The sequence below is a fragment of the Oncorhynchus nerka genome, linkage group LG9b (assembly GCF_034236695.1).
Source record: "Oncorhynchus nerka isolate Pitt River linkage group LG9b, Oner_Uvic_2.0, whole genome shotgun sequence".
Classification (NCBI taxonomy): Eukaryota; Metazoa; Chordata; class Actinopteri; order Salmoniformes; family Salmonidae; genus Oncorhynchus; species Oncorhynchus nerka.
In genome coordinates this window covers 46,143,259-46,287,437 of record NC_088424.1, presented here as the reverse complement: position 1 = coordinate 46,287,437, position 144,179 = coordinate 46,143,259, and the positions used below count along the sequence as shown (strand labels likewise).

Sequence of the window (144,179 nt, the reverse complement as noted above, 5' to 3'; positions counted from 1 at the left end):
CTCACACACAAGGATGGCTCTGTTGCAGGAAGACTGATACATGTTTGATAGTAGTAGTAGACACCCTCACACATAAGGATGATAGTGTCTTGATGCTGTAGTGTTTGATAGTGTCTTGATGCTGTAGTGTTTGATAGTAGTAGTAGACACCCTCACACATAAGGATGGCTCTGTTGCAGGACGACTGATACATGTTTGATAGTAGTAGTAGACACCCCCACACACAAGGATGGCTCTGCTGCAGAAAGACTGATACATGTTTGATAGTAGTAGTAGTAGACACCCTCACACATAAGGATGGCTCTGTTGCAGAAAGACTGATACATGTTTGATAGTGTCTTGATGCTGTAGTGTTTGATAGTGTCTTGATGCTGTAGTGTTTGATAGTGTCTTGATGCTGTAGTGTTTGATAGTGTCTTGATGCTGTAGTGTTTGATAGTGTATTGATGCTGTAGTGTTTGATAGTGTCTTGATGCTGTAGTGTTTGATAGTGTCTTGATGCTGTAGTGTTTGATAGTGTCTTGATGCTGTAGTGTTTGGTAGTGTCTTGATGCTGTAGTGTTTGATAGTGTCTTGATGCTGTAGTGTTTGATAGTGTCTTGATGCTGTAGTGTTTGGTAGTGTCTTGATGCTGTAGTGTTTGATAGTGTATTGATGCTGTAGTGTTTGATAGTGTCTTGATGCTGTAGTGTTTGATAGTGTCTTGATGCTGTAGTGTTTTATAGTGTCTTGATGCTGTAGTGTTTGATAGTGTCTTGATGCTGTAGTGTTTGATAGTGTATTGATGCTGTAGTGTTTGATAGTGTCTTGATGCTGTAGTGTTTGATAGTGTCTTGATGCTGTAGTGTTTGATAGTGTCTTGATGCTGTAGTGTTTGATAGTGTCTTGATGCTGTAGTGTTTGATAGTGTCTTGATGCTGTAGTGTTTGATAGTGTCTTGATGCTGTAGTGTTTGATAGTGTCTTGATGCTGTAGTGTTTGATAGTGTCTTGATGCTGTAGTGTTTGATAGTGTCTTGATGCTGTAGTGTTTGATAGTGTCTTGATGCTGTAGTGTTTTTGTCCTTCATGTTCTAATACTTTAGTGTCTTGATGCTGTCGTGTTTTAGTGTCTCTTCTGTAGTGTTTTGTGTCTTTTTTGTTTAATAAATAATTATTTAAAAAAATGTAAACTTCCGACTTCAACTGTATGTTACAACACTTTGGTTATACTAATAAATATGTATAAATGGGGGGGGGGAATGTTGAAAAAAAGAGAGCCGCAGCATATTGAGCAAAGCCCCATCAGCATTGCATAACCTACTTAGTTATCACAAAGCCCTTCATATTTTCCACAATAATAATCATCTCCTCAAAGCCGTCCTGGTTTTTGAGGAGATTATGTTCCAGCGTGTATCATGGCCCTCGATGATTGAACTGAAATATTCCACGCAATTTTTTATTTTTTATTTTACCTTTATTTTACTAGGCAAGTCAGTTAAAAGAACAAATTCTTATTTTCAATGAGTAGGTCTTAACTGCTGTTCAGGGGCAGAACGACAGATTTGTACCTTGTCAGCTCGGGGATTCAAACTTGCAACCTTTCGGTTACTAGTCCAACGCTCTAACCACTAGGCTACCCTGCCGCAACAGGAGACAAGGAAAAGAACAGCACTTTCTGAGGTGGAGACAGAAATACTCTTGACAAGGAGCACGAGAGCTGTGTTTCTCAGGTCCAAGGCATGAAAAGACAACCTTACTGCCGGGGATCCTGGTACATCTGAAAGGCAGGGCCATATGGCAGATAGAGGGAGAAAAATAAAGCACTCTCTAAAGTTCAACCATAAATACTGACAATGAGCACTAACCAGCAGTTCACATGTTCCTACAACAACCTATAATACAACCTACTGTACAACCTACTGTACAACCTATAATACAACCTATAATACAACCTACTGTACAACCTGTGCAACCTACTGTACAACCTACTGTACAACCTACAATACAACCTACTGTACAACCTACTGTACAACCTACAATACAACCTATAATACAACCTACTGTACAACCTACTGTACAACCTATAATACAACCTACTGTACAACCTATAATACAACCTACTGTACAACCTATAATACAACCTACTGTACAACCTATAATACAACCTACTGTACAACCTACTGTACAACCTACAATACAACCTACTGTACAACCTACTGTACAACCTATAATACAACCTACTGTACAACCTATAATACAACCTACTGTACAACCTACAATACAACCTACTGTACAACCTATAATACAACCTACTGTACAACCTATAATACAACCTACAATACAACCTACTGTACAACCTACTGTACAACCTACTGTACAACCTATAATACAACCTACTGTACAACCTATAATACAACCTACTGTACAACCTACAATACAACCTACTGTACAACCTATAATACAACCTACTGTACAACCTACAATACAACCTACTGTACAACCTATAATACAACCTACTGTACAACCTATAATACAATACTCTTGACAACCTACTGTACAACCTGTGTACAACCTACTGTACAACCTACTAATACAACCTACTGTACAACCTATAATACAACCTACTGTACAACCTACAATACAACCTACTGTACAACCTATAATACAATACTGTACAACCTATAATACAACCTACTGTACAACCTATAATACAACCTACTGTACAACCTATAATACAACCTACTGTACAACCTATAATACAACCTACTGTACAACCTATAATACAACCTACTGTACAACCTACTGTACAACCTATAATACAACCTACTGTACAACCTATAATACAACCTACTGTACAACCTACAATACAACCTACTGTACAACCTACTGTACAACCTACTGTACAACCTATAATACAACCTACTGTACAACCTATAATACAACCTACTGTACAACCTACAATACAACCTACTGTACAACCTATAATACAACCTACTGTACAACCTATAATACAACCTACTGTACAACCTATAATACAACCTACTGTACAACCTACAATACAACCTACTGTACAACCTATAATACAACCTACTGTACAACCTACTGTACAACCTACTGTACAACCTACAATACAACCTACTGTACAACCTATAATACAACCTACTGTACAACCTACTGTACAACCTATAATACAACCTACTGTACAACCTACTGTACAACCTATAATACATCCCATAATAAAACCTATAATACAACCTACTGTACAACCTATAATACAACCTACTGTACAACCTACAATACAACCTACTGTACAACCTATAATACAACCTACTGTACAACCTACTGTACAACCTACTGTACAACCTATAATACAACCTACTGTACAACCTATAATACAACCTATAATACAACCTACTGTACAACCTACTGTACAACCTATAATACAACCTACTGTATAACCTATAATACAACCTACAATACAACCTACAATACAACCTACTGTACAACCTATAATACAACCTACTGTACAACCTATAATATAACCTATAATACAACCTACTGTACAACCTACAATACAACCTACTGTATAACCTATAATACAACCTACTGTACAACCTATAATACAACCTACATTACAACCTACAATACAACCTACAATACAACCTACTGTACAACCTATAATACAACCTACATTACAACCTACAATACAACCTACTGTACAACCTACTGTATAACCTATAATACAACCTACTGTACAACCTACTGTATAACCTACAATACAACCTACTGTACAACCTACTGTACAACCTACATTACAACCTACTGTATAACCTACAATACAACCTATAATACAACCTACTGTACAACCTATAATATAACCTATAATACAACCTATAATACAACCTACTGTACAACCTACATTACAACCTACAATACAACCTACTGTACAACCTACTGTATAACCTATAATACAACCTACTGTACAACCTACTGTATAACCTACAATACAACCTACTGTACAACCTACTGTACAACCTACATTACAACCTACTGTATAACCTATAATACAACCTATAATACAACCTACTGTACAACCTATAATACAACCTATAATACAACCTACTGTACAACCTATAATACAACCTACAATACAACCTACTGTACAACCTACTGTACAACCTATAATACAACCTACTGTACAACCTACTGTACAACCTACTGTATAACCTATAATACAACCTACTGTACAACCTATAATACAACCTATAATACAACCTACTGTACAACCTACATTACAACCTACAATACAACCTACTGTACAACCTACTGTATAACCTATAATACAACCTACTGTATAACCTACAATACAACCTACAATGCAACCTACTGTACAACCTACTGTACAACCTACTGTATAACCTACAATACAACCTATAATACAACCTACAATACAACCTACTGTACAACCTATAATACAACCTACTGTATAACCTATAATACAACCTACTGTACAACCTACAATACAACCTACTGTACAACCTACTGTACAACCTACTGTATAACCTACAATACAACCTATAATACAACCTACAATACAACCTACTGTACAACCTATAATACAACCTACAATACAACCTATAATACAACCTACTGTACAACCTATAATACAACCTACTGTACAACCTATAATACAACCTACAATACAACCTACTGTATAACCTATAATACAACCTACTGTACAACCTATAATACAACCTACTGTATAACCTACAATACAACCTACAATACAACCTACTGTACAACCTATAATACAACCTACTGTACAACCTATAATACAACCTACAATACAACCTACTGTACAACCTACTGTACAACCTATAATACAACCTACTGTACAACCTATAATACAACCTACTGTATAACCTATAATACAACCTACAATACAACCTACTGTACAACCTATAATACAACCTACTGTATAACCTATAATACAACCTACTGTACAACCTATAATACAACCTATAATACAACCTATAATACAACCTATAATACAACCTATAATACAACCTACTGTACAACCTACTGTACAACCTATAATACAACCTACTGTACAACCTATAATACAACCTACTGTACAACCTATAATACAACCTATAATACAACCTATAATACAACCTATAATACAACCTACAATACAACCTACAATACAACCTACTGTACAACCTACTGTACAACCTACTGTACAACCTATAATACAACCTACTGTACAACCTATAATACAACCTACTGTACAACCTACAATACAACCTACTGTACAACCTATAATACAACCTACTGTATAACCTACAATACAACCTACAATACAACCTACTGTACAACCTACTGTACAACCTACTGTATAACCTACAATACAACCTATAATACAACCTACAATACAACCTACTGTACAACCTATAATACAACCTACTGTATAACCTATAATACAACCTACTGTACAACCTACAATACAACCTACTGTACAACCTACTGTACAACCTACTGTATAACCTACAATACAACCTATAATACAACCTACAATACAACCTACTGTACAACCTATAATACAACCTACAATACAACCTATAATACAACCTACTGTACAACCTATAATACAACCTACTGTACAACCTATAATACAACCTACAATACAACCTACTGTATAACCTATAATACAACCTACTGTACAACCTATAATACAACCTACTGTATAACCTACAATACAACCTACAATACAACCTACTGTACAACCTATAATACAACCTACTGTACAACCTATAATACAACCTACTGTATAACCTACAATACAACCTATAATACAACCTACTGTATAACCTATAATACAACCTACTGTACAACCTATAATACAACCTATAATACAACCTACTGTACAACCTATAATACAACCTACTGTACAACCTATAATACAACCTATAATACAACCTACTGTACAACCTATAATACAACCTATAATACAACCTACTGTATAACCTATAATACAACCTACTGTATAACCTATAATACAACCTACTGTACAACCTATAATACAACCTATAATACAACCTACTGTACAATCTATAATACAACCTATAATACAACCTATAATACAACCTATAATACAACCTACTGTACAACCTATAATACAACCTATAATACAACCTATAATACAACCTATAATACAACCTACTGTACAACCTATAATACAACCTATAATACAACCTATAATACAACCTATAATACAACCTACTGTATAACCTATAATACAACCTACTGTACAACCTATAATACAACCTATAATACAACCTACTGTACAACCTATAATACAACCTATAATACAACCTATAATACAACCTATAATACAACCTATAATACAACCTACTGTACAACCTATAATACAACCTATAATACAACCTATAATACAACCTATAATACAACCTACAATACAACCTACTGTATAACCTATAATACAACCTATAATACAACCTACTGTACAACCTATAATATAACCTATAATACAACCTATAATACAACCTATAATACAACCTATAATATAACCTATAATACAACCTATAATACAACCTATAATACAACCTATAATACAACCTATAATACAACCTATAATACAACCTACAATACAACCTACTGTATAACCTATAATACAACCTATAATACAACCTACTGTACAACCTATAATACAACCTATAATACAACCTACTGTATAACCTATAATACAACCTATAATACAACCTACTGTACAACCTATAATATAACCTATAATACAACCTATAATACAACCTATAATACAACCTATAATACAACCTATAATACAACCTACAATACAACCTACAATACAACCTACTGTACAACCTATAATACAACCTACAATACAACCTACTGTATAACCTATAATACAACCTATAATACAACCTACTGTATAACCTATAATACAACCTATAATACAACCTACTGTACAACCTATAATATAACCTATAATACAACCTACTGTACAACCTACAATACAACCTACTGTATAACCTATAATACAACCTATAATACAACCTACTGTATAACCTATAATACAACCTATAATACAACCTATAATACAACCTACAATACAACCTACTGTATAACCTATAATACAACCTATAATACAACCTATAATACAACCTACAATACAACCTACAATACAACCTACTGTACAACCTATAATACAACCTATAATACAACCTACAATACAACCTACTGTACAACCTATAATACAACCTATAATACAACCTATAATACAACCTACAATACAACCTACAATACAACCTACTGTACAACCTATAATACAACCTATAATACAACCTACTGTACAACCTACTGTATAACCTACAATACAACCTACTGTACAACCTATAATACAACCTATAATACAACCTATAATACAACCTATAATACAACCTACAATACAACCTACTGTATAACCTACAATACAACCTACAATACAACCTACTGTACAACCTATAATACAACCTATAATACAACCTACAATACAACCTATAATACAACCTACTGTACAACCTACTGTATAACCTATAATACAACCTATAATACAACCTACTGTATAACCTATAATACAACCTATAATACAACCTACTGTATAACCTATAATACAACCTATAATACAACCTATAATACAACCTACAATACAACCTACTGTATAACCTATAATACAACCTATAATACAACCTATAATACAACCTACAATACAACCTACAATACAACCTACTGTACAACCTATAATACAACCTATAATACAACCTACAATACAACCTACTGTACAACCTATAATACAACCTATAATACAACCTATAATACAACCTACAATACAACCTACAATACAACCTACTGTACAACCTATAATACAACCTATAATACAACCTACTGTACAACCTACTGTATAACCTACAATACAACCTACTGTACAACCTATAATACAACCTATAATACAACCTATAATACAACCTATAATACAACCTACAATACAACCTACTGTACAACCTACAATACAACCTACTGTACAACCTATAATACAACCTATAATACAACCTACAATACAACCTACTGTACAACCTATAATACAACCTATAATACAACCTACAATACAACCTATAATACAACCTACAATACAACCTACTGTACAACCTACTGTATAACCTATAATACAACCTACTGTACAACCTACTGTATAACCTACAATACAACCTACTGTACAACCTACTGTACAACCTACATTACAACCTACAATACAACCTACTGTATAACCTACAATACAACCTATAATACAACCTACTGTATAACCTACAATACAACCTATAATACAACCTACTGTATAACCTATAATACAACCTACTGTACAACCTACAATACAACCTACTGTATAACCTACAATACAACCTACAATACAACCTACTGTACAACCTATAATACAACCTATAATACAACCTACAATACAACCTACTGTACAACCTATAATACAACCTATAATACAACCTACAATACAACCTATAATACAACCTACAATACAACCTACTGTACAACCTACTGTATAACCTATAATACAACCTACTGTACAACCTACTGTATAACCTACAATACAACCTACTGTACAACCTACTGTACAACCTACATTACAACCTACAATACAACCTACTGTATAACCTACAATACAACCTATAATACAACCTACTGTATAACCTATAATACAACCTACTGTATAACCTATAATACAACCTACTGTACAACCTACAATACAACCTACTGTATAACCTACAATACAACCTACAATACAACCTACTGTACAACCTACTGTACAACCTACTGTATAACCTACAATACAACCTACTGTATAACCTATAATACAAACTACTGTACAACCTATAATAAAACCTATAATACAACCTACTGTACAACCTATAATACAACCTACTGTACAACCTATAATACAAACTACTGTACAACCTATAATACAACCTATAATACAACCTATAATACAACCTATAATAAAACCTACTGTACAACCTATAATACAACCTACTGTACAACCTATAATACATCCCATAATACAACCTATAATACAACCTACTGTACAACCGTACTCTACTGTACTGTACTCCACTGTACTCTACTGTACTGTACTGTACTCTACTGTACTGTACTCTACTGTACTCCACCGTACTCTACTGTACTGTACTGTACTCTACTGTACTCTACTGTACTGTACTCTACTGTACTGTACTCCACTGTACTCTACCGTACTCTACTGTACTGTACTCTACTGTACTGTACTCTACTGTACTCTACTGTACTGTACTCTACTGTACTCCACCGTACTCTACTGTACTCTACTGTACTATACTCTAACGTACTGTACTGTAATCTACTCTACTGTACTGCACTGTACTCTACTGTACTCTACTCTGCAGTACTCTACTGTTCTCTACTCTGCAGTACTCTACTGTACTGTACTCTACTGTACTCTACTGTACTGTACTTTACTCTACTGTTCTGTACTCTACCGTGCTCTACTGTACTGTGATGTACTGTACTCCACTGTACTCTACCGTACTCTACTCTACTGTACTGTACTCTACCATACTCTACTGTACTGTACTCTGCAGAACTCTACTCTACTGTACTCTACTGTACTCTACTCTACTGTACTCTACTGTACTCTGCAGTACTCTACTGTACTCTACTGTACTCTATTCTGCAGTACTCTACTGTACTGTACTGTACTCTACTGTACTCTACTCTGCAGTACTCTACTGTACTGTACTCTACTGTACTCTACTGTACTCTACTGTACTTTAAACCACAACAGACAGTGAGAGGAAAGCAAGTCAACATCATCCCCATAATTCAGAAAGTCTTTATTGTCCCATTGCCGGGTAGTGGTGGTTGCAGCAGCATACTGTACATCTGATCTTTGTATTCTATAACCCAGTCATTGTTTACAAGGCTAAAGAAATCCCTCTATTACAATGTAGGCTGCAGTTAGGCTGAGCAGAATCCTAGAGGACAAAGCTCCACTACTTCAGTTTGACACGGTCTGACTGCAGTGCACACAGACTGCAGCATGTGTAATTCCCTCCCTGCTCATGCATCCATCCATCCACAGAGGTTACATAATCTGCCCCGTCACTTTATTCAAATCAATTCACGAAGATAATGCCTGACTATACTGCAGCATTATACCATGCAGCTCTTCTGCGGGACATCGATAACATCTCTGAATAGCTCTCGTCAGCAAACTGAACAAGGAATACACACACTGGTTGGTAACACTTCATAATGACTTTCATTAAAAAGCCTTTGACACATACTTTTATAAATATTGTATATACATGTTTACAAGTTATTACAAATATAATACATTGGCAGACGATGGTATTTCTGGTTGTGTTTGACTCCCCGACACGTTCTGTCATTTAGACACCAAGAATATCCTCCTTGTCTAATAAGTAGGACAATTATAGCTGCTAATTAGGCCTATTATAGTAACCTGACACTCATAACACACAGATGAATCTAATGAGAATGTCTTTTAAGGCCTCTTCATTTCAATCAGATACTGTAGACGGAAACACGTCAAGCAACGTGACGTGAGAGGTTTAAATATCACGCTTAACTGACGATAATGTACAAGGAGGAAAATCTATACGAGAGACAACAACAACAACAACAACAACAAACAACAACAACAACAACAACCAAACCGCTGAGCAATGTTCTGCAGAGTCAGTTTTCAATCAGCGTGTAGGCAGGTTAATGTGAAAATAGTGACCTCCTTTGATGAAAGAATACAGGTTGGTTATGAAGACAAGAGTGCATAGGACATGATGTGGATAGCTATGAGATTAATATTTTTTACAAGGGAGACCTGTCACAAAGACAAGCTGCAATTCAGACATCAGACACGTCAAATCAACGATACAATTACATCATAGGCACGTCCCAAATGGCAAACTATTCCTTAATTAATTAGTGCCCCAGTGCACTAAATAGAGAATAGGGTGTAATTTGGGACCAATAACAACTCATGGTCCTCTACTCACCAGCGGATGCGTCCCAGATCCAGGTACCAGCCCATAGTAGAGACAGGTAGAGCACCGCTGCGTACAGGTACAGCTCCAGCTTAGGAAGGGCTGCCTTGAGCCTCATGGTGGATCTCTGGCACTAAACACACACAGGGGACCTGAGGGGAAGGGAAAGGAGGATATTAGAACAGGCTAAAATGATAGTAGGCATTATATCTATATATACAGAGAGAGAGAGAAAGAGAGAGAGAAGAGAGAGAGATAGAGGGAGAGAGACAGAGAGAGAGAGAGAGAGAGAGAGAGAGAGAGAGAGAGAGAGAGAGAGAAGAGAGAGAGAAAGAGAAGAGAGAGAGAAAGAGAGAGAGAGAGAGAGAGAGAGAGAGAGAGAGAGAGAGAGAGAGAGAGAGAGAGAGAGGGGAGAGGGAGAGAAAGAGAGAGGAGAGAGAGACAGAGAGAGAGAGAGAGAGAGAGAGAGGGGAGAGGGAGAGAAAGAGAGAGGGGAGAGGGAGAGAGAGAGAGAGGAGAGAGAGAGAGAGAGAGAGAGCGAGAGAGGGGAGAGGGAGAGAAAGAGAGAGAGAGGAGAGAGAAAGAGAGAGACAGAGAGAGAGAGGAGAGAGAGAAACAGAGAGACAGAGACAGAACCACTTTGGAATGAAATTACAATACTGACCTGCTGTGGAGAAGAATTCACCTCAAGGAGATGTTGACTATTCTCGGTAAATCAGTAGGGGTTCGAAACAACAATAAAAAAACACCCCATATTGAGTCTTGTTCATGAACATAATGTATTTTGCAAGCTTCTGTGTCAGTCACTGTCACAAAAAAATGCACACATTGCATAATAGCTGTTAAACCATATCAACCATTGCAGCCATCCTGTGTGAAAGCCACAAAGTACTCAGTTCAAATGGTGAAAATAGGAGATATATATATATATTTTTTAAATGTGATATTGAACAAGCACAAAAAAAGGTGAATGTAATTTCATTACTTCAGCATGAAGCAGTGTTTAGGTGCAATAGGTTAAAAGTATGATGACAGGGAAAAACAACCATTGACACCTATAGGACTAAGCCTTATATAACAATATGGTTCTGCTGTTATTGTAGCCTACAGTGCCTTCAGAAGCTATACCTTGTGAAGACTTACAGAAAACTTTTGACCTCTGTCATTGCCAACAAAGGGTATATAACAAAGTATTGAGATAAACTTTTGTTATTGACCAAATACTTATTTTCCATCATAATTTGCAAATAAATTCATTAAAAATCCTACAATGTGATTTTCTGGATTTTTTTCTCATTTTGTCTGTCATAGTTGAAGTGTACCTATGATGAAAATTACAGGCCTCTCTCATCTTTTTAAGTGGGAGAACTTGCACAATTGGTGGCTGACTAAATACTTTTTTCCCCACTGTATTTTCAAGTAGTTTTAAGTCAAAAATGTAACTTGGCCACTCAGGAACATTCACTGGCTTCTTGGTAAGCAACTCCAGTGTAGATTTGGTCTTGTGTTTTAGGTTATTGTCCTGCTGAAAGGGGAATTCATTTCCCAGTGTCTGGTGGAAAGCAAACTGAACCAGGTTTTCCTCTAGGATTTTGCTTAGCTCCATTAGGTTTCTTTTTTATCCTGAAAAAGTCCCCAGTCCTTAAAGATTACAAGCATACCCATAACATGATGCAGCCACCAGTATGCTTGGAAATATGGAGAGTGGTACTCAGTAATGTGTTGTACTGGATTTGTCCCAAACATAACACTTTGTATTCAGGACAAAAGCTTTGCGACATTTTTTGAAGTATTACTTTAGTGCCTTGTTGCAAACAGGATGCATGTTTTGGAATATATGTATTATGTACAAGCTTCCTTCTTTTCACTCTTGTCAATTAGGTTGTTATTGTGGAGTAACTACAATGTTGTTGATCCATACTCAGTTTTCTCCCAACACAGCCATTCAACTCTGTACAGTAGCTGTTTTAAAGTCACCATTGGCCTTTTGGTGAAATCTCTGAGTGGTTTCCTTCCTCTCCGGCAACTGAGTTAGAAAGGACGCCTGTATCTTTGTAATGACTGGGTGTATTGATACACCATCCAAAGTGTGATTAAAATCTTGCTCAAATGGATATTCAATGTCTGCCTTTTTCTTTTCTTTTTACCAATCTACCAATAGGTGCCGTTCTTTGTGAAGCATTGGAAAACCTCCCTGGTCTTTGTGGTTGAATCTGTGTTTGAAATTCACTGCTCGACTGAGGGACTTTACAGACACAGTAAAATCTCAATTTTATCCATTTTAAATTCCGGCTGTAACACAACAAAATATGGGAAAAAACCAAGGGTTGTGAATACTTCCTGAAGGCATTGTATGTAACGTATTCTGTTTCTGTCAAATGCTACACAGGAACCTGAACTACGGCTAACATGCCATCTTACTTAGGAACTTTGGCTTACTTGAATTGCTAAACCTAGTCTTAAAAAGGTTTTAAAAAAGCCACAGAAGCTATTTGCATAACTTTGATCTTTGTTGATAATTGCAATCATACCAATTAGCCTTTTGGTGGCCCTTTGGTTGGAGGGGCCCTACCCACTGTGCAGGCAACATTTTTTTAGTCCCTCAACTTGAAGGCAGAGAGAGAAAAAATATTTTAAAGTAAATTTCCTGCAATTCTGTACATTTTGCCATGGGTTGTAAAGAAAAGGTTCACTTTGAAAGCACATTTTCTGCAGTTCTACACATTTTGCTATAGGGCAGAAAGAAACTTTTGCAATTTTATAACAATTCTACTTTTTTGCCATTTTAAAGCTAAATTCCTGCAAATCTACACATTTTGCCTATTTAATTAACTAGGCAAGTCAGTTAAGAACAAATTCTTATTTTCAATGATGGCCTAGGAACCAATGATCTGAATGAGAGTGACTAACAAAATGTATGCGGGCCTGTGCCTGGTCTGTATTCAGCCATGATTACTACACGTTTAGATAACTGTCGAGGCTCATTTACCAATCTAAAAATAGCTAGCTGACATGGCTAATTGAGTGACTGTCAGTGACCGACAAAACAAGAGAAAAAATGCTGATGCACAACCAAATGTCGAACTTGCATCCTGTGTATTTTACTATTGTAACTTTTAACAGTAAGTTGAGACCCTGACTGTGTTCCACATTTTTTAAAGAAAATTTAGTGGGATCGAGGCCCCCTAGTGGCCGGGGGGCAAATTGACAACCTATGTCTCTTATGCCCTGAGCTGACCCTGATTGCAATACAAGATATCGTGTACAGTTTGAAAAGTCCTCCCTTATCAACCTCAACTGTAGGCCTACACTGTTTCAAACGCTGTTTCTAATCTCAAAACAACGATAATGGTAACAGTAGTAATGTGAGACCATTTTAACAACATAACATTGAGAGTTGGATCTCTAGAAATGCTGGTCATATAAAGAACACTAAACATTCTTAACAAAAAAAAACGTTTTAAAAGTATATTCTCCTGTTAAGCTTCGGGGGGACAAATCAGTGACAGCGGCAGAGACAGCGTGTTCTAAATTGGACTGTAACGCCTCACAAACTGCCCTGCTCAGAGATCCCCAGAATCAGCACTGTCAGCTGAGCAATCCTACCTCCTCTCCTATTTTAGCCATAGCAGTTGAGCTCTCTCGCTCTCTCCGCTACCGTTCAGCAGCTGCAATGCTATGTGATATCTGCAGTGAGACGCATCGGGGAATCACACCACCGTGTAAATTAGCATCGCATAAAATGACCAAGAAAGGTGCACTGGAATACACAACTAGCTATAGGCCTAGACTGTGTTCATATTATGACTATAGTTGGAAGAATAACGTACCTGCGCTGGAATATAGAAACAGGATTATATGGCCACACTGCACCAAGTTGAGAGAGTTAGATGGAGTTGGAATAACAAACCCAATTGCCAAGATCGTTTTAATGCCAAAGAAGAACTCCAGCGTCGGCTTGAGTGTGTTGCATACAAATTGAACGCTATTTAGCGGTAGGTCTACTGTTCTAAAACCGCCTACGCTGCCAGCATGCAATACATTGTTGCAGTAAAATTCTACCGTATTTCAATGCGATTATGTCACAGTCATCCGATAGCGCACCTGTTCTATACTGACCTTTCTATCCGATTCTCAGCTACAGGACAGGTTACAAGGTGTATTGCTGTCCCTCTCCCCAAAATGTCCAAAAAATAAGAAGTAAAAGGGGTTTGGGTTTGTAAGGCGTTTTGTTTTTCTAATTCATTCGTCCCTGCTTTTGGTAACGCCGGTGCCGTACCCCTGTGATAGCCAGGCGCAGCAGTTGAGGATGTTGCGAACTAGGGTGGGGGTGGGGGTGTGGGTGTGGGTGCCACTCTGCGGGATATATTTATCTTTTTCAGAACTGCGCCGCAGTGAGAGGTGGTCCAGTGACTGTCTGTCAAAACGGACGCAGGTTCCACAGCGCAGAGAGAGAATGGAATGGATACTGTCGCAGCCTACTCTGACATGATGGTGGTTCTGCTATATCATATTCCATAGCCTACATGAATGTTCATACATTGAATTGAATTGGTCACACCACGTCATTTCAACATGGGTAATTGGGTAAAACTTGATCGAGACGTTGATCAATGAGATTACAAGCTATATTCAACCACTCAAAAGTGAGTTGAATTTCCAATGTGTTATCACTTTGCTTTCAACCATTTAAAAATACAGCCAAATTCCAATGGAAAAACAATGTCTGATTTTTGGTTTAGTTGTCACCCAAATGTCTTTCACTGGGCTTTCAACCATTTAAAAGCGCAGCAAAGTTCAAATGAGATAAAACAACGTCAGATATTTTGTTTATATTTTTTTAAACAGATTGTGTTATGACTGTGCTTCATCTAATAGCAGAACCAAATGACCTGGATTGCAGTTGAAATTACATTAAAGTACATGGGGCAACTGATCAAAGCCATTCGAGATTGTGCACAGATTATTATATTAATTGTGAAGATCTCGACAGACCTGCAACTACCTATGCCTGTTATCAAATCAAACGTTATTGGTCGCGTACACATATTTTGCAGATATTATCGCAGGTGCAGTGAAATGCTTATGTTTCTAGCTCCAACAGTGCAGTAATACCGAACCATACAAAACAATACACACGAAGACATATTAGAATGAGCAATGTCAGAGTCCGGGAATACAAATACAGTAGCAGTAAAAAGTTTGGACACACCTACTCATTCAAGGGTTTTTCTTTATTTTTACTATTTTCTACATTGTAGCATAATAATGAAGACATCAAAATGATGAAATAACACATATGGAATCATGTAATAACCAAAAAAGTGTTAAACAAATTAAAATATATCTTCAAATTAGCCACCCTTTGCCTTGATGAAAGCTTTGCACACTCCTGGCATTCTCTCAACCAGCTTCACTTGGAATGCTTAGTTGCTGTGAGCGCAGCTGTCTGTCCTGGGATCCTGTCAGATTCCACATAGGGGGAGAGACACGGAAGCCCAGCTAGCCTAGCTGTCTCAGCCGCCTCAAATGGAGGTCGCTATTGAACGTTCCCAGCGCTGCAGAAGCTGTATTTACTTTGCTTTGTTCCGGAATGATCTGGACTGCGCTGACTTTCAATGTAGCAATTGCTTGCTTGTGGAGAACTACAGTAGCGAAGTGGCTACTCTTAGATAGCAGGTAGCAAACCTACACAAGCTACTGGGGAATCCACATCTGCCTACTTTTTCTTTTTCTTCCACCCCGGCTCTCCACAGCCGACTGGCCGGTGCTCAGCAGGGATCTTTCCCCGATGGGGTCTCCCCTTCCCTGGAGAATGGAACTGTTCTCGACCCAACCAATCAGAAGAAAGCATTCTCTGGCAACAGGGGCCTCCTTAGAGATGTTATGCCCGGACCGTCACAGACCGCTTTGTCGCCCTGGATTCAGAGGTTCCTGGCGCCCTCTTCCTTAGGGGCTTCCCATTCAATATTGGATTCGGAGGTACCTGCGTATTCGTCCTCTGTTCTGTCTTCCTCTCCAGTGGCTTCTACATGTGGTTCAGATTCTCAGCACTCACACCCTCATCAGACCGTGAGGCTGCCTGAGACACCTTTCCATTCAACATCACCAGCTGTCATCATTGGCAGCTCTATGGTGAGAAACATCTCGGTTCCCAATGCAAAAACACAGTGCTACCCAGGAGCACGGAGTACAGAACATAACAAGGCTGCTTCCGACTGATCTACCACAGATGCCGGGAGCTGATGCTGTCGTAGTCCATGTGGGGTCAAATGAAATCAGGAGGGCTATCTCGGAACATCTGAAAATTGATTTTAAAGAACTGATTTTAGCAGTAAAAGACTCCAAAAAACAGCCAATCATTTCAAGTCCAGTACCGTCGTTGTGCTACGGGTGTGAAAGATTCAGCAGGCTACTGGCATAAAACATCTGGCTAAAAGATTACTGTAACCCTGCTGGAATCCCTTTTATGGATAACGTTGAAAAAGTTCTGGAAACAGAAGATGCTCTACAGGAATGACGGAGTTCATCCAAATCATCTTGACTCCTGGACTCTGTCTACGCATTTCAAGGCTGCGTGAAAACAATGACTTATCAATGACCCAAGACGAGCTCAGTTAATCCCAGCCATTGTGACAATGAGTCATCCTAATGCTGCATCAAATGTACATTATCCTAGGAGCGTTGGCAGACACAATGTAAGTAAATTAAATGTACTTACTGTATGCAGTAATCATGAGCCTATGAACCAGAGTTATACTGTTAGCACAGAGGCGGTGTGCCCTAGCAGGAAGACCACTTTGTGCAGCTCACCCTGTACTATCAGCTCCAACATAAATAACATGAGCAGGTCTACTTCTGATAAGCTTCCCAGTAAAGATTTTAAAACAATCAAGCAACCCAGAAATGTGCTAAAAATAGCCCATATTAACATATGCAGCCTGAGAAACAAGGTCCATAAAGTAAATAACTTGCTTGTAACAGATGACATTCATATTCTGACTATCTCTGAAACTCACTAAGATTATACAGTGAATTTTGAAAGTATTCACCCCCCTTGGCATTTTTCCTATTTTGTTGCCTTACAACCTGGAATAAAAATTGATTTTGGGGGGTCTGTATCATTTGATTTACACAGCATGCCTACCACTTTGAAGATGCAAAATATATTATTTTGTGAAAACAAACCAGCAATAAGACAACAAAAAACGGACAACTTGAGCGTGCATAACTATTCAACACCCCAACGTCAATACTTTGTAGAGCCACCTTTTGCAGCAATTACAGCTGCAAGTCTCTTGGGGTATGTCTCTATAAGCTTGGCACATCTAGCTACTGGGATTTTTGCCCATTCTTCAAGGCAAAACTGCTCCAGCTCCTTCATGTTGGATGGGTTCCACTGGTGTACAGCAATCTTTAAGTCCAAAGATTCTCAATTGGATTGAGGTCTCAGCTTTGACTAGGCCATTCCAAGACATTTAAATGTTTCCCCTTAAACCACTCAAGTGTTGCTTTAGCAGTATGCTTAGGGTCATTGTCCTGCTGGAAGGTGAACCTCCATCCCAGTCTCAAATCTCTGGAAGATTGAAACAGGTTTCCCTCAAGAATTTCCCTGTATTTAGCACCATCCATCATTCCTTCAATTCTGACCAGTTTCCCAGTCCCTGCTGATGAAAACCATCCCCACAGCATGATGCTGCCACCATCATGCTTCACTGTGGGGATGGTGTTCTCGGGGTGATGAGAGGTGTTGGGTTTGCGCCAAACATAGCATTTTCCTTGATGGCCAAAAAGCTCAATTTTAGTCTCATTTGACCAGAATACCTTCTGCCATATGTTTGGGGAGCCTCCCACATGCCTTTTGGCGAACACCAAACGTGTTTGCTTATTTTTTCTTTAAGCAAGGGCTTTTTTCTGGCCACTCTTCCGTAAAGCCCAGCTCTGTGGAGTGTACGGCTTAAAGTGGTCCTATGGACAGATACTCCAATCTACGCTGTGGAGCTTTGCAGCTCCTTCAGGGTTATCTTCGGTCTCTTTGTTGCCTCTCTGATTAATGCCCTTCTTGCCTGGTCTGTGAGTTTTGGTGGGCGGCCCTCTCTTGGTAGGTTTGTTGTGGTGCCATATTCTTTGCATCCACTGGATGTCATAAGGTGAATGCACCAATTTGTAAGTCGCTCTGGATAAGAGCGTCTGCTAAATGACTTAAATGTAAATGTAAATGTATTAATAATGGATTTAATGGTGTTCCGTGGGATGTTCAAAGTTTCAGATATTTTTTTTTATAACCCAACGCTGATCTGTACTTCTCCACAACTTTGTCCCTGACTTGCTTGGAGAGCTCCTTGGTCTTCATAGTGCCGCTTACTTGGTGGTGCACCTTGCTTAGTGGTGTTGCAGACTCTGGGGCCTTTCAGAACAGGTGTATATATACTGAAATCATGTGACAGATCATGTGACACTTATATTGACCACAGGTGGACTTTACTTAACTAATTATGTGACTTATGAAGGTAATTGGTTGCACCAGATCTTATTTAGGGGCTTCATAGCAAAGGGGGAGAATGCATATGCAGGAACCACTTTTCCATTTTTATGTCATTTTTTTCCTTTCACTTCACCACTTTGGACTATTTTATGTATGTCCAATACATGCGATCCAAATTACAGGTTGTAATGCAAAAAAATAGGAAAAATGCCAAGGGGGATGAATACTTTTGCAAGGCACTGTACCTTTGATGATACAGTGGTAGCAATACATGGTTATAACACCGAAAAGACAGAAATGCCAACGGGGGCGGTGTTGCCGTCGATATTCAGAACCACATTCCTGTAAAGCTTAGAGACGATATTATGTTAAATGCTGTTGAAGTAATATGGCTACAGGTTCATCTGCCTCACCTAAAACCCATTCTTGTGGGAAGCAGCTATAGACCACCAAGTACTAACAGTCAGTATCTGGATAACGTGTGAAATGCTTGATGATGTATGTGATATCAACAGAGAGGTATAATTTCTGGGTGATTTAAATAGTGACTGGCTTTCATCAAGCTGCCCACTCAAGAAAAAATCTTCAAACTGTAACCAGTGCCTGCAACCTGGATCAGGTTGTCAGTCAACCTACCAGGGTATTTACAAACAGCACAGGAATGAAATCATCAACATGTATTGATCACGTCTTTACTAATGCTGCAGAGTTAAAAAATAATAAATAAAAAACAGTATCCAATTCCATAGGATGTAGTGATCACAATATAGTGGCCATATCTACTGTAGGAAATCCAAAGTTCCAAAGGTTGGGCCTAATAAAGTGTAAGAGGTCATACAACAAGTTTTGTAGTGATTCGTATGTTGATGGTGTAAATCATAATTGCTGGTCTGTGGTGTGTAACGAGGAGCAACCAGACACTGCACTTGACACATTTATGAAATTGCTTATTCCAGTTACTAATAAGCACTCACCCATTAAGAAAATGACTGTAAAAACTGTTAAATCCCATTGAATTCGATGAGAAATTTAAAAACTGTATGGTTGGGAGGGATTTATGCAAAAGAGATGGCAAATAAGTCTGGCAGTCCAACTGATTGGCAAACATACTGCAAATTAAGAAATAATTGTACTAAACTAAATAAAAATAAACTATACTATGAAACAAACAAAACATTATATAAAGAATGATAGTAGAAAAACTTTGGAGCACCTTAAATTACATTTGGGGGAAAAATGCCAACTCAGCTCCATCATTCATTGAATCAGATGGCTCATTCATCACAAAGTCCACTGATATTACAAACTACTTTAATGACTTTTTCATTGTCAAGATAAGCAAACTTAGGGATGACATGCCAGCAACAAATGCTGACACTACACATCCAAGTATATCGGACCAAATTATGAAAGACAAGAGTTGTACTTTTGAATTCCATAAAGCCAGAGTAGAAGAGAGGAACAAATTATTGTTGTCTATCAGCAATGACAAGCCACCGGGATCTGACAATCTGGATGGAAAATTACCGAGGATAATAGCAGACGATATTGCCACTCCTATTTGCCACACTTTCAATGTAAACCTACTAGAGAGCATTTGCCCTCAGGCCTGGAGGGAAGCTAAAGTCATCCCTCTAGTAAAGCCCACTTTACTGCCTCAAATATCCGCCCAATCAGCCTGTTACCAACCCTTAGTAAAATGCTGTTTGACCAGATGCAATGCTATTTCATAGTAAACAAATTGACAACAGACTTTCAGCACGCTTATAGGGAAGGACATTCAACAAGCACAGCACTTACACAAATGACTGATGATTGGCTGAGAGAAATTGATGATAAAATGATTGTGGGGGCTGTCTTGTTGCTTCAGTACATTATCGATCATAGTCTGCTGCTGGAAAAACATATGTGTTATGGCTTTACACCCGCTGCTGTACTGTGGATAAAGAGTTACCTGTCTAACAGAACACAGAGGGGGTTCTTTAATGGAAGCCTCTCAAATATAATCCAGTTAGAATCAGGAATTTCCCAGGGTAGCTGTTTAGGCCTCTTACTTTTTTCAATCTTTACTAACGACATGAGTCGAGTACAGCCAGTACAGCCACTCAACACTATACACATCAGAGACTACAGCGACTGAAATGACTGCAACACTTAACAAAGAGCTGCAGTTAGCTTCAGAGTGGGTGGCAAGGAATAAGTTATTCCTAAATACTTAAAGCATTGTATTTGGGACAAATCATTCACTAAACCCTAAACCTCAACTACATGTCGTAATGAATAATGTGGAAATTTAGCAAGTTGAGGATTGTGAACTGCCATGGTCAAAACATATTGATACAACAGTAGTTAAGATGGGAGAGAAGTCTGTCCATAATAAAGCTCTGCTCTACCTTCTTAACAACACTATCAACAAGGCAGGTCCTACAGGCACTGGTTTTGGTGCACCTGGACTACTGTTCAGTCGTGTGGTCAGGTCCTACAGGCTCTAGTTTTGCTGCACCTAGTCTACTGTTCAGTCCTGTGGTCAGGTGCCACAAAGAGTGACTTAGGAAAATTGCAGTTGGCTCAGAACAGGGCAGCACAGCTGGCCCTTAAATGTACACAGAGAGCTAACATTAATGACATGCATGTCAATCTCTCATGGCTCAAAGTGAAGAGAGATTGACTTCCTCATTACTTGTTTTTGTAAGAGGTGTTGACAAGCTGAATGTACCGAGCTGTCTGCTTAAAATACTGGCAGACACCTACGCATACCCCACAAGACATGCCTTCAAAGGTCTCTTCACAGTCCCCAAGTCCAGAACAGACTATGGGAGGCACAAAGGCACAAAGTACTACATAGAGACATGGCTACATGGAACTCTATTCCACATCAGGTAACTGATACACCTTATGGAACAGCGGGGACTGTGAAGAGACACACGCAAAGGTACAAACACATGCATACGCATAGGCACAGACACATACACACACAAATGTACAAACCTTATGGAACAGCGGGGACTGTGAAGAGGCACACACAAAGGTAGAAACACATGCATACGCATCCATGGTAATATTGTTGCATGGTGGTATTAAACATTCTGTATTGTAGATATGTTGTGGTGTAACGTTGTTAATGTCAAATGATGCACTGTTTTATCTTTTGTTTTATGTGTAATGTAAGTGATTGAATTATTTTGGACCCCAGGAAGAGTAGCTGCTGCTTTGACAGCCGCTAATGGGGATCCCTAAAAAATACAATCACAAAACTCATCCCACAATCTTGAAGGAGTTCCCACATATGCTGAGCACTTGTTGGCTGCATTTGCTTCACTCTGCGGTCCAATTCATCTCAAACCATCAAAATAGGTTTGAGGAGGTGTGATTTTGGATGCCAGCTCATGTGATGCAGCACTCCATCACTCTCCTTCTTGGTCAAAACGCCCTTACAAAGCCTGGAGGTGTGTTGGGTCATTGTCCTGTTGAAAAACAAATGATAGTCCCACTAAGCTCAAACCAGATGGGATGGCGTTTCCCTGCTGAATGCTGTGGTAGCCATGCTGGTTAAGTATGCCTTGAATTCTAAATGAATCACTGACAGTGTCACCAGCAAAGCACTCCAACACCATCACACCTCCTCCTCAATGAGTCATGGTGTGAACCACACATGCGGAGATCATCCGTTCACCTACTCTGCGTCTCACAAAGACATAGTGGAAATCTCAAATTTGGACTCATCAGACCAAAGGACAGATTTCCACCTGTCTAATGTCTATTGCTCCTGTTCTTGGACTAAGCAAGTCTCTTCTTCTTATTGGTGTCCTTTAGTAGTGGTTTCTTTGCAGCAATTTGACCATGACGTTTTGATTCATGTAGTCTCCTCTGAAAAGTTGATGTTGAGATGTGTCTGTTACTTGAACTCTGTGAAGAATTGATTTGGCCTGCAATTTCTGAGGCCGGTAACTCTAACTTATCATCTGCAGCAGAGGTAACTCTGGGTCATCTTTTGGGTCATCAGGTACTCATGAGAGCCACTTTCATCATAGTGCTAGATGGTTTATGCGACTGCAGTTTTAAAGTTCTTGAAATTTTCCGTATTGACTGACCTTCTTGTCTTAAAGTAATGATGGACTGTAGTTTCTCTTTGCATATTTGAGCTGTTCTTGCCATAATATGGACTTTGGTATTTTACCAAATAGGGCTCTCTTCTGTATACCACCTTGTCACAACTGACTGACTCAAACACATTAAAAATGTACTTTTAACAAGGCACACCTGTTAATTGAAATGCATTCCAGGTGACTACCTCATGAAGCTGGTTGAGAGAATGCCAAGAGTTTGCAAAGCTTTCATCAAGGCAAAGGGTGGCTACTTTGAAGAATCTCAAATATAAAATATATTTTGATTTGTTGAACACTTTTTTGGTTACTACATGATGCCATATGTGTTATTCCATAGTTTTTATGTCTTCACTATTATTCTATAATGTAGAAAACAGTAGAAAATAAAGAAAAAAACTTGAATGAGTAGGTGTGTCCAAACCTTTGACTGGGACTGTATATATGGTGTGTAAAGCCAGTATGGACAGTATTTGAATAGAAAATGTATGTACAGCAGTAGGCCTAGTTATATAGGATGAGCCTCGACTAGAATACACTAATATATATATATATATTTGATGCACCTGTACCTGTACTGTCTACTGTTTATCCTGAACATGCAGGCTTTATATCAGGGTTCCCCAACTGGCGGCCCGGCGGGACGAATTTGGCCAACGTGGGGTTTTATTTGAACCCCAAGTTAAAAATATATATATTTAAAAAAAAATCGAATATATGATTTTGTTTATTTTTTTGTTGGACATAAAAAACGGTAAAAACACCAAGAAATCAGCTCCAAGTTATTTTTATTTAAGAAATCTGTTCTCAAGTATTCCCACAATGAATAGAGAGAATAAAACATATTATGCATATGTTAGCAACGTTTGGAATGATTATGTTTTAGTCAAACATTATATATGTTTGAACTTCTTGCGGTAAATTTGCAATTATTTGGAATTATGTTCAGGCCCCGGAGACCATCCGCTCAATAAAAAATCGACCCGCAGCTGAATGTAGTTGATTAAATGCATAGTGACAGTAACCTTAAAATGTGGCCATGGACGTGTTACTCGTTTTAAAGTTGAATGTTACATTAGTTTGTAAGAAAGTTGAATGCTATTTTGCCACGCCTGCCCCAGTACTCTCCCCGTGGTGCTCGAGGGCGGCAGGCTGCCCATCGCTGCGCACTCCTGCCACCATCATAACGCACACCTGCTTCCCTCGTCACGCGCATCAGCGAATATCTGGATTCACCTGGACTCAATCACCTGTTTTATTACAGGTGATCCCTATATTTGTCAGTTCCCCAGCTCTGTTCCCCGCTGCTGCATTAATTGCCGTATGTCCTTATGTTACCCGGTGCTGACACTGTGCCTGTCCTGTTCCAAATTAAATGTTGACTCCCCGTACCTGCTTCTCCAGCGTCGGTTCTTACAGAATGCAGCAGCCATCAAATGAAGCATCTCGGAGTGCTGGCTTTTCGGTTGGTGGTGACGTCGGGTCCTGGGGTTGCCGTAGATAGAACCAGTGGTGCCTTAGCTGGATCGTCGGGCTTCCATGCTCTAGCCGGCTGGAGAGGTTTCCTTGCCCTGGTTGGCTCGGCAGGCGCCCATCCCACGTTAGGCCTCAGCCGGATCGTCAGGTTTTTACGCCTCAGATGGCTCACCAGGCTGTCACGCCTCAACCGGATCGTCAGGCTCCCACGCCCCAGCCTGTTCGCCGGGCTCCTGCGCCCCATGCCTCCGCCGGCTCGGAGGCATGGGGATGGGGGGTTAATGTCACGCATGCTCCCGCAGATCATGTGCATCATCCTCCCCATCTGTCAATACCACTTACAACTGAAATGTGTCTTCCGCATAAAACTCAACCCCTCTGAATCAGAGAGGTGCGGATGACTGCTTCAACATCCACGTCTTAGGCGCCCGGGGGAACAGTGGGTCAACTGCCTTGCTCAAGGGCAGAACAACAGATTTGACCTTGTCAGCTCGGGGATTCGAACCGATAACCTTTTATCGGTTGATTGGCCCAACGCTTTGACCACTAGGCTACCTTCATCGTCAGCTTGCACTGGGCAGGCTTGAAGCACTGGGCAGGCAGGTCAGGACAAACTGTTAGAGTAGACTATAATATAACATAATAGAATATAATAAAATATAAAAGGTTGTTACACAGAGAGATGCAGCCTAAAGGTGTTTCTCACATTTCAAGATTGAATGTCACGTGCACAAGTACGGTAACATGCCTTTCCTGCAAACACAAAACCCAACAATGCAATAATCAATGACAATGTATTACTAGAAAAAACACACTTGAGAAATAAGAATACACAATAAAATAAGTCAGCATATTACGGACAGGAAATATTTAAAAAGTCAGTGGTATAGGGTGTCGTTAACATCTGTGATCACTAGAGCTTTGTAATTTTTTTTTTTAGATATTCTACTGTGTGAAGTAGTGTTGTCCTCGCAATGGAATTGTATTAATAAAATGCCAATGAATGTTTATTCTAGTCATTTTAGAGGGTTAAAGTTGAGCTGTTGGGGGGCTCAAGGAGACCCAAATGATGGTAACCTATAGGAGGAGGAGATGCAGAATTGAAATCTATATATGCACAATACAAAGGTCATAAATCCATAAAAACCTGTAGCAATCAATAGGCTGTTAATAATAATATAGCGTGCTTGTCTACGGAGAGCAGAAGAGACCATAAGGATTTTGGCACGTTATGATGATCAATTATTTCATCCTTTACTGATGAATAACACGCACACACACAAATGTGGTCATGGAATCTAGCTTTATTGACGCATTCATTAAACAGTATTTGCCATGAATCAGTGATAAGGAAAGTATGTGTAAATAAACATTACAAAAGGCTGCTCTTAACACACATATCTATATATATATAAATATATATATACTGTATACACAACTAAAGTGTGCTATGCAACTGGTAGGCCTAACTGCTGTGTATTTTCGCTCCTCAGCTGGAATCTAACCCACATTCACTGAACCAACCACACCAAGACAGAGATAGGCTGCACAGCTCTGAAGGCATTCATTCATATGTGTCGGTAACATGAGAGCGATGCCAGAATGAAGCTTCTGATTGCAATTCAACACTTCGGCCACCAGATGGCGCCTATGTCATTTCTGCTGGATTTGTCCAGTGGTGCTGATTGGGTCCGTGCTGATCTTGGACCCATCCGTCCATCTCAAGGTTCCATATGCAAATGCTGAAAAAAAAGCATTCACAAACGGTTTGACATAGTATAGTTATTGAGATAAAATATTGATCTGTGTCATTACGGCCATCTACATGTTTTGATCTAATTCATGCATTGCCCTGGAATCTAACCCCCCCCATTAAAAAAAAAATTGTGCAGAAACTATGTAGACTCGTAGACTGTCAATCCATTAAACAATCGTAGACTGTCAAACCATTAAAAAAATGTTTTGCAACATTTCAGAAGGCAGTGACTCAAATATCATTGACCCTAAAGGTTGGTACGTTGATAAAGCTACGGAGGTATTATTTTCGATCCGTGGGAGGAGGGGTTCCTAGAAACCGCCTCCCACTTGAGCGCTGCTCGCTTCTGATCCAAATACACACGACGCCTCCATGTTGGAAAGAGTATAGAGGGGGGATACAATTATTTTTTGAAAATGAAGAGAGTTCAAGAAACGGGATTATCGGAACTGTTTCATTTTTCGTATTGAAACTTGACCGAGGCGAGCGAGTTTTTTTTTTTTTTCAATCGTCGTTTCTTCATTGTTTTCAGTCAAAACGTCAATTTTTATTTATTTATTTTTATTATGTTGAATTGAACACTGATCAGTTTAAGGCTAGCTCTAGTTGCTAAGCCAGACGTTAGCAACGTTTTCTTGTTCTTCTTCTTTTTGAGTTCAACGTTGGGAGTTTGTTTTGCCCATATTGTTCTTAAATGTTGCTTACTAAATTGGAATATTCCCAGCGATTGACAAGTGGTTGTATTTTGTCTTTAAACCACTAGCTAGTTTACATTTTGCCCCCTCCTGTGTCCCGTCTCAGTCCAGCTAGTTTAGGGCCCGGCTGCCATTTCAACACAGCTAGCAAGGCAGCTAACGTTACCCATTGTGGACTAGGACAAGCAAGTAAAATAAACATTTTAAAACGAACCAACAAAAAAACAACAACAAAGGAATAACCATCCGTCGCAATGGATCACACGTCTATAATAACCCAGGTTTCCAACCCCAAAGAAGAGGAGATTATCTCGTTTAATCAGGAAAAAGGTAAGAGAGAGAGAGGGGAAAAAAGCCCAGATGGATTTTTACGGTAGCTAGTTGACTAGCACCCACCAGTGGTTTTTGGGGAAAGCGCTCTGGCTGTCAGAAACTGTTGCAATATTATCAATATTATACAAATGACATGATGTTGGATTGGAGAAGACTATCTATCCCGTTTTATAGACGCTAACAACCTTAAAACAAACTCCCTTGTTGATACATTTTTTAAAATATAGATATATATATTACTGTTTTTCCATGTATCAATACGTTATTCAATGTGTTTCTATGGGCTAATAGCAGAAAGGTCAAATTTTATGTTTCATGTTTTTATAAAGGGAACGTTTTTAAATCAAATAGCTTAATGATCCCGTAGGACGGTTTTAGTAGCGCACCCCCCCATACGGATTAAAGTGTCTGACCTATATCGGAACGATCTAAGAAAGATACAAAACAAATGTGGACCCATAGTTAACAAAACAAATAAGAACTAAACTACTGCTATATACAATGCCTTTCAGTAAGTATATTCACACCCCTTGACTTTTTTCCAAAATGTTGCTGTTACAAAGTGGGATTAAAATCTATTTAATTGTCATTCTTTGTCAACAGTCTACAGAAAATACTCTAATGTCAAAGTGGGAGAAAAAAATGCTGACATTTGTATACGTAAAAAAACGCATATATCTTGATTAGATGAGTACTCAACCCCCTGAGTCAATACAAGTTAGAATCACCTTTTGCAGCGATTACAGCTGTGAGTCTATTAAGTCTGTAACAGCTTTCCACACCTGGATTGTGCAACATTTGCCAATTTGTATTATTTTCTAAATCCTTCAAGCTCGGTCAAATTGGTTGTTGATCATCGCTAGACAACAATTTTCAGATCTTGCCAAATATTTTAAAGCAGATTTTTAAGTCAAAACTCACTCGGCAACATTCACTGGCTTCTTGGTAAGCAACTCCAGTGTAGATTTTGCCTTGTGTTTTAGGTTATTGTTCTGCTGAAAGGGGAATTCATCTCCCAGTGTAGATGTGGCCTTGTGTTTTAGGTTATTGTTCTGCTGAAAGGTGAATTCATCTCCCAGTGTAGATGTGGCCTTGTGTTTTAGGTTATTGTCCTGCTGAAAGGGGAATTCATCTCCCAGTGTAGGTTTGGCCTTGTGTTTTAGGTTATTGTTCTGCGGAAAGGGGAATTCATCTCCCAGTGTAGATGTGGCCTTGTGTTTTAGGTTATTGTTCTGCTGAAAGGTGAATTCATCTCCCAGTGTAGATGTGGCCTTGTGTTTTAGGTTATTGTCCTGCTGAAAGGTGAATTCATCTCCCAGTGTAGATGTGGCCTTGTGTTTTAGGTTATTGTCCTGCTGAAAGGGGAATTCATCTCCCAGTGTAGGTTTGGCATTGTGTTTTAGGTTATTGTCCTGCTGAAAGGGGAATTCATCTCCCAGTGTCTGGTGGAAAGCAGACTGAACCAGGTTTTCCTCTAGGATTTTGCTTAGCTCCATTAGGTTTCTTTTTTATCCTGAAAAAGTCCCCAGTCCTTAAAGATTACAAGCATACCCATAACATGATGCAGCCACCAGTATGCTTGGAAATATGGAGAGTGGTACTCAGTAATGTGTTGTATTGGATTTGTCCCAAACATAACACTTTGTATTCAGGACAAAATGCTAATTGCTTTGCCACATTTTTAGTAGTATTACGTTAGGCCATAGGGAGGCGCACAATTGGCACAGCGTCGTCCGGGTTTGCCCGGGGTAGACCATCATTTTAAATAAGAATTTATTATTAACTGTCTTGCCTAGTTAAATAACGGTTCAAAGAAAAAAATAGTGCCTTGTTGCAAACAGGATGCATGTTTTGGAATATTTTTTATTCTGTACAGGCATCCTTTTCACTCTTGTCATCCTCAGAGCCAACTGTTTTAAAGTCATAATTGGCCTCATGGTGAAATCCCTAAGCGGTTTGCTTCCTCTCTGGTAACTGAATTAGTAAGGACGCCTGTGTCTTTGTAGTGACTGGCTTTTTTGATACACCATCCACAGTGTAATTAATAACTTCACCATGCTCAAAGGGATATTCAATGTCTGCTTTAAAAACTTTTTTTTTTCCAATAGATGCCATTCTTTGCGAGGCATTGGAAAACCTCTCTGGTCTTTGTGGTGGAATCTGTTTGAAATTTACGTTATTGACATTTCTAAACATGTAAAACACAGCGTTGGAATTGTATTTCACCATTTTTGTTGAAGAGAACTGATGAAAACCTGACAGAAGGTATTTTAAGAGCTAGGAGATGACTTGCTAGCTAACGTTGCCCACTTATTTTAGCTATCTAGCTAATTAAACAGCTAGGTGGACTTGGAGGTAATGCAGTACTCTAACTAGTTAGCGATCTGTTTTCTAGAGTTTGCAGTGAGCCCCACTCCTTTTTCACACACTCGCGTGCGCACACACACACACACTAAAAGCATTGTTTTCGATTTAAAAAAATTCTCTAAGACCTAAACCTCAACTGAAGTTGTACATAAAGTGTGGGACCGTTGAGAAAGGTAAACTCTTAATTATAACACTGAGTTGTCACTTATCATGGGCAAGTCCTATTGACAAAGTTGTGAAGATGGGGGAGGGGTATGTCTGTTTATAAATATATATATATATATATGTGTTTTTTGTTTTTGATACAAATTAACTGTACTAGTTGTTCCGGCTCTGGTCTTGTCCCATCCTGATCACTGTCCGGTAACATGGTCTAGGGCAGCAAAGAAAGACCTGGCAAAGCTGCAGCTGGCCCAAGACATGCCACCAGGGGTCTCTTCACAGTCACCAATTCCAAAACGGATTCACATCAATGCACAGTATTATACAGAGCCATGATTGCATTCCATTTCCTCAGCAAACGGCAAAAATACCTTTTAAAAAAATCATAAAAAACAGTTTAAACAACATCTCATAGAACGGTGGGGACTGTGAGTGGACAGACACACTCCAACACGCACTATGTTTGTTGTTGTAGTATGGTTTGTATATTGATATATTTTACATTTGTGTGACTGTCCTTGTCTATCAGTGTTTTATTTGTCATGTTTTTTGTTGTTGTTCTGGACCCCAGCAAGAATAGCTGCTGCAAAAGCTAATGGGGATTCAAATAAGCAAACAAACAAACAGTTTTAACTGGTATGCCTGTCAGGTTTTTCCTGGAGTTTGTGCCATTGCGGCATGATTCTTGGCCCGGTCCTGCCACATTCAAGTAACATGCTGTACTCATAACAAGCAATTTCCTCCACTGTTTTCCACTACTGTTTACGTCATGGGCAGAGTACTAATGTAACTCTGATACAGGTCACCTTAAAGGCTGGTTAATTTCAGAGAACCAGAGGGAGCTTGCCAAAACATGAATGTCACAGTAGCTACACTATATATCAACCAAAGAGGTTTTGAAAGAGGCTAGGTGTCAATTGACAGGCATACAGAGGGGATCTTTTCCAAATCAGGGCGTTTGGCAACTATTGAAACACTGACACAGAAACACACACACCGATACAACAGGCTTCGCAATATCACTACTCGCATAAAGAGGTGTCTTGTTTCCATCAGAGTTTAATATATAGCTGACCTATATGGCTGCTCTTCAGCTGTTAAACTAAGTCACTCCATGTACAGCTGGACCTCCAGTTGAAGTCGGAAGTTTACATACACTTAGGTTGGAGTCATGAATACTTGTTTTTTAACCACTCCACAAATTTCTTGTTAACAAACTATAGTTTTGGCAAGTCGGTTAGGACATCTACGTTGTGCATGACACAAGTGATTTTTCCAACAATTGTTTACAGATTATTTCACTTATAATTCACTGTGTCACAATTCCAGTGGGTCAGAAGTTTACATACACTAAGTTGACTGTGCCTTTAAACAGTTTGGAAAATTCCAGAAAATGATGTCATGGCTTTAGAAGCTTCTGATAGGCTAATTGACATCATTTGAGTCAATTGGAGGTGTACCTGTGGATGTATTTCAAGCCAATCTTCAAACTCACTGCCTCTTTGCTTGACATCATGGGAACATCAAAACAAATCAGCCAAGACCTCAAAAAAATTGGTAGACCTCCACAAGTCTGGTTCATCCTTTGGGAGCAATTGACAAACGCCTGAATGTACCACGTTCATCTGTACAAACAATAGTACACAAGTATAACCACCATGGGACCACGTAGCCGTCATACCGCGCAGGGAGGAGACTCTATCTGTCTCCTAGAGATGAACGTACTTTGATGTGAAAAGTGCAAATCAATCCCAGAACAACAGCAAAGAACCCTGTGAAGATGCTGGAGGAAACTGGTACAAAAGTATCTTTATCCACAGTAAAACAAGTCCTATTTTGACAACCTGAAAGGCCGCTCAGCAAGGAAGAAACCACTGCTCCAAAACCGCCATAAAAAAGCCAGACTACGGTTTGCAACTGCACATGGGGACAAAGATCGCACTTTTTGGAGAAATGTCCTCTGGGCTGATGAAACAAAAATATAACTGTTTAGCCATAATGACCATTGTTATGTTTGGAGGAAATTGGGGGAGGCTTGCAAGCCAAAGAACACCATCCCAACCGTGAAGCACGGGGGTGGCAGCATCATGTTGTGGGGGTGCTTTGCTGCAGGAGGGATTGGTGCACTTCACAAAATAGATGGCATCATGAGGGAGGAAAACTATGTGGATATATTGAAGCAACATCTCAAGATATCAGTCAGGAAGTTAAAGCTTGGTCGCAAATGGGTCTTCCAAATGTACAATGACCCCAAGCATACTTCCAATGTTGTGGCAAAATGGCTTAAGGACAACACAGTCAATGTATTGGAGTGGCCATCACAAAGCCCTGACCTCAACCACATAGAACATTTGTGGGCAGAACTGAAAAAGCGTGTGCGAGCAAGGAGGGCTACAAACCTGACTCAGTTACACCAGACCAGCTCTGTCGTGAGGAATGGGCCAAAAATCACCCAACTTATTGTGGGAAGCTTGTGGAAGGCTACCTGAAACGTTTGACCCAAGTTAAACAATTTAAAGGCAATGCTACCAAATACTAATTGAGTGTATGTAAACTTCTGACCCACTGGGAATGTGATAAAATAAATAAAAGCTGAAATTATTCATTCTCTCTGCTATTATTCTGATATTTCACATTCTTAAAATAAAGTGGTGATAGTAACTGACCTAAGACAGGACATTTTTACTAGGATTAAATGTCAGGAATTGTGAAGGAGTTTAAATGTATTTGGCCGAGGTGTATGAACTTCTGACTTCAACTGTATATGTCTGCTCTACAGCTGGTAGACTAGGTCACTCCATGTGTAGCTGGACCTATATGTCTGCTCTACAGCTGTTAGACTAGGTCACTCCATGTGTAGCTGGACCTATATGGCTGCTCTACAGCTGTTAGACTAGGTCACTCCATGTGTAGCTGGACCCACGTCTGCTCTACAGCTGTTAGACTAGGTCACTCCATGTGTAGCTGGACCTATATGGCTGCTGTTAGACTAGGTCTCTCCATGTGTAGCTGGACCTATATGGCTGCTGTTAGACTAGGTCTCTCCATGTGTAGCTGGACCTATATGGCTGCTGTTAGACTAGGTCTCTCCATGTGTAGCTGGACCTATATGGCTGCTGTTAGACTAAGTCTCTCCATGTGTAGCTGGACCTATATGGCTGCTGTTAGACTACGTCACTCCATGTGTAGCTGGACCCATGTCTGCTGTTAGACTAAGTCTCTCCATGTGTAGCTGGACCCATGTCTGCTGTTAGACTAGGTCTCTCCATGTGTAGCTGGACCCATGTCTGCTCTTCAGCTGTTTAGGCTAGGTCACTCCATGACCCTGCTAAGGTATATCGTTCAAAATAAGCGAGTTAATGCCAATAATTTGAGTGAATTGCCAAACTGCACTGGATAGCATAAATAAATCAAGTATGTGATTCAGGGTGTTCGGTGTCTGATAGCTATTGAAAATGTTATCTCCACACACTAACTTTGCAAGTTGTTAGGTCACTTCATGTCCCTCTTAAGGTCCATCTTTCTGAATAGCCTGAGGTAATGACAGAATATTTTATGGTAAGGGTCAATTCCATGGTAACAGTGACTTTTTAAAAAAAACTTAATTTTTATTAACAATTTCCATAAAATTTTACAAAAACACATTTACTTGAACAGTGCAGATGGAAAGTTTGGTAACAGACTGACAGCCCAAACAACACAAACTTACCATTCTGTTACCAAACTTTGCATCTGCACTAAAATTCTCTGTGGAAGTTATTCAACGTAGTCCTTGTGCATAGCGTTTGTATGGTGTTTAAACGTTGCAATTATTGTTTTTGGTTTGGCATCCATTTTTAAAGTAAAAAAATAGCTTGAGACTAAGCATCACTCAGTTAACGTGGAATTGCCCTAAGGCCAATGCTTCAGTGTGTGATTCGGCGTATTGTGTCTCCGATGGCTGCTGAACACATCGTGGTGGCACCCCCACTGCCTGTCTGGTGTAGGCCTAGGACTAAATATCCCTGAACAGACCCATAAAGTACTCAACATCGAGCCTAAACCTACTTTGCAGGTTGGCACCAACAGGTTGGCACCAACTGTGAACAAGTCAATCCATTCCGTCTTCATTGCATTCCTTTTGCACACTTACTGCATAAGCCCTCGTGACATCAATCACTCATTGTCAGCATGTCAGTGGATTAAAGCGTCATAAAGTTAAACCTCTTGTGGCATTGTGTTCCCTTCCAGTCCCGTTGGCTGCCACTGTAACATTTACAGTGTGTGGTGACTGGGTTTCCTGGGTCATTCAGACACTATCAGTACCAGTATCTGGTGTGTATCAGTACCAGTCAGATCCCTGAAGCTAGCAGGAAATGTTGAACCAGAACGATGACCACCGCAGGTCTTTTCCTGGTCTGATTCTAGCTACCTGGACTGTTGAGGCTATTGAAGTAGATGATGGAGCTTTTATAAGTCAGTATAATACGGACAGAGGTTTGATAAAGGAATAGGATGGTGACTGTTTTTTGAGAATTACTACAAGGCTGGGGGTGATTGATTGTGGTATTTATCAATTGAGGTTTAGGTGTAGTATTGGATAGACCAGTACTGCCTCACTCCCTTCTATACAATGTTAGGAGAAATGCTAGGGCTGTGACGATACCATTATTGCAGCATTTTTTTCCCCCTCGTGGCTAAGATTTTAACACGACGCGGACCACTCTGTGATCCTTTAAAAACCTGCTGTATATAAAATATTGTGTGTTATAGCTTGGAAAATACACTGAGTGCACAAAACATTAGGAACACCTGGTCTTTCCATGAGAAACTGACCAGGTAAATCCTGGTGAAAGCTATCCCTTATTGATGTCACTTGTTAAATCCATTTCAGTCAGGTTAGATGAAGGGAAGGAGGCTGGTTTAATAAGGCATTTTTAAGCTTTGAGACAGGCCTACACAATCTATTATCTACACAATCTATTTGTGAACGGGCAAGGCAAGATTTAACTGCTTTTGAACAGGGGGTATGGTAATAGGTGCCAGGTGCACTAGTTTGTGTCAAGAACATCAACACTGCCGGGGTTTTCACGCTCAACAGTTTCCTGGGTGTGTCATGAATGGTCCACCACCCAAAGGTAACACAGCGACCTTGACGCAACTGTGGGAAGCATTGGAGTCCACATGGGGCCAGTATCAAATCACATTTTATTTGTCACATGTGCCGAATACAACCTTACAGTGAAATGCTTACTTACAAGCCGTTAACCAACAATACAGTTTTAAGAAAAATAAGTGTTAGGTAAAAAAAATAGATAAGAAATAAAAATAACAATTAAATAGCAGCAGTAAAATAACAGTAGCGAGGCTATATACAGGGGGTACCGGTGCAGAGTCAATGTGGAGGCTATATACAGGGGGTACCGGTACAGAGTCAATGTGGAGGCTATATACAGGGGGTACCGGTACAGAGTCAATGTGGAGGCTATATACAGAGTCAGAGTCAATGTGGAGGCTATATACAGGGGGTACCGGTACAGAGTCAATGTGGAGGCTATATACAGGGGGGTACCGGTACAGAGTCAATGTGGAGGCTATATACAGGGGTACCGGTACAGAGTCAATGTGGAGGCTATATACAGGGGTACCGGTACAGAGTCGGTGGGACAGGTTAGTCGAGGTAATATTTACATGTAGGTAGAGTTAAAGTGTTTATCTATGCATAGTCGGAGAGTAGCAGCAGCGTAAAAGAGGCTGTTTTCCTATCGAAGGTGAATCCGCTTTCTGTTTTGTTTCTTTGCCAAGATACTAACGATTATCGCGATGCTGGTATCTCTCTGTCCCTAGGAAACACTGGCTGGGCAGACCCACACATTTTCCAGTTCTCAGCTATTGCTCTTCTGTGCAATAAATTCCAAAAGGAGCCAAACAAGGTCAAGTAGGGTCATGGGGCCAAAGTGTGAAGGTGTGGCCAGTCTGGGAAAGGTCATGCACTTTGACCTGTGTCAACCAATCACTGAAGCCCAATGACAGATGGACCTATAATCTGCTATCCACCAGAAAAAGACCCACCAGCAAGGAGTGAGAGGCTGAATCCCAAATGTCATCCTATTCAAATAGCCCCGGTCAAAAGTAGTGCACTATATAGGAAATGTGGTGCCATTTGAGATGCTGCCATAGGCCTAATATGAAGGACCTGTGTTTGTTAAACTGAGGGCCTAAAGCCTTTTTACTAATGACCTTAGTCGTTCAGGTTTCATTAGATGAGTGTGGCTTTGTTGTAATCTCATTAGCGATGATTAGCCTAGCGCAGCTCAGACCAATTACTGTCGGCTCCTTCCTTCCTCCTAAGAAAGAATGCATGTTGTTGGTCTGACAGCCAAGTGGAAATTGCTAACATAACTAGGTTAGTTTTGTTCACACACACACACACAGTTGGCATAAATCATTACAGCAGAGAATGGGATATGATGCAGTTCAGTTAGGGCTGGGCGATATGGCCAATTTTTTAAATTTTTTTCAAATTTATGTCTGACTCTCAATTTTATTTTTTATAAATGTTTTATCTAAATAAGCTTTGTTGTACATTTTAAAGGTCAAATGTACTGCATTTCAAACAGTCAGCGATAATGAATTCAGGGCGTGTGAAATTATACCTAGGCTAAATATAAGCCTTCTACAACCATGAGACCCACTAATAATTTTATTATTTTATCAATAGTTTAACCTGCTTTTTTATTGTTGTTGTTGCAATAATCACTGATCTGGCTATCAAGTCCTTGGTTAGAATTGTAACCAGAACCTTGCACATTCACTAATAATTACTAACTTATTGTAGGTATTCTAGAACATGAACACAGGTCTCATTAACAATCTCTCAAGAACAAGCCCACGTCCAAGTAAGTAGCCAGCTAATTTTTATATTTAAACTTTAGCCAACTTGGATCTATATGCTAGCTAACAAAGTATAGTTGAATAGTTATGAACACACCCTTCTGTCTGTCTGCAACTGTTTGAAAAGCACCTGGACTGCTTTCCCATAGAATGCTAAGCCTTCCACTTTGTTCAGATCAAAATGGCCTATCTTATTTCTCAGAAAGAGAAGAAGTTTCAAATTCACTTATTTTATTTATTTTACCTTTATTTAACTAGGCAAGTCAGTTAAGAACAAATTCTTATTTTCAAAACGGCCTAGGAACAGTGGGTTAACTGCAGAACGACAGATTTGTACCTTGTCAGCTCGGGGTTTGAACTTGCAACCTTCCGGTTACTAGTCCAACTCTAACCACTAGGCTACCCTGCCGCCCCTTATAATTGTGTTTTTATGCTTATTGTACATTTATAAAAGACTAGACAGCTAGTATAACATTCTTTGGCTAAAATGCTGCCAGTGGTACGACAATGCAGCCTTTGACAAACAGAACATAATCCAGAATCATTTTCATTGATACTCCTGTTTTTAGTAGTGTCTGCTCATCTGCAATTTGACATTTGAGAAGGGTATCTTTAGAAATGTTAAAGCAAAAGATATACACATAAACATTATCTGATGAAATTATTTTGGACCACTGTGCAATTTGGCAGATTATTTTTTCCTTCCAAATAATAATGTTTGCAATTTTAGTCAAGAAAGGCTTCACAGTACCGTTGTAAACAACATCATGGTTGCACTTTTTCCCTCAAGGTTACTCTGATGTCCAAAAGATTTCAAATCAACATTTCTTTACAAAACTAAGTTTCATATATTTGAAAATATCTACATTCCTCAGTCCAAAGTTGCTTTTTAATTTTGTCATGGAAATACTATTTATTATAACCAAGTCATTTATAGTTTCTATGTTTTTAGTTTTCCATGTGGATCAAAATAGCAAAAATTCTGAAAAGCTATCAATGGATGGAGTTGAATTTTAAACAATCTTATTGGTTCTTGTCTAAACAGTAACATTTTCTTCCGTAATTGTTTAGTGTTCTAAAATATGAAGTTTTAAAATGTTCTTAGCTTTATCCTTTGAAAACATTACAATGAAAAATATCTGGGATGTGTTTGTGTCTTCATATTGACTGATTTTCTCTTTGGAATTTTTCAAATCCCTGGGTCAAATGATAAATTTTAAGTCTGAAGGTTAAAACCACCTTCAGACTAAGGAAGATGTCAAACTTTCCTTTTAATTCTGAGAGTAATTATTTTTTTAAAGAATGTCGATTCAAATTAATTGCTTAGTTAAATATATCAACCCTGAAGCAATTATCAGAGACAAAACATCACAGAAAACAGAGATCATTTGAATGATATTATCAGTTAAAAAGTCTGACTGAAGTAAGAAAAGACCTGACTGCTTTGCCATAGAATTCTAGATATGAAACAATTTGTGACAAAGCAGGCCCTATTTCATCACTCAATTCAGTGGTTCCTTGTTCAGATGACACAGTTATTTCAATTATATTAAAACCCAGAAAGCTGTTTACAAACCCAGTTGAAGGCTTGTGACAATAAAATAATAACAAAAGGGAGAATGGGAAGTCTTCCAGTGGTTGTCATATAAATTAAACAGGGTTTAAAAAATAGCTCTGTTTTAATACAATGCTATAAAACAAGATATGTATTTATGGTTGGCTGTTAATCCTTCAAGGCCTTTGCCTGTCTTGAATTCCAATTTATTCTAAAACTTTGGAAGCTTTCGGTTTTCCTCTTCGCATCTGAAATAATACATTTTAGAAAAGTATTTTATAAATGTCCTAAAGCAAAGATTAACATAATACATTATCTGATGAAATTGCTTTAGAAAGGGGCAAGGCAGAGATGTCCCCTCTCCCCGTTCTGTTTGAAAATCTGGCACAGAAGAGACTTGACAGAAATAATCTGGCAGAGGCAGGGCAAAGAGCAGGGGTGTTAAACATGAATATAAACCACACTTATTTGCAGACATCAGTTTGTACCAATATTGAAAACTTACATGCTACAAATGACTAATTTCAATAGTATACGTATCAACATTTTTTTATAATATATTAATATTTACAGTATTACATGTTTGTTTCTAGGGTCAATGTCCTTCAAAATTAGCAAAATTCATATGTTTGCTCTATCCCAATGGATTTAAGGGATCTTATTCCTCTGGGGTTCCTACATTGTATTTGTTTCTAATTTTTTGTATCTATATTTTAAAAATTAATTTAGAGCCATGCTATTGAGAAATAATATCAGTGTGTTTGAATTGTACCAATGAGTGCCTCACTATATAAAATGTAATTTTCTTACGAGTTTTCAACCAGTTGATTTGACTGGAGGAAGTGATCCCAAGTAGTTTTGTTTTAGTCTTGTGTTAGTGCTAACATGAATAAAGTAGATTAAATTAGTTAAAGAATCACCCAGACCAACTGTCAGGACACAGAATTGGGTCATTTGATGCCTCAGTTCCAAGTCTGACTGGCTAACGTCAACACAAGTGTCCTTCTGTTCATCTTAGACTCTGCAGCCAGGTGTTAAAGCAGGCCCTGCTGCTCCTGCCAGGCTGGCTGGGATGACACTAACTCCCCATGGCTAACTATCCTGTTGGTGCTGGGGCTGGTGGAGAGGGGGGCTGGGAGATGGTGCTCCGTGGTTGGTATGGTGCCAGGGGACTGAAAGGAGTCAGTGATGCTGCTCAGGGGCTGTGTTTGTGGTTCTGCTTAGGGGACTGGGGTTCTCTCTCTGATCCAACATATGGTGCTCCACCCATGCTCGCTCTCGGTTGGTGCTCTCTCTCTGCACTGAATGAGTCACAGGGGACAGGGGTATGGTGCCAACGCAAACATTAACATTGCAACTAGGGGATTGTATCTGGTAACTACAGGGCTGTCCGTTTGGTGAAAATCTGGACAGAAGGACTGGGGTATGGAACATCTGGCAGAGGCAGGGCATAGGGCAGGGGTGTTAAAAGGGTCAATTATTATTTATACACAGGGGACATAGTTTAAATTTGGTTTGAGTCATTTAATAGTATACTGGGGTCATTTTTCTACCCCTAGAAAATATTTAATATATATGACATGTTTTGAGTCAAATGGTGCTGCAGGGCCATATGTTTGCCCACCCTGGAGTGAAGGGATTGTTGTCCCCTGTGTTGACTAGGCTATGTCTGATTTCTAACTTTTGTATCTGAGGTTAAGATTTCACATGCATGAGAAATATATCTCCTCGTGTTGAATTGTACCAATGAGTGCCTCACTATATAAAATGTAATTTTCTTACCTTTTCAAGCAGTTGATTTGACTGTGATGCACATCCCAAGTAGTATTTTTTTAGTCTTGGTTAGTAAGCTAACATGAATAAAGTAGACTAAAGTTAATGGCTGAAGAAGCACCAGGGGACTGGGGAATGGGCCAGGGGCTTGGCCTCAGTCCATCTGTTCTCTGTCTACTACTAGGGGACTGGGGTAGTGGTTCTGTTCTCTGTCTGCTACAGCCACTGTTAAAGGGGCTGGGGTATGCCTGCCAGGCTGGCTGGGGTGTGGTCTAGGGGCTGGGGTATCCTGTTGGTGCTGGGGTATGGTGCTAGGGGCTGGGGTATGGTGCTAGGGGCTGGGGTATGGTGCTAGGGGACTGGGGTATGGTGCTAGGGGCTGGGGTATGGTGCTAGGGGACTGGGGTATGGTGCTAGGGGCTGGGGTATGGTGCTAGGGGGCTGGGGTATGGTGCTAGGGGCTGGGGTATGGTGCTAGGGGGCTGGGGTATGGTGCTAGGGGCTGGGGTATGGTGCTAGGGGACTGGGGTATGGTGCTGGGGTATGGTGCTAGGGGGCTGGGGTGTGGTGCTAGGGGCTGGGGTATGGTGCTAGGGGACTGGGGTATGGTGCTAGGGGACTGGGGTATGGTGCTGGGGTATGGTGCTGGGGTATGGTGCGAGGGGCTGGGGTATGGTGCTAGGGGCTGGGGTATGGTGCTAGGGACTGGGGTATGGTGCTAGGGGGTATGGTGCTAGGGGCTGGGGTATGGTGCTAGGGGCTGGGGTATGGTGCTAGGGGCTGGGGTATGGTGCTATATGGTGCTAGGGGGCTGGGGTATGGTGCTGGGGTATGGTGCTAGGGGACTGGGGTATGGTGCTAGGGGCTGGGGTATGGTGCTAGGGGCTGGGGTATGGTGCTAGGGGACTGGGGTATGGTGCTAGGGGACTGGGGTATGGTGCTGGGGTATGGTGCTAGGGGACTGGGGTATGGTGCTGGGGCTGGGGTATGGTGCTAGGGGACTGGGGTATGGTGCTAGGGGCTGGGGTATGGTGCTAGGGGACTGGGGTATGGTGCTGGGGCTGGGGTATGGTGCTAGGGGACTGGGGTAGGGGCTGGGGTATGGTGCTAGGGGACTGGGGGTATGGGGCTAGGGGGGGTATGGTGCTAGGGGCTGGGGTATGGTGCTAGGGGCTGGGGTATGGTGCTAGGGGCTGGGGTATGGTGCTAGGGGACTGGGGTATGGTGCTAGGGGACTGGGGTATGGTGCTAGGGGACTGGGGTATGGTGCTAGGGGACTGGGGTATGGTGCTAGGGGACTGGGGTATGGTGCTGGGGTATGGTGCTAGGGGGCTGGGGTATGGTGCTATATGGTGCTAGGGGCTGGGGTATGGTGCTAGGGGGCTGGGGTATGGTGCTAGGGGACTGGGGTATGGTGCTAGAGGGCTGGGGTATGGTGCTAGGGGACTGGGGTATGGTGCTAGGGGACTGGGGTATGGTGCTGGGGTATGGTGCTAGGGGACTGGGGTATGGTGCTAGGGGCTGGGGTATGGTGCTAGGGGCTGGGGTATGGTGCTAGGGGGCTGGGGTATGGTGCTAGGGGACTGGGGTATGGTGCTAGGGGACTGGGGTATGGTGCTAGGGGACTGGGGTATGGTGCTGGGGTATGGTGCTAGGGGAATGGGGTATGGTGCTAGGGGGCTGGGGTATGGTGCTAGGGGACTGGGGTATGGTGCTAGGGGCTGGGGTATGGTGCTAGGGGCTGGGGTATGGTGCTAGGGGGCTGGGGTATGGTGCTAGGGGACTGGGGTATGGTGCTAGGGGACTGGGGTATGGTGCTAGGGGACTGGGGTATGGTGCTAGGGGGCTGGGGTATGGTGCTAGGGGACTGGGGTATGGTGCTAGGGGCTGGGGTATGGTGCTAGGGGCTGGGGTATGGTGCTAGGGGGCTGGGGTATGGTGCTAGGGGCTGGGGTATGGTGCTAGGGGACTGGGGTATGGTGCTAGGGGACTGGGGTATGGTGCTAGGGGGCTGGGGTATGGTGCTAGGGGGCTGGGGTATGGTGCTAGGGGACTGGGGTATGGTGCTGGGGTATGGTGCTAGGGGACTGGGGTATGGTGCTAGGGGCTGGGGTATGGTGCTAGGGGACTGGGGTATGGTGCTAGGGGCTGGGGTATGGTGCTAGGGGCTGGGGTATGGTGCTAGGGGACTGGGGTATGGTGCTGGGGTATGGTGCTAGGGGACTGGGGTATGGTGCTAGGGGCTGGGGTATGGTGCTATATGGTGCTAGGGGCTGGGGTATGGTGCTAGGGGACTGGGGTATGGTGCTAGGGGCTGGGGTATGGTGCTAGGGGGCTGGGGTATGGTGCTATATGGTGCTAGGGGCTGGGGTATGGTGCTAGGGGACTGGGGTATGGTGCTAGGGGCTGGGGTATGTCGCTAGGGGGCTGGGGTATGGTGCTGGGGGCTGGGGTATGGTGCTGGGGGCTGGGGTATGGTGCTGGGGGCTGGGGTATGGTGCTAGGGGCTGGGGTATGGTGCTGGGGGCTGGGGTATGGTGCTGGGGTATGGTGCTAGGGGCTGGGGTATGGTGCTAGGGGGCTGGGGTATGGTGCTAGGGGCTGGGGTATGGTGCTAGGGGGCTGGGGTATGGTGCTAGGGGCTGGGGTATGGTGCTAGGGGCTGGGGTATGGTGCTAGGGGACTGGGGTATGGTGCTAGGGGCTGGGGTATGGTGCTAGGGGGCATGGTGCTAGGGGGCTGGGGTATGGTGCTAGGGGACTGGGGTATGGTGCTAGGGGACTGGGGTATGGTGCTGGGGTATGGTGCTAGGGGCTGGGGTATGGTGCTAGGGACTGGGGTATGGTGCTAGGGGACTGGGGTATGGTGGGGTATGGTATGGGGCTGGGGTATGGTGCTAGGGGACTGGGGTATGGTGCTAGGGGACTGGGGTATGGTGCTGGGGTATGGTGCTAGGGGACTGGGGTATGGTGCTGGGGTATGGTGCTAGGGGACTGGGGTATGGTGCTGGGGCATGGTGCTAGGGGACTGGGGTATGGTGCTGGGTTTATCAGACTGGGAAAGGGAATTTTGTTGTATTTAACCTTTATATAACAAGGCAAGTCAATTAAGAACACATTCTTATTTACAATGACCCCGCCAAACGCGGACGACGTTGGGTCAATTGTGCGCCGCCGTATGGGACTCCCAATCACTGCCGTTTGTGATAGAGCCTGGAATTGAACCAGGGTTTGTAGTGATGCCTCTAGCACTGAGATGCAGTGCCACTCGGGAGCCCTACAGCTGGGGTATATTTGATTCTTATTATTATGTCGTTGCCATTATCCTTACAGTTCTTCCAGGTAATACTGCCGTTGTTGACTATTTTTGGCCAGACTTGACTAGCCCCATAGTCTCAGCATGATGGTATTACACAACTCTGATATTAGACAGGGACGCAGTGCAGAGTGACATTTTAAAGATCCCGAACAGTTATTCTGATTTCCATGTAAAATAACCTTTTTGTGACTAAAACATAATCATTTTTTTGGGGGATAGAAATGCTACATTTTAGAAAGTACTTTTTCTCTCATGGCTAACTACCAGCAAGTTTGGGAAGACATGCTGAGTGGGCGGGGAGCGTATATTCATGAGCTCACCTTGACTGACAGCTCTTTGAAACACCTATGTCAAGCAGCTTGGATGCGGTGAGCAGTGTTACCGTCAAATCATCTCAATCAAATTACACAAAGCAACTCCAACAACAATCGAAATTGCATCAATTATGTCAATTATTTTATTAATCTCCCATTTGGCATGTCTTTTGTAATGAAGTTCTCAGCATTGTTGACAAAATGTGTTGACATGACAACTGTGGCAGAGTTTTGGCTGACCCCCCCCCCCATTTTGTTCTTCATGATCACTTTGATCAAACTTTATCGATGTTGAACCAATGGTCGCTTTGGTCAAACTTTATCGATGTAGAACCAACGGTCGCTTTGATCAAACTTTATCGATGTAGAACCAACGGTCGATCGATGTAGAACCAATGGTCGTTTTGGTCAAACTTTATCGATGTTGAACCAACGGTCGTTTTGATCAAACTTTATCGATGTAGAACCAACGGTTGTTTTGGTCAAACTTTATCGATGTTGAACCAACGGTCGTTTTGATCAAACTTTATCGATGTAGAACCAACGGTCGCTTTGATCAAACTTTATCGATGTAGAACCAACGGTCGCTTTGATCAAACTTTAGTCATCATACTTTGACCTGGATTCATCCAAATATCATAACATTTAATGAAAAACAGGATTTAGACTGTTTGTGGTGGTGGTGGGGGTACATACAGTGCCTTCGGAAAGTATTCAGACCCGTTGACTTTTTCCACATTTTGTTACGGTACAGCCTTATTCTAAAATGTATTGCATTGATGGTGGGAACAAATCTACACATAATAAAACAGTAAAAATACTTTTAAAATATTTTTTTTGTTAATGTGTAATAAAAAGACTTAAATCATATTTACATGAATATTCGGACCCTTTACTCAGTACTTTGTTGAAGCACCTTTGGCAGCGATTACAGTCTCGATTCTTCTTGCATATGACGCTACAAGTTTGGCACAGCTATTTTCAGGTCTCTCCAGAGATGTTAGATCGGGTTCAAGTCCAGGCTCTGGCTGGGCTGCTCAAGTACATTCTGAGACTTGTCCTGAAGCCACTCCTGCGTTGTCTTGGCCGTGTGCTTAGGATCATGGTCCTGTTGGAAGTCTGAGGTCCTGAGCGCTCTGGAGCCGGTTTTCATCATGGATCTCTCTGTACACTGCTCCATTCATCTTTCCTTCGATCCTGACTAGTCTCCCAGTCCATGTCACTGAAAAACATCCCCACAGCATGATGCTGCCACCACTATGCTTCACCATAGGGATGGTATTGGCCAGGTGATGAGTCGTGCCTGGATTCCTCCAGACGTGACGCCATGAAGGCATGATTTGGTGGAGTGCTGCAGAGATGGTTGTCCTTCTGGAAGGTTTTCCCATCTCCACAGAGGACTCTTCTTCAACTACACTGTTGGTTAAGGGCTTGTAAGTAAGCATTTCACGGTAGTCTACACTTGTTGTATTTGGAGCATGTGACAATTAATGTTCGATTTGACCTCTGGAGCTCTGTCAGAGAGTGACCATCGGGTTCTTGGTCACCTCCCTGCCCAAGGCCCTTCTCCCCTGAATGCTCAGTTTGGCCGGTCGGCCAGCTCTCGGAAGAGTCTAGGTGGTTCCAAATTCCTTCCATTTTAAGATTGATGGAGGCCACTGTTTTCTTAGGGACCTTCAATGCTGCAGAAATGTTTTGGTACCCTTCCCCAGATCTGTGCCTCGACACAATCCTGTCTTGGAGCTCTACGGACAATTCCTTCAACCTCATGGCTTGGTTTTTGCTCTAACACTGTCAACTGTGGAACCTTATATTGACAGGTGTGAGCCTTTCCAAATCATGTCCAATCAATTGAATTTACCACCGGTGGACTCCAATCAAGTTGTAGAAACATCTCAAGGATGATCAATGGAAACAGGATGCACCTGAGCTCAATTTAGAGTCTCATAGCAAAGGGTCTGAATACTTATGTAAATAAGGTATTTCTTTATTTAATCCATTTTAGACTAAGGTTGTAACGTAACAAAATGTGGAAAAAGTGAAGGTCTGAATACTTTCCAAATACACTGTAACGCTAGTTCTGGAGGTACTGCAGTCAATCTGTTATTACCAAATAGAGCTATCTTCTGTATACCACCACTACGTTGTCACAACACAACTGATTGGCTCAACAAATTCCCTTTTTTTCACAAGGAACACGTGTTAATTAAAAATCATTCCAGGTAACTACCTCATGAAGCTGGTTGAGAGAATGCCAAGAGTGTGCAAAGCTGTCATCAAGGCAAAGAGTGGCTACTTTGAAGAATCAAAAATATGGAATATATTTAGATTTAACACTTCTTTGTTTACTACGTGATTCCATGTGTGTTATTTCATAGTTTTGATGTCTTCACTATTATTCTACAATGTAGAAAATAAGAAAACCCTTGAATGAGTAGCTGTGTCCAAACTTTTGACTGGTACTGTGTATAACATTAAAATAAAGATATTGACATGGCCTGTGTCCCATAATATGCCTGTATTCCATACAGAACCAGGCTAATAATGACTAGCCATGTTTTAAATAGGCCCTTGTGTTCTTATGTTGATTTGGATACTTCAACAACACTGCATAGGTAGCCTACTCCTTACATTCACTGTCATTTAGATTACACACCGAGACTGGTCTGTGTGGACCAGGGGAAGCACATCGGGACTGGTCTGTGTGGACCAGGGGAAGCACATCGGGACTGGTCTGTGTGGACCAGGGGAAGCACACCGGGACTGGTCTGTGTGGACCAGGGGAAGCACATCGGGACTGGTCTGTGTGGACCAGGGGAAAGACACCGGGACTGGTCTGTGTGGACCAGGGGAAGGACACTGGGACTGGTCACACCAGGGGAAGGACTGGTCTGTGTGGACCAGGGGAAGCACATCGGGACTGGTCTGTGTGGACCAGGGGAAGGACTGGTCTGTGTGGACCCACCGGGACTGGTCACATCGGGACTGGTCTGTGTGGACCAGGGGAAAGACACCGGGACTGGTCTGTGTGGACCAGGGGAAGACATCGGGACTGGTCTGTGTGGACCAGGGAAGACATCGGGACTGGTCTGTGTGGACCAGGGGAAGGACTGGTCTGTGTGGACCAGGGAAGCACATCGGGACTGGTCTGTGTGGACCAGGGAAGCACATCGGGACTGGTCTTGGACCAGGGGAAGACATCGGGGGTCCAGGGGAAGACATGGACTGGTCTGTGTGGACCAGGGGAAGCACATCGGGACTGGTCTGTGTGGACCAGGGGAAGGACATCGGGACTGGTCTGTGTGGACCAGGGGAAGGACATCGGGACTGGTCTGTGTGGACCAGGGGAAGGACATCGGGACTGGTCTGTGTGGACCAGGGGAAGCACATCGAGACTGGTCTGTGTGGACCAGGGGAAGGACATCCCAAATCTTACACAAGCACACAGTTATGATGTGTCAACAACCACAAACCCACCCACGAGTCTGGACTGCGACGCACGTAGCGCGCGCACACACACACACACACACACACAGGTCTTCTGACAGAGAGGCGGGCTGGTTGGCAAGCTGCTTCGGAGTTGGAATAACACATTCTCCTGAAATGGTTAGACCATGCGAAGCTGTTGTTGCACCCACTCCCTAATGCCTTATTTTTGTGTGTGTGTGTGAACAGTTTAGTGTTGAATGGAAGGAGCTGCTGCCTGCTTTCCAGAGCAACTGGACCACAGGTGATTGTTTATTTGTGCTCTCCAGTGGAGATGTTTTTTTTGTTGTTGAATTTTTACCCCTTTTTCTCCCCAATTTTCGTGGTATTCAATTGTTGTAGTAGCTACTATCTTGTCTCATCGCTACAACTCCCGTACGGGCTCGGGAGAGACTAAGGTTGAATGTCATGCGTCCTCCGATACACAACCCAACCAGCCAACCAGCGCGCATCCAACCCGGAAGCCAGCCGCACCAATGTGTCGGAGGAAACACTGTGCGCCTGGCAACCTTGGTTAGCGCGCACTGCGCCCGGCCCGCCACAGGAGTCGCTGGTGCGCGATGAGACAAGGACCTCCCTACAGACCAAGCCCTCCCTAACCCTTTTTTAAGTTAGTGGATTTGGCTATTTCAGCCCCACCCGTTGCTGACCAGTGTATAAAATCAAGCACACAGCCATGCAATCTTCATAGACAAACCTCGGCAGTAGCATGGCCTTACTTTAGAGCACAGTGACTTTCAACGTGGCGCCGTCATAGGACGCAGTTTGTCAAATGTCTGCCCTGCTAAAGCTGCCCTGGTCAACTTTAAGTGCTGTTATTGTGAAGTGGAAATGTCTGGGAACAACAACGGCTTAGCTGCAAAGTGGTAGGCCACACAAGCTCACAGAATGGGACCGCTGTAGCTCGTAGCTTGTAAAACTCCTCTGTCCTCAGTTGCAACACTTTACTACCAAGTTCCTACTGCCTCTGGAAGCAACGTTAGCACAAGAACTGTTCATCTGGAGCTTCATGAAATGGGTTTTCATGGCCGAGCAGCCACACACAAGCCTAAGATCACCATGAGCCAGTGCCAAGCTTCGCCTGGGGTGGTGTAAAGCTAGCCACCTTTGGACTCTGGAGCAGTGGAAAGCGTTCTCTGGAGTGATGAATCACGCTTCTCCATCTGGAAGTCCGGCGGATGAATCTGGGTTTGGCAGATGCCAGGAGATTGCTACCTGCCCGAATGCATAGTGTCAACTGTAAAGTTTGGTGGAGGAGGAATAAAGGTCTGGGGCTGTTTTTCATAGTTCGGACTGGGCCCCTTAGTTCCAGTGAAGGGTAAGCTTAACGCTACAGCGTACAATGACGTTCCAGACGATTCTGTGCTTCCAACTTTCTGGCAACAGTTTTGGGGAAGGCCCTTTCCTGTTTCAGTATGACAAAAACACCTGTGCACAAAGCGAGTTCCATACAGAAATGGTTTGTTCAGATCGGTGTGGAGAGAACTTGTTGGATGTTGGAACATTGCTGCGGGGACTTGCTTCCATTCAGCCACAAGCATTAGTGAGGCATCAGGCACTGATATCGGGCGATTAGACCTGGCTCACAATCTGTACTCCCAATTCATCCCAAAGGTGTTTCGATGGGGTTGAGGTCATGGCTCTGTCCAGGCCAGTCAAGAACTAACGGAAACCCGAGTCTGAATGCATCCAGCAGCATAAACCAACTCAGTTTGTATAGGTAGGCAACAGTAATGGACAGTTCCTTTCCTCTCTTGTCTGTGTGTGTGTGTGTGTGTGTGTGTGTGTGCGTGTGCACTGCATCCTCCCCCAGCTGTGGGCTATATTTGGAGCCATGCAGTGGACTGAGCAGAGCCGGAAGTCCTGGTTGATGTTAGTTTTTGTGTGATGTCATTGCGATGATTCATACATAGGAAGCACAGAACTGCCTAATTTTAGTATGTGGGTCGTTCCATGTCATTTCAGCAAGCCATGTAAGCGCAGTGGATGTTTATAGGAGGCGAGGTGGATGTTTATAGGAGGCGAGGTGGATGTTTACATGAGGCGAGGTGGATGTTTAGGCGAGGTGGATGTTTATATGAGGCGAGGTGGATGTTTACATGAGGCGAGGTGGATGTTTACATGAGGCGAGGTGGATGTTTACATGAGGCGAGGTGGATGTTTACATGAGGCGAGGTGGATGTTTACATGAGGCGAGGTGGATGTTTACATGAGGCGAGGTGGATGTTTACATGAGGCGAGGTGGATGTTTTATATGAGGTGGATGTTTTTTTACATGAGGCGAGGTGGATGTTTTATATGAGGTGAGGCGAGTGTGGATGTTTTATATGAGGTGGATGTTTTATATGAGGCGAGGTGGATGTGAGGCGAGGTGGATGTTTTTTAGGCGAGGTGGATGTTTTATATGAGGCGAGGTGGATGTTTTATAGGATAGGAGGCGTAGGTGGATGTTTTATGAGATGTTTTATAGGAGGAGGTGGATGTTTTATAGGGAGGCAGGTGGATGTTTTATAGGAGGCGAGGTGGATGTTTTATAGGAGGCGAGGTGATGTTTTATATGCGAGGTGGATGTTTTTTAGGCGAGGTGGATGTTTTATAGGAGGCGAGGTGGATGTTTTATAGGAGGCGAGGTGGATGTTTTATAGGAGGCGAGGTGGATGTTTTATAGGAGGCGAGGTGGATGTTTTTATATGAGGCGAGGTGGATGTTTTATATGAGGCGAGGTGGATGTTTTATATGAGGTGGGTGTTTTATAGGAGGCGAGGTGGATGTTTTATAGGAGGCGAGGTGGATGTTTTATATGAGGCGAGGTGGATGTGAGGCGAGGGATGTTTTTATATGAGGCGAGGTGGGTGTTTTATAGGAGGCGAGGTGGATGTTTTATAGGAGGCGAGGTGGATGTTTTATAGGAGGCGAGGTGGATGTTTTATAGGAGGCGAGGTGGATGTTTTATAGGAGGCGAGGTGGGTGTTTATATATATATATATAGAAATGGCTCCTTCACTAGTGGTGTTCCAGCTTCCCACTGGTGACTCATCGACGAAGGCTAACTGTGTCTCTCGGGAAATTTCATAGAACCCGTTGGGTGATTGGTTGAGCCGCCTTGAGTACGTGACGTCACTCTGAGCCCTTACCAAAATGTGGCGGACGATTTCTTCTCGCTTCAGATCAGATACCAGTAGTAACCACCAACTGGTATCTGGTATCAAAACACAGGACACATTTTCAGTGTATTAGTATTTAGCTATGTCGTTGTTTTCCAGCTGACTAGTATTAGGCAGCTGCCTTCAGATCCTAGGCATTTTTTGGGGCTGGATTCAGTTTGTTTATCGTCCTTTCACAAGAGTAACAGTTTGTCCATTGTAAAATATAGCGTTTGTGGGGCTGTTAAAAAATTATATGGTGCTTACAATTTAATGTTTTTCCTCAAATTTGAGAAATCAGCTTTCTGAGGATTGTTTTTACAGGGCTATTTTTAAGCAACTAGCTCTGTCTCACTTCACTATTAGACGTTCATCCATGTTTCTCAGACTTCAAATTTGCCAAAGTATAGTTCAGGCGTTAACTAAGGTTTGGGGTCGGCTTAAAACCAAAAACCTTAAACAACCTTTGGAATCGGAAAGAGGATGCTTACGCCCGTCCTCCATCCCCGCCACAACGCCCTAGCAACGCCCATCCCCGTCCACAACGCCCTAGCAACGCCCATCACCGTCCGCAACGCCCATCCCCTTCCACAACGCCCTAGCAACGCCCATCCCCGTCCACAACGCCCTAGCAACGCCCATCCCCGTCCGCAACGCCCATCCCCGTCCACAACGCCCTAGCAACGCCCATCCATTTACATGTACATTTACATTTAAGTCATTTAGCAGACGCTCTTATCCAGAGCGACTTACAAATTGGTGCATTCACCTTATGACCTCCAGTGGAACAGTAGTGCATCTAAATCTTTCAGGGGAGGGGGTGAGAGGGATTACTTTATCCTATCCTAGGTATTCCTTAAAGAGGTGGGGTTTCAGGTGTCTCCGGAAGGTGGTGATTGACCCGCTGTCCTGGCGTCGTGAGGGAGTTTGTTCCACCATTGGGGGCCAGAGCAGCGAACAGTTTTGACTGGGCTGAGCGGGAACTGTACTTCCTCAGTGGTAGGGAGGCGAGCAGGCCAGAGGTGGATGAACGCAGTGCCCTTGTTTGGGTGTAGGGCCTGATCAGAGCCTGAGGTACTGAGGTGCCGTTCCCCTCACAGCTCCGTAGGCAAGCACCATGGTCTTGTAGCGGATGCGAGCTTCAACTGGAAGCCAGTGGAGGGAGCGGAGGAGCGGGGTGACGTGGAGAGAACTTGGGAAGGTTGAACACCAGACGGGCTGCGGCGTTCTGGATGAGTTGTAGGGTTTAATGGCACAGGCAGGGAGCCCAGCCAACAGCGAGTTGCAGTAATCCAGACGGGAGATGACAAGTGCCTGGATTAGACCTGCGCCGCTTCCTGTGTGAGGCAGGGTCGTACTCTGCGGATGTTGTAGAGCATGAACCTACAGGAACGGGCCACCGCCTTGATGTTAGTTGAGAACGACAGGGTGTTGTCCAGGATCACGCCAAGGTTCTTAGCGCTCTGGGAGGAGGACACAATGGAGTTGTCAACCGTGATGGCGAGATCATGGAACGGGCAGTCCTTCCCCGGGAGGAAGAGCAGCTCCGTCTTGCCGAGGTTCAGCTTGAGGTGGTGATCCGTCATCCACACGGATATGTCTGCCAGACATGCAGAGATGCGATTCGCCACCTGGTCATCAGAAGGGGGAAAGGAGAAGATTAATTGTGTGTCGTCTGCATAGCAATGATAGGAGAGACCATGTGAGGTTATGACAGAGCCAAGTGACTTGGTGTATAGCGAGAATAGGAGAGGGCCTAGAACAGAGCCCTGGGGGACACCAGTGGTGAGAGCACGTGGTGTGGAGACGGATTCTCGCCACGCCACCTGGTAGGAGCGACCTGTCAGGTAGGACGCAATCCAAGCGTGGGCCGCGCCGGAGATGCCCAACTCGGAGAGGGTGGAGAGGAGGATCTGATGGTTCACAGTATCGAAGGCAGCCGATAGGTCTAGAAGGATGAGAGCAGAGGAGAGAGAGTTAGCTTTAGCAGTGCGGAGCGCTCCGTGATACAGAGAAGAGCAGTCTCAGTTGAATGACTAGTCTTGAAACCTGACTGATTTGGATCAAGAAGGTCATTCTGAGAGAGATAGCGGGAGAGCTGGCCAAGGACGGCACGTTCAAGAGTTTTGGAGAGAAAAGAAAGAAGGGATACTGGTCTGTAGTTGTTGACATCGGAGGGATCGAGTGTAGGTTTTTTCAGAAGGGGTGCAACTCTCGCTCTCTTGAAGACGGAAGGGACGTAGCCAGCGGTCAGGGATGAGTTGATGAGCGAGGTGAGGTAAGGGAGGAGGTCTCCGGAAATGGTCTGGAGAAGAGAGGAGGGGATAGGGTCAAGCGGGCAGGTTGTAGGGCGGCCGGCCGTCACAAGACGCGAGATTTCATCTGGAGAGAGAGGGGAGAAAGAGGTCAGAGCACAGGGTAGGGCAGTGTGAGCAGAACCAGCGGTGTCGTTTGACTTAGCAAACGAGGATCGGATGTCGTCGACCTTCTTTTCAAAATGGTTGACGAAGTCATCTGCAGAGAGGGAGGAGGGGGAGGGGGAGGAGGATTCAAGAGGGAGGAGAAGGTTGCAAAGAGCTTCCTAGGGTTAGAGGCAGATGCTTGGAATTTAGAGTGGTAGAAAGTGGCTTTAGCAGCAGAGAGAGAAGAGGAAAATGTAGAGAGGAGGGAGTGAAAGGATGTCAGGTCCGCAGGGAGGCGAGTTTTCCTCCATTTCCGCTCGGCTGCCCGGAGCCCTGTTCATCCCCGTCCACAATGCCCTAGCAACGCCCATCCCCGTCCACAACGCCCTAGCAACGCCCCGTCCACAACGCCCTAGCAACGCCCGTCCACAACGCCCTAGCAACGCCCGTCCACAACGCCCTAGTAAACCAAAACCTACTTAGAAGGTAACAGCGCTCACTGTTGCCACCTAGTAGCAGGTTTCCACATCTCTCAACGTCCTCAGAACATGGATGGACATCGAATACTGACTTGTATCATGGGTGACCTGGCTGGTTTGAAGTTTTCTATAATGATACGAAATATTGCGAAATATATCTGTGAATATTCCACTCTAAAATCGGTATCGGATACAAAAATCCCATATCGGTCAATCTTGCTCTATAGCCCAGCTCTGTCATCGATGGATGCCTAGGCTAGTTCGTTAATTCTCTCTCGCTGTGTCGGTCTTAGATTGAAGGAGAGATTTAAATACCCAGCATACTGAAGTGAGAGAAGTAGTCATTAATTTAACTGGAAGCCAGAGGGAGAGCGTGGGAGAGGAAGAGAGGATGATGAAATGAGAGGGAGTTGAGTGAGACAGTCAGAGAATTTGAGACAAACAGGTAGTGTCATACAGACCGGGAGAGAGAGAGAGACATACATACATACATACAGGGAGAGACATACATACATACATACATACAGGGAGAGAGAGAGAGACTCCTGCAACTTGGATGTCATCATGGTATCTGTTTGCTCTCTGCCCTAATAATGTGAATCCATTGGAATAATGTATTTTTTTTCTCTCAGAAGATTACGCCAATCCTTTTAGAGGTGAAGTGATGGTGATTTGACATCCTGTCTGCGTCCCAAATCAAGTTTGTATTAGTTGTGTGTACGGGATACACATGGTATACATCATCCAATGAAATGTTTACTTCCAGGTTCCTTCTAAGCAATGCAACAACAATATGAAATAATACAAGATAAGTATACGAACATAAAGTAAATGGCTCGGTAGAATAGAATAAATATTTCAATATAATACAGGAAGACACAATTTATAGTCTCATTATTTACATGTGTTTTGGTGAAGGTGGGGGGGGGATTGGGGGCAGTGTATAAACTGAGCAGTATAATAAGAGTATGGTAGTAGTGTGTGGGTGTGTGCTAAGTTGTGGAGAATCAAAGCAGGTGGTCAGTCCAGTTCAAGTGTTCAGCAGTCTGATGGCTTGTAGATACCAACAGGCTCAGAGACTGTTTCTATCAGACCTTATGCTCCGATACCGTCTGCCCGACGGTAAGGGAGAGAACAGCTTGTGTGTGGGGTCCTTGATGATGCTGCGGGCCTTCCCTAGGCACCGTTTCAAGTAGATGTCCTGGATGGGTGGGAGCACGGTCCCAGTGATGTACTGGGCCGTCTTAACCACCTGCTGAAGGGCCACGGTCCCGGTGATGTACTGGGTTGTCTTCACCACCCTCTGGAGGGCCACGGTCCCAGTGATGTACTGGGCTGTCTTCACCACCTGCTGGAGGGCCACTGTCCCAGTGATGTACTGGGTCGTCTTCACCACCCGCTGGAGGGCCACGGTCCCAGTGATGTACTGGGCTGTCTTCACCACCCGCTGGAGGGCCACGGTCCCAGTGATGTACTGGGCTGTCTTCACCACCTGCTGGAGGGCCACGGTCCCAGTGATGTACTGGGCCGTCTTCACCACCCGCTGGAGGGCCACGGTCCCAGTGTGATGTGGAGGGCCACGGTCCCAGTGATGCTGTCTTCACCACCCGCTGGAGGGCCACGGTCCCAGTGATGTACTGGGCCGTCTTCACCACTCCGCTGGAGGGCCACGGTCCCAGTGATGTACTGGGCCGTCTTCACCACCCGCTGGAGGGCCACGGTCCCAGTGATGTACTGGGCCGTCTTCACCACCCGCTGGAGGGCCACGGTCCCAGTGATGTACTGGGCCGTCTTCACCACCCGCTGGAGGACCACGGTCCCAGTGATGTACTGGGCCGTCTTCACCACCCGCTGGAGGGCCACGGTCCCAGTGATGTACTGGGCCGTCTTCACCACCCGCTGGAGGGCCACGGTCCTAGTGATGTACTGGGCCGTCTTCACCACCCGCTGGAGGGCCACGGTCCCAGTGATGTACTGGGCCGTCTTCACCACCCGCTGGAGGGCCACTGTCCCAGTGATGTACTGGGCAGTCTTCACCACCCTCTGGAGGGCCACGGTCCCAGTGATGTACTGGGCCGTCTTCACCACCCGCTGGGGGGCCACGGTCCCAGTGATGTACTGGGCTGTCTTCACCACCCGCTGGAGGGCCACGGTCCCAGTGATGTACTGGGCCGTCTTCACCAACCGCTGGAGGGCCACGGTCCCAGTGATGTACTGGGCCGTCTTCACCACCCGCTGGAGGGCCACTGTCCCAGTGATGTACTGGGCCGTCTTCACCACCCGCTGGAGGGCCACGGTCCCAGTGATGTACTGGGCCGTCTTCACCGCTGACATTGAATGCTGCAGTACGGGCTCTCAGCATTGTACGGAGATCTCCGTTCGTCCAGGGTTTTTGGTTGGAATATGACCGCATTGTTGTTGTGGGTACAACATCAACACATTTCCTAATGAAGCCTGTGACTGACGATATATATATATTCCTCAGTGTTGACCGGTGAGTCCTGGGTGAAGGACCCATCCAGAATATTCCTATCATTATTCTCAGTCCTGCAGCAGTGAGTCTGTCTGCCTCTGTCCAGCGCCTCACTTTTCACTGTGTTAGTGGCTCCTCATTGAGCTGCTGCTTGTAGGAGGGGAGTAGGAACAGGGAGACGTGATCTAATTGGCTTAAGTGGGGGCGGGCGGGATGGCTTTGTGCGTGTTTGTACACAAACGGTACCCTATTCCCTACATAGTGCCCTACTTTTGACCAGGACCCACACACCTATAGGGCTCTGATCAAAAGTAGGCCACTATATAGGGAATAGTGTGCGGTTTGGGACGTTACCAAGACCTAACTGTGAGTGACACAATACATTTCTATCCTCTGAACATTATGTAACTAATGTTGCACCCTCCTGAACTTGCCCTGGTGTTGCAGCTTGGCCCGCGGAGAGGTGAGGGGGCGTAGGGGGAGGGGTTGAGGGGCGTAGGAGGGGAGTTTGACTGGGAGTGTTGAGGGGCGGTTGACTGGGTGTGTGAGCGTGGGTGGACTGACCGCAGCTCTCGCTTCAGTGGGAGGGGAGGAGGAGGAGGAGGGGGGGAGAGGAGGGGGGAGGGGAGTGGATTGGAGGAGGGCGAGAAGAGAGAGAGAGAGAGAGAGAGAGAGAGAGAGGGAGAGAGAGAGAGAATGCTGCCTTGTAGAGGAGAGAGAGAGAGACTGAGAGAGAGGGCTGAGAGAGAGAGGAGAGAGAGAGAGGGAGAGAGGGAGAGAGAGAGGGCAGAGAGAGAGAGAGAGAGAGGAGAGAGAGAGAGAGAGAGAGAGGAGAGAGAGAGGAATGCTGGCTATGTGTGGCTGATGTCACTGGTCAGACTGACTGATCAGTGGGTCTGTCAGACCAGGGAGAGAGGGGGAGACACTGGGGGCAGGCAAGCGGGAGAGAGCGTCTACAGCTAGGCTATGTGTGGCTGATGTCACTGGTTATTTTCTGATCAGTGGTTTAGTCTGTCAGACCAGGGTCAACAACAGCTACCACACTACTCTGCTACCTTCATCACACGGGTTTATGTGTTACCTTCATCACACGGGTTGTGTGTTACCTTCATCACACGGGTTGTGTGGTACCTTCATCACACGGGTTGTGTGCTACCTTCATCACACGGGTTGTGTGCTACCTTCATCACACGGGTTGTGTGTTACCTTCATCACACGGGTTGTGTGTTACCTTCATCACACGGGTTGTGTGTTACCTTCATCACACGGGTTGTGTGTTACCTTCATCACACGGGTTGTGCTGTTACCTTCATCACACGGGTTGTGTGTTACCTTCATCACACGGGTTGTGTGTTACCTTCATCACACGGGTTGTGTGTTACCTTCATCACACGGGTTGTGTGCTACCTTCATCACACGGGTTGTGTGCTACCTTCATCACACGGGTTGTGTGCTACCTTCATCACACGGGTTGTGTGCTACCTTCATCACACGGGTTGTGTGCTACCTTCATCACACGGGTTGTGTGCTACCTTCATCACACGGGTTGTGTGCTACCTTCATCAGACTGGTTGTGTGCTACCTTCATCACACGGGTTGTGTGCTACCTTCACACGGGTTGTGTGCTACCTTCATCACACGGGTTGTGTGTTACCTTCATCACACGGGTTGTGTGTTACCTTCATCACACGGGTTGTGTGCTACCTTCATCACACGGGTTGTTTTCGGTTGCAGGAAAGCAGCTATGAGCATTCATATATCATTCATTAGTATTTCTCTCTGCTCTTTTTTCCCCAGAGTGCTATACTTCTGCTCAATAATGAAGTTGAGTTATTCATTGATTTAAACTAGAGGTCGACCGATTATGATTTTTCAACGCCAATACCGATTATTGGAGGACCAAAAAAGCTGATACCGATTTAATCGGTCGATTTAAAAATATATATAAATAAATAAATAAATATTTAAAACATGAAAAAAATGTTTTTGTAATTGTATTCGTAATTATGACAATTACAACAATACTGAATTAACACTTATTTTAACTTAATATAATACATCAATAAAATCTATTTAGCCTCAAGTAGATAATTAAACATGTTCAATTTGGTTTAAATAATGCAAAAACCAAAGTGTTGGAGAAGAATGTAAAAGTGCAATATGTGCTATGTAAAAAAGCTAACGTTTCAGTTCCTTGCTCAGAACATGAGAACATATGAAAGCTAGTGGTTCCTTTTAACATGAGTCTTCAATATTCCCAGGTAAGAAGTTTTAGGTTTTAGTTATTATAGGACTATTTCCCTCTATACCATTTGTATTTCATTAACCTTTTGACTATTGGATGTTCTTATAGGCACTTTAGTATTGCCAGTGTAACAGTATAGCCTCCGTCCCTCTCCTCGCTCCTCCCTGGGCTCGAACCAGCAACACAATGACAACAGCCACCACATCTAAGCAGCATTACCCATGCAGAGCAAGGGAAACAACCACGCCAAGGCTCAGAGCGAGTGAAGTTTGAAACGCTATTAGCGCGCGCTAACTAGCCAGCCATTTCACTTCGGTCACAGCAGCCTCATCTCATCATTGATAGGTTTGAAGTCATAAACAGCGCAATGCTTGACGCACAACGAAGAGCTGCTGGCAAAACGCACGAAAGTGCTGTTTGAATGAATGTTTACACGCCTGCTTCTGCCTACCACCGCTCAGTCAGATACTTAGGTGCTTGTATGCTCAGTCAGATTATATGCAACACAGGACACGCTAGATAATATCTAGTAATATCATCAACCATGTGTAGTTAACTAGTGATTATGATTGATTGTTTTTTATTTTTAAGATACGTTTAATGCTAGCTAGCAACTTACCTTGGCTTACTGCATTCGTGTAACAGGCAGTCTCCTTGTGGAGTGCAACGAGAGAGAGGCAGGTTGTTATTGTGTTGGACTAGTTAACTGTAAGGTTGCAAGATTGGATCCCCGAGCCGAAAAGGTGAAGATCTGTCTTTCTGCCACTGAACGAGGCAGTTAACCCACCATTCCTAGGCCGTCATTGAAAATAAGAATGTGTTCTTAACTGACTTGCCTAGTTAAATAAAGATTAAATAAAGGTGTAAAAAAAGAAAGAATCTGTGCCCAAAAATACCGATTTCCGATTGTTATGAAAACTTGAAATCGGCCCTAATTAATTGGCCATTCCGATTAATCGGTCGACCTCTAATTTAAACCATTTCACCTATGTTTTATATTTAAAGGCAAGTGTTTTTTGTTGTTGTTGTTGCTTTCTATAGAGCGATATGGGGCGGGCAAGTAAATAAATGAATGCTAAAAATTATACAGAAAATAGCGTCGTTTTCATCAGATGACAACAGAAGTGCAACGCTATTTGGCTAGCAGCCACACATAAGTAAATTAGCATACAGTGAAAGAGCAAGATATTTTTTTTTTACAAAGATGATGCACGGCCATCAGATTTTTTTATGTTTACCACAGAAAAAAATGTAGCCAGCTACATTTCCTAATGTTTTGCTTGAAGGTACTGGTGGATTTGAACTTCCTAAAACCATCGCCATTTTCTCGCTGCCATCAGTCAAGAGCGCTGTCTGCTGATCGAATGCCTGTTCATGAATGTGGGACTTTTGATTGGTCTGAAAACCACAGCAAAGATTTCTCATCTGAGTGGAGAAGTGTAACTGAAGCACAAAATTAGTCTGAGACTTTGCAAGAAATTACAATAAGAAGTATTTTAGATTTGCGTTTACAAAAACACAGCAAGATATTTCTTCCTCCAGTCTCCCTGTCCAACAGCAGTTTGAAGAAGCAGAGGAGTCCAGGCATCTTCAGTAGCTCTGTTTCTTCTTTACGCTTAATGTTTTAACGTCTCTCCTCTGTTTCCCCCTCCAGTCTCCCAGTCCAACAGCAGTGTGAAGAAGCAGAGGAGTCCAGGCATCTTCAGTACGTTCTTCTGTTGCTTTAGGAACTACAATGTGGAGCCTCCTGCCTCCAACAACACAACCACCTCCCTGCCTCCAGCACCAGAGGAGAATGGGACACAACCAAAGGTACACACACACACACACACACACACACAGACACACACAATACTTCTAAACAGTCGGATAAACAATGAAGAAGAGAAGTGTCTTTGAAGAACTCCAGAATCTTTCAACATTGACTGTTATGTTTCCATGTTTGTGACGTTCTCTCTCTGTCTCGCTCTCTCTCTGTGTCTCGCTCTCTCTCTGTGTCTCGCTCTCTCTCTGTGTCTCGCTCTCTCTCTGTGTCTCGCTCTCTCTCTGTGTCTCTCTCTGTGTCTCGCTCTCTCTCTGTGTCTCTCTCTGTCTCGCTCTCTCTCTCGCTCTCTCTCTGTGTCTCTCTCTGTCTCTCGCTCTCTCTCTGTCTCTCGCTCTCTCTCTCTGTCTCGCTCTCTCTCTCTCTTTGTCTCTATCTGTGTCTCTTTGTCTGTGTCTCTTTGTCTGTGTCTCTTTGTCTGTGTCTCTCTGTCTGTGTCTCTCTGTCTGTGTCTCTCTCTCTCTCTCTCTCTCTCTCTCTCTCTCTATGTCTAGTTTGACCAGGTCGAGGTTATTCCTATCCCTAGTGTATGTATCACTATTCATCTTTCCTTCTGCATGTGGCCGCTCAGTCCTTAAGTGGCTGAATCCTAACTTAAGATCCGTGATCCTAACACTGACTGACTGACTATCATGTAAATCATTAAGTCAGTCATTGCTGACTTATAGGCACATGGATCTCAAGTCTAAGATTTGGCTCTGTATCTGCTCTGAATGTCTTGGCTCTAGGTAGGGCTGCACGATGAATCACATTTTAATCAAAATTGCATTATTAAGCTGCAAATGTGCCAAAAAAAATGTGTTAGCCCCTAATGCTAATCGCTAGCTAAATCCACTGAGATGGGACAAATCTTGCTAGTAAACTTTTGCTCTGCTACAGGCCGGTACCAGTGGTGTGGAATATCAGCATTGTTTGTGCAACAGCTTGTTCTTAATCTGAGAGGAAAAGGCAAATATTTGTTGTCTGAATGTACCTGTCTATTTAAATCTAATTAGGGTCCCATGGTGAAACACTGACCAACACTTTGGTTCCTACTCTCACAACCATTCTCCTCCCTTACTTCCGTTGTCATGCCAACAAAACTGCATTCCAAATGCCCATTGTATTCCAACCATAACATTAGAACCATCATTCTATTTCTATTCTAAGTGTTTTGATCTCAAATTGCAATATTTTGGTACACAAGTCGCAATTAGATTTTTTTTGGGGGGGAGCTGAAGTCCTCTTATCTGAATGGTGGTGGGTTTAATTTTAGGTGTTCGTAAGCAATCAAACAGTGTTCAAGCATATTGCGTCTCCTGCATGAGTGATACAAGTGGTTTGGTTGCATTTGTAAAAACTTCCTAACAACACTAACTGCCAGCCTGACCAATCTTCCTGGATTGGTTCTAAAGCCAGTTTAGAGACGTGTTGTTTCTACTACTTCTCTTTAATTTGGTTCAACGACAGACAACGTAATAATCTGTTGGGACCAGAATGAGACGCTCTCTAGGTAAACAACATAACTGAACCTCCTAGACAGCCTGCCTATCAATTATGTAGAAAGTCAAGAAGAGGCCATAGAAGAAGCCACTACGAAGCCTCTTGAATACGTTTTGACAGTAAAAGTAGCTGTAGGGGTGACATGTTTGCCCCTCCGTAAGGCACATGGCTGAAGAAAATTATAATTCAATCACACTGTCTGATTACAATCAGGTTTATGCTACATTTTGCACTTAAATAAAGTTTCAATATATAAAATGTATTAACTAAGCAAGTCAGTTAAGAACAAATTTTTATTTTACAATGACGGCCTACCCCCGACCAAACCCTCCCCTAACCCGGACGATGCTGGGCCAATTGTGCGTCGCCCTATGGGAGTCCTGGCCACGGCCGGTTGTGATACAGCCCGGGAGCGAACCAGGGTTTGTAGTGACACCACTAGCACTGAGATGCAGTGCCTTAGACCGCTGCGCCACTCATAGTGCACAAGCAATGTACTATGAAAAAAGAATGTTTCCGCTATTGCCTTACAGACATAGGCGTACTCTGTGAGAGCTTCAATCCCATTGGTCCTTGTAGTCTACGTCTGCATCTCAAACGGCACCCTATTCCCTACATAGTACACTACTTTTGACTAGAGCCATATGCACTACTTCGGGAACAGGGTGCTATTCGGGATACAACCATAGATTCTGCTCTCATGGAAAGTAGGATGTGATTGATCCCATTTAGCTAATGAGGGTATTAGAGAAGAGCTCGTTATCTAGCTAGTAAAGATAAACACTGGCTAGATCACCTACCACAGTCTTTTGTCTGAACCATGACACCCAAGGCCTAAGTCCATTAAACATTAGACTCCGCTTCGGCCTCGAGGCAGGGAACAGAGGAAACTAGTTGCCGTGGTCACTGTGTGTATTATCGTCTCCTAATGCTGAGTCTACCCTTTTTTATTAATGGAGTAGGTTAGATCTGCTGCATGTCCGTTTTTCATCATCACCATCACGGAGGGCTTCCGTTTTCCATAGCACTTCAGGTCCACATGGGAAATGTTTCAGTTAGCGACATTGATCTGGTGTTAATATAGTCCCGTGTTCCTGTGAAGAACAGACTTGTGATTTTTCTGGAAAGTAGTCCTGTCTGGGTGTGTCCCAAATGGCACCCTATTCTCTATAAAGTATACTGCTTTTGACAAGTGCCCCTATGAACCCTGGTTAAAAGTAGTGCACTGTATCTGGAATGTAAAACAATAACGACAAAAAGAGAGAAATGGAACACAGGCTCTGTCTGTACTGGTTGACCGCAACATGACCTGTTACTGTCTGATAGAATGTGTGAAAGTGAACTTTAATCTCTTCAGATTAGACAGGGAGGGATTAAACACACTATATATATATATATTACACTTGGTTAGTGTTGAGAGGGAAGGACAGAGATGATGGGATTCCTGTTCTGAGATGATGCCGGGCAGGGATGGGTGGCTTCAGTCCTTCTGTTGGTTCTGTTCGATGTAGACCCGATCTGTTCAGAAGAGAGAACCAGCAGACCGTTCCAGCACAGTGTTAGCTAGTGTTCATGTTTCTCTCCCTTAATCGTTCTTTATGGGAAACACCAGACTCACTATTAACACTGGGCTGCTAATCCACCCTGCCTCGCACATTTAACTAATGATATCTCAATGTGTTGATTATGCACTCTCATCTCTCCCTCTCATCTCTTTCTCTCTCCTCTCTTTATCTCCTCTTTCTCTCCTCTCATCTCTCCCTCTCATCTCTTTCTCTCTCCTCTCCTTTATCTCCTCTCTTTCTCTCCTCTCCTCTCTTTATCTCCTCTCTTTCTCTCCTCTCATCTCTCCCTCTCATCTCTTTCTCTCTCCTCTCCCTCTCTTTCTCTCTCCTCTCTTTCTCTCTCATCTCTTTCTCTCTCCCCTCTTTCTCTCTCTCTCATCTCTCTCTCTCATCTCTCTTCTCTCATCTCTTTCTCTTTCTCTCCTCTCTTCCTCTCCTCTCTTTCTCTACTCTACCTCCATCTCCTTCTCTAACATATATCTTCTCTCTCTCCTTCAGCCTCCAGCCAAATTCCTCCTACCAGAGATGAACATATCAGACTATGGGAAGAAGTGTGTAGTGATCGACTTGGATGAGACATTGGTACACAGCTCATTCAAGGTAAAAAAAATAATGTTTTTTAAAAATTAAGCCCTGGTAGGCTGGTATTATCAATGTACAGTTTTTATGTTTTATGTTAGATTATTTCTGCAAAACCAATTTTCCTCTGAGACAAAGTTGAACTTGGTACTCAGCTCAGTGGCTGGGCCGGCCTCTCACTCAAGACTCCATCACGCTTTGAAGAGCTGTCTAATTGGTTTCTCCTGAATTCATGCCTGTCTGTCTGCTGCACAGACTGCTAAACGATTCCCGCTTTAATTCTCCTCTCATCAGCCTTCATAGGCACCCGAGTGGTGCAGCGGTCTAAGGCACTGCATCTCAGTGCTAGAGGCGTCACTACAGACACCCTAGGTTCGATTCCAGGCTGTATCACAACCGGCCGTGATTGGGAGTCCCATAGGGCGGAGCACAATTTGGCCCCAGCGTCGTCCGGGTTTGGCCGACGGTATGGCCGTCGTTGTAAATAAGAATTTGTTCTTCACTGACTTGCCCAGTTAGATACAAATAAATAGTATGTTGAATGAGGCTCATCTTGCCTTTGTCATAATGTGTAGACTTAACCTACAGTTTCCTCTTTACTTTCAGTTCCCCTAGATCCACTGCTCTCCGTCTGTTCATTGTAATCATGTAGGGTTACACGTACATTCGACCGTGTGTTTGTAAAGTACTTAGTTCTGAGCCATTCATTTTTCGCGTTTTAATAAACAACTAATTGACAGATGTCGGTTCAATTATTTGAATTCCATTTTGTTTTTGTTTTTCTTCCTGAGAGCTCAGTACGCTCATTGCAGTGTTTTCTCTCGAGATTGATCAGATACAGCCTGAACTGTGCGATGTAGTAGGGAGTTGTAGTTTCCAACAAGCCAAATTCTACATAGTTTAGCGCATAAAACGTGGTAATTAACTACAATGACCATAATCCAGTGCGCACTTACTTATCCGGTCTGTGTTACTTTTACGACTGCTACAGAAGAGAGAAGAATGCCCGATCGTGAGGTGATATAGAGAGCAGCTGTTACTTAGCGACGTATCGTGAGGTGATAGAGAGCAGCTGTTACTTAGCGACGTATCGTGAGGTGATATAGAGAGCAGCTGTTACTTAGCGACGTATCGTGAGGTGATAGAGAGCAGCTGTTACTTAGCGACGTGATAGAGAGCAGCTGTTTGCTTAGCGTGAGGTGATAGAGAGCAGCTGTTGCTTAGCGGTGATAGAGAGCATAGATCATGTGAGCAGCTGTTGCTTAGCGATGTATCGTGAGGTGATATAGAGAGCAGCTGTTGACGTATCGTGGGTGATAGCGACTGAGATATCGTGATCAGTTTTTTGTGATATTAGAGTCAAGCTGTCGAGAAGCTGAATATAAGATCACGCCAACTCACCATCGTGATCATGTGATATAGTGAGCAGCTGTTCAGCTTAGCGCACCACTCCCCAGCATTCTTCTTGCCAATGTCAGTCTGAGGTGACGAAATAGAGAGCAGACATCTGTTGCTTCACAGAAACATGGCTTACTGGGAAGACGCTATCGTGCAGAGGTGATATAGAGAGCAGCATGGTGTGATGAAGGAAACATACAGGAACTCAAATCCTTCTGTTCACCTGATTTAGAATTCGTCACAATCAAATGTAGTGATATCTTCCAAGAGAATTCTCCTCGATTATAATCACAGCTCCCCCAAGCAGTCGATGGCTCTGAAGAACTTTATTTAACTCTTTGCAAACTGGAAACCATTTATCCGGAGGCTGATCTTGAGGTAATATAGAGAGCAGCTGTTGCTTCACCAGGTATCTCTATGTGAAAATACATGATCTGGGTGGTTGATAGTTGGTGTTCAGCAGTCATAAAAGTATGCCTTATTTACTTTGAAGAACTACTTAAATAGTGATTATGTCAGACAGCAGCTCTTGGAATGAAATAATAAAGTCATCAAATAAGACAAATGTAATGTATACCACAACTGAAATATATAAAGTGATGATAAGTGATCAGCAGTAATGGTTAGTCGCTACCCTCATGGGACTTTTATTCATTGTTTTATTCTGTGTTACAGCATTCAACCCAAATAATTGAAACCGAAATTGAAAACTTTTTTTTTTTAAGAATCAAACTGACTTCAAAAAGCATGTATCTCTCGTCACTAAAAGCAGTCTGAGCTGCAGATAAAACAACAGAGAGCGCGTCACCGTTTCCCTTCTCCTTTACAGACCTCTGTGTCCCCCTCAGCAACTTCCAGTGGGACAGATCCAGGATGTGTCTGCTGTGAGCTAGCAGGACTGTGTGTTTGTAAAGCCGTTCGGAGTTTATAGATAACCAACTCTGAGAGCAGCACCATTTTCTTACCTGTTCTGGGGTGGGGGGGAAAGTCATTTTTAAAAGTAGCTAACTAGAGTCAACAGCAGTAGACAGCAGTAGAGACTGTTCTGTCCCATGTTAGAGAGTCAACAGCAGTAGAGACTGTTCTGTCCCATGTTAGAGAGTCAACAGCAGTAGAGACTGTTCTGTCCCATGTTAGAGAGTCAACAGCAGTAGAGACTGTTCTGTCCCATGTTAGAGAGTCAACAGCAGTAGAGACTGTTCTGTCCCATGTTAGAGAGCCAACAGCAGTAGAGACTGTTCTGTCCCATGTTAGAGAGTCAATGGGCAGTCAGCTACCCTCATGGGAGTTTTACTGTGTTACAGCATTCTGTCTTTTTTTTTTAAGAATCAAACATGTTAGAGAGCCAACAGCAGTAGAGACTGTTCTGTCCCATGTTAGAGAGTCAACAGCAGTAGAGACTGTTCTGTCCCATGTTAGAGAGTCAACAGCAGTAGACAGCAGTAGAGACTGTTCTGTCCCATGTTAGAGAGTCAACAGCAGTAGAGACTGTTCTGTCCCATGTTAGAGAGTCAACAGCAGTAGAGACTGTTCTGTCCCATGTTAGAGAGTCAACAGCAGTAGACAGCACTAGAGACTGTTCTGTCCCATGTTAGAGAGTCAACAGCAGTAGAGACTGTTCTGTCCCATGTTAGAGAGTCAACAGCAGTAGAGACTGTTCTGTCCCATGTTAGAGAGTCAACAGCAGTAGAGACTGTTCTGTCCCATGTTAGAGAGTCAACAGCAGTAGAGACTGTTCTGTCCCATGTTAGAGAGTCAACAGCAGTAGAGACTGTTCTGTCCCATGTTAGACAGCAGTAGAGACTGTTCTGTCCCATGTTAGAGAGTCAACAGCAGTAGACAGCACTAGAGACTGTTCTGTCCCATGTTAGAGAGTCAACAGCAGTAGAGACTGTTCTGTCCCATGTTAGAGAGTCAACAGCAGTAGAGACTGTTCTGTCCCATGTTAGAGAGTCAACAGCAGTAGACAGCACTAGAGACTGTTCTGTCCCATGTTAGAGAGTCAACAGCAGTAGAGACTGTTCTGTCCCATGTTAGAGAGTCAACAGCAGTAGCAGGGATAGACTATAGTTCACAGAGAGACTGTTGACTAACAGTGACCTTGCTTGACCTCTGGTGTCATTATCCAGAATATCTTTCTCGTAATCCTCCTCTTCTCCTCCTCCTCTCTTTTACTTGGTACAGTCTGTCTCTCTCTCTCTCTCTCTCTCTCTCTCTCTCAATCTCAATTCAATTCAATTCAAGGGCTTTATTGGCATGGGAAACATGTTAACATTGCCAAAGCAAGTGAGGTAGACAACATACAAAGTGAATATATAAAGTGAAAAACAACAAAAATTAACAGTAAACATTACACATACAGAAGTTTCAAAACAGTAAAGACATTACAAATGTCATATTATATATATATATACAATGTACAAATAGTTAAAGGACACAAGATAAAATGAATAAGCATAAATATGGGTTGTATTTACAATGGTGTTTGTTCTTCACTGGTTGCCCTTTTCTCTCTCTCTCTCTCTCTCTCTCTCTCTCTCTCTCCTATAGTTTGTTAGAGAGAAAGGCAGAGATAAATAGAGATTTTGTTTTGTCGGAAAAGGGGAAGGAGGAGGAGAATAATACTTAAAAAGGGAGCAGGAGAAGATTAGTTTTCCTTTCTTGAAGGCGACTGAATGGCCTAAAATCTATGGCACTGTGCAAGCTCTCCCTCTGCTGTGTGACTGTTGTATTACACCACTGTGGAACAGTTTCTGAGACACTCTGACATGTTGTGTTTTTATCTCTTCTCTCTTACAGCCCATTAGCAATGCTGACTTCATAGTCCCCGTGGAGATAGATGGCACAGTTCATCAGGTACTGTAGGATCACTACTGTCTCTGTCTTTTATTCACTTTTAAATACTGGTTATTTGATTATGTGCACCGGAGTCATTAGCGTCTCCAACGGTGTTGTCAGAAATGATCAATTTTACTTTTATAGAAGACAAATTTTATATTTTCACAAGTCTTTCAAAATCCGACCAAATGTTCCACTGTTGCTCCCAGTTCCTCTGAGCTCAACTCCAGAAGAAGAAGAAGAAGAGGAGGAGAAAGGTTGTGACCTAGTTCAAGTAATCCAGGATAGGCTGTGTGTATCCTGGTTGGCCTGTTCATGATTACTTGAACTGGGTGGCGGCTACTGGTCTGGGAAAGAGTAAGAGGATAGCGGTCTGATTGTTTGACTTAATGTGTGTAGTATGATCAGTGATTGTAGTTGTTGTAATTCTGACTGGTTTCAGGTGTATGACCCCAAAACACTGGTTGTAGGTGTATGACCCCAAAACACTGGTTTCAGGTGTATGACCCCAAAACACTGGTTGTAGGTGTATGACCCCAAAACACTGGTTTCAGGTGTATGACCCCAAAACACTGGTTGTAGGTGTAATAGTATGGCATTGGTTGAAGCTCAATGTTAAATTCAAATCTCCCTACTATTATATCTGTGCAAAGTTGATTTGCAAATTTTTATTGGATTGGGAGGTATACAACACACGCATCTCGTCATGAGCTGTTCGGTCATTACCGAGAACCACATACCGTATTTTTAACAGGGTCGTTAGCATTAGAAACAAAATACAATAATCCAAATTTGCGTTGACTGTGTCAAGTTACTTTTCAACGTGTTCCCGAAAAGCTGAAGTCACCATCCAAGTAAAAAGTAGCCGGGGGGGGTACAGGTGCACCCAGGTTAAATAACACCAACATCATTGCTTGCCTGCATGACCTTTGTGCAGTTAAAAGAAAATGCCATGCTTGCTAACTTGGGGCGGCAGGGTAGCCTAGTGGTTAGAGCGTTGGACTGGTAACTGCCGAGCTGACAAGGTAGAAATCTGTCGTTCTGCCCCTGAACAGGCAGTTAACCAACTGTTCCTAGGCCGTCATTGAAAATAATAATTTGTTCTTGCCTAGTTTAAATAAAGGTAAAATAAATGTGACTATTTTCTAGACAACAATAAAACATTTTACCAAGCAATATAAATAAATGCTCAGTAGTGAGTGATCAACAAACGTCTCCTGTCATCACCAGACTGTCCATTTAAATCGTGTCAAGATGATGCGTTCACGACCGGGTTTGTTTTTACGTCGTCGCCATGGGATCTGAAGGTCCTGGGTTCGCTTCTAGGAGGAGACATTACGACCATTCTTCCGTGCGTAGTTTTGACACACAGTCCCGACACACACACGATGTTAAAAGAGCATCTTTGAGTACCATTGGACAGAGACTGGTGTGTGTGTGTACTACTGCGCTACCTCCTACGCTACATCCCAGGAACACGCTGCTTAATGGCAAGGTGGGAGGATTGTGTTCCCTGAAATGCGTACACCAGCTGATTGACGGAGCGCCACGACCTCTCTACACACTTTAAAAAAAATCTGTATCCCCCAGGAGACCCTCTCCAGGATCCTGTCTTCTGGGCTCCGGGTCTTACTGTATCCCCCAGGAGACCCTCTCCGGGATCCCGTCTTCTGGGCCTTACGGTATCCCCCAGGAGACCCTCTCCAGGATCCCGTTTTCTGGGCCTTACGGTATCCCCCAGGAGACCCTCTCCAGGATCACGTTTTCTGGGCCTTACGGTATCCCCCAGGAGACCCTCTCCGGGATCCTGTCTTCTGGGCCTTACGGTATCCCCCAGGAGACCCTCTCCGGGATCCCGTTTTCTGGGCCTTACGGTATCCCCCAGGAGACCCTCTCCGGGATCCTGTCTTCTGGGCCTTACGGTATCCCCCAGGAGACCCTCTCCGGGATCGGGTCTGGCTGTTTCCTGTGAGGATCAAACACTGAACTCACTCCTGTTACCATCCCCAAATATACAGGAGTCCTTTCCTCCCCCAGTCTCTTCCCAGTGTGCTGCCCTTCTGGCAGCTTTATGGGACTTGAACAGCTTGTGTGCAATCAGCCCTTGATTACTCACCAATCCCCAATCAGCCCCAATTAGTCCTGGCCAGAGAACCCGTCGTGGCCTGGCACGTCCAGCAGATGGCGCCATCGCCTCGTGATGTTTACTCCGTCTGTCACCAGGCCTCGACGAGTCTCCCCCTGGTGGCTGACCTGCTGTACGACACAGTATGTGGCGTAGGCTACATGGTGACTATTGTGTGTATTTTCCAGGAACTTCCTCTTTCCTCATATTGTCTTGTTAAAAGAGAGCTGGAACATTTACCCTGATTTCTCCTTATTGGCTTAAATGGGTTTCTGTTTTTTTTTTTTTTCGCTTCTCTCTGGAAAATCAGCTGTTAATGTTAAATAAATACTAACAACTGCATTATTTCTGTTGCCATTTGTTATTTTTGTGTATTTTTTAATTTGACTTGTATTGCTGTGTTATGATGTATTATAATGTTGTGTTTTACACCTTCTGGTGAAAAAACCAAGGAAATTAGATGATTAGGCTGTTTGAGAGGTTTTGAATCCTAAACAACCTGCATACACACTGTTTGAAGTGCAATAGACCAATATACAGTAGCTTCTGTAGTAGGTTAAAGCTGTGTGCTGAAAACCCTTGGCAGAGCATGGGTGGGGTAGGCATTGTGGTGCTGAAAACCCTTGGCAGAGCATGGGTGGGGTAGGCATTGTGGTGCTGAAAACCCTTGGCAGAGCATGGGTGGGGTAGGCATTGTGGTGCTGAAAACCCTTGGCAGAGCATGGGTGGGGTAGGCATTGTGGTGCTGAAAACCCTTGGCAGAGCATGGGTGGGGTAGGCATTGTGGTGCTGAAAACCCTTGGCAGAGCATGGGTGGGGTAGGCATTGTGGTGATGTAAACCCTTGGCAGAGCATGGGTGGGGTAGGCATTGTGGTGCTGAAAAACCTTGGCAGAGCATGGGTGGGGTAGGCATTGTGGTGCTGAAAACCCTTGGCAGAGCATGGGTGGGGTAGGCATTGTGGTGCTGAAAAAAGCATGGGTGGGGTAGGCATTGTGGTTGAAAACCCTTGGCAGAGCATGGGTGGGGTAGGCATTGTGGTGCTGAAAACCCTTGGCAGAGCATGGGTGGGGTAGGCATTGTGGTGCTGAAAACCCTTGGCAGAGCATGGGTGGGGTAGGCATTGTGGTGCTGTAAACCCTTGGCAGAGCATGGGTGGGGTAGGCATTGTGGTGCTGTAAACCCTTGGCAGAGCATGGGTGGGGTAGGCATTGTGGTGCTGTAAACCCTTGGCAGAGCATGGGTGGGGTAGGCATTGTGGTGCTGTAAACCCTTGGCAGAGCATGGGTCGGGTAGGCATTGTGGTGCTGTAAACCCTTGGCAGAGCATGGGTGGGGTAGGCATTGTGGTGCTGTAAACCCTTGGCAGAGCATGGGTGGGGTAGGCATTGTGGTGCTGTAAACCCTTGGCAGAGCATGGGTGGGGTAGGCATTGTGGTGCTGTAAACCCTTGGCAGAGCATGGGTGGGGTAGGCATTGTGGTGCTGTAAACCCTTGGCAGAGCATGGGTGGGGTAGGCATTGTGGTGCTGTAAACCCTTGGCAGAGCATGGGTGGGGTAGGCATTGTGGTGCTGAAAACCCTTGGCAGAGCATGGGTCGGGTAGGCATTGTGGTGCTGTAAACCCTTGGCAGAGCATGGGTGGGGTAGGCATTGTGGTGCTGTAAACCCTTGGCAGAGCATGGGTGGGGTAGGCATTGTGGTGCTGAAAACCCTTGGCAGAGCATGGGTGGGGTAGGCATTGTGGTGCTGTAAACCCTTGGCAGAGCATGGGTGGGGTAGGCATTGTGGTGCTGTAAACCCTTGGCAGAGCATGGGTGGGGTAGGCATTGTGGTGCTGTAAACCCTTGGCAGAGCATGGGTGGGGTAGGCATTGTGGTGCTGTAAACCCTTGGCAGAGCATGGGTGGGGTAGGCATTGTGGTGCTGTAAACCCTTGGCAGAGCATGGGTGGGGTAGGCATTGTGGTGCTGTAAACCCTTGGCAGAGCATGGGTGGGGTAGGCATTGTGGTGCTGTAAACCCTTGGCAGAGCATGGGTGGGGTAGGCATTGTGGTGCTGTAAACCCTTGGCAGAGCATGGGTGGGGTAGGCATTGTGGTGCTGTAAACCCTTGGCAGAGCATGGGTGGGGTAGGCATTGTGGTGCTGTAAACCCTTGGCAGAGCATGGGTGGGGTAGGCATTGTGGTGCTGTAAACCCTTGGCAGAGCATGGGTGGGGTAGGCATTGTGGTGCTCATGTGAATTTCCTTTATTTTCCTGCTTCAGACCAATGCCTACTTCTCACATAAAACACATGTTTTTGTGTTTTGAATCATCCTATATTAATCTGTGGTTGCAGGTGTACGTACTGAAGAGACCTCATGTGGATGAGTTCCTGCAGAAGATGGGAGAGCTGTTTGAATGTGTTCTCTTCACGGCTAGTCTTGCAAAGGTACTTTCAACAACTCTAATCCTTTGTCACTTGTCTGGCATACTCTGGTACTTTACTATAGGGAATAGGGTGCATACTCTAGTAGTCTACTATAGGGAATAGGGTGCATACTCTAGTAGTCTACTATAGGGTGCATACTCTAGTAGTCCACTATAGGGTGCATACTCTAGTAGTCCACTATAGGGTGCATACTCTAGTAGTCTACTATAGGGAATAGGGTGCATACTCTAGTAGTCGACTATAGGGAATAGGGTGCATACTCTAGTAGTCTACTATAGGGAATAGGGTGCATACTCTAGTAGTCCACTACAGGGAATAGGGTGCATACTCTAGTAGTCCACTAGGGAATAGGGTGCATACTCTAGTAGTCCACTATAGGGAATAGGGTGCATACTCTAGTAGTCCACTATAGGGAATAGGGTGCATACTTGTGTAGTCCACTATAGGGAATAGGGTGCATACTCGTGTAGTCCACTATAGGGAATAGGGTGCGTACTCTTGTAGTTCACTATAGGGAATCAGGTACATACTCTAGTAGTCTACTATAGGGAATAGGGTGCATACTCTAGTAGACTACTATAGGTTGCATACTCTAGTAGTCCACTACAGGGAATAGGGTGCATACTCTACTATTCCACTATAGGGAATATGGTGCATACTCTAGTAGTCTACTATAGGGAATAGGGTGCATACTCTAGTAGTCTACTATAGGGAATAGGGTGCATACTCTAGTAGTCCACTATAGGGAATAGGGTGCATACTCTAGTCCACTATAGGGAATAGGGTGCATACTCTAGTAGTCCACTACAGGGAATAGGGTGCATACTCTAGTAGTCCACTATAGGGAATAGGGTGCATACTCTAGTCCACTATAGGGAATAGGGTGCATACTCTAGTAGTCCACTACAGGGAATAGGGTGCATACTCTAGTAGTCCACTATAGGGAATAGGGTGCATAATCTAGTAGTCCACTATAGGGAATATGGTGCATACTCCAGTAGTCTACTATAGGGTGCATACTCTAGTAGTCCACTATAGGGAATAGGGTGCATACTCTAGTCCACTATAGGGAATAGGGTGCATACTCTAGTAGTCCACTACAGGGAATAGGTGCATAATCTAGTAGTCCACTATAGGGAATAGGGTGCATACTCTAGTAGTCCACTATAGGGAATATGGTGCATACTCCAGTAGTCTACTATAGGGTGCATACTCTAGTAGTCCACTATAGGGAATAGGGTGCATACTCTAGTAGTCTACTATAGGGAATAGGGTGCATAATCTGTAGACTACAATAGGGAATAAGGTCTATACTCTTGTAGTCCACTTTAGGGAATAGGGTGCATACTCTAGTAGTCCACTATAGGGAATAGGGTGCATACTCTAGTAGTCCACTATAGGGAATATGGTGCATACTCTAGTAGTCCACTATAAGGAATAGGGTGCATACTCTAGTAGTCCACTATAGGGAATAGGGTGCATACTCTACTAGTCCAATATAGGGAATATGGTGCATACTCTAGTAGTCCACTATAAGGAATAGGGTGCATACTCTAGTAGTCCACTCTAGGGAATAGGGTGCATACTCTAGTAGTCCACTATAGGGTGCATACTCTAGTAGTCCACTATAGGGAATAGCTTGCATACTCTAGTAGTCTACTATAGGGAATAGGGTGCATACTCTAGTAGTCCACTATAGAGAATAGGGTGCCATTTGGGACATGGCTCTGTTCTCATTGTTTTGGTTTCTGTTTCTTCTGTCCCACCTCCTGTCTTCTGTTCTTCCTGTGTTAATATCTATCTACTCCCTTCTGTTCTTCCTGTGTTAATATCTATCTACTCCCTTCTGTTCTTCCTGTGTTCATATCGATCTACTCCCTTCTGTTCTTCCTGTGTTCATATCGATCTACTCCCTTCTGTTCTTCCTGTGTTAATATCTATCTACTCCCTTCTGTTCTTCCTGTGTTCATATCAATCTACTCCCTTCTGTTCTTCCTGTGTTCATATCGATCTACTCCCTTCTGTTCTTCCTGTGTTAATATCTATCTACTCCCTCCTCTTGTCCATCTCTTTGAGCCGATCTCTGTCTGGGCAAGTGTCAACTGTCTGTGTGGTAAATGAGCGTCTCCCATTTTCAAAGTTTCCTACCCTTCAGTAGTGGGATCTCCCTGTCCTACGGAGACTACCAACCATGTCAGTAAGCAGCTGTATTAAATCACTAAGATGTGCTAGTCTAGCCTGGGTACCAGTCTGTTTGTGCCATCATGTCACTCCTTTTCGTGCCAAAGGTTTGATAGCATGATTGCGTTAACAGGCTAGTTAGTGGTAGTTGTAACACGGTAGCTTCAGAGCTTCCTGCTTCCATCTCTGTACAGTGTCTTCTTTGACCTTTTGATGTCTGACCCCTGACCTGTAGTAGTAACCTTTTTGACCTGTGTGTGTCCAGTATGCTGACCCTGTGGCGGATCTTCTGGACCAATGGGGTGTGTTCCGAGCCCGTCTGTTCCGGGAGTCATGTGTGTTTCACCGGGGGAACTATGTTAAGGACCTAAGCAGGCTGGGTAGAGAGCTCAGTAACGTCATCATCCTGGACAACTCTCCTGCCTCCTACATCTTCCACCCCGAGAACGCTGTGAGTTCGCTAGTTACGCCTGTCTGTGGCAGACAACTCTCCTGCCACTGGCCTAGTGATCTTCCTTTGGAGCTACTGACTCCGCCAGGTTTTATTCCAGCCCTGCTCTAACACACGCGATTCTTCTAATCAGCTGCTGATCTAGACGTTGATCACTTGAATCAGGTGTGTTTAGTGCAGGGCCGGAACCAAAAGCAGTAGATCCAACTGAACCAGTATGTGCTGTCTGTCTCCTCAGGTGCCGGTCCAGTCGTGGTTTGATGATCTAAGCGACACAGAGCTACAGGACCTGCTGCCCTTCTTCGAGGGCCTGAGCAGAGAGGAAGAGGTGTATGGTGTGTTGCAGAACCTCCGGGGCAGGTAGCACCAGGGTAACGCCATCTTCCTCCTTTCTCTCTTTCTTTCTTTCTCTCTCTCTTTCTCTCTCTCTCTCTCTCTCTCTCTCTCTCTCTCTCTCTCTTCTCTTTCTCTCTCACTCTGCCTCTTTAGTGACACACCATCGCTCAGGCTTAGACAGATTTCCCGGCCTCCGGCCCCTAGGGGCAACCTGGAGTCACACTGTGGATTGTAGTGTGTAACCCAACACCAGACACCCCAAACAGTGCACCTCTCTCCGCTATGGTATCCTCTCCTAGAGGCTGGGGTCTCACTGTAGTCAGAGTGGAGAATACTCCAACTCCCATGGAGCACAGTGGCGGAACCAGGAAGCTCGACTGTGACATCATCGGTTAGAAGATTTGTATGGAGCGGCAGAATGCGTTTTTGATTTGAGGGAATGGACGCAAAGGAAGAAACTCTAGTCTTTTGTTGTGACACCGACTAACAGGCAGAGTTGTTACTTTTAACCAAAAATCTATATTTTGTGTGGAAATGTGTTTTTTGTTGTTGTGAAGATAACCGATAAATTCAGTCTGAGTATTAGGTCCTTGTATTGTTGCTATGCATCAGGCAGTGTCTGGTAGTTTGAAAGGACTGTGATTTACTGTTTTCCTTTTCTTACCGAATGAAGTGCCTTGTTTGAATGTGGTTATGAGGAGATATTTTGTACATGGCATATTTTCAGAATACTTCTTCAGTCTTTTTATTGAATTCTGTCTATACTTTAAAATGGAGACCGCTATGATTCTTTATAACAAACCACTGTTAAGTTTAGGAGGTTGTCATACCTTGTATTGGTTACATGTTATATTCTCTTCTTTTTGACACCCTATAAGCGTTTTATTTTCTCTTTATCTTGCTGTCTTCACTATACCTTAGAATAGTGTATTATGGTTAATTTGTTTTAAGAAGCAAAGGAATATGTAACTTTCTACATAGCAATTATTAGGCTGAATTTTGGGAAAAACATCCTGAACCATAGTTGAATTTGTGCCAACATTTCTCAATGTATTTCTTTTATTCCTTTTTGCCAAAAAGTGATTTCAATTGTTAAAATCTAAGTAGGGGTTTAGCTCAATCTATTTTAAGGAGTTTTGCCAGTTAACGAATACCATTCAGTTATGTTTTGAAGTGAATGAATCCTACTTTGTTAGCAATCCAGTTAATTATTTTAGTCTGCTGGTTTTTAACTAGCATGCAAGTCATTTTATTTCTGCACATGGATATAAGTCTAGCAACAAATAAAAAATATCCTTCGGGAGGCGGTAACCCATACAAATCCCCCCCCGCCCCCAGTGGTCCACTGTTGCCATGGTATCCCTCTCATTGTTTCCAGTGATCTGGAGTGCGTCCCAAACGTCCCTATTCCCTATTTAGTGCACTACTGTTGACCATGGTCCAAAGTAGTGCACTACATTGGAGTTAGGGTGTAGTTTGGGATGCAGTCCTGATGTTGTACAGTATTCTAATGGGTAGAGTGCCATGTTTCTCCTCACCACAGTGCCTGACTTGAGTCCTGAGGACACACACGGAAACAGTACTGTAACCATGGGCAATAACTTTCAGGAGACTCAACCTGGGTCAGTGTTAGGGCAGAGTGTCCCCCCCCCTCCCATACCATGTGACCTGATCAGGAAATACTCTGGCCCCATTGTTATTGGCTATTACTAGGGCCTGTTGTTATTGGCTATTACTAGGGCCTGTTGTTATTGGCTATTACTAGGGCCTGTTGTTATTGGCTATTACTAGGGCCTGTTGTTATTGGCTATTACTAGGGCCTGTTGTTATTGGCTATTACTAGGGCCTGTTGTTATTGGCTATTACTAGGGCCTGTTGTTTATTTAGGGCCTGCTATTACTAGGGCCTGTTGTTATTGGCTATTACTAGGGCCTGTTGTTATTGGCTATTACTAGGGCCTGTTGTTATTGGCTATTACTAGGGCCTGTTGTTATTGGCTATTACTAGGGCCTGTTGTTATTGGCTATTACTAGGGCCTGTTGTATTAATTTATTTTGGCGCGTTACAAAATACAAATTCAACAATTTACAAATACATTTTCAATAAAAAAACGGTCACATTCCTCAGCAAGGTGGTCCCATTCAACATGTTGAACTGCCGAGAGGCACCAGAACATCCTGTTGTAGAGAACTGGTCCTCATTCAACATGTTGAACTGCCGAGAGGCACCAGAACATCCTGTTGTAGAGAACTGGTCCTCATTCAACATGTTGAACTGCCGAGAGGCACCAGAACATCCTGTTGTAGAGAACTGGTCCTCATTCAACATGTTGAACTGCCGAGAGGCACCAGAACATCCTGTTGTAGAGAACTGGTCCTCATTCAACATGTTGAACTGCCGAGAGGCACCAGAACATCCTGTTGTAGAGAACTGGTCCTCATTCAACATGTTGAACTGCCGAGAGGCACCAGAACATCCTGTTGTAGAGAACTGGTCCTCATTCAACATGTTGAACTGCCGAGAGGCACCAGAACATCCTGTTGTAGAGAACTGGTCCTCATTCAACATGTTGAACTGCCGAGAGGCACCAGAACATCCTGTTGTAGAGAACTGGTCCTCATTCAACATGTTGAACTGCCGAGAGGCACCAGAACATCCTGTTGTAGAGAACTGGTCCTCATTCAACATGTTGAACTGCCGAGAGGCACCAGAACATCCTGTTGTAGAGAACTGGTCCTCATTCAACATGTTGAACTGCCGAGAGGCACCAGAACATCCTGTTGTAGAGAACTGGTCCTCATTCAACATGTTGAACTGCCGAGAGGCACCAGAACATCCTGTTGTAGAGAACTGGTCCTCATTCAACATGTTGAACTGCCATGTTGAACTGCCGAGGCACCAGAACATCCTGTTGTAGAGAACTGGTCCTCATTCAACATGTTGAACTGCCGAGAGGCACCAGAACATCCTGTTGTAGAGAACTGGTCCTCATTCAACATGTTGAACTGCCGAGAGGCACCAGAACATCCTGTTGTAGAGAACTGGTCCTCATTCAACATGTTGAACTGCCGAGAGGCACCAGAACATCCTGTTGTAGAGAACTGGTCCTCATTCAACATGTTGAACTGCCGAGAGGCACCAGAACATCCTGTTGTAGAGAACTGGTCCTCATTCAACATGTTGAACTGCCGAGAGGCACCAGAACATCCTGTTGTAGAGAACTGGTCCTCATTCAACATGTTGAACTGCCGAGAGGCACCAGAACATCCTGTTGTAGAGAACTGGTCCTCATTCAACATGTTGAACTGCCGAGAGGCACCAGAACATCCTGTTGTAGAGAACTGGTCCTCATTCAACATGTTGAACTGCCGAGAGGCACCAGAACATCCTGTTGTAGAGAACTGGTCCTCATTCAACATGTTGAACTGCCGAGAGGCACCAGAACATCCTGTTGTAGAGAACTGGTCCTCATTCAACATGTTGAACTGCCGAGAGGCACCAGAACATCCTGTTGTAGAGAACTGGTCCTCATTCAACATGTTGAACTGCCGAGAGGCACCAGAACATCCTGTTGTAGAGAACTGGTCCTCATTCAACATGTTGAACTGCCGAGAGGCACCAGAACATCCTGTTGTAGAGAACTGGTCCTCATTCAACATTCAGAACATGTTGTAGAGAACTGGTCCTCATTCAACATGTTGAACTGCCGAGAGGCACCAGAACATCCTGTTGTAGAGAACTGGTCCTCATTCAACATGTTGAACTGCCGAGAGGCACCAGAACATCCTGTTGTAGAGAACTGGTCCTCATTCAACATGTTGAACTGCCGAGAGGCACCAGAACATCCTGTTGTAGAGAACTGGTCCTCATTCAACATGTTGAACTGCCGAGAGGCACCAGAACATCCTGTTGTAGAGAACTGGTCCTCATTCAACATGTTGAACTGCCGAGAGGCACCAGAACATCCTGTTGTAGAGAACTGGTCCTCATTCAACATGTTGAACTGCCGAGAGGCACCAGAACATCCTGTTGTAGAGAACTGGTCCTCATTCAACATGTTGAACTGCCGAGAGGCACCAGAACATCCTGTTGTAGAGAACTGGTCCTCATTCAACATGTTGAACTGCCGAGAGGCACCAGAACATCCTGTTGTAGAGAACTGGTCCTCATTCAACATGTTGAACTGCCGAGAGGCACCAGAACATCCTGTTGTAGAGAACTGGTCCTCATTCAACATGTTGAACTGCCGAGAGGCACCAGAACATCCTGTTGTAGAGAACTGGTCCTCATTCAACATGTTGAACTGCCGAGAGGCACCAGAACATCCTGTTGTAGAGAACTGGTCCTCATTCAACATGTTGAACTGCCGAGAGGCACCAGAACATCCTGTTGTAGAGAACTGGTCCTCATTCAACATGTTGAACTGCCGAGAGGCACCAGAACATCCTGTTGTAGAGAACTGGTCCTCATTCAACATGTTGAACTGCCGAGAGGCACCAGAACATCCTGTTGTAGAGAACTGGTCCTCATTCAACATGTTGAACTGCCGAGAGGCACCAGAACATCCTGTTGTAGAGAACTGGTCCTCATTCAACATGTTGAACTGCCGAGAGGCACCAGAACATCCTGTTGTAGAGAACTGGTCCTCATTCAACATGTTGAACTGCCGAGAGGCACCAGAACATCCTGTTGTAGAGAACTGGTCCTCATTCAACATGTTGAACTGCCGAGAGGCACCAGAACATCCTGTTGTAGAGAACTGGTCCTCATTCAACATGTTGAACTGCCGAGAGGCACCAGAACATCCTGTTGTAGAGAACTGGTCCTCATTCAACATGTTGAACTGCCGAGAGGCACCAGAACATCCTGTTGTAGAGAACTGGTCCTCATTCAACATGTTGAACTGCCGAGAGGCACCAGAACATCCTGTTGTAGAGAACTGGTCCTCATTCAACATGTTGAACTGCCGAGAGGCACCAGAACATCCTGTTGTAGAGAACTGGTCCTCATTCAACATGTTGAACTGCCGAGAGGCACCAGAACATCCTGTTGTAGAGAACTGGTCCTCATTCAACATGTTGAACTGCCGAGAGGCACCAGAACATCCTGTTGTAGAGAACTGGTCCTCATTCAACATGTTGAACTGCCGAGAGGCACCAGAACATCCTGTTGTAGAGAACTGGTCCTCATTCAACATGTTGAACTGCCGAGAGGCACCAGAACATCCTGTTGTAGAGACTCTGTAGGTTGTTCCATACATGGACATCCTGTTGTAGAGACTCTGTAGGTTGTTCCATACATGGACATCCTGTTGTAGAGAACTCTGTAGGTTGTTCCATACATGGACATCCTGTTGTAGAGAACTCTGTAGGTTGTTCCATACATGGACATCCTGTTGTAGAGGACTCTGTAGGTTGTTCCATACATGGACATCCTGTTGTAGAGGACTCTGTAGGTTGTTCCATACATGGACATCCTGTTGTAGAGACTCTGTAGGTTGTTCCATACATGGACATCCTGTTGTAGAGAACTCTGTAGGTTGTTCCATACATGGACATCCTGTTGTAGAGAACTCTGTAGGTTGTTCCATACATGGATATCCTGTTGTAGAGAACTCTGTAGGTTGTTCCATACATGGACATCCTGTTGTAGAGAACTCTGTAGGTTGTTCCATACATGGATATCCTGTTGTAGAGAACTCTGTAGGTTGTTCCATACATGGACATCCTGTTGTAGAGAACTCTGTAGGTTGTTCCATACATGGATATCCTGTTGTAGAGGACTCTGTAGGTTGTTCCATACATGGACATCCTGTTGTAGAGGACTCTGTAGGTTGTTCCATACATGGATATCCTGTTGTAGAGAACTCTGTAGGTTGTTCCATACATGGATATCCTGTTGTAGAGAACTCTATAGGTTGTTCCATACATGGATATCCTGTTGTAGAGAACTCTGTAGGTTGTTCCATACATGGACATCCTGTTGTAGAGAACTCTGTAGGTTGTTCCATACATGGACATCCTGTTGTAGAGAACTCTGTAGGTTGTTCCATACATGGACATCCTGTTGTAGAGAACTCTGTAGGTTGTTCCATACATGGACATCCTGTTGTAGAGAACTCTGTAGGTTGTTCCATACATGGACATCCTGTTGTAGAGAACTCTGTAGGTTGTTCCATACATGGACATCCTGTTGTAGAGAACTCTATAGGTTGTTCCATACATGGACATCCTGTTGTAGAGAACTCTGTAGGTTGTTCCATACATGGACATCCTGTTGTAGAGAACTCTGTAGGTTGTTCCATACATGGACATCCTGTTGTAGAGAACTCTGTAGGTTGTTCCATACATGGACATCCTGACGTAGAGAACTCTGTAGGTTGTTCCATACATGGACATCCTGTTGTAGAGAACTCTGTAGGTTGTTCCATACATGGAATGCAAAGAAACTAAAAGCTGATTGATTTGACTCTCTGATCTGATTAGGGAAAACTCCTGTCTCTCCCATCTCATTGTGTAGGAGTGTGAACAGTGAATGCAGGTTCTGTTGTAACACTCTGGGCACTGCTAAAGGACCGCAGGATACCTCGGCATGGTAATAATGCCTTAAAGCAATTCTCCGTCACGAATCCCAAGGTATCTAGTCTAGCTATAACATCATAGACCAGGAAGAAACACAATGTCCTGACCAATGGGTAAAAGCAGCAGGTGGTCACGTGATCACCTGCTGGGTGTCGACGAGCGGTGCGATTCGTTGGAGAAATGGAACAGAAAATGATGATCTGTTCAGAGGCAATAGGACGGTCACCCGCTGCTTTTAATGGTTGGCACAGTGTGTTTAGACCTTAAGGTTTTCACAGTGATTTTGGTAGGCAGGCTACTGTTGGTAGCTCCTATGGGGTCTTGGTGTACCATATTGTCAACCTGTGGTTGTTGACATGGACATTTTAATAATAATGTTTGTGTATTCTTGCTGATGATTGGGGTGTCATGCTTTCAATATGTTACTTGTTTGTAATGCAATGAATGCCCTTTAGTGTAATAGAAAGTGTTACTGGGTTTCACCTCTCTCTCTTCCTCTCTCTCTTCCTCTCTCTCTCGCTCTCTCTCTTCTCTTCTCTTCTCTTCTCTTTTCTCTCTTCTCTGAAACTGTTGTTCATATCATTGTGATATTTTTCTAGTTACCTTTGTCAGTATTTGGTTTTGAAAAAGTTGCCCATTTTACCCATTTTTATCCAGCTGGTGTTTTTAATTTGTCTTCTCTCAGCACGGTAACGTCTCTCTCTCTCTCTCTGTGATGACTAACAAGTCTAGCACACTTTGAGAAAACAGGTGTTGGTGATGACATCTATTGAATTACGTTTTCAATCAGAACTCTTTTACCTCACATTACAGTACCAGTCAAAAGTTTGGACACAGCTACTCATTCAAGGGTTTTTCTTTATTTGTACTATTTTCTACATTGTAGAATAATAGTGACGACATCAAAACTATGGAATCATGTAGTAACCAAAAAAGTGTTAAACAAATCAAAATATATTTTATATTTGAGATTCTTCAAAGTAGCCACCCTTTGCCTTGATGACAGATTTGCACACTCTTGGCATTCTCTCAACCAGCTTTTCATTCACTCATCCCAAACCATCTCAATTGGGTTGAGGTCGGGTGATTGTGGAGGCCAGGCCATCTGATACAGCACTCCATCACTCTCCTTCTTGGTTAAATGGGGTCATTGTCCTGTTGAAAAACAAATGATAGACCCACTAAGCGCAAAGATGGGATGGCGTTTCCCTGCAGAGTGATGTGGTAGCCATGCTGGTTAAGTGTGCCTTGAATTCTAAATGAATCACTGACAGTGTCACCAGCAAAGCACCCCCACAGCTTCACACCTCCTCCTCCATGCTTCACGGTGGGAACCACACATGCAGAGATCATCCGTTCAACTTCTCTGCGTCTCACAAAGACCACAGCGGTTGGAACCAAAAATCTCACATTCTTGGTCTGCCATTTCTGAGACCGATAACTCTCTCATGAACTTATCCTCTGCAACAGAGGTAACTCTGTGTCTTCCTTTCCTGTGGCGGTCCTCATAAGAGCCTGTTTCATTATAGTGTGTCTGCACTTTAAGAAACTTTCAAAGTTCTTGAAATTTTCCGGATTTACTGACCTTCATGTCTTCAAGTAATGATGGACTGTCGTTTCTCTTTGCATATTTGAGCTGTTCTTGCCATAATATGGACTTTGGTGTTTTACCAAATAGGGCTATCTTCTGTATATCACCCTTACCTTCTCACAACACAACTGTATCAAACGCATTAAGAAGGAAAGAAATTCCACAAATGAACTTTTAACAAGACACACCTGTTAATTGAAATGCATTCCAGGTGACTACCTCATGAAGCTGGTTGAGAGAATGCCAAGAGTGTGCAAAGCTGTCATCAAGGCAAAGGGTGTCTACTTTGAAGAATCTCAAATATAAAATATATTTTGATTGAACACTTTTTTGGTTACTATATGATTCCGCATGTGTTATTTCATAGTTTTGACGTCTTCGCTATTATTCTACAATGTAGAATTATTTATTTTTTTAATTAAAGAAAACCCCTTGAATGATTAGTTACTGTACATGAAGACTAAGTGTATGTATGATGCGTCAGACACTGCATTCAGTCACACACGATCACACACCTCCTTGTTTAACACAGTCTTCTACCAGTCTCCGATTTCAACTCACAGGGAAGTTCAGTTGGTATTCTTTGTCAGATTATTTGTGTTACTTTCTCTTCTAATTGGTGTACTTTTGAGTGTCCATGTTTTTGTTTTCACCCTGTACTCTCCACACTATCAACATTTCTTTGCCGTCTTTCAATTGTAATAAAATGTTAATTGCAACCCATTACCTTCATACCGCATATTTATTTCATGCCCTACCAACCCATACCGTTCCCTACCAACCCATACCGGCCCCTACCAACCCATACCGTTCCCTACCGGCCCCTAACGACACATACCGGCCCCTACCAACCCATACCGACCCATACCGGCCCCTACCAACCCATACCGTTCCCTACCGCCCCCTAACGACACATACCGGCCCCTGCCAGCCCATACCGACCCATACCGTTCCCTACCGACCCATACCGTTCCCTACCGACCCATACCGTTCCCTACCGACCCATACCGGCCCCTAACGACACATACCGGCCCCTACCGACCCATACCGTTCCCTACCGACACATACCGGCCCCTAACGACACATACCGGCCCCTAACAACACATACCGGCCCCTAACAACCCATACCTTCATACCGCATATTTATTTCATGCCCTACCAACCCATACCGTTCCCTACCAACCCATACCGGCCCCTACCAACCCCTGCCAGCCCATACCGACCCATACTAGCCCTTACCCGCTACCAACCTATACCTTCAGGCATGACTTGTGATATTGATTTGTCAGTTGTGATTAATATATTGCTAAACAGTTTAAAGCTAAGGTAAGGCTAGACGAGACATTGTTTGATTGAAGCAAAAGGATCGTCAGAGAAGACTGAAGTGACAGAGATCTGGGCCTGTATTTAGTGTAGAGTACTGATCTAGGATCAGGTCCCCATTCTTGTTGATTATTGATTTTTAAAAGGTTAAACTGATTCTAGATCAGCACTCCTCCTGTGAGACTGAATTACAGGCCCTGTGGTGACTCCATCTGAGTCTCTCAAACCCCAGCAAGTCAGAGAGGGACATTGCTGTACAATGTTTTTTTTAAAAATTTATTACAGTAATTATGATTTTGGAGCATATTTTCTTCCTTGTCACAATAAAGCACCTTTTTAAGAAAATAAGAAGTCGTGGTTTTTTTTGCACTTTTTTTTTCTCAATTGATTGATAAGCCCTTGGCAAGTTGAATCGGTTTTCACTTAAATGACGGACGATTTAAGTATAAGTACAAAAGATTATCAACACCTGCTCTTTGCATGACAGACTATCCAGGTGAAAGCTATGACCCCTTATTGATGTCACTTGTTAAATCCACTTCGATCAGTGTAGACCACAGGAGGTTGGTGGCACCTTAATTGGGGAGGACAAGCTCATGGTAATGGCTGGAATGGTATCAAGTACTTGAAAGACGAGGTTTCCCATGTGTTTGATGCCATTCCATTCGCTTCGTTCCAGCCATAACTATGAGCCGTCCTCCCCTCAGCAGCCTCCGCTGGCGAAGATGAAGAGGAGGAGACTGGTGTAAAGAAGGATTTTTAAGCCTTGAGATATGGGTTGTGTAGAGGCCTATTTGTGATTGGGCAAGACGAAATATTGAAGTGCCTTTTTGAACCGGGTATGGTAGTAGGTGCCAGGCACACCAGTTTGTCAAGAACTGCAACGCTGCTGAGTTTCCTGTATGTATCAAAAATGGTCCACCACCCAATGGACATCGAGCCACATTGACACAACTGGGAAGCATTGGAATCAACACGTGCCACCATCCCCGTGGAACGCTTTGGACACCTAAGAGTTCATGACCCGACTAATTGAGGGGGAGGCAACTCCATATTAGGAAGAATCTTAAGGGCAGAGTGGGGAGTTGAGGAGCTACACGGTTACACAGTGCCAGCTTGATGTGTTTTTGTCGACTAGAGTCAGTGGTACCCAACTCTACATTGTCTAATACTTACGTGACCCATGGAACACAGTAAGTAATATAATATTTCATGAGTGCATTTCCCCACACTCGATGCTCATAATTAGTACAGATATTTGGTAGTAACGGTTGAATAAAAAAACATTTGATTAACTGTGGATTACTGACACCAACTGATAGCACAAACAATTCATTTGTTTTCTTAATTTATCAGAGATTGCATTTTCCCAGAACAAATTAAACATGTACATATTATACTTGGTTGACATCACATACAGTGCATTTAGAAACTATTCAGACCCCTTGACCTTTTTCCACATTTTGTTAAGTTACAGCCTTCTTCTAAAAGGGATACCATTTGTTTTTGTTCTCATCAGTCTATGCACAATACCCCATAATGACAGCACAATACCCCATAATGACAGCACAATACCCCATAATGACAGCACAATACCCCATAATGACAGCACAATACCCCATAATGACAGCACAATACCCCATAATGACAAGGCAAAAGCAGGTTATTAGATGTTTTTGCAAGTTTATTACAAATAAAAAAAACTGATCATGTTTACATAAGTTTTCAGACCCTTGACTCAGTACTTTCTTGAAGTATCTTTGGCAGTGATTACAGCCTCGAGTCTTGTGTAGGATGCTACAAGCTTGGCACAGATGTATTTGTGTAGTTTCTCTTATTCTTCTCTGCAGATCCTCAAGCTCTGTCAGGTCTCTCCAGAGATGTTCGATCGGGTTTAAGTCCGGGCTCTGGCTGGGCCACTCAAGGACATTGAGACTTGTCCTGAAGCCACTCCTGCATTGTCTTGGCTGTGTGCTCAGAGTCATTGTCCTGTTGGAAGGTGAACCGTTGCCTCAGTCTAAAGGTCCTGAGAGCTCTGGAGCAGGATTTCATCAAGGAGCCCTCTGTACTTTGCTCTGTTCATCTTTCCCTCGATCCGGACTAGTCTCACAGTCCCTGCCGCTGAAAAACATCCCTACAGCATCATGCTGCCACCACCAGGCTTCACCGTAGGGATGGTGCCAGGTTTCCTCCAGACGTGACAAAAGAGTTCAATCTTGGTTTCATCAGACCAGATAATATTGTTTCTCATGGTCTGAGAGTCTTTAGGTGCCTTTTGGCAAACTCCAAGTGGGCTGTCATGTGCTTTTTACTGAGGAGTGGCTTCCATCTGGCCACTCTACCATAACATCCTGATTGGTGTAGTGCTGCAGAGATAGTCTGGAAGGCTCTCCCATCTCCACAGAGGAACTCTGGAGCTCTGTCATGGTGACCATTGGGTTCTTGGTCACCTCCCTGACCAAGGCCCTTCTCCCCTATTGCTCAGTTTGGCTGGGGGGCCAGCTCCAGGAAGAGTCTTGGTGGTTCCAATCTTCTTCAATTTAAGAATTGGGCTCCCGAGTGGCGCGGCGGTCTAAGGCACTGCATCTAAGTGCAAGAGGCATCACTACAGTCCATGGTTTGAATCCAGGCTGTATCACATCCGGCTATGATTGGGAATCCCATAGGGCGGCGCACAATTGGCCCAGAGTCGTCCGGGTTTGGCCAGGGTAGGCCGTCATTGTAAATATGGGGCGGCAGGTAGCCTAGTGGTTAGAGCGTTGGGCCAGTAACCGAAAGGTTGCTAGATCAAATCTCTGAGCTGACAAGGTAAAAATCTGTCTGTCTTGGTTTTTGCTCTGACATGCACTGTCAACTCTGGGACCTTTTATATAGACAGGTCTGTGCCTTTTCAAATCATGTCCAATCAATTGTAGAAACATCTCAAGGATGATCAATGGAAACAGGATGCACCTGAGCTCAATGTCGAGTCTCATAGCAAAGGGTCTGAATACTTGGGTAAATAAGGTATTTCTGTTTTGTTTTTTTAAATCAAATTAGCAAACATTTCTAAACCTGTTTTTACTTTGTCATTATGGGGTGTGTAGATTGATGAGGGAAAACATTTATTTCATTCATTTTAGAATAAGTCTGTAACGTAACAAAATGTGGCAAAAGTCAAGGGGTCTGAATACTTTCCGAATGCTCTGTATACAACGTGGATATTGATTCATAACAATAAAAGCTGAAACATCTAAGTGCTTCTTTGTAAAAAAAAAAATATCTTGTCTGTTTGTTGGTTTCAAATACTGTTCATTCAATGAATTATCTTAAAATTATCATTTGAATACCTTGATTTAAATAAACTCATTATACGACACAGAAAATAAATGGTGGACAAAAAAAAAAAAAAAATACAACGATCCAAAATGAAAAGTGTTTTAACACTATAATAATACTGAGTATACAAAAACAATGGTTTGTATAATCCCTGTGATGTGATAGTTTGATAAACTTGTTCATTTGTCACAATTCCCCAAAATACCAGTACAAAAAACTCAAATGGAGTTCTACTGTTACAGATAATCTTCTTGCCTATTCGATAAGCTAATTATAATTATTTTGCAAAAATCCAGAGGAGGATGTCCTCTGGGCCCAGACCGACCCTTAGCCCCGCCTCCCTCTGGTCTAGTCCCAAACCAACCCCTAGCCCCGCCTTCCTCGGGCCCAATGCCAAACCAACCCCTAGCCCTGCCTTCCTCGGGCCCAATCCCAAACCAACCCCTAGCCCCGCCTCCCTAGGGCCCAATCCCAAACCAACCCCTAGCCCCGCCTCCCTAGGGCCCAATCCCAAACCAACCCCTAGCCCCACCTCCCTAGGGCCCAATCCCAAACCAACCCCTAGCCCCGCCTCCCTAGGGCCAAATCCCAAACCAACCCCTAGCCCCGCCTCCCTAGGGCCAAATCCCAAACCAACCCCTAGCCCCGCCTCCCTAGGGCCCAATCCCAAACCACCCCCTAGCCCCTCTTCCCTAGGACACTTACACATATTCAATCATTTCAGATCCACTCTAGTGCCCTAGGGTGTAGTGGTATAGGGCTGAAGGTCTGTTTGGACGATAGTCACAGTGGTGATTAAGGCACATTCGGACAGGGATTGTTTTAGGCATCCATGATCATGATGTGTACGAACAGTCTTGCTGAGGGAAGGGGGTCTCCTTCCTTGTTGAGTAGCGGCACGTGTCTGTATCCTAAACGGAGAGAAGGGTCTCAGTCAATGAACAGTCAGTGTGTATACAGTACCAGTCAAAAGTTTGGACACCTACTCATTCAAGGGTTTTTCCTTTATTTTTTACTATTTTCTACATTGTAGAATAATAGTGAAGACGTCAAAACTATGAAATAACACATATGGAATCATGTAGTAACCAAAAAAGTGTTAAACAAATATTCATAGATTTTATATTTGAGATTCTTCAAAGTATCCACCCTTTGCCTTGATGACAGATTTGCACACTCTTGGCATTCTCTCAACCAGCTTCACGAGGTAGTCACCTGGAATGCATTTCAATGAACAGTTATGCGTTGTTAAAAGTTCATTTGTGAAATTTCTTTCCTTCTTAATGTAATGCGTTTGAGCCAATCAGTTGTGTTGTGACAAGGAAGAGAGCCCTATTTGGTAAAAGATCAAGTCCATATTATGGCAAGAACATCTAAAATAAGCAAAGAGAAATTACAGTCCATCATTAGTTTAAGACATGAAGGTCAGTTCATCCAGAAAATTTCAAGAACTTTGAAAGTTTCTTCAAGTGCAGTCGCAAAAACCATCAAGCGCTATGATGAAACTGGCTCTCATGAGGACCGTCACAGGAAAGGAAGACCCAGAGTTACCTCTGCTGCAGAGGATAAGTTTATTAGAGTTAACTGCACTTCAGGTTGCAGCCAAAATAAATGCTTCACAGAGTTCAAGTAACAGACACATCTCAACATCAACTGTTCAGAGGAGACTGTGTGAATCAGGTCTTCATGGTCGAATTGCTGCAAAGAAACCACTACTAAAGGACACCAATGAGAAGAAGAGACTTGCTTGGACATTACACTGGTGGAAATCTGTCCTTTTGTCTGATGAGTCCAAATTTGAGATTTTTGGTCCCAACCGCCATATCTTTGTTTGACGCAGAGTAGGTGAACAGATGATCTTTGCACGTGTAGATCCCACCGTGAAGCATGGAGGAGGTGTGATGGTGTGGGGGAACTTTGCTTTTGACACTGTCTGTGATTTATTTAGAATTCAAGGCACACTTAACCAGCATGTCTACCACAGCATTCTGCAGCGATACGCCATCCCATCTGGTTTGCACTTAGCGGGACTATCATTTGTTTTTCAACAGGACAATGACCCAAAACACACCTCCAGGCTGTGTAAGGGCTATTTGACCAAGAAGGAGAGTGATGGAATGCTGCATTTTTTATTTAACCTTTAATTAATTAGGCAAGTCAGTTAAGAACACATTTATATTTACAATGACGGCCTACCCCGGCCAAACCCTAACCCGGACAATGCTGGGCCAATTGTGCGCCGCTTGCATCAGTTGACCGGCCTCCACAATCACCCAACCTAAACCCAATTAAGATGGTTTGGGATGAGTTGGACCGCAGAATGAAGGAAAAGCAGCCAACAAGTGCTCAGCATATGTGGGAACTCCTTCAAGACTGTTGGAAAAGCATTCCTCATGAAGCTGGTTGAGATAATTCCAAGAGTGTGCTTGAAATGGGTGGCTACTTTGAAGAATATATTTTGATTTGTTTAACACTATTTTGGTTACTACATGACTCCATATGTGTTATTTCATAGTTGTGATGTATTCACTATTATTGTACAATGTAGAAAATGGTGTGTCTAAGCTTTTGACTGGTACTGTAGTTAAAGAGCGAAACAAAGCTTTACAGTCTTGTCATTATGACAGAGACTCTGTTCTCTGTGTCAGAGAGGAGACAATACCTCCCTATCATCTAGTCACACTGACAGGAAAAGCATAGTATGGTCTTTCAGTGTTAGTAGATTAAGAATCGTTTCTATCAAAATAAAGAACCAATGGTTGAGTTTGGACTTTGGAACTTTGGAACGATGACTCTTGCCAGTGTATTAAAACACTGAAGGTACTGTAAGGATCTATTACCAACTCACCCATCTCATCTGGAAAAGGGTATAGCTACTAACTAATCTGTAAACATGTGAATGGCAGGGTATAGCTACTAACTAATCTGTAAACATGTGAATGGCAGGGTATAGCTACTAACTAATCTGTAAACATGTGAATGGCAGGGTATAGCTACTAACTAATCTGTAAACTAGTGGATGGCAGGGTATAGCTACTAACTAATCTGTAAACATGTGAATGGCAGGGTATAGCTACTAACTAATCTGTAAACATGTGAATGGCAGGGTATAGCTACTAACTAATCTGTAAACATGTGAATGGCAGGGTATAGCTACTAACTAATCTGTAAACATGTGAATGGCAGGGTATAGCTACTAACTAATCTGTAAACATGTGAATGGCAGGGTATAGCTACTAACTAATCTGTAAACATGTGAATGGCAGGGTATAGCTACTAACTACTAATATGTAAACATGTGAATGGCAGGGTATGGCTACTAACTAATCTGTAAACATGTGAATGGCAGGGTATAGCTACTAACTACTCTGTAAACATGTGAATGGCAGGGTATAGCTACTAACTACTAATATGTAAACATGTGAATGGCAGGGTATGGCTACTAACTAATCTGTAAACATGTGAATGGCAGGGTATAGCTACTAACTAATCTGTAAACATGTGAATGGCAGGGTATAGCTACTAACTAATCTGTAAACATGTGAATGGCAGGGTATAGCTACTAACTACTAATATGTAAACATGTGAATGGCAGGGTATAGCTACTAACTAATCTGTAAACATGTGAATGGCAGGGTATAGCTACTAACTAATCTGTAAACATCTGAATGGCAGGGTATAGCTACTAACTAATCTGTAAACATGTGAATGGCAGGGTATAGCTACTAACTACCCTGTAAACATGTGAATGGCAGGGTATAGCTACTAACTACTAATCTGTAAACATGTGAATGGCAGGGTATAGCTACTAACTACCAATATGTAAACATGTGAATGGCAGGGTATAGCTACTAACTACTAATCTGTAAACATGTGAATGGCAGGGTATGACTACTAACTAATCTGTAAACATCTGAATGGCAGGGTATAGCTACTAACTACTAATCTGTAAACATGTGAATGGCAGGGTATGGCTACTAACTAATCTGTAAACATGTGAATGGAAGGGTATAGCTACTAACTACCCTGTAAACATGTGAATGGCAGGGTATGACTACTAACTAATCTGTAAACATGTGAATGGCAGGGTATAGCTACTAACTAATATGTAAACATGTGAATGGCAGGGTATAGCTACTAACTAATCTGTAAACATGTGAATGGCAGGGTATAGCTACTAACTAATCTGTAAACATGTGAATGGCAGGGTATAGCTACTAACTAATCTGTAAACATGTGAATGGCAGGGTATAGCTACTAACTAATCTGTAAACATGTGAATGGCAGGGTATAGCTACTAACTAATCTGTAAACATGTGAATGGCAGGGTATAGCTACTAACTACTAATATGTAAACATGTGAATGGCAGGGTATAGCTACTAACTAATCTGTAAACATGTGAATGGCAGGGTATAGCTACTAACTAATCTGTAAACATGTGAATGGCAGGGTATAGCTACTAACTAATCTGTAAACATGTGAATGGCAGGGTATGACTACTAACTAATCTGTAAACATGTGAATGGCAGGGTATAGCTACTAACTAATCTGTAAACATGTGAATGGCAGGGTATGACTACTAGCTAATCTGTAAACATGTGAATGGCAGGGTATAGCTACTAACTAATCTGTAAACATGTGAATGGCAGGGTATAGCTACTAACTACTAATATGTAAACATGTGAATGGCAGGGTATGGCTACTAACTAATCTGTAAACATGTGAATGGCAGGGTATAGCTACTAACTAATCTGTAAACATGTGAATGGCAGGGTATAGCTACTAACTCATCTGTAAACATGTGAATGGCAGGGTATAGCTACTAACTAATATGTAAACATGTGAATGGCAGGGTATAGCTACTAACTAATATGTAAACATGTGAATGGCAGGGTATAGCTACTAACTAATCTGTAAACATGTGAATGGCAGGGTATGACTACTAACTAATCTGTAAACATGTGAATGGCAGGGTATAGCTACTAACTAATCTGTAAACATGTGAATGGCAGGGTATAGCTACTAACTACTAATCTGTAAACATCTGAATGGCAGGGTATAGCTACTAACTAATCTGTAAACATGTGAATGGCAGGGTATAGCTACTAACTACTAATATGTAAACATGTGAACGGCAGGGTATAGCTACTAACTAATCTGTAAACATGTGAATGGCAGGGTATAGCTACTAACTAATCTGTAAACATGTGAATGGCAGGGTATAGCTACTAACTAATCTGTAAACATGTGAATGGCAGGGTATAGCTACTAACTACTAATCTGTAAACATGTGAATGGCAGGGTATGACTACTAACTAATCTGTAAACATCTGAATGGCAGGGTATAGCTACTAACTACTAATCTGTAAACATGTGAATGGCAGGGTATGGCTACTAACTAATCTGTAAACATGTGAATGGAAGGGTATAGCTACTAACTACAACTACCCTGTAAACATGTGAATGGCAGGGTATGACTACTAACTAATCTGTAAACATGTGAATGGCAGGGTATAGCTACTAACTAATATGTAAACATGTGAATGGCAGGGTATAGCTACTAACTAATCTGTAAACATGTGAATGGCAGGGTATAGCTACTAACTAATCTGTAAACATGTGAATGGCAGGGTATAGCTACTAACTAATCTGTAAACATGTGAATGGCAGGGTATAGCTACTAACTAATCTGTAAACATGTGAATGGTAGGGTATAGCTACTAACTACTAATATGTAAACATGTGAATGGCAGGGTATAGCTACTAACTAATCTGTAAACATGTGAATGGCAGGGTATAGCTACTAACTAATCTGTAAACATGTGAATGGCAGGGTATAGCTACTAATTAATCTGTAAACATGTGAATGGCAGGGTATGACTACTAACTAATCTGTAAACATGTGAATGGCAGGGTATAGCTACTAACTAATCTGTAAACATGTGAATGGCAGGGTATGACTACTAACTAATCTGTAAACATGTGAATGGCAGGGTATGACTACTAACTAATCTGTAAACATGTGAATGGCAGGGTATAGCTACTAACTAATCTGTAAACATGTGAAGGGCAGGGTATAGCTACTAACTAATCTGTTAACATGTGAATGGCAGGGTATGACTACTAACTAATCTGTAAACATGTGAATGGCAGGGTATAGCTACTAACTAATCTGTAAACATGTGAATGGCAGGGTATGACTACTAACTAATCTGTAAACATGTGAATGGCAGGGTATAGCTACTAACTAATCTGTAAACATGTGAATGGCAGGGTATAGCTACTAACTACTAATCTGTAAACATCTGAATGGCAGGGTATAGCTACTAACTAATCTGTAAACATGTGAATGGCAGGGTATAGCTACTAACTAATCTGTAAACTAGTGGAGGGCAGGGTATGACTACTAACTAATCTGTAAACATGTGAATGGCAGGGTCTGAGTACTAACTAATCTGTAAACTAGTGAATGGCAGGGTATAGCTACTAACTAATCTGTAAACTAGTGGATGGCAGGGTCTTAGTACTAACTAATCTGTAAACTAGTGGATGGCAGGGTATGGCTACTAACTAATCTGTAAACTAGTGGATGGCAGGGTCTGAGTACTAACTAATCTGTAAACTAGTGAATGGCAGGGTATGACTACTAACGTACCCATCTGTAAACTGGTGAATGGTATGACTACTAACCTACCCATCTGTAAACTGGTGAATGGTATGACTACTAACATACCCATTTGTAAACTGGTGAATGGTATGACTACTAACTTACCCATCTGTAAACTGGTGAATGGTACGGTGAACTGTCCGACAAAGTCATTATCAGTAACAGAGTCGTGGTCCTCGACCACAAAGCGGACCAGGGCCAGCTCTGGCACGTACACATCAAACTTAAAGTTCTCATTCCACATCGGGTTGAAACCTGAGCAGTCCAAAAAAATAAGAAAGCACCCCGTTACACATTGGTAGAAACATCTGCTAGTTAAATGAGCATTGTTGACTTCAGGTCAGCACAGTGTCACTTGCTAAGCACTTTGGGTGTGTGAATTCTCATACCATTGTTCCCGATGTACGGCGTCTCTTTATCTGCGGTGTCAGCAGGCACCCCGTGTATCTCCACTTTGACCAGCGCGTCCACAATGGATGTCTTTTTCTGGTTCACTTTTGGAAGCTGCTGGGCTGAGATGATCTGGGAATGACAAAGAGGAAAACGGCTACATGGTCAGCGTTTTTGTCATCATCAATGTGGAAACGTGGTCATAAGAGAGTGAACGTTGATAACACACAAGCTACTGTATATATGACAAAAAATACAATTTTATTCGTCACATTGCTTGGTAAAACAATGTGTAGACTAACAGTGAAAAGCTGACATATGGGTCCTTCCCAGCAATACAGAGAGGAAGAAAATAGAGAAGTAATAGAAAAGTAAAACATGTAATAATAGAAACACAACGAGTAACAATAATTTGGCTAAATGCACGGTGTACCAGTACTGAGTCGATGTGCAGGGGTACGAGGTCAATAATTTGGCTAAATGTATGGTGTACCAGTACTGAGTCGATGTGCAGGGGTACGAGGTCAATAATTTGGCTAAATGCACGGTGTACCAGTACTGAGTCAATGTGCAGGGGTACGAGGTCAATGAGATATGTACCAACAAGCCAGAGAATGAGTCTGACCAATAATTTGACTAAATGCACGGTGTACCAGTACTGAGTCGATGTGCAGGGGTACGAGGTCAATAATTTGGCTAAATGTACGGTGTACCAGTACTGAGTCGATGTGCAGGGGTACGAGGTCAATGAGATATGTACCAACAAGCCAGAGAATGAGTCTGACCAATAATTTGGCTAAATGCACGGTGTACCAGTACTGAGTCGATGTACAGGGGTACGAGGTCAATAATTTGGCTAAATGCATGGTGTACCAGTACTGAGTCGATGTACAGGGGTACGAGGTCAATAATTTGGCTAAATGTACGGTGTACCAGTACTGAGTCTATGTGCAGGGGTACGAGGTCAATAATTTGGCTAAATGTACGGTGTACCAGTACTGAGTCGATGTGCAGGGGTACGAGGTCAATAATTTGGCTAAATGTACGGTGTACCAGTACTGAGTCGATGTGCAGGAGTACGAGGTCAATAATTAGACTAAATCCACGGTGTACCAGTACTGAGTCGATGTGCAGGGGTACAAGGTCAATAATTTGACTAAATGTACGGTGTACCAGTACTGAGTCGATGTGCAGGGGTACGAGGTCATTGAGATATGTACATATAACCAACAAGCCAGAGAATGAGTCTGACCATGAGGTGGAGCGTCTTGTGCTGCAGCCACGGTCCCGCGGTCAGAGTGATGGGGTCAAACTCTGACCCCAGGTCCCTCATGTAGGCCGGCTTTAGGACGTATCCCGTCTTCCCGTTGGTCAGGAACCGACCCTGGTTCACATCCATGTCATTACAGGAGGTCTGGAAGTTCAGGGACACTGACAGGAGGAGAGGAGATTAAGTAACAGTTGTGGGGAGAATCCTTACCCGTCTAGAATGCTCACTCTTAATGGATGGTCACAGTAAGACAAAGGGATTCTCCCGCCGAATTCTACTCCATCCCAGAATTTGAGAATTGAATAATATTCCTATTTTGGAGAATGTATAAACGGTAGGTGGAGAAGCCAGCTACGACCCGGTCCATTCTGTTTCATGTTTGTGACCTCATTTATACAGGTCCCTCAGTTACGAGGCTTTCATCTTATTCTTGTTTAAAATGAATGAGTAAAGATGAAACTATTTGCGAAATTATGTAATGTGATGTTAACCTTTTTTATTTTATTAACCTGCCCAGGAACTGCGGTTGAAAACCATCACTTTTACTGAAACGTTGATTAATGTGCACTGTCCCTGTAAAAATAAAAAATTAAATAAACTCAACTAAAAATGAGAAAATCATCTTCCCTGTAAAGTTTAACTAAGTCAGTAGCCACGCCCAGGTGAATAGGCATTGGTTGGAAATGATGAACCACCCCCTTTTTACATTTCTATAAGTGCCCCCGTGACCCAATTCACATTGGACTAAGCAAGCCCCAGGGCGAGCTGTGGATATCCACTCTACATAACGAAAAGTCACTCAAGTTCCGAATAAATCCTCACGTTTAAAAGGGCTAATTCTAATGTCAACCATACAGGCCAGGAAACGTGGGCGCTTGCTCTACACGTGAAATGGTATGAATTCTGAACTATTGATCACTCAAGAAGAAGTGAGTCCTAGAGGACAGCATAACAGACTGCAGCTGGAAAGGTAGCAAATCTAGTACGACAACACTGACCGACGTGGACGAGTCTCCAGAGAGAGATGAACCTCTCAGAACACGTGAACTTCTCACACGACGACCTGGAAGATTCCACAAAGGACAGGGCGACATCGACTGGGCAAACCAGAGCCTCACATCACCAGCTTCACGTAAATACAATGCATTGCTTTTCCGAATGAGCGATCGTAAGTGGCAAATGTATTTATGAGAGAATAGCTTCGCATAGAGACTCATGTCCCTTAGTCTTCCTTCCAAAACCCCTTCTCTTCTCTGAATCTATCGTGTGTGTCGTACAGCAGGTCAGCCACCAGGGGGAGACTCGTCGAGGCCTGGTGACAGACGGAGTATACATCACGAGGCGATGGCGCCATCTGCTGGACGTGCCAGGTCACGACGGGCTCTCCGGCCAGGACTAATTGGGGCTGATTGGGGATTGGTGAGTAATCAAGGGCTGATTGCTCACCAGCTGTTCAAGTCCCATAAAGCTGCCAGAAGGGCAGCACACAGGGAAGAACTGGGTGAAGTAAGGTGACTTCCGTGTAGTTGCAGACGGTGCCCGAGCTAAGACGGTTGAGTTTGTGTGCCCGACAGGATACAGCAAGACCCGGAGCCCAGACGTTGGTATCCCGGAGAGGGTCTCATGGGGGATACAGTAAGACCCGGAGCCCAGACGTTGGTATCCCGGAGAGGGTCTCATGGGGGATACAGTAAGACCCGGAGCCCAGACGTTGGTATCCCGGAGAGGGTCTCATGGGGGATACAGTAAGACCCGGAGCCCAGACGTTGGTATCCCGGAGAGGGTCTCATGGGGGATACAGTAAGACCCGGAGCCCAGACGTTGGTATCCCGGAGAGGGTCTCATGGGGATACAGTAAGACCCGGAGCCCAGACGTTGGTATCCCGGAGAGGGTCTCATGGGGGATACAGTAAGACCCGGAGCCCAGACGTTGGTATCCCGGAGAGGGTCTCATGGGGGATACAGTAAGACCCGGAGCCCAGACGTTGGTATCCCGGAGAGGGTCTCATGGGGGATACAGTAAGACCCGGAGCCCAGACGTTGGTATCCCGGAGAGGGTCTCATGGGGGAGACCTATCCTTTTCTTTTGATTTATTATTTAATAGACACCCTTGAAACCGAGCTAAACTCTGTGTCTGATCTGTGTAAACGTCTTGACCAAACCCCCTGGTGTGCCACACGTGTTATAACCAAACGGTTTTTGTTTAGTCCACTAGGGAAGGTATAATGTTGTTTAATTAGTTAGTAAATAAATAATTGAGCCAGTTGGTGTATGGATGATTTATAGTAAAGGCTGGGTTTGTGCAGATAACCAACAATTTACAACGTTCAGATGAGACTGACAAAGGTAATAATAATAATTAATTGACTATTTGATCAGATATTAAAATATCTGAAGAGTTATATTCAGAAAATTATACCTTTGTAATCTGAACATTTTCCGTGGTGCCCCGACTTCCTAGTTAATTATATTTACATGATTAGTTTAATCACGTAATAATAATTACAGAGAATTGATTAGATAAAATAAGTCTTCACCTTTAATAATACTAAAGACACGACAGTCTTAACCTCTTGAAGCTATGGGGGCGCTATGTCATTATTGGATAAAAAAACGTGCCCGTTTTAAGCGCAATATTTTGTCACGAAAAGATGCTCGACTATGCATATAATTGCCAGCGTTGGAAAGAAAACACTCTGACGTTTTCAAAACTGCAAAGATATTATCTGTGAGTACCCCAGAACTGATCTTACAGGCGAAACCAAGATGAAACTTCAAACAGGAAATGAACAGGATTTTTGAGGCTCTGTTTTACTAACGTCTCCTTATATGGCTGTGAATATGCTGTGAACGAGCTTATGCGCTCTGCCGTTCATCCAAGATGTCTGCGGCATTGTGGCGTATTTGTAGGCATATCATTGGAAGATTGGCCATAAGAGACTACATTTGCCAGGGGGCCGTCCGGTGTCCTTTGTCTAAGTCGGTGCGTAATTCCCAGTGGCAATCATTGTACCTTGCGTTACAGAAGGAGACTCATACTTCCAGGAACGATGCATCACTGAAGAGATATGTGAAAAACACCTTGAGGATTGATTCTAAACAACGTTTGCGATGTTTCAGTCGATATTATGGAGTTCATTTGGAAAAAAGTTTGGCGTTTGGATAACTGAATTTTGGGGGTTTTTTGGTAGCAAAACGTGACGCACCAAACGGACCGATTTCTCCTGCACAAAAAATCTTTCAGGAAAAACTGAACATTTGCTATCTAACAGAGAGTCTCCTCATTGAAAACATCCGAAGTTCTTCAAAGGTAAATTATTTATTGAATGTTTTTGCTGGTTTTTGTGAAAATGTGGCCTGCTAATGCTAACGCTAAATGCTAATGCTAAATGCTAACGCTAAATGCTAACGCTAAATGCTAACGCTAAATGCTAGTTTGCTATGGTAGAGAAGTATATTTTTGAAAATCTGAGATGACAGTGTTGTTAACAAAAGGCTAAGCTTGAGAGCTAGCATATTAATTTAATTTCATTTGCGATTTTCATGAATAGTTAACGTTGCATTATGGTATTGAGCTTGAGGCTATGATTACGCTACCGGATCCGGCATGGCTTGACGCAAGAAGTTCCGCTAGGCTACCTGCTGCCTAACTTCAGGAGAGAATTGTACCACAGCCCATTTTACTATATGAAAACATTCCCTCTAGCCCTTGTCCCTTCTTCTTTTAGACAGTCTTACCGATCTGACAGCCTGCGTTCCATAAGGGTATAGGGTTATAGTTGGAGGAGTCTGTTCTGGTGCCTGCTGGATAGATACGACTCAGCTTGTCCACATTGTGATGGATGTAGCTGTTGGCTGGAGAGAGAGAGAGAACAAACAAAAGAGAGATAGAGAGAGAGAACAAAACAAGAGAGAGAGCGAACAAAAAGAGAGAGAGAACAAAACGAGAGAGAAAGAGAAAACAAAAAGAGAGAAAGATGTCACTTAGCTCTACAGAAACTATACAGAACAACGTCATTCTCATATCCTTACTGGAGTGTGATGAGAAACTATTAACAAGACGTTTTGTGTACCATCTTTGTGTACAATTAAGTTCAATGAAGTTGAAATAATTTTCTCCATTTGTGTTAGTCTAATATAACCTTCACAGCAGTGACGTAACGGTAAAAACCTTCACAGCGGTGACGTAACGGTAAAAACCTTCACAGCAGTGACGTAGTGGTAAAAACCTTCACAGCAGTGACGTAGTGGTAAAAACCTTCACAGCAGTGACGTAGTGGTAAAAACCTTCACAGCAGTGACGTAGTGGTAAAAACCTTCACAGCAGTGACGTAACGGTAAAAACCTTCACAGCAGTGACGTAGTGGTAAAAACCTTCACAGCAGTGACGTAGTGGTAAAAACCTTCACAGCAGTGACGTAACGGTAAAAACCTTCACAGCAGTGACGTAGTGGTAAAAACCTTCACAGCAGTGACGTAGTGGTAAAAACCTTCACAGCAGTGACGTAGTGGTAAAAACCTTCACAGCAGTGACGTAACGGTAAAAACCTTCACAGCAGTGACGTAGTGGTAAAAACCTTCACAGCAGTGACGTAACGGTAAAAACCTTCACAGCAGTGACGTAGTGGTAAAAACCTTCACAGCAGTGACGTAGTGGTAAAAACCTTCACAGCAGTGACGTAACGGTAAAAACCTTCATAGCAGTGACGTAGTGGTAAAAACCTTCACAGCAGTGACGTAACGGTAAAAACCTTCACAGCAGTGACGTAGTGGTAAAAACCTTCACAGCAGTGACGTAACGGTAAAAACCTTCACAGCAGTGACGTAACGGTAAAAACCTTCACAGCAGTGACGTAACGGTAAAAACCTTCACAGCAGTGACGTAACGGTAAAAACCTTCACAGCAGTGACGTAGTGGTAAAAACCTTCACAGCAGTGACGTAGTGGTAAAAACCCTAAAAAAGGGTAAACTGATCGTCGTTCATGGTGAATAAAGTAACACTCCCTATATTTGCAAAACATTTTCTGCGATAAGTGGCGATAGCTAAACGCTTGAGCAAAATAAAAAATGTGCCCTCCACGACACCCTCAGCTTCACAATTAACATGCTCACCAGACTCCTCAGCTTCACAGTTAACATGCTCACCAGACTCCTCAGCTTCACAGTTAACATGACCAGACTCCTCAGCTTCACAGTTAACATGCTCACCAGACTCCTCAGCTTCACAGTTAACATGCTCACCAGACTCCTCAGCTTCACAGTTAACATTCTGACCAGACTCCTCAGCTTCACAGTTAACATGACCAGACTCCTCAGCTTCACAGTTAACATGCTCACCAGACTCCTCAGCTTCACAGTTAACATTCTCACCAGACTCCTCAGCTTCACAGTTAACATGCTCACCAGACTCCTCAGCCAACGCCATAGCTTTCCTTTCCTTGAAGGAGGACATCTCGTAGAAGCCCAGGTTATCTTTAGCGTCCTGGAATCCGTTGAAATGGACGCTCTTACAGTAGATCACCATGTCTGACAGCTCCTTAGCCAGCTTCAGTTTTTTACCTTCCTGCAGATCAAACACATTCACACTTCAGCTTTACTGTACAGTATGTTGGGCAGAATGGTAACACACTCCAGCTCTACTAGAACATATAGAACATACAGAACATGTAGAACATACAGAACATGTAGAACATACAGAACATACAGAACATACAGAACATATAGAACATACAGAACATATAGAACATATAGAACATACAGAACATATAGAACATACAGAACATATAGTACAGAACATATAAAACATTCAGAACATATAGAACATATAGAACATATAGAACATACAGAACATATAAAACATTCAGAACATATAGAACATACAGAACATATAGAACATATAGAACATACATAGTATGTTGCAATACAGTTATATGGTGTAGAAGACAGGGAGGGGGCCGTCACAATGATACTGTTGGAGTGCCATAGTAGGTTTGGCTCCTATTCCCCTACCGTGGCCTTCTTCTCCTCTTCCTCCTCCTCTTTGTCATCCTCCTCCTCCTCAGTTAAGCTACCATCATCCCCGGCTGTCTCCTCAGGGCCAAAGCAGGCCTCCAGTTTAGTTAACCTCTTCCCTTTGACCAGGAACCTCCCCTTCAGCTCCTGATCGAATGTGACACACATATAAAAATTATCTTCGTGTGTTAGTTCACAAAGGCTCTGATAATGTGACAGAATAAAACTATATACACTGAGTATACCAAACACTAGGAAACACCTATCTAATATTGAGTTTTGCCCTCAGAACAGCCTCAATTCGTTGGTGTCAAAAGCGTTCCAAAGGATGCTGGCCCATGTTGACTCCAATGCTTCCCACAGTTGTGTCAAGTTAACTGGATGTCCTATGGGTGGTGGACCATTCTTGAAACACACGGTAAACTGTTCTTGACACAAGCAGTTCTTGACACAAACCTGTGTGCCTGGCATCTACTACCATACCCTGTTCAAAGGCACTTAAATGGTTTTAAATAATTATTTAATCTGTCTCCTCCCATTCATCTAAACTGATTGAAGTGATTTAGCTTCTTATGGCTGAGATCCCGCTAACGGGATCGATATGACAACAGCCAGTCAAAGTGCAGGGCGCCAAATTCAAACAACAGATATCTCACAATTAAAATTCCTCCAACATACAAGTATCTTATACCATTTTAAAGGTAATATTGTTGTTAATCCCACCACAGTGTCCGATTTCAAAAAGGCTTTACAGCAAAAGCACCACAAACGATTATGTTAGGCCACCACCAAGTCACAGAAAAACACAGCCATTTTTCCAGCCAAAGACAGGAGCCACAATAAGCAGAAATAGAGATAATATTAATCACTAACCTTTGATGATCTTCATCAGATGACACTCATAGGACTTCATGTTACATAATACATATATGTTTTCTTCTGTAAAGTTCATATTTGTATCAAAAAATCTCAGTATACATTGGCGTGTTATGTTCAGTAGTTCCAAAAACATCTGGTGATTTTGTAGAGAGCCAAATCAATTTCCAGAAATACTCATAATAAACATTGATCAAAGATACAAGTGTTATACATGGAATTTTAAATTCACTTCTCCTTAATGCAACCGCTGTGTCAGATTTCAAAAAAGCTTTACGGAAAAAGCAAACCATGCAATAATCTGAGTACGGCGCTCAGAGCCCAAACCAGCCAAAAAGATATCCGCCATATTGTGTAGTCAGCAGAAGTCAGAAATAACATGATAAATATTCACTTACCTTTGATGATCTTCATCAGAATGCACTCATAGGAATCCCAGTTCCACAATAAATGTTTGATTTGTTTGATCAAATGTATGTCCAAATACCTCCTTCTGTTAGTGCGTTTGGTAAACAAATCCAAACCGCGCGTCACGAGCTCGTGGCAATCTGCCAGACACCTGGCTCAATCCCCTCTCCTTCGTCCACCCTTCACAGTAGAAGCATCAAACAAGGTTCTAAATTCTGTTGACATCTAGTGGAAGCCTTAGGAAGTGTAACATGACCCCACAGACACTGTATATTGGAATGGCAATGAGTTGAAAAACTACAAACCTCAGATTTCCCACTTCCTGGTTGGATTTTTCTCAGGTTTTCACCTGCCATATGAGTTCTGTTATACTCACAGACATCATTCAAACAGTTTTAGAAACTTCAGAGTGTTTTCTATCCGATACTACTAATAATATGCATATATTAGCATCTGGGACAGAGTAGGAGGCAGTTCACTCTAGGCACCTTATTCATCCAAGCTACTTAATACTGCCCCCAGGCATAAGACGTTTTTAACAAGTGATATCAATAAGGGATCATATCTTTCACATGGATTCACCTGGTCAGTCTATGTCAGGGAAAGAGCAGGTGTTCATAATGTTTTGTATACTCAGTGTATATTTTTAAGTTCTTCTTGACTAAGGACTAGAGACATTCCTGGACAGGAAATGCTCCTGGTCCTAGGAAGCAATAGGCACATTAAAACAGAAGTAAATCTAGAATGTGTTGTGAAAAGAGGGGAACTGTAAGAATTCCGCATATACACGCAGACAGTGACTCTTATATGAAACAGTAGACTAGAGACTATAGCCAGCCACCTCTGGGGAGGGGAAGTCTGTGGGCATCTGGTCCCCCAGGGGGGAGGTGAGCAGAGCGCTGCCCAGGATGGAGCTCATGTGCTGGGCCATGACCCTCTGCTGCTCCACACTACAGTGATTCTCCAAGGACAGGATCACTGGGTAGTCCGAGGTCTGGGGACAGACAGAGACAGTTAAATACAGTGCAACTGCAGACCTGAGTCAAATAAATGTGTGAAATCATTTCTGTAGGCGCTTGATTTAGCATGGAGTTTAGACTTTTGGGAATATTCCTTTGATTTCATTGTACTGGACAAACACAATAAAGTGCAGCGTAAGTATTTGACACGGGGTCAGCCCGAGCCTTTTGGGCCTCTGTTGATAAGAAGGATGACCATCTGTAATTAATCCATTGCAAAAAGAAATCTGTTGTCATCAAAACATGATATGAATTAAACAGGACAGGACAGATACAATTCTACAAAGTTGACATGGAACTTTAGTCTACCTTAAAGGCGTACTCCTTGATGGCTTTGATGGTGTCTTTAAACAGGATCTTGGAAGTGAGGGTGTATCCATGGTAGATGACTGGCTCTCCGTCTGACCCGTCCCAGCAGTCCAGCTCCACACAGCGACAGCCCTTTATAAGAGCCCTACGAATGGTTATAACTGTTTTTAAAGAGCCCTACGAAGGGTTATAACTGTTTTTAAAGAGCCCTACGAAGGGTTATACCGGTTTCATAAGAGCCCTACAGAGGGTTATAACTGTTTTATAAGCGCCCTACGAACGGTTATAACTGTTTTTAAAGAGCCCTACGAAGGGTTATAACTGTTTTATAAGAGCCCTACGAAGGGTTATAACTGTTTTTAAAGAGCCCTACGAAGGGTTATACCTGTTTCATAAGAGCCCTACGAAGGGTTATACCGGTTTCATAAGAGCCCTACGAAGGGTTATAACTGTTTTATAAGAGCCCTACGAAGGGTTATACCGGTTTTATAAGAGCCCTACGAAGGGTTATAACTGTTTTATAAGAGCCCTACGAAGGGTTATACCGGTTTTATAAGAGCCCTACGAAGGGTTATAACGGTTTCATAAGAGCCATACGAAGGGTTATAACGGTTTCATAAGATCCCTACAGAGGGTTATAACTGTTTTATAAGAGCCCTATGAAGGGTTATAACGGTTTCATAAGATCCCTACAGAGGGTTATAACTGTTTTATAAGAGCCCTACGAAGGGTTATAACTGTTTTATAAGAGCCCTACGAAGGGTTATACCTGTTTTATAAGAGCCCTACGAAGGGTTATTGTTTAACTGTTTAACAAATGTTTAACAACATGTCCTGACTTGACTCATTCACAGGCAGACACTGACAAGTACAGGTTTTTAAATGTCCACAGTGTCTTCCATAAGAATAGAAGCTAAGAAACATTACAATAGCTAGTAAAACTTAGTCCAGACCAGTTGAATCAAGTGTACTACTGTAATACCAGAATAGATCAAATAAGTGGAACTAGCTGAGGTTACTCAAGGAGAGGTTTGGAAAAACATTGTTCTAGATGATGTGTGCCATTTATACCTGGCATAGGCCTCAGTACTGCTGGGCCCTTTGAGCTGGTCTTCCATCAGGTATGTGTTGTGAGACGAGGAGATGAAGTAGTGGTTCAGGGGCTGGCTCATGTCCTGGTGCACGGCCTTGTGGGTAGGATTCAGCACCAGACCCTCGGGCATGTGGAGATACATCAGGAAACCATCTTGGGTCATCAGCTGCTTCTCTTTGGCTGCAGATAGACCAGACAGATGTCAGACTCTAACTACAAGATAGACTGCTGACAATTCAAATGAGCAGAAGTGTCGTTACTGAATAGGAAGTTAACTCTGAACTGTTTGAAATGATTTGGACAGCTCCCATTTGTCATTTGAGAGCTGCCCAGTCTCACCCTCCAGGGAATGCTGTGTTATGTAGTAGGATTTTTCTTCTAAATGATTTTTTGAAACGTCTACTGTATGTAGTAGGGCTTAGGAAGACTTTATGAATGCTCTTCTATGTTGTTGTGAAGGCATAACAACTAAATATTCATTCATAATCACCTTTATCATCCAATTCGTACTTGTTGATGAGTCTGTGTGCATCGGCTAGCGTTGCCTCCTCTCTCTGCTCTTTAATCAGGAACTCCAGTAGATTTTCAGCGCTCATGAAGCCCGTGGTCTTAGCGTATTCTCCGTAGATGGTGTCTATCTCCTGGCGATGGGTCAAAAGGCTGTAGAAGTGCTCTATCTCATCGCCAGCCAGGTGGCCACACTTAGACTGGTCACACTCCTACAGGATGGAGATATGGAGTGCATTGGTGCATCAAAATGCTGTTGCTCTCCTGACCCTGCCTCCTGCCTCCTGACCCTGCCTCCTGACCCTGCCCCCTGTCTCCTGCCCCCTGACCCTGCCTCCTGACCCTGCCACCTGAACCCTACCACCTGCCTCCTGACCCTGCCTCCTGACCCTGTTCCTGCACCTGCCTCCTGCCTCTGTTCCTGAACCCTGCCTCTGCCTCTTGACCCTGCCTCCTGACCCTGACCCGTGACCCCTGACCCTGCCTCCTGACCGCTGACCCCTGCCTCCTTGAAGGTGGAGTGTAAAAGACAGAAGACAAAGCTTCTCCTCAAGAACAAGCACCTTACAGGCTGACTACACCGTTCGCGTCGCGTGTGCGACCGTTGCAAAATACATTTAGAAATCTATATTATTAAATTATTGCACAAACGCTACTCGCGCGAGCCAACGACTGGCTGCGTTGCCAAGGGCTAAAATAGAAGTCAGTTCTATTTGTGACGCAGATCGCGCTGCAAGTCCTGCCTCTCCCATCTCCTCATTGGTTATAACCACGTGGGTGACTGAAAGACGAACAAGGTCAGTGGCGGTAATGCACCTATTTTATGAAAGTTGCCAATCGCAATATAAAGTCAAGAGGAGAAAAAGCCTAGGAGGAGGAGAGATGACTAGAAACGGTTGACCGTTTTATGTGTGGTTACCTCACCTCGCTCATCAACTCATCCCTGACCGCTGGCTACGTCCCTCCCGTCTTCAAGAGAGCGAGAGTTGCACCCCTTCTGAAAAAACCTACACTCGATCCCTCCGATGTCAACAACTACAGACCAGTATCCCTTCTTTCTTTTCTCTCCAAAACTCTTGAACGTGCCGTCCTTGGCCAGCTCTCCCGCTATCTCTCTCAGAATGACCTTCTTGATCCAAATCAGTCAGGTTTCAAGACTAGTCATTCAACTGAGACTGCTCTTCTCTGTATCACGGAGGCACTCCGCACTGCTAAAGCTAACTCTCTCTCCTCTGCTCTCATCCTTCTAGACCTATCGGCTGCCTTCGATACTGTGAACCATCAGATCCTCCTCTCCACCCTCTCCGAGTTGGGCATCTCCGGCGCGGCCCATGCTTGGATTGCGTCCTACCTGACAGGTCGCTCCTACCAGGTGGCGTGGCGAGAATCTGTCTCCTCACCACGCGCTCTCACCACTGGTGTCCCCCAGGGCTCTGTTCTAGGCCCTCTCCTATTCTCGCTATACACCAAGTCACTTGGCTCTGTCATAACCTCACATGGTCTCTCCTATCATTGCTATGCAGACGACACACAATTAATCTTCTCCTTTCCCCCCTCTGATGACCAGGTGGCGAATCGCATCTCTGCATGTCTGGCAGACATATCAGTGTGGATGACGGATCACCACCTCAAGCTGAACCTCGGCAAGACGGAGCTGCTCTTCCTCCCGGGGAAGGACTGCCCGTTCCATGATCTCGCCATCACGGTTGACAACTCCATCGTGTCCTCCTCCCAGAGCGCCAAGAACCTTGGCGTGATCCTGGACAACACCCTGTCGTTCTCAACTAACATCAAGGCGGTGGCCCGTTCCTGTAGGTTCATGCTCTACAACATCCGCAGAGTACGACCCTGCCTCACACAGGAAGCGGCGCAGGTCCTAATCCAGGCACTTCCAGTCATCTCCCGTCTGGATTACTGCAACTCGCTGTTGGCTGGGCTCCCTGCCTGTGCCATTAAACCCCTACAACTCATCCAGAACGCCGCAGCCCGTCTGGTGTTCAACCTTCCCAAGTTCTCTCACGTCACCCCGCTCCTCCGCTCTCTCCACTGGCTTCCAGTTGAAGCTCGCATCCGCTACAAGACCATGGTGCTTGCCTACGGAGCTTTGAGGGGAACGGCACCTCAGTACCTCCAGGCTCTGATCAGGCCCTACACCCAAACAAGGGCACTGCGTTCATCCACCTCTGGCCTGCTCGCCTCCCTACCACTGAGGAAGTACAGTTCCCGCTCAGCCCAGTCAAAACTGTTCGCTGCTCTGGCCCCCCAATGGTGGAACAAACTCCCTCACGACGCCAGGACAGCGGAGTCAATCACCACCTTCCGGAGACACCTGAAACCCCACCTCTTTAAGGAATACCTAGGATAGGATAAAGTAATCCTTCTCACCCCCCCCCCCCTTAAAAGACCTAGATGCACTATTGTAAAGTGGCTGTTCCACTGGATGTCATAAGGTGAAAGCACCAATTTGTAAGTCGCTCTGGATAAGAGCGTCTGCTAAATTACTTAAATGTAAATGATTAATTGGTGGAGTAGAGGACCTTGTGCATTTCAGGTAAAATAACAACTCAATGTTTATATCCCAGGACAAATTAGCAAGCAACAGCAAGCTAGCTGAATAGGACAAATTAGCTAGCAAGTGCAAGCTAGCTAGCTAAATACCCATACATGTTTAATGCTTTTCGACCTGTCCCCAAATAATTGGTTCAGAGTTTGTTTTGATATTTTAACCTGCGTGTCGTGATTGCGTTTCGTGTGGGGGGACAAAATACATTTATGCACGATGGCGCAGCCGGTTTGGCTTCCATGTTAGAGCCACTGTAAACCAGGCCTCTACACTGTACACCAGGCCTCTACACTGTACACCAGGCCTCTACACTGTACACCAGGCCTCTACACTGTACACCAGGCCTCTACACTGTAAACCAAGCCTCTACACTGTAAACCAGGCCTCTACACTGTACACAAGGCCTCTACACTGTACACCAGGCCTCTACACTGTACACAAGGCCTCTACACTGTACACAAGGACTCTACACTGTACACAAGGCCTCTACACTGTACACCAGGCCTCTACACTGTACACCAGGCCTCTACACTGTACACAAGGCCTCTATACTGTACACCAGGCCTCTACACTGTACACCAGGCCTCTACACTGTACACCAGGGCTCTACACTGTACACCAGGCCTCTACACTGTACACCAGGCCTCTACACTGTAAACCAGGCCTCTATCTGTACACCAGGCCTCTACACTGTACACCAGGCCTCTACACTGTACACCAGGCCTCTATACTGTACACAAGGCCTCTATACTGTACACCAGGCCTCTACACTGTACACCAGGCCTCTACACTGTACACAAGGCCTCTATACTGTACACCAGGGCTCTACACTGTACACCAGGCCTCTACACTGTACACCAGGCCTCTACACTGTAAACCAGGCCTCTACACTGTACACCAGGCCTCTATACTGTACACCAGGCCTCTATACTGTACACCAGGCCTCTACACTGTACACCAGGCCTCTATACTGTACACCAGGCCTCTATACTGTACACCAGGCCTCTACACTGTACACCAGGCCTCTATACTGTACACCAGGCCTCTATACTGTACACCAAGCCTCTACACTGTACACCAGGCCTCTACACTGTACACCAGGCCTCTACACTGTACACCAGGCCTCTATACTGTACACCAGGCCTCTACACTGTACACCAGGCCTCTACACTGTACACCAGGCCTCTATACTGTACACCAGGCCTCTACACTGTACACCAGGCCTCTATACTGTACACCAGTCCTCTACACTGTACACCAGGCCTCTATACTGTACACCAGGCCTCTACACTTTGTCATATTTTATATTGTGAAGACGATTTGAGCTCTTAGATGTATCAAAGCGTTGTTTTTCTGAGAATTATAAAAGTTATTCAATTATACAATAAAATAAAGTATTTAATTCAAGTGTTCACCTGGAAGAGCTTCTCTGCGTATTGATCGTCCACCTCGATGTTGATCTGGTGCAGGAAGTCCTTCAGCTCCTTCAGACTCAGCTTGTTGTCACTGTTCTTGTCTGCTTTCCTAAGGCAGTTGAAGATCCAACTGAAGAAGAGTTCATGTAAGGACTGAACTCACCGTGTCATATGGGCACAACATGGTGATATGGGTTACATGATCAGTATCATTACCTACTGTAAAGAGGTTGCCAGCCCTCCTGCAGAGCTACCCTTCTGCAGGGATTTGTTCCAGCCCTACTAGAGCAAAAGCCTGCACAGACAGTATTTCTACAACAGGGTTCCTTGTCATATTGTAGGGCAGCCCTCCAAAAGGACTCTCCTTATCAACAGTATACAATCATTTCCTCTGTGTTTTCCTAGGAATTCAGCATTATCTGTGCTGGTCTTGCCAACCCTCCATTGGCTCACCTTTGAGAAGCCTTAGTTACATTATGTAGGTCTGATATCTGATTGGTGGTTAACTTTACAGTAATACTATTGGTCAACAACTCAGATGCTTATTAAAAGGTCTTCATTGTTCTTTCTCCTATTTGTTCCTGACCTGTTGTGGTGAGATACTCTCTCTCTCTCTTTCTCTCTCTCCCTCTCTCTCTCTCTGTCTCTCTCTTGGTTGTGTATGTGATGTGTATATATTGTCACACCCTGACCATAGTTTGCTTTGTATGTTTCTATGTTTTGTTTGGTCAGGGTGTGATCTGGGTGGAAATTCTATGTTGTGTGTCTAGTTTGTCTGTTTCTGTGTTTGGCCTGATATGGTTCTCAATCAGAGGCAGGTGTTAGTCATTGTCTCTTATTGGGAACCATATTTAGGTAGCCTGTTTTGTGTTGGGTTTTGTGGGTGATTGTTCCTGTCTTTGTGTTTGTTACACCAGATAGGGCTGTTTTCGGTTGTTTTCACGTTTTCACGTTTTTTTGTATATTGTTCTATTTTCATCTTTATTAAAGATGTATCAAAATAACCACTTCAACAGAAGAATCCCGTTACATATATAATATACTGAATATTCACTATCAAATATTACTGCCCAGTACAATATTGATTCAGTCATTTCAAATGAATACGAGTTTCTCAAAAACAAATGGTTAGTAACTAAAGTATACTTTTACACTAACCACGACGAGGCTGTTATGACCATAGAAATAGAATCGATAGAATGGACCTCCACATTCAAGTCAATGATGTCATAATGGGTGGACTGGCGACCGTTGTACTCATATAGTTTACCAGTCAAATTGCCAGAGTTAGAGGTTCCAAGGCCTTTCTAGAGATTCTGGTTCCCGTGGTTCTGACTCTATATCTGCGAGAAGGATACTGCTCAGTCTTCTGCTGACTGTTAAGGTTCTCCATGTTGGACATTATCTTCTCCAGGCTGGTGACCCACTGCTTGGCCTCCTCCTCAGAGCTGGCCATCAGGTCCAGGTTCTTTCTTCTGCCCTTAAAAATAATGGAGGGTTGTACAAATGCAACTGTGATGTAAATGTGATCGTGTTAATACAATACTGTACCTCATTTCAGAAACCCAGCACTACAATCTTGTGTAAATGTGTCAGATGATTCATTAGGTTTTGGGGTTTGCTCTTTGTAAAGATACTAATGCGACAAGAGAAGTCTCCAACCCCCCTAAACAGAAACTCTCAGCCAAAGCATGGCCAAAATATCCCCTCCCCTTCTGACAGTCGAAATATGCTAACACCTGCGAAATCAGGATTTGTCCAAATGATTAGTGCTGAAAAAATCTTGCACACCAGAACAAAGTTCCACATTAGTCGCCGCATCCCAGTCTGTTGACGGATGCTTCTATACCACCCTATGTTACGTGCGTCTGTCCACGAGAGATTATGCTGTACCTAATATCTGCCTGACCTCCTCCCACTGCCATCGCTGCCTGACCTCCTCCCACTGCCATCGCTGCCTGACCTCCTCCCACTGTCATCTCTGCCTGACCTCCACCCACTGCCATCTCTGCTTGACCTCCTCCCACTGTCAGCTTTGCCTGACCTCCACCCACTGCCATCTCTGCTTGACCTCCTCCCACTGTCAGCTCTGCCTGACCTCCTCCCACTGTCATCTCTGCCTGACCTCCTCCCACTGTCATCTCTGCCTGACCTCCTCCCACTGTCAGCTCTGCCTGACCTCCTCCCACTGTCATCTCTGCCTGACCTCCTCCCACTGTCATCTCTGCCTGACCTCCCACTGTTAGCTCTGCCTGACCTCCTCCCACTGTCATCTCTGCCTGACCTCCACCCACTGTCATCTCTGCCTGACCTCCTCCCACTGTCAGCTCTGCCTGACCTCCTCCCACTGCCATCTCTGTAATACTGTAAAGCTAAATAAAGCCTGACTGAAATGACATTGAATACACTGCAAATTGAGTTGTTTAAAAATATACAAAAGAACCTTGAAGATTATGGAGAAACATCTCCCCTCCACCGGCTCCTCTGTGTTCTTCCTCAGACCCTCCGATTGACGGCCAGCACGCACCGCCGAGATGTCCTTAATGGAGACTGAAGAGGAGAGGAGACGAGAGGAGAGGGAGGGGGCGGGGTTATTGTCTACAACAGGATCGCTCAGACTATATTGTAAAGCAACTTTGAATACCAAAGAACCAGTGTTGAATACCAAAGAACCTGTGTTGAATACCAAAGAACCAGTGTTGCCCAACCCAATCCAATCTTGACTACTGCAACTCACTACTCTCCGGCATCAACTCAAGCTCCCTCCATAAGCTGCCAATGGTTCAGAACTCTGCAGCCCGACTCGTCACCCACATTAAGTCCTGGCAGCACATCACCCCTGTCAAATCAAATCAAATTGTATTTGTCACATGCGCCGAATACAACAGGTATAGACTTCACTGTGAAATGGCCCAGTCCTAACCCAGCAGGGATTACAAGATCCTCTTTCTGATCTACAAAGCCCTTCACCACCTTGCCACCCCCTCCTCCCCTTACCTCTCTTCTCCACTACCAACTACACTCCATTCCACAACAGCAGGCCACCTTATCATCCTCAGGTTGAAGCTCCAGAGTTTCAGCGACAGGGCCTTCTCCAGGGTTGATCAAGAGTTTCAGCGACAGGGTCTTCTCCAGAGTTGATCAAGAGTTTCAGCGACAGGGTCTTCTCCAGGGTTGCTCCAGAGTTTCAGCGACAGGGTCTTCTCCAGAGTTGATCAAGAGTTTCAGCGACAGGGTCTTCTCCAGGGTTGATCAAGAGTTTCAGCGACAGGGTCTTCTCCAGGGTTGCTCCAGAGTTTCAGCGACAGGGTCTTCTCCAGGGTTGCTCCAGAGTTTCAGCGACAGGGCCTTCTCCAGAGTTTCAGTGACAGGGTCTTCTCCAGAGTTTCAGTGACAGGGCCTTCTCCAGAGTTTCAGCGACAGGGCCTTCTCCAGAGTTTCAGCGACAGGGCCTTCTCCAGAGTTTCAGTGACAGGGTCTTCTCCAGGGTTGATCCTAGGCTCTAGAACACCCTCCCTCATCTTTCTGTCCCCCCTTAAGCCCTACCTCTTTGACCCCCCCCCCCCCACAAACAATGCAATACACTACAGAGACACTCCTCTCTCCTCCATACTGAGCACCACCTAACCTAAACCCTTAACCTACCCTTACCCTAAACAGGGTCTGTATTCTAACCCCAATCCCGCCCCTTACCCTAAACCCGGGTCTGTATACTAACCCCAATCCCGCCCCTTACCCTAAACAGGGTCTGTATTCTAACCCCAATCCCGCCCCTTACCCTAAACCCGGGTCTGATTCTAACCCCAATCCCGCCCCTTACCCTAAACCCGGGTCTGTATTCTAACCCCAATCCCGCCCCTTACCCTAAACAGGGTCTGTATTCTAACCCCAATCCCGCCCCTTACCCTAAACCCGGGTCTGTATTCTAACCCCAATCCCTCCCCTTACCTTAAACCCGGGTCTGTATTCTAACCCCAATCCCACCCCTTACCCTAAACCCGGGTCTGTATTCTAACCCCAATCCCGCCCCTTACCCTAAACCCGGGTTTGTATGTTAATCCCAACCCTCTCCTCTCCATATACTGATACATCACACTCTTTCCCTTCCTTGACCCACCCCTCTCTTTTTTCATGTTTTGATAGTCTGATGTTGTTTGGTTTTGACTACTGTTTTTATTTTATTCATTTATTTATTTTTTACTTTGGGTCCATTAAAAAGCACTCCATAAATCCCATGTATAGTTATTATTATTAAAGCACTCACATAGAAAAAGAGCAATGAAATATCATTTGAATAAACAGGAAGTCACATAGGAAACGTGCAAAAGACAGTTAAGGTTTGGCGTTCCCTAGAACCAGGAATTACTTACTAGTTCTGCGTTGATTGACTACTACGATGGGAAGTTTTTTTGTGTGTACTTTGGATACTAAATTGTCTGAGGCTTTTGTTTCCGTAGTCTTCTGTGTATGTTCTGCATTCAAGTGAACTTTGCTTTGTGTCATAAAATATAATAGACTATAAAAATACTCATAAACCAGCTCTGGAAATTTCCACTCAAGATTACAGAATTGACAAAAAAACAAAAACACACAATTTCAAAAGTATATAAAAGATCAAATACAAAAAAAAAAAACGGTTTAGACCCTTGAAACACCTTATTAAAAACGACAAACAAAATGCCTTCAAATTCTTTCTTTATCTCCTTATTTGTTTAAAAAAAAAAAAAAAAAAAAACAGCTTATCCAATGAAAACACTCATTTCCCTCTGACTTAGAGACCTGTCTATGCTAAGAGTGACTAAGAAAGCCATAAACTCCTGTCACCATTGTTATTATCAAACTCTCAGTGGTGACAGACTTTTATGGTCTGTGAACCTAAAGATTTAACCCATAAAAAAGGTGCCATCATGAAGCTGAATAAAATATCAAATCATGTCAAGTAGTAGTATTACGTATTATAGTATACGTATTTAAATCTAGCGGCCTAAATAAAATAAATAAAAAACTTTCCACATTTTTCGTTCATCTAAATTAATGCCAGATTAGATATCTGTACATATTGCAGTAATTACCATAGGAGAAAAATATAATCGTTTTTTTATCTGAGAGACCTGAGTGTAAAGCTAGATTTAAATACGTATACTGTAATACTACTACTTGACATGATTTGATATTTTATTCAGCTTCATGATGGCACCTTTTTTATAGGTTAAATCTTTAGGTTTCACCTTAAGGTAATTGCAGGGACTGTGTGTGGAATGGGCTTGGTCAATCCCTCAGCTCTTCTGATAGAGTAACTCAGTCGTAGATGTGGCCATTTACAGATAGTTAGCCTTCCTGAGAACTAACTGAGAACTACCTCAGCCTCAGGCTCAGGGCGATTTATTTTTTATTTTTTACCTTTATTTTACTATGCAAGTCAGTTAAGAACAAATTCTTATTTTCAATGACGGCCTAGGAACAGTGGGTTAACTGCCTGTTCAGGGGCAGAATGACAGATTTGTACCTTGTCAGCTCGGGGATTTGAACTTGCAACCTTTCGGTTACTAGTCCAACGCTCTAACCACTAGGCTACCCTGCCGCCCCAGATAAGGACCTACCTGGCTGCCACAGGTGTGGCTGTGAGACAGACAATGACAAGGCCATGCACTGCATCACTGGTGCACTGACTAATTGACATCTCTGACTCTAGCCATAGTAGGACTCCCATGTTCACCAGCAGGGGTTAAATAGGGGAGGGGTTGTAGGGTTAGAAAGTAATAAAGGAAAATATATATTTTTTTAAATATATATATGTATGTATGTATGTATGTATGTATGTATGTATGTATGTATGTATGCATGTATATATAGTACCAGTCAAAAGTTTGGACACAGCTACTCATTCCAGTGTTTATCTTTATTTGTACTATTTTCTACCTTGTAGAATAATAGTAAAGACATTTAAACTATGAAATAACACATATGGAATCATGTAGTAACTAACCAAAAAGGTGCATATTTTATATTTGAGATTCTTCAATGTAGTCACCCTTTGCCTTGATGACAGCTTTGCACACTCTTGGCATTCTCTCAACCAGCTTCATGAGGTAGTCACCTGGAATGCATTTCAATTAACAGGTGTGCCTTGATAAAAGTTAATTTGTGGAATTTATTTAGTTCGTAATGTAATGCGTTTGAGCCAATCAGTTGTGTTGTGACAAGGTAGGGGTGGTATACAGAAGATAGCCCTATTTGGTAAAAGACCAAGTCCATGTTATGGCAAGAACAGCTCAATTAAGCAAAGAGAAATGACAGTCCGTCATTACTTTAAGACATGAAGGTCAGTCAATACGGAACATTTCATGAACTTTGAAAGTTTCTTCAAATGCAGTCGCAAAAACCATCAAGCGCTATTTTGAAATAGCTTTGGGGGTGCTTTGCTGGTGACACTGTCAGTGATTTATTTAGAATTCAAGGCACACTTAACCAGCATGGCAAACACAGCATTCTGCAGCAATACGCCATCCCATCTGGTAGGCACTTAGTGGGACTATCATTTGTTTTTCAACAGGACAATGACCCACACACCTCCAGGCTGTGTAAGGGCTACTTGACCAAGGAGAGTGATTGAGTGCTTCATCTGATGACCTGGCCTCCACAATCACCCTACCTCAACCCAATTGAGATGGTTGGGGATTAGTTGGACCGCAGAGTGAAGGAAAAGCAGCCAACAAGTGCTCAGCATATGTGGGAACTCCTTCAAGACTGTTGGAAAAGCAGTCCAGGTAAAGCTGGTTGAGAGAATGCCAAGAGTGTGCAAAGCTGTCATCAAGGCAAAGGGTGGCTACTTTGAAGAATCTAAAATCTAAAATCTATTTTGATTTGTTCAACACTTTTTTGGTTACTACATATACTACACTCTGCCAAGCAACTTCCGGGTTGGAGCGAGCGGTCGCATCCGAGCGCTTCGGTCTGCAGGTAGTATAACTTTTCATTACATTTCATTACATTTCATTATAGTACAACGGTTTGATTTGTCTAATCTTAGCAATTTCTTCTTAGCTAGCTACATAGCCGTCTTTGTATCAAAGATAATTGCGTAATTATCGTATTTCGTCGTCCTAAGGTAGTCTACACTGCTATCTGCCCAGCAGCTAGCCAGCTAGCCAGCTAGCAAACGTCCACCGTCTTCCGAATAGCAGCACTGTAAAAACTATTACACTCAACTGAACGACTTGATTAGTGTAGTGTTAGCTAGCTACATAGTTGTCTTTGCTGTCTTCGTATCCAAGATAATTGTGTAGTTTAGAGTGTGTAGTCTTAGAGTGATTATCTTAATTTACCGAGGTTAGCTAGCCAGCTATTTGTCGTCCTTAACGTAGGAGACACTGCTAGCTAGCCAACAGCTAGCCAACGTCTACCGAATAGAACTTCCTCACTCAACAACCCGGTCGCATTCGCTCCACAGGTAGTATCACATTTTCATTTCATTTCATTACAGTACAACGGTTTGATTTGTTTGATCGTAGCTAGCTACATAGCTAGCTACATAGCCGTCTTTGTATCAAAGATAATTGTGTAGTCTAGAGCGATTTTCTAGGTTAGCTAGCCAGCTATTGTCGTTCTTTTAACGCAACGTAACGTAATCAACACTGCTAGCTAGCCAGCTAGCCCCGAATAGCAGCACTGTTGAAACTATCACACTCAACGGAACGACTTGATTAGTGTAGTGCCAACAACGCAGCCACTGCCAGCTAGCCTACAAAGTCAACAACGCAGCCACTGCCAGCTAGCCTACTTCAGCAGTACTGTATCATTTTAATCATTTTAGTCAATAAGATTCTTGCTACGTAAGCTTAACTTTCTGAACATTTGAGACGTGTAGTCCACTTGTCATTCCAATCTCCTTTGCATTAGCGTAGCCTCTTCTGTAGCCTGTCAACTATGTGTCTGTCTATCCCTGTTCTCTCCTCTCTGCACAGACCATACAAACGCTCCACACCGCGTGGCCGTGTCCACCCTAATCTGGTGGTCCCAGCGCGCACGACCCACGTGGAGTTCCAGGTCTCCGGTAGCCTCTGGAACTGCCGATCTGCGGCCAACAAGGCAGAGTTCATCTCAGCCTATGCCTCCCTCCAGTCCCTCGACTTCTTGGCACTGACGGAAACATGGATCACCACAGATAACACTGCTACTCCTACTGCTCTCTCTTCGTCCGCCCACGTGTTCTCGCACACCCCGAGAGCTTCTGGTCAGCGGGGTGGTGGCACCGGGATCCTCATCTCTCCCAAGTGGTCATTCTCTCTTTCTCCCCTTACCCATCTGTCTATCGCCTCCTTTGAATTCCATGCTGTCACAGTTACCAGCCCTTTCAAGCTTAACATCCTTATCATTTATCGCCCTCCAGGTTCCCTCTGAGAGTTCATCAATGAGCTTGATGCCTTGATAAGCTCCTTTCCTGAGGACGGCTCACCTCTCACAGTTCTGGGCGACTTTAACCTCCCCACGTCTACCTTTGACTCATTCCTCTCTGCCTCCTTCTTTCCACTCCTCTCCTCTTTTGACCTCACCCTCTCACCTTCCCCCCCCTACTCACAAGGCAGGCAATACGCTCGACCTCATCTTTACTAGATGCTGTTCTTCCACTAACCTCACTGCAACTCCCCTCCAAGTCTCCGACCACTACCTTGTATCCTTTTCCCTCTCGCTCTCATCCAACACTTCAGGATAAAGTAATCCTTCTCACCCCCCCCCCCCCTCTTAAAAGATTTAGATGCACTATTGTAAAGTGGCTGTTCCACTGGATGTCTTAAGGTGAACGCACCAATTTGTAAGTCGCTCTGGATAAGAGCGTCTGCTAAATGACTTAAATGTAAATGTAAATGTACATGACTCCATATGTTTTATTTCATAGTTTTGATGTCTTCACTTGTAGATATAGTAAAAAAAACACACAAAAAACACCTTGAATGAGTAGGTGTGTCCAAACTTTTGACTGGTACTGTATATGTGTGTATGTATATGTATGTGTATGTATATATATATATATATATATATATATATATATATATATATATATATTTGCAAAACATAGATATGGGGGATTGGAAGTGATGCAGACAATTACATTGATGGAAGCTACAATCTATCTGCAATATTAAAGCCGATCTACCCCCCCACCCCCCAAAAAATGTTTTTCTTTAAATCAACTCTAAGTGTTCCCCCTGAGATGAAACCCCCGTTTTTTGTATCTCCTAAATCCACCCTTATCTCCCAATGGACATCATAGAAGAACATTGAAAACAGAACAAAGAGCCAACAAACTCCTATCCACCACACCCCAACACTAGAGACAGACGGTCGGGGAGATGGACAAGTCACACACACATGTGGACGGATTGCACCATGGTGGTTTTCACGGACAGCACTCACAGGTCTGCTTGAACTTGAAGGTCTTCTTGGACTCGTGCCACATGGTCTGGCAGTCCTCCTGTAGCTTGTAGAAGCGGGTCTTCTTCCAGGAGGAAGATCTCACCTTCAGAAGGTCTCCACCCACCAGCAGGAACTGGAGGTCTGTGTCCCCCTCCATACCTGAGGATGGGAGAGACAGAGTGTCAGGAGGATAGTAGCTACTGTATAGGCAATAAAGGCAGGTTATTATTGGAGGTTCACGTCTCCCTCAGGAGGGAAAGATATAAAATACAGACTATCAAGACAATAAAGTGATGCTTTAAGAAGAAGACTTAGCTGGATCAATAAAAAAAAATATAAAGAAATAATGGAGCCTATAAGGAACAGATCGAAATGAACAGGGGAGGGTGGTTTTTATTGGTAATAGGGGAGGGGAGGGTGGTTTTTATTGGTAATAGGGAGGGGAAGGTGGTTTTTATTGGTAATAGGGGAGGGGAGGGTGGTTTTATTGGTAATAGGGGAGGGGAGGGTGGTTTTTATTGGTAATAGGGGAGGGGGGTGGTTTTTATTGGTAATAGGGGAGGGGAAGGTGGTTTTATTGGTAATAGGGGAGGGGAGGGTGGTTTTATTGGTAATAGGGGAGGGGAAGGTGGTTTTTATTGGTAATAGGGAGGGGAGGGTGGTTTTTATTGGTAATAGGGGAGGGGAAGGTGGTTTTTATTGGTAATAGGGGAGGGGAAGGTGGTTTTTATTGGTAATAGGGGAGGGGAGGGTGGTTTTTATTGGTAATAGGGGAGGGGAAGGTGGTTTTTATTGGTAATAGGGGAGGGGAGGGTGGTTTTTATTGGTAATAGGGGAGGGGAAGGTGGTTTTTATTGGTAATAGGGGAGGGAGGGTGGTTTTTGGTCAGCGGGGTGGTGGCACCGGGATCCTCATCTCTCCCAAGTGGTCATTCTCTCTTTCTCCCCTTACCCATCTGTCTATCGCCTCCTTTGAATTCCATGCTGTCACAGTTACCAGCCCTTTCAAGCTTAACATCCTTATCATTTATCGCCCTCCAGGTTCCCTCGGAGAGTTCATCAATGAGCTTGATGCCTTGATAAGCTCCTTCCTGAGGACGGCTCACCTCTCACAGTTCTGGGCGACTTTAACCTCCCCACGTCTACCTTTGACTCATTCCTCTCTGCCTCCTTCTTTCCACTCCTCTCCTCTTTTGACCTCACCCTCTCACCTTCCCCCTACTCACAAGGCAGGAAATACGCTCGACCTCATCTTTACTAGATGCTGTTCTTCCACTAACCTCATTGCAACTCCCTCCAAGTCTCCGACCACTACCTTGTATCCTTTTCCCTCTCGCTCTCATCCAACACTTCCCACACTGCCCCTACTCGGATGGTATCGCGCTGTCCCAACCTTCGCTCTCTCTCCCCGCTACTCTCTCCTCTTCCATCCTATCATCTCTTCCCTCTGCTCAAACCTTCTCCAACCTATCTCCTGATTCTGCCTCCTCAACCCTCCTCTCCTCCCTTTCTGCATCCTTTGACTCTCTATGTCCCCTATCCTCCAGGCCGGCTCGGTCCTCCCCTCCCGCTCCGTGGCTCGACGACTCATTGCGAGCTCACAGAACAGGGCCCGGGCAGCCGAGTGGAAATGGAGGAAAACTCGCCTCCCTGCGGACCTGACATCCTTTCACTCCCTCCTCTCTACATTTTCCTCTTCTCTCTCTGCTGCTAAAGCCACTTTCTACCACTCTAAATTCCAAGCATCTGCCTCTAACCCTAGGAAGCTCTTTGCAACCTTCTCCTCCCTCCTGAATCCTCCTCCCCTCCCCTCCCTCTCTGCAGATGACTTCGTCAACCATTTTGAAAAGAAGGTCGACGACATCCGATCCTCGTTTGCTAAGTCAAACGACACCGCTGGTTCTGCTCACACTGCCCTACCCTGTGCTCTGACCTCTTTCTCCCCTCTCTCTCCAGATGAAATCTCGCGTCTTGTGACGGCCGGCCGCCCAACAACCTGCCCGCTTGACCCTATCCCCTCCTCTCTTCTCCAGACCATTTCCGGAGACCTTCTCCCTTACCTCACCTCGCTCATCAACTCATCCCTGACCGCTGGCTACGTCCCTTCCGTCTTCAAGAGAGCGAGAGTTGCACCCCTTCTGAAAAACCTACACTCGATCCCTCCGATGTCAAGAACTACAGACCAGTATCCCTTCTTTCTTTTCTCTCCAAAACTCTTCAACGTGCCGTCCTTGGCCAGCTCTCCCGCTATCTCTCTCAGAATGACCTTCTTGATCCAAATCAGTCAGGTTTCAAGACTAGTCATTCAACTGAGACTGCTCTTCTCTGTATCACGGAGGCGCTCCGCACTGCTAAAGCTAACTCTCTCTCCTCTGCTCTCATCCTTCTAGACCTATCGGCTGCCTTCGATACTGTGAACCATCAGATCCTCCTCTCCACCCTCTCCGAGTTGGGCATCTCCGCGCGCCCACGCTTGGATTGCGTCCTACCTGACAGGTCGCTCCTACCAGGTGGCGTGGCGAGAATCCGTCTCCACACCACGTGCTCTCACCACTGGTGTCCCCCAGGGCTCTGTTCTAGGCCCTCTCCTATTCTCGCTATACACCAAGTCACTTGGCTCTGTCATAACCTCATGGTCTCTCCTATCATTGCTATGCAGACGACACACAATTAATCTCTCCTTTCCCCCTTCTGATGACCAGGTGGCGAATCGCATCTCTGCATGTCTGGCAGACATATCAGTGTGGATGACGGATCACCACCTCAAGCTGAACCTCGGCAAGACGGAGCTGCTCTTCCTCCCGGGGAAGGACTGCCCGTTCCATGATCTCGCCATCACGGTTGACAACTCCATTGTGTCCTCCTCCCAGAGCGCTAAGAACCTTGGCGTGATCCTGGACAACACCCTGTCGTTCTCAACTAACATCAAGGCGGTGGCCCGTTCCTGTAGGTTCATGCTCTACAACATCCGCAGAGTACGACCCTGCCTCACACAGGAAGCGGCGCAGGTCCTAATCCAGGCACTTGTCATCTCCCGTCTGGATTACTGCAACTCGCTGTTGGCTGAGCTCCCTGCCTGTGCCATTAAACCCCTACAACTCATCCAGAACGCCGCAGCCCGTCTGGTGTTCAACCTTCCCAAGTTCTCTCACGTCACCCTGCTCCTCCGCTCTCTCCACTGGCTTCCAGTTGAAGCTTGCATCCGCTACAAGACCATGGTGCTTGCCTACGGAGCTGTGAGGGGAACGGCACCTCAGTACCTCCAGGCTCTGATCAGGCCCTACACCCAAACAAGGGCACTGCGTTCATCCACCTCTGGCCTGCTCGCCTCCCTACCACTGAGGAAGTACAGTTCCCGCTCAGCCCAGTCAAAACTGTTCGCTGCTCTGGCCCCCCAATGGTGGAACAAACTCCCTCACGACGCCAGGACAGCGGAGTCAATCACCACCTTCCGGAGACACCTGAAACACCACCTCTTTAAGGAATACCTAGGATAGGATAAAGTAATCCCTCTCCCCCCCCCCTAAAAGATTTAGATGCACTACTGTTCCACTGGATGTCATAAGGTGAATGCACCAATTTGTAAGTCGCTCTGGATAAGAGCGTCTGCTAAATGACTTAAATGTAAATGTAATGTAAATGTTTTTATTGGTAATAGGGGAGGGTAGGGTGGTTTTTATTGGTAATAGGGGAGGGGAAGGTGGTTTTTATTGGTAATAGGGGAGGGGAGGGTGGTTTTTATTGGCCACAGGGGAGGGGAATGTGGTTTTTATTGGCCACAGATGAGGGAGGGTGGTTTTTATTGGCCACAGAGGAGGGGAAGGTGTTTTTTATTGGCACGGGGGAGGGAAGGTGGTTTTATTGGCACAGGGGAGGGAAGCCACATGTGAGGGAGGGTGGTTTTATTGGCCACAGGGGAGGGAGGGTGGTTTTTATTAGCCACAGGGGAGGGAGGGTGGTTTTTATTGGCACAGGGGAGGGGAAGCCACATGTGAGGGAGGGTGGTTTTTATTGGCCACAGAGGAGGGAGGGTGGTTTTTATTTTACCACAGGGGGGGTTATTTTCATCAAACATAAATGTTTACGTTCAAATGCCTCTCCTGTGAAGTAGTTCGTGCGAGATAAGCTTAGTTTCCTGAAACAAGTCGCATATGGGGGGGGGCTTGCCTGTTTTGCATGTTATTTTGCCATTACTATGTGTCACATATCAGTTTTCAAACTATGTAAAAGATATACACTACCGTTCAAAAGTTTGGGGTCACTTAGAAAGTTCTTTGTTTTTGAAAGAAAAATTGAAATAATTTTTTTTGGTCCATTAAAATAACATCAAATTGATCAGAAATACAGTGTAGACATTGTTAATGTTGTAATGGCCTGTAACGATCGTCTGTGGTGGAAGAAGGTGAGGACCAAAGCGCAGCGTGGTAAGTGTTCATGTTTTTAATCAAATAACTGAACACTGAACAAAACAACAAACGACAAACGAACAGTCCCGTAAGGTGAATGAAAAAACACTAAACAGGAAATAAACACCCACAACTCAAAAGTGAAACCAGGCTACCTAAGTATGATTCTCAATCAGGGACAACGATTGACAGCTGCCTCTGATTGAGAACCATACCAGGCCGAATTACAGAAAATCCCAAATTATAGAAAAAAGAACATAGACAACCCACCCAACTCATGCCCTGACCATACTGAAACAAAGACATAATAAAAGAACTAAGGTCAGAACGTGACATGGCCATTGTATCTGGAAACTGCAGATCTTTTTATTCATGCAATATCTACATAGGCGTACAGAGGCCCATTATCAGCAACCATCACTCCTGTATTCCAATGTTGTAAAGCACCATAAATCCAGAGAAAGCCAGACTTTTATGACAAAATTTACCCACGAGGGACCGCCGCCCCACCTTCCTGTTCAAGTAAGCACAGCACAACAAGGTGAGTCCAAAAATGTGAGGAACAGACAGATATTGAAGGGGAAATCGACAAAGTGAAGGGGTCCAACTGGGTCCAACTGAGTCTAATATTGCGCTGATCCGCGTAATGATGGTGTAACGTCTCCTTCCATCTCACACTCTCAAACACGTAGATCCCCTGAACGCAGCTCACTTTCCAGATCCCAATCACCTGAATTCTGATCACCTGTTCACACACCTGTATGTCATTATCACACACTATTTAGTTCAGTTCTTTGCACCCCATCATCGTGAGGTATTGTTTGTTTTGTGACACTCTTCTATTCGGAGCTCTGTTTTTCCCGTAATTTAATTCTCCCGTGTATGATAGTTTTTGCCTGCCTCACTAACGATGCCTTTGGCCTATCGGATTTCCTGTTATCAACCTATTGCCTGGTCTCCCGGACAATGTTATTAGCCTTTACCCTGCCTGTACTGTTGCCTTTTTGTACCCCCTGTGTATGACCTTCTGCCTGCCCCTGGACCCAGCTACCTGCCTCTTCCTGTGTATGACCTTCTGCCTGCCCCTGGACCCAGCTACCTGCCTCTTCCTGTGTATGACCTTCTGCCTGCCCCTGGACCCAGCTACCTGCCTCCTCCTGTGTATGACCTTCTGCCTGCCCCTGGACCCAGCTACCTGCCTCTTCCTGTGTATGACCTTCTGCCTGCCCCTGGACCCAGCTACCTGCCTCCTCCTGTGTATGACCTTCTGCCTGCCCCTGGACCCAGCTACCTGCCTCTTCCTGTGTATTACCTTCTGCCTGCCCCTGGACCCAGCTACCTGCCTCCTCCTGTGGTCCTTTACAAATAAACACCTGCTGCGCCCTACGCTTGAAACCAGCTCTCTGTCTCCCATCGTGTTCATTACAGATGGTGACAGGTGTGCGTAATGATGGGTAGCCTGAGGGGGAGCGGAAGCAGGCGTGACAGAAATGTTAAATTATTTATAGTTCTATTTTTTGATACATTTAAAACCAAATACTTTTATTACAGTAGTATTTACTGGATGACTTTCCCTTCTACTTGAGTCCTTTTCTTTTAAGGTATCTTTAACTTTTACTCAAGTATGATAATTGGGTACTTTTTCCACCACTTCTATTTGCTTGGCTAGTTATAGCATTTACATTTACATTTAAGTCATTTAGCAGACGCTCTTATCCAGAGCGACTTACAAATTGGTGCTTTCACCTTATGACATCCAGTGGACATCCAGTAGCTAACATTGAACCTGGTTGGTTAGCTACCTGCAGATTCATGCAGGGTAGTATTGTCGTGAGTTGGGATTATGGTTCATTGTTTAACTAGCTAGCTAGCTACATATCTACGGGACATGTGGAGGTATCCATTTCAATAGAATGTCACTGTGACAACTGTTGATAGACATAGCTGGTAAATTCGCTATTGGCTATCTACTCCGATTTCAGACCACGAGTAAGATAGTCTAGCTAGCTTCATTTTCAGATATGACATGTTTCTAATTTTGAAGTCTTTTCATTTCAAGTGAGTGTGTACTGTTAGCTAGCTAGCTGAATGGGTGTAGACAAAGAAGAGCTCTCCAGTAGATGCCAAAACCAAAAGGCCATTTTCTCAAAAGTGAGGTTACAAGTTTATCAACTTTCAAAGCAGAATTACTCTCCCATTGTTCCTCAAATGCAGTGTGTGAAATACCATCTTGTAGCTTTGCATCTCTGATTTTATTCAACGTTTAAAAAAACAACACAATTTAAAATTTCGCTACATAAGACTGAATCAAGGTGGTCGGTCACATATGTATTTATTTTTCTACTGACAAATCAAATCAAATCCATCAATCAATCCAAACATGTGCAGCAACCAATTGATGAATGGAAAGAGGCCAACTGTTACAAAACACCAAAATGTTTAATGAACTTCTGAGATTGTCAAGACAAGTCTTTGATATTGGTAGGGAGGGATGTATTTTCTGTTTGTCAACATATTGACAGTCTGTTTATTGTGGTGTTGAAAACACAAACCATGATTTTCAAGTGCCTTATGTCGCTATGCTTTGTTTATTGGTTGTGTGGTGCATTGGAATAGTAACCTGTTGGTGGAGAATTCAATGCATATATTTTATATAATTATAAATATGGCATCAAAATGTAGAAACTCTGATTTCCCCCCTAGCTGATCATTGTCTGCAGCCGGCTCTGATTGTAGAGTAATGAAACAGGCAGGGAGAGTGAGGTAATGAAACAGGCAGGGAGAGTGAGGTAATGAAACAGGCAGGGAGAGTGAGGTAATGAAACAGGCAGGGAGAGTGAGGTAATGAAACAGGCAGGGAGAGTGAGCTCGTCTGTGGTGGTCGGTGAACCCTTAACCTTCTGGCCCTGAGCTCTGTGTGGCATCAACTGTGCCACAAAAGCATGCTGAAGTGGCAAAGTCGTTATATAAACATTTATAAACATTGCTGGGGCAGCAGGTAGTCTAGTGGTTAGAGCGTTGGGCCAGTAACCTGAAAGGTTGCTAAGATCAAATTGCTATAGTTGCTATAGTTATTTTTGGTCGTAAGCATTATTTTGGTTTAAGTCTATACAGTACAAGGGGAGGGTCATGTGATAATATTTCATGTTGGGGGGGGTGTTGGACCAGTCTCCTAACCTCGCCCAACCTCATTCGAAATGGTTATAGTGAGCTTCCAGTGATCAGATCTTCACGTTTTTAGTTGCTTTAGGTTTGTTTAGGTTACTCCACATCATGGCCCCCAGACACACCAGGTCTAAATAGATATAATTGTCACTGATGTTGACCGTTTGTATATTCTGGGGCACTTTATAATAGCGCCACGAAATAAAGCATTTGTCATTTATTAATAATGTACTCCAACCATAATACGTGTAATATAGGTCCTTATAAACCATTTACTAATCATTAGTTATTAAGCATTTGTGTGTGGCCTCATCAAAAGCGTGAGCTATATAATCTTTATAAATACTGTAACGACCCTGGTGTATAATCACGGGTATCGACTTCCGCCACTTGAGCTTGTTTTTAATGTATTATTAAACAGTAACATGCAAAAACATAAACATAACAGCCTGGACGAATCCATCAAAAAATATGACAAAAAACACAAATCTTGCTACAGTGTAATGAAACAGGCAAAAGGAGTGCGGCCCGAGCCCTGAAACCATCTGGCGCATAGCCACGCGAAAATCGACTGCCACAAAACCATGCTTTCAGTGGCAGATATCCGCACATATACACCAGGGTCGCTACAATACTATATAACTGTAGGGAGTATGGAAAGAGTGCTATTGAATTTAGATGGTGTAGGGATAGTGCTTTTGAATGTTAGATACTCTGGGCCTTTTTACGTGATAGAAAGACTTAAAAAGGTGTCAATCGTGAAAGTCGTGCCAGCTGATCCCAGGTACTACTGCCTCCATACAGGCATTGGAAGTGCTATGCCTATTAGGTGACCTAGTAATCATGTGTCACAGTATATGTTGACTACAGTCGCAGGTAGAAACAGCTGTCAAATGGTTGACACAACATCTTACAATATCACAGGTGTTCCCGTGGGTTAGATAGGTAAACTTACCCAACAGTTTCACATTTAAACGCGTAGCCTTCTTGCTTTTTTCATTATGAAGTAATTCCTCGGATCTGGTGCGTTTGGGCTGCCTTTGTATGCATTGCATTGTGACTTCAATTCCTTAGAAATAGTATCCGTTGTTACAAATCGTATCCGTTGTTACAAAACAAAAGTGTCTTGTCAGCGAGAATACTATTCGTGCTTGGCGTTTTGAAAGGATCTTTCTTAAAGGGCGTGTACTACTCCAGGGTAAAAGTTCACTAATCATTTTACAGTCAACTCCACTCCTCAGTAAAGCGATAGGCAAATGCTGGTTACGGTAAGGAGAAAGCATCTGCTACGTGTTTTCGCGGTTTCACTGCGTGTACAGTACACTATCATTTTTTTTTTTTTTTTTAAATGCCACTATGTTACTGTCCTGATACTGGCTGCATATGCTATTAGATAGTTATGCTCGGTTTAAATCAGCATAATTTTAACCAAAGTGTCTAGTATACTAAGTAGCCCTATGCCATCATTCATAACATAGATTAAATATATATATATATATCCAAATGTAAATGTTTATCAATATCATGAATGATGGCGTACTATTTACAGGACTCATACTATAAGAGATGGCATCTGCCAAATGTGATTATTTTCATTATGGATAGCCTGCCTTACCTTACCTTACTTAGCCGTCTCAGGCAGTACTTAGATGATATTGATAATAAGACTAGGTTGCCCTCTTGCGGTGAGATTCTAGAAGACATTGTGTGCAGGGCCGGTTCCAGGCATAAGCGGACTCAGTTGGGTCTCAATGTACCAGTTAGATTTGCAGCAGTAAAATATTTTGCCGCGAGGTGGGGGGCCTCCCAACCAAATTTCACGTTGGGCCCCCAAAAGGCTAGATTGTATGAAAAGGATATAACCGCCAACATTGCAGGGTATTTTGTCACCTCCTTACAATTATGAAATGTCTTATTTTTGTTGTTGTGTTATAACCCTGCCAGCAGCTACTGTAAACATCACACCATTGAATGGGGAGTATGGTGAGTATCATATGGAAACCAGAAAGTGAGCCACATAATGATTCAGACTGAGACAAACAAGATTTAGGCTAGATATTTAGCTAGAAGAGGATTGGTTCGCTTCACTCTCAACTGCCTGCCATTTCCTAGCTCAGCTGAATTCAAAATGGCCCACTAACCACTATCCCATAGCCACTATCCTGTACTAGGGATGTGTCAAACGGACCATTTTTCTTAACGTTTAAAAGGCCATTATTTTTCTCTCGGTTTTCCGCTAAAACGATAAGAACAATTCATAAAACGTCACGTTAATTTACAATGAAGAACATATTACGTATGTTTGACCCGCAGGAGCCGTTACTCTAACGTTACTTCCACCCCGCACTGACATAGAACGCAGTTACAGTAACATGTCTATAGCGACAATTGATAACTTTTCAGACAATAATAAATGTTTTAAAAAAGTGCCGCATCAGGTCTGTACCTTTTCAGACAGTAGAATTCTGCTCCGGCGTCAAAATGTTATGTATTTATTCCCTGACAACAATAAACGTCGCTGATTGATGTGCTGCTATGTTTTTTTAATGCAGTTTTTTAAATTGTATGGTAGCTAGATGTGTTTTATTTATACTAAATGTCTTGGTAAATCACGGTATTTGACAAAGCAGCAGTTTGAGATTATAAGGCCACACCTTTTGACTACAGGTGGAATGCAATTAAACCAAAACCTCAGACATATCTTTTTTCAAATCCAAGTGTACCCTCAGACAAAAGTTATGTTAGTGTTGTTGTGTGGGCAGTTGGTAAAGAATATGGGGGATGATGACGTTCACATTTCATACCCACCCCATGGAACTTATCCCCATGGAACTTATCCCCATGGAACTTATCTCCATGGAACATATCCCCATGGAACTTATCTCCATGGAACATATCCCCATGGAACTTATCTCCATGGAACTTATCCCCATGGAACTTATCTCCATGGAACTTATCCCCAATGGAACTTATCCCCATGGAACTTATCTCCATGGAACTTATCTCCGTGGAACTTATCCCTGTGGAACTTATCCCCATGGAACTTATCTCCATGGAACATATCTCCATGGAACTTATCCCCATGGAACTTATCCCCGTGGAACTTATCTCCATGGAACTTATCCCCGTGGAACTGATCTCCATGGAACTTATCTCCATGGAACTTATCCCCATGGAACTTATCCCCGTGGAACTTATCCCCATGGAACTTATCTCCATGGAACTTATCCCCATGGAACTTATCCCCATGGAACTTATCTCCTTGGAACTTATCCCCATGGAACTTATCCCCATGGAACTTATCCCCATGGAACTTATCTCCATGGAACGTATCCTCATGGAACTTATCCCCGTGAAACGTATCTATTTAATTTAGATGAGAGCAGTAGGATTGACTGAGATACAGTACATACATACATACATACATACATACATACATACATACATACATACATACATACATACATACATACTGACGCTGGTTATTGAGAAATAATGGGTGTTGATTCATGTAGGTTATGGCTGTGTATTATATTACCCTATGAGTAACCATTATGACTAACAGCATAACAGCGTCCTGTAATTATACACCTGTCGTAAACTATTTGGAATGTTGTTGGTCAAGACCATCACAATCAACAGTTGTACATTTAAATGAGTAAAACAACGAAAACAAATCCAAACATATCCTATTCGTGTTGCTTCAGATGACAAAATGTAACCTTTTTTAAGACGTCTAGATCAATAAATGATTTAATTCATAATTTAAAAAAATAACAAAGTCTGTAGCTTTTACCGTGTTTGTCGTTTATCCCATTTGTTTCCATTATGTCAAATTTTCTTGTGCCTATGATAGTACCGGGGAAAGTTGTCTGTTCTCTCTATCCGTCCTCCATCCTCCGAAGGCCACTCCCCCCTGCTCTCTGCCGTGTGCGTAGTTACGCGTGCCTCGGATAGCCTAAAATCATTGTCTTTCTTATTCAAAGAGTACAATATAACATCCTCAAAAACATGAACTAAGTAAGGTTAGTTCTGAGGGCAGGTACTTTTCCTGTGGAAGATTAAAATGCCACTCCTCCCCGTCTGTTGTCAACGAGTGATGTCACTGGCATCGTGGACCAGTTTTGGGTTACTCCTTACGATACCATTTTCGTGTGAAGTCAACGCTAAATGCATAACATACTTTCAGAGTGACTTCATTGTGAACAAATTCTGTAGTGTCAATCGTCCTATTTATATTATATATAGAATGTATCAAATGTAGATGGATCAGTAAAATAATAACTTAAGTCAGCTGAGCAGTCAGTGTAAATGTAGCCTTCCCACTCAGAATGTCACAGATGACAAATGATCGATCAATGATTCTCCGTTCGCAGAATCACTAGCGATCTCTAAGACAGCTGACCCTCTGCCCCATTTCCAATGGGAATTATTGGAGGCTCATAATTGAATGACTCGCGCGTTCTCTCACCAATCACAGACATCTTGACCTGAAAGAAGCCAGACCGGTCTCAAAAGCATAACCTGAGGCTAATATCTTCCCTTGGTTACTGTTGCTGGCAACCGTTTGAAAGAATGTTTAAACAATAGGAAAGGTGGAGCAGGTGACAGCCTAGTAAAGTATTTCATAAGGATCTACTGTGTGTTGTTATTGTCCAGTTTAATGAATAGAGGTCAGCTAAGTTGTTTTGTTTTCATGCATACATTTTTTTGTTGTCCAGACAGTACATATTTTAACCAATGGGTATGTAATGATGTCATGTTTATTGGTCTGTGGTTAATCCAGACGGTCTGTGGTAAAAGCATGAGAATGTAAAGCAACCTGCAGGACAAACTGTTTTCATGTACTTATCTTCAACTATACTCTGTGCATTCAAAGCCTGGCCCATATACTGTATATATTTACATTTTTGTCATTTTGCAGATGCTCTTATCCAGAGCGATTAACATGCGCAATTAGTGGTAAGTGCCTTGCTCAAGGGCACATCGACAGCTTTTTCCACCTAGTCAGCTCGGGGATTTGAACTAGCAACCTTTCGGTGACTGGTCCAACACCATGATGGGAGATGGTTAACTAAAAATGACAGTGCATCCGCATCACACTTAACTTGATTTGGACCATTGACCCCTGACCCCTGGTCAAGTTATCCATCTGGCTAACAACTCGGCCAGTATGGTTGAAGATGGCACTGGATGAAAGTAAAGGGCAACTCCAGGAGATGTGCTATATTAAAGGTTGATTCATATAGGCCTAGTCTTTTTTACTGGTGCTCCTGCACTGGTGGTGCTCCTAACTAAAGGTTATAGCACTGGTGGTGCTCCTAACTAAAGGTTAGAGTACTGGTGGTGCTCCTAACTAAAGGTTAGAGTACTGGTGGTGCTCCTAACTAAAGGTTAGAGTACTGGTGGTGCTCCTAACTAAAGGTTAGAGCACCATGCACTGCTACCAATGAAAAAGTTATTTTAGAGCCGGGCCCAGTTTCCCCCGACAATAGTGATGGAGAGGCAAGTTGCCGGCTGGATGCCGGGGGAGCTTGTGGCCCTCAGCACTTCCCTTTCAGGCCAGGCTTACCTCTGGGCGGCGCTCAGTCAGCACAGCAGGGCACAGGGATCATTAACACACAGGGATTAGTGTGCTTTTACACAGGGACAGGGCCTCACTTCTGGGAAGAGGGAAGAGGCATCCCCATACAAATGTAGGATCTTCATTTGATCACCCTGTTGCAGGAGTGTATTTGAGGTTTAAAAAGGCTTCTGAAGTTTGTCATTTTGATGTAGAAATTTCAGACTTGATTTTTCCTTTAAAGAAATTATCAAAAATGTAAATGAATTAAAATCCACATAATAATTCACATTTCCTGTTGCAGCAGGGCTATTTTCCTGCTGTAGCAAACTGGCTCAAATTAAGATCCCACATCTGTAGATATGGAACCCTAGAATTCCCATCTTCTGCTAAATGGTCTGGGCATCCCTCTCTCCCAAGCTATAGAGGTCGATGGAAAGGCATGCTCAACCCTCTCCAAAGCCATCACATTATTAGAAAAACTGGGGGAGACAAATCCAACATCCAGGAAGAGAACCAGAGAATGAATGTGTTGCATTGGATTTGAGCTTGCACGTAATTGGTTACAGACTCATTCCGAGGCACGACAGGGTTCACAATTGAAAAGTGCACCACAATTGCCCGATGTTTGTTCATCCCTTTAAGCCCTGAGATTAATGTAGTGCTACACAGTAAACTAGTAGTACAGCACCAATACAGCTCTCTGACCTGAACAACTGGTCTTTATGCAAACGAGACTAATTGTTTGTGATACAACAAAGTTCTTTGAAGGTGCATGAAAAGGGTTGCCTGACTTCCCTGTGATGTGTATCAATAACGACATACCACCTACCATTAAATGAACGGACTATTCAATAAATGACAAATGTATATTTGATACATGTGCCTTCAGAAAGTATTCACACCCCTTGACTTTTTCCACATTTTGTTGTGTTACAAAGTGGGATTAAACTGGATTTAATTGTAATTTTTGGTCAGTGATCTACACAAAATACTCAATGTCAAAGTGGAAGAAAAATTAAAACATTTGTATAAAAAACACACACATATATATATTGTAACGCTCAATGAGTGAATGGGTGTGGAGTCAGGCACAGAGAGCAGAGGATGCGGGGAAAAACACGCTTTAATGTCCAAAATCAAAGGAACAAAATAGTTATACCCAACACAGGTATAACTATAAAACAAAATAGTCCCCTATTGTGAAATACTAGGACAGCGAGAAAACCCAACAAAACACTAACCACTCTCACAAATACAGAAGAACAAGCCCGCACAAACAGAAGCGGGCTAAACGAACTTAAATAACCCCACCCTAACAACCAAACAATGAACAGGTGAAACCAATTAGACAAAACCAAACGAACACAGAACAAAGGATCGGTGGCAGCTAGTAGACCGGCGACGACGACCGCCGAGCGCCACCCGAACAAGAAGGGGAGCCACCTTCGGTAATATTCGTGACATATATATATATATATATATATATAAATAAATAAAACACAAACGTATCTTGATTAGATCATTATTCAACCCCCTGAGTCAATACATGTTAGAATCACCACCCTGATGTCTCTTTTGATGAACATATCAATAATATTTCAAGGACAGCTTTTTTTTCTCTTCGTAACATTGCAAAAAATCGGAAACTTTCTGTCCAAAAATGATATCAGAAAAATGTATCCATGCTTTTGTCACTTCTAGATTCGACTACTGCAATGCTCTACTTTCCAGCTACCAGGATAAAGCACTAAATCAACTTTAGTTAGTGCTAAACACGGCTGCTAGAATCTTGACTAGAACCAAAAAATGGAATCATAATTACTCCAGTGCTAGCCTCTCTACATTGGCTTCCTGTTATGATTAGGGCTGATTTCAAGGTTTTACTGCTAACCTACAAAGCATAACATGGGCTTGCTCCTACCTATCTTTCCGATTTGGTACTGCCGTACATACCTACACGTACGCTACGGTCACAAGATGCAGGTCTCCTTACTATCCCTTGAATTTCTAAGCAAACAGCTGGAGGCAGGGCTTTCTCCTATAGAGCTGTTTGTTATGGAATGGTCTGCCTATCCATGTGAGAGACGCAGACTCGGTCTCAACCTTTAAGTCTTTACTGAAGACTCATCTCTTCAGTAGGTCCTATGATTGAGTGTTGTCTGGCCCAGGGGTGTGAAGGTGAATGGAAAGGCACTGGAGGAACCCTTGCTGTCCCTGCGTGACCTGTTCCCCTCTCTGCACTGGGATTCTCTGCTTCTAAACCCTATTACGGTGCTGAGTCACTGGCTTACTGGTGCTCTTCCATACCGTCCCTAGGAGGGGTGCGTCACTTGAGTGGGTTGAGTCACTGATGTGATCTTCCTGTATGGGTTGGCGCCACCCTCGGGTTTGTGCCGTGGGGGAGAACTTCGTGGGCTATACTTGGCCTTGTCTCAGGGTGGTAGGTTGGTGGTCTGTTGATATCCCTCTAGTGGTGTGGGGGCTGTGCTTTGGCAAAGTGGGTGGGGTTATATCCTGTCTGTTTGGCCCTGTCCGGGGGTATCGTCGGACAGGGCCACAGTGTCTCCCGACCCCTCTTGTCTCAACCTCCGGTATTTATATATATATTTTTTATTTTTGCATTTTCCAATTAAGAACATTCAAAACAAAAGTGAAAAGATATTAGACAACGATAGGACAAAGTGACAGTAACAGACGAGCGTAACAAAAAATAATAATAACTATAATTATATAAACAACAAAAAAATTATGAGACATTGGATCACCTGCCGTAGACTACATATTCTACATTACGTGTGAAACATTATGTGAGGATTATATATAGATTCAATCAATGTGATGTGGGGGGAGATTCTCCATATAGTCAATAAAAGGTTGCCAAATTCTGTCAAATGTCTTTAACCTATTCCTCAAGCAGTAAGTGATTTTCTCCAAAGGGATACAACTATTAACTTCCGAAAGCCACATTGCAACTGGCAGGGAGGAATCCAATTTCCATTTCAAGGCAATACATTTCTTGGCAATCGCTAGCAATATTTCTGTTAGCTTTATAGTATGGCTTTGCCAAAGATTGGTGTTAGTAAAGTTACCCAGTAGACAGACCTCCGGGTCTAAAGGTAATGCAACCCCGTGAATTGAGGATATGGTATCGCATACCCCCTGCCAGAAACCGTGTAGTTTTGAACACTGCCAAGTGGAATGGAGGAATGTTCCTTCATCTGAGCCACATCTAAAACATAGGGAGGAGATATCTGGGTTGAACTTGTGCAGTCTAGATGGGGTGATATCAAATCAAATCAAATTTATTTATATAGCCCTTCGTACATCAGCTGATATCTCAAAGTGCTGTACAGAAACCCAGCCTAAAACCCCAAACAGCAAACAATGCAGGTGTAAAAGCACGGTGGCTAGGAAAAACTCCCTAGAAAGGCCAAAACCTAGGAAGAAACCTAGAGAGGAACCAGGCTATGTGGGGTGGCTAGTCCTCTTCTGGCTGTGCCGGGTAGAGATTATAACAGAACATGACCAAGATGTTCAAATGTTCATAAATGACCAGCATGGTCGAATAATAATAAGGCAGAACAGTAGCACAGTCAGGTGGACTGGGGACAGCAAGGAGTCATCATGTCAGGTAGTCCTGGGGCACGGTCCTAGGGCTCAGGTCCTCCGAGAGAGAGAAAGAAAGAGAGAATTAGAGAGAGCATATGTGGGGTGGCCAGTCCTCTTCTGGCTGTGCCGGGTGGAGATTATAACAGAACGTGGCCAAGATGTTCAAATGTTCATAAATGACCAGCATGGTTGAATAATAGTAAGGCAGAACAGTTGAAACTGGAGCAGCAGCATGGCCAGGTGGACTGGGGACAGCAAGGAGTCATCATGTCAGGTAGTCCTGGGACATGGTCCTAGGGCCCAGGCCAGTTGAAACTGGAGCAGCAGCATGGTCAGGTGGACTGGGGACAGCAAGGAGTCATCATGTCAGGTAGTCCTGGGGCATGGTCCTAGGGCTCAGGTCCTCCGAGAGAGAGAAAGAAAGAGAGAAGGAGAGAATTAGAGAACGCACACTTAGATTCACACAGGACACCGAATAGGACAGGAGAAGTACTCCAGATATAACAAACTGACCCTAGCCCCCCGACACATAAACTACTGCAGCATAAATACTAGAGGCTGAGACAGGAGGGGTCAGGAGACACTGTGGCCCCATCCGAGGACACCCCCGGACAGGGCCAAACAGGAAGGATATAACCCCACCCACTTTGCCAAAGCACAGCCCCACACCACTAGAGGGATATCTTCAACCACCAACTTACCATCCTGAGACAAGGCCGAGTATAGCCCACAAAGATCTCCGCCTCGGCACAACCCAAGGGGGGGGGCGCCAACCCAGACAGGCTGACCACAACAGTGAATCAACCCACCCAGGTGACGGCATGAGAGAGCCCCAGTAAGCCAGTGACTCAGCCCCCGTAACAGGGTTAGAGGCAGAGAATCCCAGTGGAAAGAGGGGAACCGGCCAGGCAGAGACAGCAAGGGCGGTTCGTTGCTCCAGAGCCTTTCCGTTCACCTTCCCACTCCTGGGCCAGACTACACTCAATCATATGACCCACTGAAGAGATGAGTCTTCAGTAAAGACTTAAAGGTTGAGACCGAGTTTGCGTCTCTGACATGGGTAGGCAGACCGTTCCATAAAAATGGAGCTCTATAGGAGAAAGCCCTGCCTCCAGCTGTTTGCTTAGAAATTCTAGGGACAATTAGGAGGCCTGCGTCTTGTGACCGTAGCGTACGTGTAGGTATGTACGGCAGGACCAAATCAGAGAGATAGGTAGGAGCAAGCCCATGTAATGCTTTGTAGGTTAGCAGTAAAACCTTGAAATCAGCCCTTGCTTTGACAGGAAGCCAGTGTAGAGAGGCTAGCACTGGAGTAATATGATCAAATTTTTGGTTCTAGTCAGGATTCTAGCAGCCGTATTTAGCACTAACTGAAGTTTATTTAGTGCTTTATCCGGGTAGCCGGAAAATAGAGCATTGCAGTAGTCTAACCTAGAAGTGACAAAAGCATGGATTAATTTTTCTGCATCATTTTTGGACAGAAAGTTTCTGATTTTTGCAATGTTAAGTAGATGGAAAAAAGCTGTCCTCGAAATGGTCTTGATATGTTCTTCAAAAGAGAGATCAGGGTCCAGAGTAACACCGAGGTCCTTCACAGTTTTATTTGAGACGACTGTACAACCATTAAGATTAATTGTCAGATTCAACAGAAGATCTCTTTGTTTCTTGGGACCTAGAACAAGCATCTCTGTTTTGTCCGAGTTTAATAGTAGAAAGTTTGCAGCCATCCACTTCCTTATGTCTGAAACACATGCTTCTAGCCAGGGCAATTTTGGGGCTTCACCATGTTTCATTGAAATGTACAGCTGTGTGTCATCCGCATAGCAGTGAAAGTTTACATTATGTTTTCAGATAACATCCCCAAGAGGTAAAATATATAGTGAAAACAATAGTGGTCCTAAAACAGAACCTTGAGGAACACCGAAATTTACAGTTGATTTGTCAGAGGACAAACCATTCACAGAGACAAACTGATATCTTTCCGACAGATAAGATCTAAACCAGGCCAGAACATGTCCGTGTAGACCAATTTGGGTTTCCAATCTCTCCAAAAGAATGTGGTGATCGATGGTATCAAAAGCAGCACTAAGGTCTAGGAGCACGAGGACAGATGCAGAGCCTCGGTCCGATGCCATTAAAATGTCATTTACCACCTTCACAAGTGCCGTCTCAGGGTCTAAAACCAGACTGAAGCATTTCGTATACATTGTTTGTCTTCAGGAAGGCAGTGAGTTGCTGCGCAACAGCCTTCTCTAAAATTTTTGAGAGGAATGGAAGATTCGATATAGGCCGATAGTTTTTTATATTTTCTGGGTCAAGGTTTGGCTTTTTCAAGAGAGGCTTTATTACTGCCACTTTTAGTGAGTTTGGTACACATCCAGTGGATAGAGAGCCGTTTATTATGTTCAACATAGGAGGGCCAAGCACAGGAAGCAGCTCTTTCAGTAGTTTAGTTGGAATAGGGTCCAGTATGCAGCTTGAAGGTTTAGAGGCCATGATTATTTTCATCATTGTGTCAAGAGATATAGTACTAAAAGACTTGAGCGTCTCTCTTGATCCTAGGTCCTGGCAGAGTTGTGCAGACTCAGGACAACTGAGGTTTGGAGGAATACGCAGGTTTAAAGAGGAGTCCATAATTTGCTTTCTAATAATCATAATCTTTTCCTCAAAGAAGTTCATGAATTTATCACTGCTAAAGTGAAAGTCATCCTCTCTTGGGGAATGCTGCTTTTTAGTTAGCTTTGCGACAGTATCAAAAAGGAATTTCGGATTGTTCTTATTTTCCTCAATTAAGTTAGAAAAATAGGATGATCGAGCAGCAGTAAGGGCTCTTCGGTACTGCACGGTACCGTTTCCAAGCTAGTCGGAAGACTTCCAGTTTGGTGTGGTGCCATTTCCCTTCCAATTTTCTGGAAGCTTGCTTCAGAGCTCGGGTATTTTCGTTGTACCAGGGAGCTAGTTTCTTATGAGAATTTTTTTTAGTTTTTAGGGGTGCAACTGCATCTAGGCTATTGCGCAAGGTTAAATTGAGATCCTCAGTTAGGTGGTTAACGGATTTCTGTCCTCTGGCGTCCTTGGGTAGGCAGAGGGAGTCTGGAAGGGCATCAAGGAATCTTTGTGTTGTCTGTGAATTTATAGCACGACTTTTGATGTTCCTTGGTTGGGGTCTGAGCAGATTATTTGTTGCAATTGCAAACGTAATAAAATGGTGGTCCGATAGTCAAGGATTATGAGGAAAAACATTAAGATCCACAACATTTATTCCATGGGACAAAACTAGGTCCAGCGTATGACTGTGACAGTGAGTGGGTCCAGAGACATGTTGGACAAAACCCACTGAGTCGATGATGGCTCCGAAAGCCTTTTGGAGTGGGTCTGTGGACTTTTCCATGTGAATATTAAAGTCACCAAAGATTAGAATATTATCTGCAATGACTACAAGGTCCGATAGGAATTCAGGGAACTCAGTGAGAAACGCTGTATATGGCCCAGTATATGGCCTGTAAACAGTAGCTATAAAAAGTGATTGAGTAGGCTGCATAGATTTCATGACTAGAAGCTCAAAAGACGAAAACGTCATTTTTTTTTTTTTTTTGTAAATTGAAATTTGCTATCGTAAATGTTAGCAACACCTCCGCCTTTGCGGGATGCACGGGGGATATGGTCACTAGTGTAGCCAGGAGGTGAGGCCTCATTTAACACAGTAAATTCATCAGGCTTAAGCCATGTTTCAGTCAGGCCAATCACATCAAGATTATGATCAGTGATTAGTTCATTGACTATAATTGCCTTTGAAGTAAGGGATCTAACATTAAGTAGCCCTATTTTGAGATGTGAGGTATCATGATCTCTTTCAGTAATGACAGGAATGGAGGTGGTCTTTATCCTAGTGAGATTGCTAAGGCGAACACCGCCATGTTTAGTTTTGCCCAACCTAGGTCATGGCACAGACACGGTCTCAATGGTGATAGCTGAGCTGACTACACTGACTATGCTAGTGGCAGACTCCACTATGCTGGCAGGCTGGCTAATAGCCTGCTGCCTGGCCTGCACCCTATTTCATTGTGGAGCTAGAGGAGTTAGAGCCCTGTCTATGTTGGTAGATAAGATGAGAGCACCCCTCCAGCTAGGATGGAGTCCGTCACTCCTCAGCAGGTCAGGCTTGGTCCTGTTTGTGGGTGAGTCCCAGAAAGAGGGCCAATTATCTACAAATTCTATCTTTTGGGAGGGGCAGAAAACAGTTTTCAACCAGCGATTGAGTTGTGAGACTCTGCTGTAGAGCTCATCACTCCCCCTAACTGGGAGGGGGCCAGAGACAATTACTCGATGCCGACACATCTTTCTAGCTGATATGCACGCAGAAGCTATGTTGCGCTTGGTGATCTCTGACTGTTTCATCCTAACATCGTTGGTGCCGACGTGGATAACAATATCTCTATACTCTCTACACTCACCAGTTTTAGCTTTAGCCAGCACCATCTTCAGATTAGCCTTAACGTCGGTAGACCTGCCCCCGGGTAAACAGTGTATGATCGCTGGATGATTCGCTTTAAGTCTAATACTGCAGGTAATGGAGTCGCCAATGACTAGAGTTTTCAATTTGTCAGAGCTAATGGTGGGAAGCTTCAGCGTCTCAGACCCCGTAACGGGAGGAGTAGAGACCAGAGAAGACTCGGCCTCTGACACCGACCCGCTGCTTAATGGGGAAAACCGGTTGAAAGTTTCTGTCGGCTGAATGAGCGACACCGGTTGAGCGTTCCTACAGCATTTCCTTCCAGAAACCGTGAGAAAATTGTCCGGCTGCGGGGACTGTGCCAGGGGATTTATACTACTATCTGTACTTACTGGTGGCACAGACGCTGTTTCATCCTTTCCTACACTGAAATTACCCTTGCCTAACGATTGCGTCTGAAGCCGGGCTTGCAGTACAGCTATCCTCGCCGTAAGGCGAGCACAGCGGCTGCAATTAGAAGGCCCAGGCAGTGTTAGTCCTGACATAAGAGCATCGTAAACACGGGAAATGGTCTTGAACAGTGGTTGGTCTGCGTGGCAGAGTTGTTCAATAGGTGACATCTTAGGTAGGTTCCATTGTCCCTTGAGAGTCACCCTAATAAAGTTTCGTAGTTGTAGGTAGCTAAAGAAGTCCCTGTTAGGCAAGTGGTATTTCTGTTTCAGCTGATCAAAAGACATAAGAACTCCCTCCTCGTAACAATGTTCCAGAAGAGTGATCCCCTTATCAGACCATGGTCTAAAGTTACTATTCTGGAAAAACATAGGGATCAATCTATTGTTCCATAAAGGGGTTTTAGGGGAAAGGAATCCCCTTCGTCCGAACAGCTCATGCAGTTTGCACCATGCCAGGACAGAATGTATGAAGGGTTGTCTGTGATGGTATTTATAGATTTTCTGTCCCATTTGTAAAACAAATCTGCCCCAGTGTCATCATTTACCTCAAGCTTTTCAATGTTCAACCATGAGGGAGAGGGACCATTGTCAAACCTCTGAGCCAGAAACCTAGACTGTGCAGCCCAGTAGTACATTCTAAAATTGGGGAGGTTTAAGCCCCCTTGACTGTAATCAAGGGTCAGTTTATCCAGGCCAACCCTAGGGGTTTTGCCGTGCCAGATAAACCGTCTGGTCAGCTTGTCGAGAGAGGAAAAAAATGCTGCGGGAACAGGGATAGGGAGAGATTGAAACAGATATAGAAACCTGGGCAGGACATTCATTTTAATTACATGGATTCTACCCAGTAGAGTGAGAGGTAAGTCCATCCATTTACAGTAGAGTGAGAGGTAAGTCCATCCATTTACAGTAGAGTGAGAGGTAAGTCCATCCATTTACAGTAGAGTGAGAGGTAAGTCCATCCATTTACAGTAGAGTGAGAGGTAAGTCCATCCATTTACAGTAGAGTGAGAGGTAAGTCCATCCATTTACAGTAGAGTGAGAGGTAAGTCCATCCATTTACAGTAGAGTGAGAGGTAAGTCCATCCATTTACAGTAGAGTGAGAGGTAAGTCCATCCATTTACAGTAGAGTGAGAGGTAAGTCCATCCATTTACGAAGGTCAACCTCCACCTTTTGCAACAAACTGGCCAGATTGAGTTTATAGAGGTTGTTCAGGTTACCATCCACCATTATGCCCAAATATGTGAAGCCCACAGGCGACCATCTGAAAGGAAACTTGTGCTTGATGGTATGATGGTCAAAGACAGACAACGGTAAGATTTCGCTTTTATCAAAATTGACCTTATATCCAGAGAACGCCTCCGGTATTTATGCTGCAGTAGTTTATGTGTCGGGGGGCTAGGGTCAGTCTGTTATATCTGGAGTACTTCTCCTGTCTCAGTCTCCAGTATTTATACTGCAGTAGTTTATGTGTCGCGGGGCTAGGGTCAGTCTGTTATATCTGGAGTACTTCTCCTGTCTCAGTCTCCAGTATTTATACTGCAGTAGTTTATGTGTCGCGGGGCCTAGGGTCAGTCTGTTATATCTGGAGTACTTCTCCTGTCTCAGTCTCCAGTATTTATGCTGCAGTAGTTTATGTGTCGGGGGGCTAGGGTCAGTCTGTTATATCTGGAGTACTTCTCCTGTCTTATCTGGTGTCCTGTGTGAATTTAAGTATGCTCCCTCTAATTCTCTCTCTCTTTCTCTTTTTCCTTCTCGCTCTCTTTCTCTCTCTTCTCTCAGAGGACCTGAGCCCTAAGACCATGCCTCAGGATTACCTGGCCTGATGACACCTTGCTGTCCTCAGTCCACCTGGCCATGCTGCTGCTCCAGTTTCAACTGTTCTGCCTGTGGCTATGGAACACTGACCTGTTCACTGGTCGTGCTACCTGTCCCAGACCTACTGTTTTGGACTCTCTCTCCACCGCACCTGCTGTCTCTAACTCTGAATGATCAGCTATGAAAAGCCAACTGACATTTACTC

At 43.6% G+C, this 144,179-nt stretch overlaps 3 protein-coding genes across 10 annotated transcripts in view; 1 reads left to right on the top strand and 2 right to left on the bottom strand.

The window, feature by feature from the left end:
• hhatla (hedgehog acyltransferase like, a) overlaps positions 1-15,447 on the bottom strand; it is a 30,989-nt gene extending 15,542 nt beyond the window's left edge. For 2 of the 5 annotated variants that reach the window (XM_065013779.1, XM_065013783.1), the window contains exons 1-2: positions 15,224-15,447; positions 11,117-11,256 (exon numbers count right to left, since the gene is read on the bottom strand). In XM_065013779.1, coding sequence (XP_064869851.1) covers positions 11,117-11,222 — 106 coding nt within the window. In that variant the 5' untranslated portion in view covers positions 11,223-11,256; positions 15,224-15,447. Of the gene's footprint in view, positions 1-11,116; positions 11,257-11,768; positions 11,806-14,934; positions 15,125-15,208 lie in introns of those variants that run through there. The other 3 variants (XM_065013781.1, XM_065013782.1, XM_065013780.1) reach the window with 3 other exon arrangements.
• An 11,794-nt stretch (positions 15,448-27,241) lies between these two features.
• Positions 27,242-77,081, top strand: LOC115114788 (CTD small phosphatase-like protein). 3 transcript variants are annotated; one of them, XM_029643289.2, is made up of 8 exons: positions 27,259-27,949; positions 60,197-60,354; positions 60,859-60,891; positions 63,910-64,011; positions 68,188-68,244; positions 72,688-72,780; positions 75,227-75,412; positions 75,651-77,081. In XM_029643289.2, the coding sequence occupies exons 1-8, from the start codon at positions 27,874-27,876 to the stop codon at positions 75,774-75,776; spliced, it is 831 nt and encodes a 276-aa protein (XP_029499149.1). In that variant the 5' UTR covers positions 27,259-27,873; the 3' UTR covers positions 75,777-77,081. The 3 variants fall into 3 exon arrangements, with proteins under 3 accessions (XP_029499150.1, XP_029499149.1, XP_029499151.1); XM_029643291.2 differs by lacking the exon at positions 60,859-60,891 and having other exon boundaries at positions 27,260-27,949; XM_029643290.2 differs by lacking the exons at positions 72,688-72,780; positions 75,227-75,412; positions 75,651-77,081 and adding an exon at positions 69,817-70,679 and having other exon boundaries at positions 27,242-27,949.
• Positions 77,082-89,172: 12,091 nt separating this feature from the next.
• On the bottom strand, positions 89,173-129,287 carry plcd1b (phospholipase C, delta 1b). 2 transcript variants are annotated; one of them, XM_065013778.1, is made up of 16 exons: positions 129,033-129,287; positions 120,508-120,666; positions 113,537-113,643; positions 112,452-112,573; positions 111,094-111,223; positions 107,099-107,327; positions 106,587-106,788; positions 105,516-105,660; positions 105,029-105,181; positions 102,901-103,050; positions 102,295-102,454; positions 100,629-100,745; positions 96,872-97,050; positions 95,619-95,751; positions 95,335-95,484; positions 89,173-89,472 (listed from the first exon to the last, which is right to left on the bottom strand). In XM_065013778.1, exons 1-16 carry the CDS (start codon positions 129,130-129,132, stop codon positions 89,384-89,386), a joined length of 2,325 nt encoding a protein of 774 aa, XP_064869850.1. In that variant the 5' UTR covers positions 129,133-129,287; the 3' UTR covers positions 89,173-89,383. The 2 variants fall into 2 exon arrangements, with proteins under 2 accessions (XP_064869850.1, XP_029499152.2); XM_029643292.2 differs by lacking the exons at positions 120,508-120,666; positions 129,033-129,287 and adding an exon at positions 113,831-113,936.
• Positions 129,288-144,179: the final 14,892 nt, after the last annotated feature.

Excerpts from the sequence above, each read along its gene's own strand:
- LOC115114788 (XM_029643289.2), top strand. The coding sequence starts at position 27,874 with ATGGATCACACGTCTATAATAACCCAGGTTTCCAACCCCAAAGAAGAG. Across the intron at positions 60,355-60,858 it reads AGAATGGGACACAACCAAAG|TTTGACCAGGTCGAGGTTAT; the intron begins GTACACACACAC and ends CTCTATGTCTAG. Across the intron at positions 64,012-68,187 it reads TGGTACACAGCTCATTCAAG|CCCATTAGCAATGCTGACTT; the intron begins GTAAAAAAAATA and ends TCTCTCTTACAG.
- plcd1b (XM_065013778.1), bottom strand. The coding sequence starts at position 129,132 with ATGCAATGCATACAAAGGCAGCCCAAACGCACCAGATCCGAGGAATTA. Across the intron at positions 105,182-105,515 it reads TCAAGGAGTACGCCTTTAAG|ACCTCGGACTACCCAGTGAT; the intron begins GTAGACTAAAGT and ends GTCTGTCCCCAG. Across the intron at positions 95,752-96,871 it reads ACAAGACGCTCCACCTCATG|ATCATCTCAGCCCAGCAGCT; the intron begins GTCAGACTCATT and ends TGTCATTCCCAG.